Genomic DNA, 144,179 nt, shown 5'->3' on the forward strand with positions numbered 1-144,179 from the left:
ATAAATTAAATGGATGGGTGGATGGATGGATGAATGAATAATTAAATGAATGAATGAATGAATGAATGAATGAATGAATGAATGGGTCGGTGGATGAATGAAATATATGGATGGATGGATAATTGAATGAATGAATGAATTAAATGGATGGGTGGATGGATGGATTACACTAGATAAAAGAATGTTCTCTTTTTTCCAGGTGAACATTAAATTGTGTCTTTATTTGCAGGTCTTCTCAGCACTGTACAGAAAACGTGACAGAAGTGTTTCAATCTCACACAATGGTGTATTTTCGCCGTACTGTAATATGACGTCAGACCTCCTTACTACCAGAAAATTGTACAGTCACATTCTCTATAGGGAAAACAGTTGATACAAATAATAAACTGCGTTTGGCTCCTTAAAAGGAGCTTGAGGTAGGATTTATGAAAAAAATTCGTATACGTTTTAAGTTTTCTAGCAATAATGTCAGATGAAGCGTTCCAAACCAAAAAGAATGAGCCCTCTAGTGTATCTCTCCGTTGCCTTGAACAGGCTGTGTGCTGCAAAATGTGCTGCAATTCGGTCCAGAATTTCCCGCGCTGTCCTGCAGATGTGACGTCACATGACGCTGCATGCACGTTCTCCCCGTTCTCCCGTGCCGGCTTCACTGTTGGCTGCAGTACCCCCGACGGCCGTCGTGGCGAAGGGTGGCACTTTAGGCTACGTTCACACTGCAGTTCCCAAGTGACCCAAATCCGATTTGTTGCTCATATGTGACTCAGATCAGATTTGTTTATGACAGTGTGAACAGCACAAGTCACATGGAATCTGATCTTTTCAAATCAGATTCAGGTCGCTTCCATATGTGGTTCTAAATCGGATACAGGTCTGATGTTTTGCAATGCGACCTCAGTGTGAACAGCCAGGTCGGAATTAATGCCACTTTGACGTCACACGCAGAGCCCCGAGCCGCGGGGAGAGACACGGGAGACGCCGGCGGTCGCCTCCGGGCTCACCTCTTTTTCACCTATGACCTCAGATCAGACGAGACAACCCGCTGAATTTAAGCATATTACTAAATAAAGAAGCTAAGGATTCAAATCAGCGAGGCGGTCTTGCTTGTCGACACAGGCAAAGAGGAGCCTGACACTCCGGGAGCGGAGCTACCTTTAGCCCAACATACGGCGTGCTGCCTGTGACGTCTTTGCTATTGTTCCTCTGCGCATGCGGGTCAGTTCAGGGCCGCGATGCGTTCACACTCGAGTCTGATATAGGACACATTTTAAAAGATAATGTGAACAGCCACACAAAAAAATCGGATATGGGAAAAAATCGGAATTGAGCATTAAGGACTGCAGTGTGAACGTAGTCATAGAGTCTCATTTCTTAAAAGGAGCCTCATGCTCCTTTAAATAATTCACCTTAATCTAAAATCATTTAAAATAATTCACCTTAATCAAAAACCATTTAAATGTCAGCATTAAATCACAATAACACCTCACTGACTATATTTCCTTTTTTTAATAACAAATCTTATCTTATCTATCTTCTATATGTAAATACCTTCAATTCGACACACATAACCAATTGGAAATAACACAAAATTAATAAATGGACATTAAACCCAATTAATTTGTCCTGCTTCCTGGATTGGCAGTGGATGTCGTCACCCCCCCCCCCAAAAAAAAAAAAAAACACACTGGGTTTGTATGTGTCTATTTATGTATGTGTACGCATATGTGTGCGTATATATATGTATATATATTAAATATAGTAATAATGCACTTATATATGCCTTTGGTTTCTACCGTCATGGTATCAATCATTAATAGACCCTTTTTGTGTTTGTAAACAATGATGACGTAAAACGTATGCGCGCGCATTTGGGCAACGGAAGTACGGCGGAGATAAAGAGCGTGTCAAGCTCTGCAAGGGGATTATCAACTAAAGATCACGAATCTTACCTTAACAAGTTGACTTTGACAAATGGTGCCCGACTTCCAGATCCGTGTTCTATTAATGAGTTGGTTGAAGACGTTAGCAGGTGGCCAAATGGGTTGTGGTCCCGGGGCGGTCCCTCCCCCCTCCCTCCCCCCTCACCGCGGAGCTGCGGAGCCTCCAACCCGGACTGAGAGGGTCATGAGCGGCCAGCGGATCCCCGAGCTCCCGGAGCTCCCGGAGCTCCCGGAGCTCCCGGAGCTCCCGGAGCGGCTCCTGGAGGATCGGGACCGGCTCCTGGAGCTCCCGGAGGATCGGGACCAGCTCCTGGAGGTTCTGGTGGATCGGGACCGGCTCCTGGAGCTCCCGGAGGATCGGGACCGGCTCCTGGAGCTCCCGGAGGATCGGGACCGGCTCCTGGAGCTCCCGGAGGATCGGGACCGGCTCCTGGAGCTCCCGGAGGATCGGGACCAGCTCCCGGAGCTCCCGGAGGATCGGGACCAGCTCCCGGAGCTCCCGGAGGATCCGGTGCGGCTCCGGCCGGGTGTGCGGGTCCCCGGGAACCCCCCCGGGTCCGGGAACCCCACTGGCTTCTCCGACCGCTTCCTCCTCAAGTTCCTGCGGGCCAGAGACGTCGATGTCCCGCTGTCCCTGAAGGTACAAGCCGCCGCAGGAGCACCGGTTGCTCTGAAATGGTCGTGATTCCTGTCTGAATCCTATAAAACTTTAGTCCGCCGGTGGAATAACGATTCTTACAACCGTATACGCAACAACCAGACATGTTGATGCTGGGAACAGTTTGTTAAATGCCTGCTAACCAGTTGTTTCAGTCACAACTGCAGGATAACAACGCCACTTCCGTTGCCAAAATGCGCGCGCAACATTATGTGACGTAGGCTGAAAAAGGGTCTATATGTGTGCAGACAAGGGAAAAAAAAAAAACGTAACTTATTTACCTGAGTAACTTATCAACTCACAGCTGTCTTAAAATAACTGTCTCACAAACCAAGTTAATAACACATTAATTATATATACGAAATATATAAACGGACCTATTATCCGGAGTATCACTCGTTACACTCGTTACATTACTTGAGACCGGTCATGTGATTACAGTCTATTTAAGCTTCTATTCAGTGAAAACCGGCATTCACGGTGATAGCATTCCGTTAGCCGCTAGCATGCTAACGTTAGCTCCGGTCGCAGCTCATTTGAAGCTCAGCAAACACATTTTCTACCCCACTCTTCGTCATAATACCCTCCCACAACCCACAGCATCATATAAAAACACCCCACAGTCATTTAGTCCGGCGACTATTACATACCTGTACATAAATGTGACAAAGTGTTTCAGTCTCACACAATGGTGCATTTTCGCGGTACTGTAATATGACGTCAGACCGCCCCCGCCCTCTAGTGGCCTTTGTCTAAACTGCACTGGGTAGAGATATGATTTGATGCTGCAGCACATAAACTGTAAAATCGTGTTCTGAGGCTTAAAACTAAAGGTGACCGAGCTTTTGCGGTGGCTGGCCCTAAGCTGTGGAATAGTTTGCCACTGAATATTAGATCTGCTCAGACCCTAGATGCTTTAAGTCTTCTTTGAAAACGTATTTATTTTCTTTGGCTTTTGGTGTACGGTAAATAGTGGTCTACATCTGTGAGAGGTGATTGTGCGCTTTGTGTGTCTGTTCTTTGCCGCCTATTTTCTATTGTTTATTACTATTTTATTGATCATTTTAGCATGTAAGTGATTTTATTGTTTCTACTTTGTACTGTATTTTCTTTTGGTATTGTTTCATTTTATTGTATACAGTACAGCACTTTGGTCGAACTCGGTCGTTCTTAAATGTGCTATATAAATAAAATTGACATTGACATTGACATAGTGATTTCGGAGCGGGGGTGATGTGGTCGTATTTGTGGACTCTTAACAGGATCCTGGCAGCGCTGTTTTGTATGTGTTGAAGTCTCTGGATGTTCCTGTCGGAGACTCTGATGAGGAGAGCATTACAATAATCCAGTCTGGACGAGACAAAGGCGAGGAGAAGCTTCTCTGCATCTGTCAGGGTGAGTGTTGGACGGAGTTTGGCGATGTTCCTGAGGTGATAAAAAGCAGAGGTGTTTGATGTGGGTGTCAAAAGTGAGGGTCCATTATAGGCCTAACACCTAGGTTGGTGACAGATGGGGAGAGAGGGATGTTTTGACCGGAGAAGGTGATACAGGTGATGGTTAGAGGTGGGTGCAATTCATTGATGTGACGATGCATTGCGATGCGTCACGTGACGATTTGGAATCGATTAATTAAAAAAAAAAAAAAAAAAAAAAAAAAATCAAAATCATTTTTTTTTTTTTAAGTTATCCTATCCAGATTCCAGACTGAATAAACTGCTGAATCATTTCATTTTCAAGAATGCACATTTCTTATTGTTCACTTGAAATATGGCAGATATGTTTACACTAAGTACATATCTAGTTTACTTGAATTAATGAACTCATTAAATCCAGGGCTTGACCGTTTTCAGTGTTTTCCACCAATAGAGGGCGCTCTCATGCAAGTGCAGCTTTTCCTGGTCAAAGTTGAGGAAGTCAAAGAGCAAATGTTTACATAGTCATACAATAAATTATTTTGTGTCTTTGAAAAATAAATGTCAAATGTTCAAAAAACCTTGTTATTTACTTAATGAGTGTTGTTAGAGGAACTGAGTTAATTGATTGGCTATTTATTTACAAATGTAGCCATAGATGAAGACAACATCAATCTTGTATGGAAAAAAGCATTAAAAATCGCAATAATCGGGGGCACGGTGGCACAGCAGGTAGTGCAGCCGTCTCACAGCAAGAAGGTCCTGGGTTCGATTCCCGCCGGGGGACGCTGTGGGCGCTCAAGTGCGTGTTAGTTCCCCCATGACTTCAGCTCCACACCCTGGGTGGAGAAAGGATCTTTCTGTGTGGAGTTTGCATGTTCTCCGCGTGCTACCTTGGGTAGCTAATGTTCTCTACCCTCACAAAAACATGCAACAGTCCTGTGCTCTACTGCCCCCTCTGGCCAACCGGGGAACAGATGGGGTGGGGAGGATCCGGCCGGAATAACGTGATCCTTCCACGCGCTACGTCCGGCCGGAGAAACCCCACCCTGTCTGGTGAAAAGATGCGGCTGCTCACTCCTCAGGTTAAGGAGGAGACCTGAGCTCAGTGCAGGAACTCCCGGGGTTGGTAGAGGATGGCAATGCACAGGACTGTTACTTAGGTAGGAACACTGGGTGATAAAATGGGGAAAAAACCGGGATAAAAATATTAAAAAAAAATAAAAATAAAATCACAATAATCGAAGAATTGTGGCACCAATAATCGAATCGAAGAATCGAAGCTCCAATAATCGAAATCGAATCGAATCGTGAGGTACCCTTGTTTGCACACCCCTAGTGATGGTGGAAGAGCGGAGCTGATGTGGTGTTCCAACTAGGATGGCTTCTGTTTTTAAACTGTTTAGCTGAACATTCAGAAAAGATTTGAAAAAAGAGAAAGCAAGTAGCCTATGACTTAAAAGGAACAGAGATTTTTTAAAAACCAAGATTCAGGACTAAATTGATGGAACGTTGTGTTTCTGTGAAAGGAATCAGTTTATGGAAGAATCTGAATGAAGAAAACAAAGAATCCAAATCAAACATTACATTCAAAAGAACAATTAAAGCCTGTATGTTAAGGAAATATAATGAAATATGTTAGTACCCATTCATACCCATAGGCAGCGGTAATTTTATTTTATTTTAATTTTTTTATTCACTTAGTTGTTGTTTTTTATTATTAGTATTTTTAATTTATGTTATTTGTGAAGTTATTTCTTGGAAAAAGGGGCAGATCAGATAAGATTCTTCTTCTTTCTGCTCCCTTTTCATTCACAATTTAAAAACATTTGTATTTGTATTGTATTGAATTATTTTTTTTTTTTTTGGAATGAAATAAAGAATAAAATGAAATGAAATGAAAAATAATTACTTTTCCTTTCATTTAAAATACATTGGGTACGTTTATGCATTTTTTATCTGGTTGTTTTGTTTTTCATAATTTTTTAGTTTGTATAGAACTATAATGTATTTTCCTGTTTTGTTATGGGGGTTGTACAGAGGTGTCAGAAACTCATCCAGCATTATTGGTTAGATCTGCTACATGAATGAATCCGACCATCACACTGATATTTATACCACGGACGACGCAACACTTTAGAAAGAGGAGGCAGCGTGAGGGGAATGGTACGGTGGCCGAGACCCGCCATTGCTGAAAATAAAGTAACGCTGCAAACAGAAACAAACGCCGCTGCAAATAAAAGAAACGCTTAGCAAATAAAATAAATGCTGCAAAAAAAAAAGAAAAGCCGCTTCAAATAAAAGAAACGCTGCAAACAAAAAGAAACGCTGCTGCAAATAAAATAAACGCTGCAAATATAAAGAAACCCAGCTGCAAATAAAATAAAAAATGACGCAAATAAAAAAGCCACAACGGAAGTGAATTACCGGGGACTATTTTTGCCGATGCACCGGTGTTGCACATTAAAAATTACTCGTAGCGACGTTGAACACTAACCTTTTCACTTATTTTCTCGTTCGTTGTTCTTCTTATTCCTCGCTCTTCTTATTTCTTCCTTTTCACTTACGTCTTCGTCTTCTTCTTCTCCTCTCACGTAAAAAACACCGGTGCATCAGCAAAAATAGTCCCCGGTAATTCACTTCCGTTGTGGCTTTTTTATTTGCGTCGTTTTTTTTAAATTTGCAGCGGCGTTTCTTTATATTTGCAGCGTTTCTTTTATTTGCAGCAGCGTTTCTTTTTGTTTGCAGCGTTTCTTTTATTTGAAGCGGCGTTTCTTTATATTTGCAGCGTTTCTTTTATTTGCAGCGGCGTTTGTTTTTATTTTCAGCGTTTCTTTTATGTGCAAAGCGTTTATTTTATTTGCAGCAGTGTTACTTTTTATTTGCAGCGTTTTTTATTTGCAGCGGCGTTTCTTTATATTTGCAGCGTTTCTTTTATTTGCAGCGGTGTTTCTTCATATTTGCAGCGTTTCTTTTATTTGCAGCGGCGTTTGTTTTTATTTTCAGCGTTTATTTTATGTGCAAAGCGTTTCTTTTATTTGCAGCAGCGTTTCTTTATATTTGCAGCGTTTCTTTTATTTGCAGCGGTGTTTCTTCATATTTGCAGCTTTTCTTTTATTTGCAGCAGCGTTTCTTTTTATTTGCAGCGTTTCTTTTATTTGCAGCGGCGTTTCTTCATATTTGCAGCGTTTCTTTTATTTGCAGCAGCGTTTCTTTTTATTTGCAGCGTTTCTTTTATTTGCAGCAGCGTTTCTTTATATTTTCAGCGTTTCTTTTATTTGCAGCAGCGTTTGTTTTTATTTTCAGCGTTTATTTTATGTGCAAAGCGTTTATTTTATTTGCAGCGGCGTTTCTTTTTATTTGCAGTGTTTCTTTAATTTTCCGCAATGGCGGGTCTCGGCCACCGTAAAATGGTGATGGGAACCTCGTTTAGAACTGAAAGACACAAGAAACATCTGAAACATTTTATTAAAAGCATGAGAGGACATATTTGTGTCCCCAAAAGGAACATAAATACAAAATAAATTTATATGTACAAATTATGGCAAAGACAATTAGAAGCGTACCAGGTACTTTCTAAAAATGTTAATTCACAAAAAGACAGAAAAGAAATATATTAACTGCAGCTCCCAATGTGTTAATTATCAAAGAGAGATGAACCAATATTACAATATGATCCATCCTGGTTCACAAATCAAAATATCTAAGATTTATATAAGCTTTGAGGTACAAATATGAGGTATGCACTACTCTTGAATAAAAATTAAGGACAAAATGATTTCAGTACCGTTATTATTTCAATTAGCATCTTTTCTGTACAGTAAAACTTTTCCAAGCTTTCGGCCATTTAAGCTTTTAATTGTTGTTTGTACCTCTTTTATGAATTTGTAACAAAAAAACAACAAACTGATAACTATACTTCGCTCTATCGTACCTGATTTTATCAGAGCACTTCAAACTATGAAATGATTCGCAAGAAAAATACCCACATTTATGAAACAAATTAGCAAAAAACCAAAAGAAATGTGCTGAGCTGTAGCCGAAATACAAATTTGAGTACCAATATTCAAAAATGGGCTTTGCCTTAGAACCCTGCCGGACTGAAATCCTGTATTTCACAGAGGTAATAAAAAAGGTTTCACCACAGAGAGGCAGTATATTAGCAACACAAACTAGAGCCGACGTATTAGATTCTCCAAAATGTCACACGACTGTCTTATCCGTCCGCTCCTCGGCTCTCGAGTGGAAGTGAAAACAGAGAGAAGTGGTTTGCCGTCACATGTTCAGAACATTACAGGCAGCTGATAGCATCACTTAATAAAAATAAAAACAAAGTAAAGCTTTGATTATCACATAAATCTGGTCTTTATGTATAAAACAAGCAGGCGATGTGTCTCTTTTGCTCGGCGATCTTGGTTTCTGCATACTGAGTGAAGAAGGGATACTGAACATTTATCTGGAACAGTCGTGTTAGTCTAGGCAGAATTTCTGAAAATGTGCTTATTTAAAGTGCTGAATATTTACAATATACAACATTTCTAGGGGTATTAAGGGGTGCTGAATCCAAATCTGCTGTATATGAAGCTCAAAAATGTCCCAAAATGCCTCAAAATTGAGAAATCCAACATGGCCGCCAGGCTGAAATCTATTTTTCAGTATATCTTTTTGACTAAACAAGGTACAAACATGAATTAAATGTACTTTTGTAAGTTTTCCTACATGACAACCTCTTTATCACTAATGACCACCTTTTTCTCTATACTTTGCTGATTATTGACACTTGATCTAAATCAGGACAGGATGTTAAATTCCCATGTGTGAAAACCTGTGAACATTTAATTCAAGTTTGTAACTTTTTGTACATTTGTTTGTACATTTGACCTCAAAACAAAATACAAAGTAAGTAAAAGTAGCCTGATAACAATAATAATAACTGAGTAATTATTCATAGTTAAAAACAACTTTTTTTTGCAATATCTAAGCAGTTTCTTCACATTACATCTCAATTCTGAATATGGCATCGAATTGCCCATGTAGGAAAACTTACAAAAGTACATTTAATTCATTTTTGTACCTTGTTTAGTCAAAAAAATATACTGAAAAATAGATTTCAGCCAGGCGACCATGTTGGATTTCTCAATTTTGAGGCATTTTGGGACATTTTTGAGCTTCATATACAGCAGATTTGGATCCAGCACCCCTTAATACCCCTAGAAATGTTGTATATTATAAATATTCACAAAATGCCTTCAGGGTTCTGATTTTGTGAAAATTGACCCTGTCTATGTGTAAGTTAGTTGTTTCTAATAAACCAACTCAAACATGAGTTCTGACTAATAAAACAGTTTAAAGTGACCAAAAAGGAGGTTGTTTTAACACTGGAGGGCCGACCTTAATACTGTTACTGCTCAAAAAACACTCCTGTAAGTGGAAAAAACCACAAAAACGGAATGATAAATGCAGCATTGGTTGAAATAAATGAGTCTGAAATGAATATAATCACTCCCTTTGTTCTAAAGATGTCCGTGCACACTTATTTAAACACTGTTTCTCCAAATAAATCTGGGACTTCCACACTAAAAGGTCTCCACAAGGTCTTTTCATATCGAGCTGTATGCCTGTCATGTGTTTCTAATCACACATCTGAAAGTGGGGAATACAATCTTGGGTCAAAAAAAAAAATCAAATTAAGGCATTAGATTGAGTTTACACTATACCAGGGGTCGGCAACCCAAAATGTTGAAGGAGACGTATTGGACCAAAAACACAAAAAACAAATATGCCTGGAGCCGCAAAAAATGAAAAGTCTTGTATAAGCCTTAGAATGAAGACAACACATGCTGCATGTTTCTATATTAGTTAGAACTGGGGGAAATTTTTTTTCATTATGCACTCCGAGAAAAAAGTCAAAATTTTGAGAAAAAAGTCGAAATGTAAAGATGAATGTTGAAGTACAATCTTGAGAAAAAAGTCGAAATGTCGAGAAAAAAGTCGAAATGTCGAGAAAAAAGTCGAAATGTCGAGGAAATAGTCAAAATTTTGTGAAAAAAGTCAAATGTTGAGAAAAAAGTCGAAATGTCGAGATTAAAAAAAGGAAAAGAAAAAAAGAGAAAAAAAGGCAAAAAAAGGGGAAAAAAGAAAACAAAGCAGAAAAAAGAAAGAGGAAAAAGGAAAAAAAAGAGAGAAAAAAAGAAAAAAGTCAAAATTTTGAGAAAAAAGTCAAAATGTAAAGATTAATGTTGAAGTACAATCTTGAGAAAAAAGTTGAAATGTTGAGAAAAAAAATCAAAATTTCGAGAAAAAAGTCGAAATGTCGAGAAAAGTCGAAATGTCGAAGAAATAGTCAAAATTTTGTGAAAAAAGTCAAATGTTGAGAAAAAAGTCGAAATGTCGGGATTAAAAAAAGGAAAAAAGAAAAAAAGAGAAAAAAAAGGCAAAAAAAGAAAAAAGGGGAAAAAAGAAAACAAAGCAGAAAAAAGAAAAAGAGAAAAAAGGAAAAAAAAGAGAAAAAAAAAGAAAAAAAGGTCAAACATTTTTGAAAAAGCTCCAGGAGCCGCTAGGGCGGCGCTTAAGAGCCGCATGCGGCTCTAGAGCCGCGGGTTGCCGACCCTTGCACTATACGGTACTTAATGCTCTTTATTTTCTTCTTCCTTGCCACGTCTGCGCTTCAGTCTTGCTTGTCTTCTCTTTTTATATTTACAAACATTTAGTACATCTATAAAACGAAGCAACATTTAACAGGGCACCACCTATTGCACATAGAATTTTGTCTTATAATTGAAAATCGTGTTAGTTCACCCATTAGTGCTGTCTTTTAACGCTCATCTTGCTTTTTCTGTTGATTCTTATTCTCCTTTTTTCCCCCTCCCATTTCTTTGACGTGAGTTGCACAGTACTATTCTCCAGGTCTTAGCTGGGGAAGCCCCCGGGCGGCTCCTCGTCGGGGGAGCCGGGGCCGTCCTGGTCGTCGTCGGGCAGCTGGACGCGCTGCTCGTCCATGCGCTTGGCCTGCACCCTCTGGATCAGGCTGAAGAAGTCCTCGTCCGGCACCGTCGGGGCGTGAGGCCCGGCTTCTGGCGGGGAGCAGCGCTGGTCATCGATCCTCGAGGACTGGAGTCAGGAAAATGACAAAATAATATGTAATTCAATTCAATTTCAATTCAGGAAACTCCCTATAATCTTAGACGTGTCTGCAATTTCAGTGTACAAAAAGCTAAAAAAGTTATGAAAAGGAGATGTGTCTCCATTACTGGAGTTAAATTCTGGAATGATGCCAACATACATTTAAAAACATGTCATTCTCTTTTTGTTGTTAAGAAAATGGTTTGTAAAGCTATTTTTGAAGCTTATAAGTGCAATTGACTATCTTTAAATGTTTCTTTGCTTTTCTGTTGTTTCTTTGCATTTTGTTGTTTCTTTGCTTTTTTTTTGGCTTCCACAGAATTTTATTTTATATTTTTATTTATTTATTGGTTTATTTGACAGGGACAATGCACATCAATAAAAACATTGCTGTTAATGTGCCAGAGTTAGCCAAGAGGCTATTTTTCATCTGTAGTCCCTTCTATTCTCTTTTTGGTTTTCTGGAGGTCGGTAGCCCAAAAAAGAAAGTTGGTTCTATAGGACAGGCTTATATAAGCATTTTGCTTCAGCCTAGGCCTTTTCAGTCATTGTTCAACACATTTTTTGGTTTTGTATGAAATGTTAATGCTGTGCACAATGTTTTTTGGTGTTTTGTGTTGTCATTAGTGATGCACCGATTGTTCGGTAACCGAAATTGTTCGGCCGAAAATGGCAAAAAAACACTTTCGGTGTTCGGTGGAATAAGTGGGGAAAAAAACGAACAATTAATAACGGCGTTGTAATATAAGGAAATAGACTGGCCGCTCCGTAACTGTTGCGCAACACATAAATCGTTGGCCAACCAAAAACTAACCACATAAGAATTTTACCAACATTCACCAGGAGGTGGAACCAAAACAACATAAATCAATCTATTACAGGTGCGTTTAGATGAGGAAATCAAACAGGGAAGAGCGTGGAGTGAAGTGGTGCAAACATGTCAGCAGTCTGGAAGTATTTTAGAGTGGCAAAGAATAATACAAGAATGGCTGTTTGCAATGAATGTTCTGCTCAAATATCTAGAGGGGGCACATCTGCAAAGTCTTTCAGCTACAAGTTTGATTTATCATTTGAAATGATAAAAAACCCTGAGCGCTTTAATGCATTTTTATTGTTTTAAGGCCTATGTTACAATGTTCAGTCAGTTAAGCCTAACGTAAGCTCAAAGATGGACAAAAAATGTATTTTGCTAATTTATTTATTTTAAGTTATTGTTCTTTGCTGGTATAATGTTTGCTGGAATATTTAAGAAATGCTGGGAAATTAAAAAATCTTCAGTTTTTTATGTTCAACAAATGTTTTCTACCTTGTAATTTTGTAAACGATTTTTTTCTTTGAAGAAGCATGCTTAAATCAAATTTATTTGATTTATGCAATGGTGAAAAAATTGGCAAAATAAATGAAAAACTGCGAAGAACCATGTTCGGTATTGTTCGGTATTCGGCCAAGTGTTTATTATTATTATTTTCGGTTTCGGTTTCGGCCACACATTTTAATTTCGGTGCATCACTAAAAATATGTAATTCAATTCAATTTCAATTCAGGAAACTCCCTATAATCTTAGACGTGTCTGCAATTTCACTGTACAAAAAGCTAAAAAAGGTATGAAAAGGAGATGTGTCTCCATTAGTGGAGTTAAATTCTGGAATTATACCAACATAAATTTAAAAACATGTCATTCTCTTTTTGTTTTTAAGAAAATGGTTTGTAAAGCTATTTTTGAAGCTTATAAGTGCAATTGACTATCTGTTAATGTTTCTTTGCTTTTCTGTTGTTTCTTTGCTTTTCTATTCTCTTTTTGGTTTTCTGGAAGTCGGTAGCCAAAAAAAGAAAGTTGGTAAAGGATAGGCTTTTATAAGCATTTTGCTTCAGCCTATGCCTTTTCAGTTATTGTTCAACACATTTTTGGTTTTGTATGAAATGTTAATGCTGTGCACAATGTTTTTTTTGGTGTTTTGTGTTGTCATGACTGAATAAACTTCGTTCATTCATTCATGTAGAGGTGAAGAAAGAAATATTTTAAACCAGGGGTCTTCAACCGAAAAAAAAAAGATTTAAAAAGAAATAAAGGCAATTTTAACCAAAATAATTTTTGAGTTAAAAAAAATAAAAATAAATTAAAGCTGCACGCAGCGATGAACGGGCCCTCGCGCGTGCAAATTTTCACCAATGAAGGTCAAGTACTCAAAACCATGTCCGATGAAACCACCCACGACTCTTTATGTCAAACCATTCAAAAGTTATGGTAGAAAGTAGGAACTATCAAATATGGACCAATCAGATGAAGGGGGGGAGCGCTTTTTCGCATCTATCGTCGCCACGGTAACGCTTTTGACTGAGAAAAGTAATGTGCGTCGTCGCAGGATCGAGACACACATTTTGATGTATAACACACCTGGGTGCACGTTACGGTTCGGGCTGCATTAACGGCAGAAGAAATGGCATAAATTGCATCAAAATTAGACGATTAATTCAAAATGGCTGACTTCCTGTTCGGTTTCGGCCATGGCGCCAAGAGACTTTTCTTTAAGTTGTGACATGATACAGGTGTGTACCGATTTTCGTGCATGTACGTCAAACCGTATTGTGGGGCTTGAGGCACAAAGTTTTCTAGGGGGCGCTGTTGAGCCATTAGGCCACGCCCATTAATGCAAACCATTAAATATCACATTTTTGGCCAGGCCTGACTTGCCTGCAAAATTTGGTGACTTTTGGGCCACGTTTAGGGGGAAAAAAGGCCCTCATTTCGTCAGAAGAAAAACAAGAAAAACGAGAAAAACAAAAAGAAAAATTCTTGTGTATGATTGAGAAAACTCCATTAAAAGGCAATGATAATCTACTTTTGACAATAACTATTTAGTCTACAACTCTACATAAGTGATTCCCATGACGTGAGTCATGTGACTAATGTCAACTTTAAAGTGGAAAAACTAGCTAGCTAGCTGTTTGAGAGAAAATTTGTTGCGAAATTGACTTGGCTATTTCATATTTAACGCTAGTTAGACCTGAAGAATAAATTAGTGTCAATAACGAAGCCTAAAGCTGGAGATTGTAACGTTCCAGCTCGGCCTAACGTTACTCCTTCCACGTCTGACGAGGCCAAAGTTTCATCAACCGTAAACACATGTAATAATAACCCAGTCAGGAATTGGTTAATAAGGTGATAGAAGCAGAATAAAACACATTCAAATTTATTAGAAACCAGGCTTAAAACTTGACATATTTAAAAAAAAAAAAAAAGGGAAAAAAATAAGAATTCCAAGCGGGTCCTGCTCTGTTTTTCTCTCATCCAAGGGGGTAAAAAAGGTTGAAGACCTCTGATTTAAACAGAAAACGATAAAATCACGTAAATTTAATAGTGATGCACCGAAATGAAAATTCGTGGCCGAAACCGAAACCGAAAATAATAATAAACACTTGGCCGAATACCGAACAATACCGAACATGGTTCTTCGCAGTTTTTCATTTATTTTGCCAATTTTTTCACCATTGCATAAATCAAATAAATTTGATTTAGGCATGCTTTTAAAAGAAAAAAATCTTTTACAAAATTACAAGGTAGAAAATATTTATTGAACAATAAAAAACTGAACATTTTTTAATTTCCCAGCATTTCTTAAATATTCCAGCAGACATTATACCAGCAAAGAACAATAACTTAAAATAAATAAATTAGCAAAATACATTTTTTGGCCATCTTTGAGCTTACGTTAGGCTTAACTGACTGAACATTGTAACATAGGCCTTAAAACAATAAAAATGCATTAAAGCCTCAGGGTTTTTTATCATTTCAAATGATAAATCAAACTAGTGCTGAAAGACTTTGCAGATGTTTCCCCTCTAGATATTTGAGCAGAACATTCATTGCAAACAGCCATTCTTGTATTATTCTTTGCCACTCTAAAATACTTCCACACTGCTGACATGTTTGCACCACTTCACTCCACGCTCTTCCACGTTTGATTTCGTCATCTAAACGCACCTGTAATAGATTGATTTATGTTGTTTTGGTTCCACCTGCTGGTGAATGTTGGTAAAATTCTTACGTGGTTAGTTTTTGGTTGGCCAACGATTTATGTGGTGCGCAATCGTTATGGGAGCGGACAGTCTATTTATATTACAACGCCGTTATTAATTGTTCGTTTTTTTTCCCACTTATTCCACCGAACACCGAAAGTGTTTTTTTGCCATTTTCGGCCGAACAATTTCGGTTACCGAACAATCGGTGCATCACTAAAATTTAACGACCCTCACCTGGCACTTCATGAGCATGTTGAAGAAGTCGTCGCTGGGCTCTGGATTATCTCCCTCGCCGACCAAATGTCCCAGGTTGTTGTGCGTGATCCTCAGGCCCGGGAGGCTCCCGACGTTGACACGCTGGTCGTCGAGGCGACGACTCTGAGAGCTGGCGATCAAATCAAACAGCTCCTCCGTCTGGGGAGAAGTGGTAAGTGCAGGATCTAAGAGAAGTAGAGAAAAAAAAAATTATCATTTATTTATTTGAGCAGGATTCCTACGGAAGAGTATTAGGGCCAGGTAGGAGAAAAATAAAAATAATATTTTACAGGAGGAAGATTTTTTTTTTATCATGCACTTCGAGAAAAAGTTGAAATGTTGAGGAAAAAAGTCAAAATTGGCTTTACGATATTGATTTGAAAGACATATCACACATATGCAGTTGCATAACTTCAGAAACGTACCCTTAATGTTACACTCCAAGGATGTAAGTTACCGTATTGGCCCGAATATAAGACGACCCTCATTATAAGACGACCCTCTCTTTTTCAAGACTCAAGTTTGAAAAAATACTTTTTTGTGTGCAGACAAGGTTAAAAAAAATAAAAAAAGAAGACTTTTTGAACATCAAATTCAATTTTCATACAGAAAATAATTACAGTACATCTGAAACAAATGATTATAACAACATATTCAAGAGAAAAAGCATGTTATTTTGCCTCATTCAAATCATCATCTTGAAGTTTGCATCATAACTTCTCAGCTGCCGGTTCACCTGCCGATCTTTCACCCACTTTTCTCGTTTCTCCATTTTCTGTTATCTCTCCTCTTATTTTCTTCTCTTTTCTTTCTTAGCGCTATTTTTTATTTTTCTTCTTTGTGACAGGAGTTCACTTGGGGAGCTTGGGCTTGGGGAGTTTAGTTCAGCATTCGCTTTAAAGATATCTGGCGCCATCTAGCGTTGTGAATGGGTATAATGTCTAGACCCCGAATGTAAGACGACCCCCACTTTTTCAGTCTTATTTCAATGCAAAAAACACCGTCTTATATTCGGGCCAATACGGTAGTTAGTTAGTTACGGCTGCTGCTGCATAGCTGTCAATCGCTCTCCTAACTGGATTTGATGGGCCAGAGGAGACATTTCCACTTTATTCACCAAATTGTATTTCAACTTTATTCTTGAAATTTCGACTTTATTCACGAAATTTCGACTTTATTATTGAAATTGTATTTCAACATTAATCTCGACATTTTGACTTTTTTTTCCCGAAATTGTATTTCAACATTAATCTCGACATTTCAACTTTTTTCTCAACATTTCTACTTTTTTCTCGAAGTGCACAATAAAAAAAACAATCTCCTGCATGGCCCTAATACTCTTCCGTAGGATTCCAGATGTTCATAAATGGGAATTAAATGCTAAACAACCAACCGATCATGTCGTTCAGGCTTGCAGCGGCTTCTCCGTTGTCCCCGTTCTGTGGCTCATCTAGATGGCAGCGCTGGTCATCCATGCGGCTGCTCTGGAACTTGCTCAGGAGGTCAAAGAAGCAGTCTTCATCGGAGGGGTCACGGCCCAGCTTCTGCAGCACAAACCACAACACTTTCCATCAAAACTATGTCTCTCATTCCTTAACATGCTGTCATACGTAGGGCTGGGGATCGATTCAAATGTCAAGAATCGATTCGATTCCGATTCTTAAGATTCAGAATCGATTATCAAGATTTGATTCGATCCAATTCCGATATTGATTTGGGTTAGTGTTGTTAAAACAGTTTTTTCAGCTGTTGCATGAATTATATGACTGTAGTTATGCAAAATATTACTACTAGTATTGTATGGAGATTAAACAGCAAGTATTGCAGCTAATGATGCTGTAAGGACCAATCAGCTCCCAGAATGCTGATGGAACTGCTTTCAGAAACATCATGTGGGTCAGAATTATCAAACAGATCCAGGGAGGAAACAGAGACGGAGGAAATCGGTTTTATTTTTTCCCACATTCGTTTTTTTTTTTGTTCCATTTTCGGTCTATTTTGGTTTTTAATTTTTGAGCATTTGTTTTTTAGCATTTTTTGCAAATGTAACCCCAAGACAGTAAATAAAGTAATGAAATATAGACAATTTATGCAATTATAACCTAACACTTTAATGTTTTCATACCTTTAAACATATTTAAAGGCAAAAACATGGCACCAGTTATTCTCATGTCCAACAAAACATTGATTTTTTGGGGATGAACAAAAAAATAACCGAAAGTTGTAATGTAATGATGAAAAAAAAAAAACATAAATAAATAAATAAAAGAAAAAACAAAAATAAATAAATAAAAAAAAAATATCGATCTTTAGACATATGAATCGATTTTTAGGAATTAATATGAGAATCAATTCAGAATTGGGAAATTGATTTTTTCAACACAGGCCTAATCATACGTTTGCTTCATTTCTCTTAAATCCTGATCCTCAATTGGAGGATTATTATTATTCATTCTGTTTCCAGGTTAGTCTGGCTCCTTTTTTGGAAAGCCCAGTGCTCCAAGATCCAAGAAACCTGATTTACAGGTGGAATAATTAAGCTATATCCCAAAAGGAGCTCCATAATGAGGGTTTTTTTCTTTTTTTAAAACGTCTTGTGGAATAAGATGATCTGATAAATTCACATGACGACCTTCGTGGTGAAAAAAGACTGGCCTAGATACTGAAGGGGATGCTGTGATTAAATCTGCAGCAAGTGGCCCACATTGATGGAAATGTCAATAAACATATTGGAAATGTTAACCACAGTTTGTCCAATAGTCCTTAGTTTCAGATGTAGCTAAAACAGTTTGATCAGCCGGTCACTGATTGACTGAATGCCATTAACGCTCATTGATCCGCCTGCTAATCTGTGTCAAGTCTTCATTTTTCCACTTCTTACTGTCATTTAACAGCCAGAGATGAGTGCTCAAAGTAAATTGGATCATTTAAAAGTGATAGATCAACAAACAAAAACACGAAAAACACGTGAGATTTATAATGTTTGACGATCGCGACTCAAGTTTTCTGAAACTTACAACTAATCTTAGCAGCGATCAAATGATCGAAATCGTTCCCAAATCGCTCCCAAATTCCAAGACAGAAATCAATTACTTAAAAGAAAACAAACTTCTAGAGCAGGGATCAGCAACCCGCGGCTCTAGAGCCGCATGCGGCTCTTTAGCGCCGCCCTAGTGGCTCCTGGAGCTTTTTAAAAATGTTTGACCATTTTTCCTTCTTTTTTTCCTTTTTTTCCTCTTTTTTTCTCCTTTTTCCCCTATTTTTCTTCCTTTTTTCCTTTTTATTTTGTTTTTTAATCTCGACAGTTCGACTTTTTTCTCGAGATTTTGACTTTTTTCTCGACATTTCAACTTTTTTCTCGAGATTGTACTTCAAAATTAATCTCGACATTTGGACTGGACTTTTTTCTCAAAATTTCAACATTTTTCTTGACATTTCAACTTTTTTCTCAGCATTTTTTTTTCTCTTTTTCCTTTTTTCTCTTTTTCTTTCTTTTTCTTCTTTTTCTCCTTTTTTCCTCTTTTTTTCTTCCTTTTTCCTTTCCTTTTTAATCTCGACATTTCTACTTTTTTCTCGACATTTTGACTTTTTTCTCGAAATTTTGACTTTTTTCTCGACATTTCGACTTTTTTCTCGAGATTGTACTTCAACATTAATCTCGGCATTTGGACTTTTTTCTCAAAATTTCGACTTTTTTCTCGAAGCGCATAATGAAAAAAAATCTTCCCCCAGTTCTAACTAATATAAAAACATGCAGCATGTGTTGCCTTCATTCTAAGGCTTATACAAGACTTTTAATTTTTTGCGGCTCCAGACATATTTGTTTTTTGTGTTTTTGGTCCAATATGGCTCTTTTAACATTTTGGGTTGCCGACCCCTGTGCTAGAGTATATAAAAAAAATAAAAAATTACAAAATGACACGTGTGTTTCAAGTAGCAGGTTTAAAAACATTTATATTAAACCTTAACAGTGAACGCAGCAACATGAACTGCAGCAAAGTGACCTGTTTCCACTTAACACATGAAAACTAGCAACTTAAACTGCTCAAACTGGGATAATCTTGTGTTTTACCTCACACACCACACTACAGTAAGGTATTAATATCAGCTACTGCGTTTTTATTTATTTTTTATTGTAGTAAAGTTTCTGTTAGCATTTGGCTGCTGTGACTCGGTCCTGCTCAGACAACATTACTGTGATCTCACCGACATCAGAAAACAGAGAAACACAAAGCAAGTAAACCCAGAAGCAGAGCTGGGGATCCATTCAAATGTCAAGAATCAATTCGATTCCGATTCTTAAGATTCAGAATCGATTATCACGCTTTGATTCAATCCAATTCGATCCGATATTGATTTGGGTTACTGTTAATAAAACTGTTTTTTCAGCTGTTGCATGAATTATATGACTGTAGTTCTGCAACATATTAATACTAGTATTATATTGAGATTCAACAGCAAGTATTGCAGCTAATGATGCTGTAAGGACCAATCAGCTCCCAGAATGCTGATAGAACTGAAACAGAAACATCATGTGGGTCAGAATTACCAAACAGATCCAGGGAGGAAACAGAGACGGATGAAATCAGTTTTATTTTTTCCCCATTTATGAGAATTTGGTTTTTAACATTTATGCAAATGTACCCCAAGACAGTATATAAAGCAAAGAAATATAGACAATTTATGCAATTATAACTGAAAACTTTAATGTTTTCATACCTTTAAACATATTTAAAGGCAAAAACATGGCACCAGTTATTCTCGTGTCCAACAAAATATTCCTTTTTTGGGCATAAACAAAAAAGTACCAAAGGTTTTAATGTAATGATGAAAAAAAAAAAAAAAAAAAAAAAAAAAAAAATATATATATATATATATTATTTTTTTTTTAAATCGATATTTTAGACATATGAATCGATTTTTAGGAATTCATATGAGAATCGATGTAAAATCGGAGAATCGATCTTTTCAACACAGGCCTACCCAGAAGGGGTGTGAGAAGCTCTTTTTCAAAGCTTTGCCTTGGCAGATGTGTATAAGAATTAAGATAAAATAAGATAAGATAGTCCTTTATTGATCCCCAGAGGGGAAATTCTGGTGCTACAGCAGCTCAAAGTCGAACAACATGAACTCAGACTAAATAAACGATAAAGATAAATTATGAAATAAGTATGTATTTCATACTTATTATTTATAAGTATGAAAAAAATAAAAAATACAGTAAAAAAGAAACTGCAACTGAACAAGTGTACTGTAAACTGAATAAATGTACTATAAACATAGTTAGTACAGTATAATAAATAGTCTGTTAAGACCTTAAAACAATTAGGTTATACATGTTATCAAAGTAATGCATTTATAAGAATTGATGCTTTTTTTTTGCACCCTTAATTTCCTGCTTTAACACTTTATTCTATCCAGTTTTTATTACGAACTTCAATACAGATAAACTAGAATAGCTATGGTGTAGTATCCGGTTCTGCCACCAGGTGGCGCCTCTCGTTTATGAAGAAGTGAGTTAGCCGAGTGTGGCATAAATAGTAAAATCCCTGTTTTCCAGACAGAAAAGCTCTGCTAGCTCTGACTTTGTTGGTAAACGGCACAGCAGATCATTTCTCTGTAGTTGTATTGATTAGGTAGCCAGACAGACTAGTTAACAGGCTAATAAACATAGAAAACTAAGGGCCAAATCCACAAAGAATAGATTGCGGCAACAAATAGCACTGTGAATTGCGCTGCATTTGCGCCCGCAATTTGCCCCGCTTTAAGGTCCTATTCACAAAAGATTTTGCTCTAATGATATGCCGGCGCAGACACGCCCATAAAGTTTTGCAGCTGAGTGCAATTTTCCCTTGTCTGAGTGAGCGGAGCTGTTTCCAGTGTTCTCCGTATTTCAGCACACAGATTGGTCCATAATGAAAACTGCAGAGAGCACAACAGCCTCAACTTTCACGTATTTGTACTTCTCTAGTATTTCGCATGTATGACATAAGCTAATGAATTGTCAAATGTTAAGAGGCTGTGCGCATTTATATGTTTATATGGTGGAATTGTTTGTAATAAAGCAGCCCCTTACTGTATGGATGAATCCTGAGCTCCGTTCTGTTATTTTTAAATCCGAGATAAGTCCACAACCCCACTTGATCTGACTGTCTACAGTCATGGATGACTGTAGATTTCACCCTTAATATCATTCAGTATCACACAGGCTTGAATGATATTGAAGAGAGAGAGAAACAGAGACAGATGGGGAGTGAGGAGTTTGCGGGCAGTTAATACACGCTTCGAAAAGACGGTATTTGCTCCACTATTTTTGCGTGTGGCAAATAGCGCTGGCCTTTGTGAATTAGACGTTTTTTGCAATGAGGCTTATTTGCATAGAAAGGGGGCAATTTTGCACCGAATGTATGAATATTACCTAATTTACATACATGCAAATGGCACAGGTGCACCATGACACTATTTGCTTGGCAGCGCAGTTTGTGGTGCAATTCGCCCTTTGCGGGTGCTTTGTGAATTAGACGCTCTCTTTTTGTCTCATTTGCACCGGTTTAGCGGCCGCAAAAGCCGCGCAATCCTTTTGTGGATTTGGCCCTAAGGGTTTTAGAAACCAGCACAGGCCGAAAGCCGCTTGATGGCGCAGATAGTAGTTACGAGTGCTGAAGGGGATAAATTATATGCTTCCTCAAAACAAAATAAAGGAGAATAATAGTGGTGGCAGAAACTATTGATAGATTTCCTGGCGAGACAGTAATGATGAATAACTGTTCATGCCGCTGGTTCTTGCACCTGCTTCCAGGAGGTGAAACAACATTAACCATGTTTGAAATGTGTTTGTTTTTCACCTGACCGTTCCCACACATCAGTCTATTAGTCTATTAGACAGGGTCAATTTTCACAAAATCAGAACCCCGAAGGCATTTTGCGAATATTTATAACTGACAACATTCCTAGGGGTATTAAGGGGTGCTGGATCCAAATCTGCTGTATATGAAGCTCAAAAATGTCCCAAAATTCCTCAGAATTGAGAAATCCAACATGGTCGCCACTGCCAGGCTGAAATCTATTTTTCAGTATCTCTTTTTGACTAAACAAGGTACAAACATGAATTAAAGCTGCAATCAGCGATGAACGGGCCCTCGCGCGTGCAATTTTCACCCATAAAGATCAAGGACTCTTTATGTCAAACCATTCAAAAAATATTGCAGAAAACTATCAGATATCGACCAATCAGAAGAAGGGGCGGGGCTAATTTGCACCAATTATGTTCAAGGACTCAAAACCGAGTCCGATGACACCACACACGACTCTTTATGTCAAACCATTCAAAAGTTATGGCAGAAAGTAGGAACTATCAAATATGGACCAATCAGATGAAGGGAGGGGAGGCGCGTTTTTTGGCGTGTATCGTCGCCACGGTAACGCTTTTGAAAGAGAAAAGAAATCCGCGTCGTCGCAGGACAGAGACGCACATTTTGAGGTATAACACACCTGGGTGCACGTTACGGTTCGGGCCGTATTAACTGCCGAAGAAATAGCATAAATTGCACCAGAATTACACAATTAATTCAAAATGGCCGACTTCCTGTTTGGTTTCGGCCATGGCGCCAAGAGACTTTTCTTTTAGTTGCGACATGATACAGGTGTGTACAGATTTTCGTCCATGTACGTCAAACCGTATTGTGGGGCTTGAGGCACAAAGTATTCTAGGGGGCGCTGTTGAGCCGTTAGGCCACGCTCATAAATGCAAACCATTAAATATAAAATTTTTCGCCAGGCCTGGCTTGCGTGCAAAATTTGGTGACTTTTGGGGCACGTTTAGGGGGGCAAAAAGGCCCTCATTTCATCAGAAGAAAAAGAAAGAATAAAGAAAAATTCCTACAGATACAATAGGGCCTTCGCACTGCAAGTGCTCGGGCCCTAATTAAATGTACTTTTGTAAGTTTTCCTACATGGGCAATTCGATGCCATATTCAGAATTGAGATGTAATGTGAAGAAACTGCTTAGATATTGCAAAAAAAGTTGTTTTTTACTATGAATAATTACTCAGTTATTATTATTAGGCTACTTTTACTTACTTTGTATTTTGTTTTGAGGTCAAATGTACAAACAAATGTACAAAAAGTTACGAACTTGAATTAAATGTTCACAGGTTTTCACACATGGGAATTTAACATCCTGTCCTGATTTAGATCAAGTGTCAATAATCAGCACAAGTATAGAGAAAAAGGTGGTCATTAGTGATAAAGAGGTTGTCATGTAGGAAAACTTACAAAGGTACATTTAATTCATGTTTGTACCTTGTTTGGTCAAAAAGATTTACTGAAAGATAGATTTCAGCCAGGTGGCCATGTTGGAAACATGATACGTCTACTTTAGCCACCAGCATTATGCTGCTAAAGGCTAATTTATGAGAATTGTTTTGTTTTCTTTTTTTTATCCGGTTTCTCCGGTCTCTCTGTTCTACTTTAGCCACCAGCGTTACTCTGCTAAAGGCTAATTCATGAGAATTGTTTTGTTTTCTTGTTTTTCTACTTTAGCATTTCTCAATTTTGAGGCATTTTGGGACATTTCTGAGCTTCATATACAGCAGATTTGGATTCAGCACCCCTTAATACCCCTAGAAATGTTGTATATTGTAAATATTCACAAAATGCCTTCAGCACTTTAAATAAGCACATTTTCAGAAATTCTGCCTCGACTTTATATCTGCTGGTGTCTATCAATGTAAAGTGTTGTTAAAAAACATTTAACAATATCTGGGATCTTTGATGCACAATTGCAACGTGTTTCCAGGAACAACTGAGTGACATCCATTACATTGATTAAAACTCCTAAAAATGGGTTAATGGAGGACCGGGAGGAATTAAGCTGGAGAGACAACTATAGTTCACTCCCATATTTCAACAAGTCCTAAAAACAAACATAAATACGCCCGTCTGGATGAGATACGGCGGCTTCAACGTCACGCTGTATAAAGTTTAAGTGAGTTTGCTTTACAGCGAGACATAAAAGGAGGTCGGCGGTACATTTAGATCACTGGCAGTGTGGATTTTTCTTTGCATTGGGAAAAAAAAAAAAAAAAAAAAAAAAAAAAGAGTAAGTTTCAATTAAAAAAAAAATTGAAAACTATCCTGTAAATCACAAAAACTGCAATTATAATCACATTTTTTTCTATCAAATATGTCCAGAAGAGGTTATTTCATTTAATTTAATTTCAATTTTATTTATTCCGTATCATGGAAATGGTAGTTCACATACATTCCATTCCATGATCGAAAAGGGGGGCAAGAAATAAAGCTCAATAAAAAAAAAAAAAAAAAAAAAAAAAAGAAGAAGAAAGCCTTATATTACAAGCCCCTTTCTCAAAAAAAAAAAAAAAAAATACATATGAAGATGGTCTGTCCGTCTGTTCAACAGTGGCTGCTTATATAATACCAAAAAAAATAATGGAAAAAACAAAACAAAACAAAAAAAAAGAAAACATACACAATAACTCACCAACAACACCAAAAAAAAAAGATATTTTACCCGTTAAATTCATATTGTCTTTATACAATTTCTTGAACTGGTGAATATTTGTACAATCCTTTAAATCAATTGTTAAGGAGTTCCATAATTTTACACCACATACCGAAATACACATTTGTTTTAAAGTAGTTCCTATGGTCCTTATTTTCGGAACTAAACACAAAAAAGCGTTGTATATTTTGAGCTGTTAAAGGAAACCCCTTACCGGCAGCAATACTTTGTCCTTTATCTCTCATTCCTCCATTGAATTCCTCTCCGTCCACAAGTCAGGCTCACACCTCCTTCTTCCCTACTTTCTCTCTCTATTTCCCTGCCTGACACGACCACCTCCCTCTAATTTCCTCGTCTGTTGTCTCCCTCAGTGCCAGCCCTCTTTCAAACTGCACACCAACCTCTTCCTCTCCGTCTCTCCCTCTCTCTTTTTTCTGCAGCTCTCTCCCAGCAGACCGTTTTTTAGTCCCGTTCACCCACTGTGGGAAAACAACTCATTATGGGACTGTGGGCGTTTTTTGACCCGGTGGGGAGGGAGGGTACAGCGCTGTGATCAAGGTCACATTATCAGCTCAGAGAGGAGAGAGAGGGCCTGGGTGGACAAAAGGGACGGGGCTGGTGGGGGAATGGGTGGTGGTGGTGGGGGATAAAAATGTATCACGATAATTTCTGGCATTTATCCCGATAACGATAAAAATGACGATAAAAAAAAATACCAATTCAACTCCATCTTTTCAACTATAAATCTATCTCGCTCTCAGATCTGCCATGTTTGTTACACAAAAACCTCATCAACAGGAATTTATCTTCCTTCCTTCCTTCCTTCCTTCCTTCCTTCCTTCCTTCCTTCCTTCCTTCCTTCCTTCCTTCCTTCCTTCCTTCCTTCCTTCTGCTCTCTCCTTCCTTCTTCCCTTCCTCTTTTCTCCCTTCCTTCCTTCCTTCCTTCCTTCCGCTCTCTCCTTCCTTCTTCCCTTCCTCTTTTCTCCCTTCCTTCCTCATTTCCTTGTTTTCTCCCTTCCTTCCTTCCTTCCTTCCTCCTTCCTTCCTTCCTTCCTTCCTCCTTTCCTTGTTTTCTCCCTTCCTTCCTTCCTTCCTTCCTTCGGCTCTCTGCTTCCTTCTTCACCTTCCTCTTTTCTCCCTTCCTTCTCCCATTTCTTTCCTTCCTTCCTTCCTTCCTTCCTTCCTTCCTTCTTCCCTTCCTCTTTTCTCCCTTCCTTCCTCATTTCCTTGTTTTCTCCCATTTCCTTCCTTCCTTCCTTCCTTCCTTCCTTCCTTCCTTCCTTCTGCTCTCTCCTTCCTTCTTCCCTTCCTCTTTTCTCCCTTCCTTCTCCCATTTCCTTCCTTCCTTCCTTCCTTCCTTCCTTCCTTCCTTCCTTCCTTCCGCTCTCTCCTTCCTTCTTCCCTTCCTCGTTTTCTCCCTTCCTTCCTCCTTTCCTTGTTTTCTCCCTTCCTTCCTTCCTTCCTTCCTTCCTTCCTTCCTTCCTTCCTTCCTTCCTTCCTTCCTTCCTTCCTTCCTTCCTTCCTTGTTTTCTCCCTTCCTTCCTTCCTTCCTTCCTTCCTTACTTCCTTCCTTCCTTCCTTCCTTCCTTGTTTTCTCCCTTCCTTCCTTCCTTCCTTCCTTCCTTCCTCCCTCCTTTCCTTGTTTTCTCCCTTCCTTCCTTCCTTCCTTCCTTGTTTTCTCCCTTCCTTCCTTCCTTCCTTGTTTTCTCCCTTCCTTCCTTCCTTCCTTCCTTCCTTGTTTTCTCCCTTCCTTCCTTCCTTCCTTCCTTCCTTCCTTCCTTCCTTCCTTGTTTTCTCCCTTCCTTCCTTCCTTCCTTCCTTCCTTCCTTCCTTCTTCACCTTCCTCTTTTCTCCCTTCCTTCTCCCATTTCCTTCCTTCCTTCCTTCCTTCCTTCCTTCCTTCCTTCCTTCCTTCCTTCCTTCCTCCCTCCTTTCCTTGTTTTCTCCCTTCCTTGTTTTCTCCCTTCCTTCCTTCCTTCCTTGTTTTCTCCCTTCCTTCCTTCCTTCCTTCCTTGTTTTCTCCCTTCCTTCCTTCCTTCCTTCCTTCCTTCCTTCCTTCCTTGTTTTCTCCCTTCCTTCCTTCCTTCCTTCCTTCCTTCCTTCCTTCCTTCCTTCCTTCCTTCCTTCTTCACCTTCCTCTTTTCTCCCTTCCTTCTCCCATTTCCTTCCTTCCTTCCTTCCTTCCTTCCTTCCTTCTTCACCTTCCTCTTTTCTCCCTTCCTTCTCCCATTTCCTTCCTTCCTTCCTTCCTTCCTTCCTTCCTTCCTTCCTTCCTTCCTTCCTTCCTTCCTTCCTTCCTTCCTTCCTTCCTTCCTTCCGCTCTCTCCTTCCTTCTTCCCTTCCTCTTTTCTCCCTTCCTTCCTCCTTTCCTTGTTTTCTCCCTTCCTTCCTTCCTTCCTTCCTTCCTTCTTTCCTTCCTTGTTTTCTCCCTTCCTTCCTTCCTTCTTTCCTTCCTTGTTTTCTCCCTTCCTTCCTTCCTTCCTTCCTTCCTTCCTTGTTTTCTCCCTTCCTTCCTTCCCTTCCTTCCTTCCTTCCTTGTTTTCTCCCTTCCTTCCTTCCTTCCTTCCTTCCTTGTTTTCTCCCTTCCTTCCTTCCTTCCTTCCTTCTTCACCTTCCTCTTTTCTCCCATTTCCTTCCTTCCTTCCTTCCTTCCTTCCTTCCTTCCTTCCTTCCTTCCTTCCTTCCTTCCTTCCTTCCTTCCTTCCTTGTTTTCTCCCTTCCTTCCTTCCTTCCTTGTTTTCTCCCTTCCTTCCTTCCTTCCTTGTTTTCTCCCTTCCTTCCTTCCTTCCTTCCTTCCTTGTTTTCTCCCTTCCTTCCTTCCTTCCTTCCTTCCTTGTTTTCTCCCTTCCTTCCTTCCTTCCTTCCTTCCTTCCTTCCTTCCTTCCTTCCTTCCTTCCTTCCTTCCTTCCTTCCTTCCTTCCTTCCTTCTTCACCTTCCTCTTTTCTCCCTTCCTTCTCCCATTTCCTTCCTTCCTTCCTTCCTTCCTTCAGGGGAATTTATCGTTTTTACCGTGAGATACAAATTCTTACCGTGGGGAATTTTTTGGACGGTTTATCGTGAACGGTAAAATATCACCCATTCCTAGTGGGGGGGTGAAAAATGGGTGCAGGGATGTAGTTAAGAGTCCACTGCTTTGCCAGCAGAGATCAACCACCTTCAACTGACTGGATTCGCCCATTTCTGCACTTTAGAAAAGACTAATCTGGCGTGACTTGTAGCTGTTTCTATCCCCGCGTCCTTGGACTCACGGTCTCTCAGTGGACCTCTTCACTTCCCTCGCTGTAATGTCCAATTAATCAAGTAGGTCAAAGAGACAGAACAAGAGAGAAAGAAACATGTGACCACCAGGAGACAATGAAAAGAGAGAGAGGGAGAGAGCGGCGGTGAGAAACGCAGAAGGTTGTGGGTTATTCTGGCTCCCGATCAGCTGCTCCGAGGAATCCAATGATTCACATTATCAAAGATATTATTTATTTATTTATTCATTTCGATCATGTGCTCAGTATGGTACACTCATTCATAACATGTCGTGTAATCATTTGGATCGAAAAGGAATAGGCTGAAGCTCTGAGCTTATAAATGCCTTTAACCTTCACATTATTAGGGCCCGAACACTTACAGTGCGAAGAAATTTGATATTTAATGGTTTGCATTAATGGGCGTGGCCTAATGGCTCAACAGCGCCCCCTAGAAAACTTTGTGCCTCAAGCCCCACAATACGGTTGGACATACATGCACGAAAATCGCTACACACCTGTATCATGGCACAACTTAAATTAAAGTCTCTTGGCGCCATGGCCGAAACCCAACAGGAAGTCGGCCATTTTGAATTAATCCTTTCATTTTGGCGAAATTTATGCCATTCCTTCGGCAGTTAATTCAGCCCGAACCATAACGTGCCCCCAAGTGTGTTATACATCAAAATGTGCGTCTCCATCCTGCCACTACGTGCATTACTTTTCTCTTTCAAAAGCGTTACCGTGGCGACGCTAGACGCCAAAAAGCCCGCCCACCCTTCATCTGATTGGTCCATATTTGATAGGTCCCAAAAAGTCACCAAATTTTGCATGCAAGCCAGGCCTGGTGATAAATGTGATATTTCATGGTTTGCATTAATGGGCGTGGCTTAACGGCTCAACAGCGCCCCCTAGAAAACTTTTCTCTGCCATAACTTTTGAATGGTTTGACATAAAGACTTGTGGGTGGTGTCATGGGACTCGGTATTGAGTCCTTGACTTTCATTGGCCTGAATTAGCCCCGCCCCTTCTTCTGATTGGTTGTCCCTATTTTCTGCCATAACTTTTGAATGGTTTAACATAAAAAGTCGTGGGTGGTGTCATTTCTGATATGCTTATGGGGTCGGTGGCCGTGAGTGCGAGGGCCCGTTCATTGCTGCTTGCCGCTTTAATTATTATTTACACTTTCTATAACAAATGCTTTCTAGCATTTCCACCCAAAAAAGAAGCAAACACAAAACACAAAAAAAATATATATATATGTTACAACAAAGAACCAGTAAGAAAAGAAAAAAGGAAAAATAAATAATAAATAGTCCCGATTAAAACAAGGACAAAAAGATCAGTAATTATTACCTGCATAATTCCATAATTCTCTCTCTTGCATCTTATCCTTCAATCTTGTTGGTATTTACCAATCATGATCTGTTTTAAACTATTTTTAAACTGTATGATGTTTTTACTTTAAGATTATCTGGCAAGCTGTTCCACAACTTAACCCCTGTAACTGAAATACACATACTTTTAAGTGTTGTTTTAACTGTTGGTTGTTTGAGATTATGTTCCCCCCTTAACTCATATTGCCCATCTCTTAATTTAAACTTAATAGTTTAATTTCCAGAACAAAACATTTGTGTGATGATAAAATCCTACATTATTTACGATTCTTATTGCTTTTTTTTGCATTAGATAAATGGGATGAAGATTGGTTTTAAAAGTATTTCCCCAAATCTCCACACAGTACGTCAGATACGGTAAGATTAATGAATTATAAAGTATGTATAATGTTTTTAGGTTTAATATGTGTCTAGTAGGGGTGTCACGGTACACACAAGTCACGGTTCGGTACGTACCTCGGTATAGGGGTCACGGTTCGGTACGGGTTCGGTACGGGTTCGGTACAACGGGAAAAAAAATACAAAAAGTCCCAAATGTATAAGACGAGTTTTTTCTTCCTTTATTTTGATCATAGCATTTGAAAGTTAAAGTTTGTTCAATTGGCTACAAAACTAAAAAGCATCTCTTATTAAAGTGTAAAATAAATAGAATAAAACATTTAACTTGTGCATTATTGTTTTTAATTTTACCACGGACTGGTTTATGTGAGGTTTATGTCACTTTTAATAAATACTTGAACCCGGGCTCCTCTACTGCTGCATATGGGCAGAGCCGTCTGGGGGCGGAGCATTCTCCATGGGCCTTATGATAGTCATTTTAACGTTCAACAACATCATCCTACCCATCAAACTACATTTATTCTCACTTTTATTGAGCCAAGCCTATAGGCCTATGCTGCAGAAAGCAGAGTAAAGTCACACACACACACACACACACACACACACACACACACACACACACACACACACACACACACACACACACACACACACACACACACACACACACACACACACACACACACACACACACACACACACACACACACACACACACACACAGGCCTGACAGCTGTCAATCACATGGCTCTGAAAACTCAGGTAGTCACGGACTGACTCAGTTCATTCTTTGATACAATTTAAATACAAAAAAAACATAACTGGTCTAAATTACACAATCTATTTAGATAGATATAGACACAGCGGTCTATAACATCATTTCTGAGCTCTATAACAGAGAATAGACTCGGCGGTCTCGTTCACAACAACACAAGCTCATTAAAATAGGCAGCTGGTCAAGAAACTGATAAATAAATTATTTAAGAAGGTTACACTCACTCACCAACGGTAGTTGACTCTTCCATAACCCAAAATAATCCAGGTAACGTGGAAAACGGGGTAACATTCAAAACTTTGTACAAATTTAGTCCTCTTTTAAACTTTAGCGCTAATCTCCTTCACTGTGACTGTTAAGGCTGATTTATGGTACCGCGTTACACCAACGCAGCGCCTACGGCGAAGGTTGCGCGTCGCCGCATAACCTCGCCGTAGACTGCGCCGTACCCTTCGGCGTATGCTCTGCGTCGATTTAACGCAGAACCATAAATCAGGCTATACAGCCAATCCGCGTTGGCACACGGCCCTGATGCGTTCAGGACAGTTGTAAATTAAGAATTACAACATTTTATCGTTATTATGGCCTACAATTTATGATGATATATGAATTGCACATATATTTATTGATATGCACAGACTAGCACACATTTAGGTCTGTAATGGAACGTGACTTTTGATATTTATAAGGGAAAAAAAAACGATGATTGATTTTTTTTTTTTTTTTTTTAACTCAGTCAGACGTATTCGCCGTATGACTGCGTGAACCGAACCGTGACCCCCGTACCGTGACGGGACGGGACGAATACAAATACCGTTACACCCCTAGTGTCTAGTTTTTCCTAGAATGCAGATACTTTTAGCTAACTTTGATCTAATATATTTCATGTGGGCCTTCCAGTAAATTACTGGTAAATACCGCAGCATCAATCTGTTCTGTCCTGAATGTTAGAAAATTGTTTACACAAATTGTTGCACTTCAGTTCCGTCTGAGGATCAGTTTTTTTATCTGACATTTTGTTTAACTAATGCAGTTTGCTTTTTAATTTGATATCAACTTGTGGTAAAATGTTTATATAAAAACTCGAAATGGACTTGCAGATTTTGTGTTGTAGTGCAAGTTCTTACGAAGTCGAGATGAAGTAAATGTGCAATTATATCTTCAAGAAAAGTTTTGCCTTTTTTATTTACACACCAGCAGAGGTGTCAAAAGTACGGAAGAGCATTAGGGCAAGGCAAGAGAAAGGAAATTTGAGAGTGGAAGATTTTTTTTTATTGTGCACTTCGAGAAAAAAGACGAAATGTCAAGAAAAAAGTCGAAATTTCGCCTTTTTTCTCAACATTTTGACTTTTTTTTTAAATTTCGACTTTTTTCTCAACATTTTGACTTTTTTCTCGAAATTTTGACTTTTTTCCTCAACATTTAGACTTTTTTCTCGACATTTCGCATTTTTTCTCGAAATTATACTTCAACATTAATCTTGACATTTTGACTTTTTTCTTGAAGTGCATAATGAAAAAAAAATCTTCCTCCTCTAAAATTATTTTTCTCCTGCCTGGCCCTAATACTCTTCCGTACAAAAGTATTCACATTCATTACTCAGGTAGAAGTATAGATACTAGAGTTTAAAAATACTCCTGTAGAAGTTGAAGTATCAACTCAAGTTTTTTACTCAAGTAAAAGTATAAAAGTACTGGTTTCAAAACTACTTAAAGTATAAAAGTAAAAGTAATGTAAGGGGGAAAAGCCATTAAGGACAAAAGCCATTGAAAATGAATGGATCTTAGTATAATGTAAATATATTAAAGAAGCATATATGTGTACTATTGAGCATTAACATGTGTTTCAGAGAGCAGCAGATATGATGACTAGTTGCCTATAAGTATTGTAATGGTGCAAAAAGTCAAACTTCAGAGGCATGTTATCATTTATCCTAACCTTTATTGGAATGTACATCCAAGTTTAGTTGCAGGAATCTGAGGGAACGGATGTAAGAACAAAACTGGACAAGAACATCTGAAACAACCACAACCAAATTCACTTTATCAATTCACTTTATATTGCGTGAAAATGTAAGGAGTAAAAGTAAAAAGTCGTCTGAAAAATAATTACTCCAGTGAAGTATAGATAACCAAAATTTCTACTTAAGTAAGGTAACAAAGTATTTGTACTTTGTTACTTGACACCTCTGCACACCAGCTACCTCACATACTTCTGTACTACTCATATAAACCGTTACGCCGCTGATCCTAGATGTTTAGCGTCTTTTCCTGCTCCACTCTCATCTCCAAGTATAACCACAAAGACAAGATGGTGAAAAGCAAAAACTAAACTCTGACCTTCAAAATCAAGTTTCTGCCAAACTTGAAAGAAGTTTTTTTTTAGAACGACTGCATTCATTAAAAAGAGACGAACAAACAGGCAAACAAAACATCCCAATGTTTAGCACAATGCCTCCCTTTTATGAGTCAGATCCAACCATTAAAACTATGCCAAACATTCACTTTCTTTTTTTTTTTAAACCACCTCATTGTCACGGTCTTGGGATTCTGATCATGAGTTTGAGTCTTTGTGCCGTTTATAACTTTGCTGTCTCTCTTGGTGTCTGTTTATCCTGCTGAAGCAGTGCTTTTGGTCATAATTAAAGAATCCTGTTTGGTTTGTTTCTGCCTCCGAGGCCTCCCGGGTCTCTGAACGTAGCAAAGGTGCTCACGTCATTTGAGAGGTATGAAATCTAATTCAGAGCTTAAGAACTCCACTGAGAGGTAAAACAAACATGAAAAAAAACGTCTTCTTGCTCAGGATTTTAATAAGCAATAATATAATAACAATAGCTTCAATGTTAATACCTGCTCTTAACTTTCAAAGGCTGGTTTTTACGACGGAGTATTAGGGCCAAACTAAGACCAAAAAATTACGAGAATAAAGTCGTAATATTTTGAGAATAAAGTCGTAATATGACGAGAATAAAGTTGTAACATATTATAAATATAACTTCACAAGATGCTCAATATTCCTCATTTTAACACAGGGAGAAGATGCTCTTCCTGTTACAGTTCTCATAAATTACCATTTTATTTTCATAATATTACGACTTTATTCTCATAAATTACCACTTCATTCTCGTAATGTTACGACTTTATTCTCGTAATATTACGACTTTATTCTCGTAATATTACGACTTTATTCTCGTAATATTACGACTTTATTCTCGTAATATTACGACTTTATTCTATTACGACTTTATTCTCGTAATGTTACGACTTTATTCTCGTAATGTTACGACTTTATTCTCGTAATGTTACGACTTTATTCTCGTAATATTACGACTTTATTCTCGTAATATTACGACTTTATTCTATAACGACTTTATTCTTGCAACATTACGACTTTATTCTCATAATTTTACCACTTTATTCTCGTATTTCGACTTTATTCTCGTAATGTTACGACTTTATTCTCGTAATATTATGACTTTATTCTATTACGACTTTATTCTCGCAACATTACGACTTTATTCTCGTAAATTTACAACTTTATTCTCATTATATTATGACTTTATGCTCGTAATTTCCAATTTTTTTTTGTCTTTTTTTATGTGAAAACAAAAAAGTAAAACTTTGAAAACATCAAAGCGTTAGCTACTCACGGGCACCGGAGGCGGGACTTGGACGGTGATGTCGTCGGTGTCCAGAGGAGAGTCCAACCAGGGCCGTTCGTCCGATGACTGACTGTCAGAGCAGCCTTTCCTTTTGCCAGACTGCGACATGTGGCTCTTGGATCTCCTCGGTATCGCTTCCAGGTTTTCGTTGTCTCCGTTCTGCAGTCATGAGAACAGATTGTTGGACAGAGGCTAAAGTGAAAATGTTTAGGCTCAGTGATACAAGCGCGTTTCCTTCAGACATTTCAGTTCAATTATATGTGTATGTATGTATGTATGTATGTGTGTGTGTGTGTGTGTGTGTGTGTGTGTGTGTGTGTGTGTGTGTGTGTGTGTGTGTGTGTGTGTGTGTGTGTATGTATGTATGTGTATCTATAAGAAGGGTGATAAGGTGGACTGTAGTAACTACAGAGGCATCTCTTTCGTCCTGCTAGGCCAGGGATCCGACTCAGCGTCGGAGCATCCCCCTATGCGGTCGAAAAACAAAGAAAATCTGCTGTAATTTATACATTGCGTCGTGGAATATCCGTACATTGCTGGACCTGGCCGAAACATCTGAGAGGCCCCACCATAGGACAGCACTTGTGGCCCTGGAGCTTGCGAAGTACAACATCGACATCGCAGCACTCAGTGAGACCAGACTACAGGATGAGGACTCCCTGTCAGAGGTTGGTGCAGGTTACACCTTCTTCTGGAAAGGGGTCCCTGAAGGCGCTCGCCGCATCCATGGAGTTGGTTTCGGTGTTAAGTCCCAACTGCTGCACCGCATCCCAGAATCTCCCATCGACATCAATGAGAGGCTGATGACCTGGCGTATTCCCCTCAACAAGGGACGCTTTGCTACTCTCATCAGCGCTTATGCACCAACACTTGATGCTGAACATAACATAAAAGAGGACTTCTACCGGGCACTTGACACCATCTTACAGAAAACCCTAATAACAGACTCTTGGGAGATTTCAATGCTAGAGTGGGCAGAGATCACCTGGTATGGAAGCAAGTCATTGGTCAACATGGAGTGGGGAAAATGAACAACAATGGGCTTCGGCTCCTCTCCCTCTGTGCAGAACACCATCTGGTAATTACTAACTCCATCTTCCAGATGAAGAACAGGCTCAAAACAACCTGGCAACACCCCCGTTCAAAACATTGGCACCTCCTGGATTATGTATTTGTCCGGCAAAAGGACAGACGGGATGTTCTTATAACTAGAGTCATGCGCGGACCAGAATGCTGGACCGATCATCTCATGGTCAGGTCCAAACTCTTCATGCACATTCAGCCCCGTCGCCCTAGGACAGCTCCAAACAAGAAACTCAACTGCTCAGCACTAAACAACCCCGACACCAAAGACAACCTCCGTCGGTTACTTGCAAGAAACCTTGATCAGATCCCTGAGGAACCCACCAACTGGCCAGCCCTGCGTCATGCCATCCATAGTGCAGCTTCAACAGCGCTTGGACAGTCAAGGAAACGTCACCAGGACTGGTTTGATTGTAACTCGACTGAAATACAATCACTCCTTCAAGCCAAACACCATGCACATAAAGCCCTCCTGTCCTGCCCTGGATCTGCTTCCCTTAAAGCCACCTTTGTTGCAGCAAGAGCTGCGACTCAACGTGGCCTCCGGGCCATGGAAGATAGCTGGTGGGTGCAGAAGGCCAAAGAGATCCAAAACCTTGCAGACTGCAATAACACCCAGGGATTTTATGATGCCATTAAAGCCCTCTACGGCCCTAGGAAGCGGGCAATTGCCCCTGTCCGTTCTGCTGACGGAGCTACCCTTTTCAAGGACCGTCATGAGATCCTTGGCCGCTGGGCAAATCACTTCGAGACTCTCCTCAATCACGCAAACCCTGTCGACCTTCACATCCTGGATGGACTGCCAGACCTGCCACCAGTTGAGCACCTTGACTCCCCACCACAGTTCTGTGAGACCCGTCAAGCCATCAGAGACCTGAAGAACAACAAAAGTGCAGGACCTGATGGCATCCCGGCAGAGGTTTTTAAGAACGGCGGGGTACCTCCTCACACGGCGCCTACACCTCTTGATCACACATATATGGGAACATGAGACCCCCCCACAAGACTGGAAGGATGCCAACATTGTGGTCATCTACAAGAACAAAGGTGACAGAGCAGTCTGTGGGAACAGTCGTGGATTCTCCCTCCTCTCTATTGCAGGGAAAGTGCTGGCAAAGATCATGTTCAAGCGCCTGGAACACATCTCGGAAGCTGCTCTCCCAGAGACGCAGTGTGGTTTTCGGAAGTCTAGGTCGACCACCGACATGGTCTTTGTCTTAAGGCAGCTACTGGAGAAGAGCAGGGACCAGTGCAAAGACCTCTATATAGCCTTTATTGACCTCAGCAAAGCGTTCAACACCATAAACCGTGAGATGCTCTGGAAACAACTGGACAAACTTGGGGTACCACCCAAGTTTCTGTCCATACTGCAGCAACTGCATACTGGGATGCAAGCCAGAGTAATCACCGGAGACCTTCAGTCAGAGCCCTTCGAGGTAAATTGTATGTATGTATGTATGTATGGGTGTGAATATGTATGTGTATATGTGTGTATGTAGATATATATAGATATAGAGCAGATGGAGTTAATATAGAGATATATGGTGTACAATGTGTGTGAATTTAGGTGAGGTGAACTGTAGAATAATTTTTTTTATAATTTGATATAGGTCTTTTGTTCATTGTTTTGGTTTAAATGTTGAGACAGGAGGAAGCCTTAAAAAAAAAAAATCCGTCAAGTTGTTAATGAGAAACAGGGGTGGGATTAAATACGTTTTCTTCTTCCCACTCCCTTTCGAGTGTTGACGCGTTAATTTGTATTTTGAACCTGCACCTGATAAACCTGATAAAGGTATTTGTTTAATTTTATGTTGCACGCAGGTCACTTATGTTATGTTTTATTGCTCGAAATAAAATATGAATTGAATTGTATGTATAGGTAAGTGTGTGGGTAGAGTGTGTGAGTATAATTATAGTATAGTTAGTTATTATAAATACTTGTTAATAAATGATTAGTGAATGGGGGTAGGATTAAATAAGTTTACACTTTTTCCTACTCCTTTTTGCACATGTAAATTAAGATATCAAGTGTTAAAGTATGAAATTCTTTGTTTTGTTGTTTTTTTTTGCTTTGTTTTGTTTTCTTATTATATTATATATTATTATTATTATTATATTATATTATATTAATATATATATTATTATTATATATATTATATTATATTATCATATTATTATTATTATATTATTATATCTTCTCTTTTAATTGTTGTTTTTTTACACGTACAAAATAAAAATCTAATCAATCAAATCAAATCAGTCAATCAGTTTGCATGAATCACCTTTTCTAAAGAGTACTTCCACAGTTCCACGCTGTCCATGCTGTTTCTCTTGGTGATTTTTGGTCTTGCTCCTGCAGAAAAAACACAGATACATACAAATAAACATCAACTCCACAGTTGTAAGATGTGTGAATCTCCCAGTCTGAAATTACATGAACCCATGTATGCTTGGCATCCGTTTAACCAACTTTATTGATGTTTTTTTTTTCTTTTTCTAGCAGCCTATAATGTCAGCAGCAGTCTTGTGATGTCGAATGTGAATATGAGGCAGACGACCAAGCAAATAAACTGAATAAGCATCTGTTTGCCAGTTCTGCTCCAAAGAGAGAAATGTGGGACGTGGGTGTGAGTGAGAGCCCTGAGGAGGGTTTATGAACACAAATATCAGGCCACGACCGGGCACACTTTGCAGACACCACTGCCCCTGCATCCTTCACTATAAAAGGCTTCAAAAGTCTCAAAATTATCAAATAAAATAAGAAAACTAAATATTAATTCGTCATGGTTGTAGACACAGACACCTTCTCCGATTGAAAGAAAGAAAGAAAGAAACTAGCCTGAAAGAAAGAAAGAAAGAAAGAAACTAGCCTGAAAGAAATAAAGAAACTAGCCAGAAAGAAAGAAAGAAAGAAAGAAACTAGCAAGAAAGAAACTAGCCTGAAAGAAACTAGCCTGAAAGAAACTAGCAAGAAAGAAAGAAAGAAACTAGCAAGAAAGAAAGAAAGAAACTAGCAAGAAAGAAACTAGCCTGAAAGAAACTAGCAAGAAAGAAACTAGCAAGAAAGAAAGAAAGAAACTAGCCGGAAAGAAAGAAAGAAACTAGCAAGAAAGAAACTAGCCTGAAAGAAACTAGCAAGAAAGAAAGAAGCAAGAAAGAAAGAAAGAAGCAAGAAAGAAAGAAAGAAACTAGCCAGAAAGAAAGAAAGAAACTAGCAAGAAAGAAACTAGCCTGAAAGAAACTAGCCTGAAAGAAAGAAAGAAACTAGCCAGAAAGAAAGAAAGAAACTAGCAAGAAAGAAAGAAAGAAACTAGCAAGAAAGAAAGAAAGAAACTAGCCAGAAAGAAAGGAAGAAACTAGCAAGAAAGAAACTAGCCTGAAAGAAACTAGCCAGAAAGAAAGAAAGAAAGAAACTAGCCAGAAAGAAACTAGCAAGAAAGAAAGAAAGAAACTAGCAAGAAATAAAGAAGCAAGAAAGAAAGAAAGAAAGAAAGAAAGAAACTAGCAAGAAAGAAACTAGCCTGAAAGAAACTAGCCTGAAAGAAAGAAAGAAACTAGCCAGAAAGAAAGAAAGAAACTAGCAAGAAAGAAAGAAAGAAACTAGCAAGAAAGAAAGAAAGAAACTAGCCAGAAAGAAAGGAAGAAACTAGCAAGAAAGAAACTAGCCTGAAAGAAACTAGCCAGAAAGAAAGAAAGAAAGAAACTAGCCAGAAAGAAACTAGCAAGAAAGAAAGAAAGAAACTAGCAAGAAATAAAGAAGCAAGAAAGAAAGAAAGAAAGAAAGAAAGAAACTAGCAAGAAAGAAACTAGCAATAAAGAAATAAAGAAAGAAAGAAACTAGCCAGAAAGAAACTAGCCAGAAAGAAAGAAAAGAAACAAGCAAGAAAGCAAGAAAGCAAGAAAGAAAGAAAGAAAGAAAGAAAGAAAGAAAGAAAGAAAGAAAGAAAGAAAGAAAGAAAGAAAGAAAGAAAGAAAGAAAGAAAGATTCCCATTGATGAAATTTAGTAGTATTTAGTATCTTTTAGATCAGTGTTTTGGGGGCTCCAAAGACTGAATGTGGTGATAGATTTATAGTTACAAAGATGGAGTTAAATTTTGTTATCGTCATTTTTATGGTTATCGGGATAAATGCCAGAAATTATGGTCATGGTTGTAGAGACAGAGAAATGTGGGACGTGGGTGTGAGTGAGAGCCCTGGGGAGGGTTTATGAACACAAATATCATGCCACCACTAGGCCCACTTTGGAGACACCACTGCCCCTGCATCCTTCGCTATAAAAGGCTTCAAAAGTCTCAAAATCATCAAATAAAATAAGAAAACTAAATATTAATTCGTCATGGTTGTAGACACAGACACTGTCTCCGATTGTCTTGGCATTACGTTTCATTCTTGCCCATTTGTGTACACAGACCTGCTCGAGCCCAAACATCAAATGTTTTTCTAACCAGTAAATTAAACAACGTGCGCGTTTAAATTAACTCGTCAATGTCTGTTTACCAGTGAGATCAGCGGCGTTTCAATTTTAGATGCGTTTCCAGTTTGATTCAGTGAATGTGAAACCTTTATGATGATGATTGTTTGCTCTTATCCCAATGAGACGGGAAAAGTACGGCTTCCAGACACGTAACCGCGGAGAAGAACAGGGTGACAACTGTACGTAACAAACTTCTGGATGCAAACATGCATCCATGCAGACTAACAGAGGTGAGCTTTTATAGCTGCTCCACCAGGAACCTGCTAGGATAATGTTGTAGAGATGTTATGTTATAGTCAGTACTCGAGTTGTACAAAAAAATCAGGGGGGATGGTGGATTTTATCATATGGGGACAGATAATTTGTGCTGATTACAAATAATATAATATATTACAAATAATAGCAGTGACCAAAACACCTGCAGAAATACTGCAGGAATGACATAGCAGCAGTTAAATGCAGCCTTCTGTAAGCTTTAAATATCCACTGGGCTTACATCAAATACATCAAAACACTTAAAAAACTGAAAATTCTGTTATGTACAAAAGGGGGGCCTGGCAAAAATAGTTTGGGAACCCCTGCACTACAGCATCTGGTAGTTTTCACAAAAGGGGTACGTTAGGCTTATTGGGAATAAGCGGCATCCCATTCATGAAACTATGTTCTCTGACATGTAAAATCAAAACTCTAAAAACAACTCAAGTAATACACATGAATTGTAAAGCTGTCAAATTGTAATAAAATATTATTGTTTGTGTAAACCCTACTGTAATCTGAAGTTATTTACTCTGACTTTTAGCTGAGCATGTTACTACACAATTAAAAAATAATCTTTTTACCAAACATATTGATGTGCATGGATTTGAATACATAAACTTTAATGTCACCACAGAAGTTTAAATAGAGTATACACATGTAGCATTTCAAAAACCTTTTTAAATAATGCTCCTGACAGTATGTGCTTTATGTTAATAAGATGTATTTTGGTAAACTAAACTGGCAGCTAGACAGGACGGTTTGTTATGCAAACAAGCCTCATGTGGAGATGGTTGAACTGGACTTGGAGGTCAGAGACCTAAATATAGACATTCATCTTACATGAAGAGAAGGTCATTTGGGGGAGGGAAGTCAATATTGTGGAAGTTCCTGGTATTAATTTACTCCATCAACGCCACATCTTTTAAAATGATGGCTGAAAACGAAGTATATTACAGTTTCATTCCATTTTCAAGCTTTGAGGGTAGGACGTGTAAACTAAAGGGGGAAAATCCCCACCATCCCCACCGGTGAATCACACCATGTATATACAAACAAACATTTGTTACCTTGCATCTCAAACTCGGAGCTGGAGGGGGAAAGATCCCCTTCACTGACTCCCAACGCCTCCATCAGCTGCTCTACATTCATTCTGGCCGTCAATTCCCCATTTCTGTCTCCAATCTGAAATAAAAGAGACAAAACAAATACAAGGCCTAAACTCCAACATCAATGACATCAGTTTTACTTTACATTTATCTCATTTCAACCTCTTAGATTGTGTTGAAGATCTTACTTCTCTGGAGATGTCCAGGTGCTTCCGTGCGTAGTGCAGAGCTTGTTTGTGATTCCCCAAAGACACGTATGCGTTTCCCAAACTCCAGCAGGCGCGGCCCTCGCCAACCCTGGTGATTGATTGATATATTTTATTTCAAAACTGTAATAATCACGAAATAATAATTGTACCTTCATAGACAAAGTAGACGAGAATTAATGAATATAAATACCAAATGTGTTCAGTTTCATGCTCGAAAAGCAGTTGCAAGAAGTAATAAACTAATTAAATCCTACCCCTAGTCAATATACATACAATTTACATACATATGAATAAACTTACACAATAGACACATATTTATTTATATCTAAATCTATCTATACATACATATATCTACATACATGCCTTTACTCAGGCACACATCTGCACTTTTATTTGTTTTTTCCCTCGTTCCTTGTTCCATTTTTCCATTTTTCATTCCCCATTTCCTTGATTTATAAATATAAGCATTTTGTTTATATGTCAATATCAAACATACAGTATATAAGACAAATACAAGAAATAGAGAAGATAAAAAACAGAAAACAAAAGCTATTTGTAGTAACAGAACTATTACTCCAAAGCATATTTTAGTGCAGATGTTTTTAATGTGAGACTTCCAGCAAATCTTGTCGTTTATTATTACCCCAAGGAATTTAATTTCATGTACTCTTTCTGTCAAACCCTTTGTAACTGTGTATGATGATTTATTATTACCAAATATCATGTATTTTGTTTTGCTCAGATTGAATGAAAGTTTTTGTCAACCAGTGCTTAATTTTGATGAATTCTGAAGTAATAGTGTCCAAAAGTTGCAGTAAATTCTCACCTGATCCAGTGATATTTGTGTCTTCTGCAAATAAGATAACTTTGAGTATTTGTCATGTCTTAAATATGTCATTGATGTACATGATGGATAATTTAGGGAACAAACACCGACCCCTTCAGATATTATATATTATAAGTCAGAAATGCTACAAACTGTCCTGTGCACTTTTTTTTTCTCCAAAAGCCCAGATGTTTATCTGTTTTAGGAGTAAAACTGTGGAACTCATTAGATAATGACCTTAAACTAGCAAATTCAATAAAAGCATGCAAGATATTATTCAAAGCAAAGGTAATGGACACATATATAGAAACACAATAAGCAAATAAAGAAGAATGTACACATGCATGGGATGAAATGACAACCTAAATTGGTTTTGTCGGTTTCTTTAGCATCTTTTCACTTTCTGTTTTCTGAGCTATCATTATTATTATTATCATATTATTGCTATTATTATCATCATCATCATCATTATTATTATTATTATTATTATTATTATTATTATTATTATTATTATTATTATTATTATTACTATTATTATTATTATTTTGTGTAGACTTATGATACTTCATTTGTTCTTTTTGTATATTCTATTCTGTTAAAAGGTGGGCAAGATAAGCTTTATGCTTCAAGCCCAGACCTTTTCGGTCAAAATAATCAGAATGTTGACCAGGGAAAAACCTGTGTTAACTTATTTGTGGATTTTTGTTTGTGATTGACCGAAATAAATCTGAACTAACTAACTAAGATTACCTGTCGGTGAGCTCTTGTGCGATGTACAGATGTTTCAGGTGGTAGTCTATGGCCCTCTCGTACTGCTGCAGGAGGGTGTAGGTGTTTCCCAGGCTGTAACAGGCCTGAGCCTCCATCACCTTATCCCTCAGCTGCCGGGACAGCTGCAGAGTTTTTCTACAAAAAAACAAGTGGATATGCAAAAGAGGAGAGAGATGTAAAATGAGGCACATGAATATACAAACAGTTAACCATAATTTCTGGCACGATTCAAAAACACTGATAATCTGATTGTAAACAAGAGGTGATGCTTCATGCCATCACCTCTTGGTCTGCTATTTTTTTTATGTAAATGATTACTCAGCTGACTAGTAATTATCTACCTATTCTTACTTTTTCCTTTTTTTTTCTACCCTCTCACCCCTCCCCAGTTATGTTGTACTTCATGTCCCTTTTTTTTTTTTTCCTTTCTCTTCTCCTTCCGGCCCCATCTCCACAATCTGTTTACTCTACAACTGGCATAGAACCTTAAATTCCACAACCGAACAATATGATCTGGTTTTGCATTGCTGCAGTCATTCCATCTTCACTCTCCCCTCCCATCCTCCTTCTCTTTCCCCCATTATAGCACTTTAACTTTAAACCCTCAGCACTTTAATCGTAACCAGCACTTTAACTTACTCTGGCACTTTACCGCCTAAACTTTTAACTGCTAAATGTGAAACTATGTGTGTAATGTATTCACTATTGTAATATATGTAAATGTCTGTAAGATCGTGTTAGTATGAAGATTGATGTGTCAGGTTGTTCTCCTGTTCCTTCTATCTTAAATAGAAGCAAAATAACAAGAACAGAAACTTTTTGCACGTTTTATTTGTATTTGTTTTAACTTGTTGTTTAACTTGTCTCTCTTTTATATTTTTAGCCGGGGGACTGCCAATGGAAACTATGTAGCTAAAATTGGGTGCATTTGCATTTTTGATTCTAAATGTATATGAATGTATACTGTCCCTTCCCAAATAAACTGAATTGAATTGAAAATGTAGGTAAAGTGAGTGTCCGGTCCGTCCAGCAGGGGTCCCTCTTCTCCCTCTTCTCCCTCTTCTCCCTCTTTGCTCACCTGTAATACTCCGTCGCAGTGTTGAACTGTCCCAGGAATATCAAGGCGTTGCCAAGGTTACTGTAAGCTCGCCGTTCAGCTGCTTTGTCCCCGAATTCTTTGGCAATGGATAGTCTCTGCAAATGAACATGAATGAATGAACTGAAAGTTAAGAGCGCTAAACAATCTCTGGTATTTTAAAATCCCACATTCTTGATCCTAAAGTCTGGATACTGGGAGATATCACTTCACTAAATTATCATAAAAAGTATTTCATTCTGCTGCAGGCACCGCGGCAAAAAATTGTATTCTTAAAAACTGGAAATCAGAAAACCCCCCAGCACCCAAACAGTGGATCAATGAACTTGGATCATATAGTAAAAATATTGTATTCCATTAGAAAAAAAACTAGAGACTTTGACCTTATTTGGGGACCTTTTTTGGATTTTTTGCCTTTGTTGGACTAATGATCTGAATCATCTACTATATTAATGAATGTTTTTACACAGAACTTGATTATTTAATTTATTATTCATTTTTGTTCTAGTATTAATAGACATATGTTAAATGATTTTGAATTATGTAATTTATTGACCATATGACGGAGGGAAGGGGAGAGGGGTGTGCTGTTTTTATTTTTATTTTCTTATGTATTTATTTTTCTTTTTTTCCTTTTTTTTTTATTTTTTTTTTTTTCTTATTTTTTTTGTTTTTTTTCTCTTATTATTTATTTATTTTGGTTTAATTAATGTTATGAAAAGTAAAAAAAGGGGGGGAAATATTGCTAATTATATTGTTATTGTAAATCTTATTTGTCATTTTTTAATGCCCTCAATAAAGATATCTATACAAAAAAGAGCGCTAAACGCTAATTTATTTTTTATTTATTTTTTATTTTTTTTAATCATTATTATTTTATTTATTTATTTTTTCCTTTTTTAATTTATTTTTTTTTCTTATTTTTTTTGTTTTTTTCTCTTATTATTTATTTAGGTTTAATTAATGTTATGAAAAGTAAAAAAAGGGGGGGAAATATTGATAATTATATTGTTATTGTAAATCTTATTTGTCTTTTTTTAATGCCCTCAATAAAGATATCTATACAAAAAAAGAGCGCTAAACGCTCTTTTATTTATTTTATTCATCTATTTTTTATTTTTTTTATTTATTTATTTTTTCCTTTTTTTATTTATTTTTTCTTTTTCTTATTTTTTTGTTTTTTTTTCTCTTATTATTTATTTATTTTGGTTTAATTAATGTTATGAAAAGTTAAAAAAGGGGGGAAAATATTGATGATTATATTGTTATTGTAAATCTTATTTTTTTCTTTTTTTTAATGCCCTCAATAAAGATATCTATACAAAAAAAGAGCGCTAAACGCTCTTATTTATTTTATTTATTTTTTATTTATTTATTTCTCTTATTTATTTTTTATTTATTTATTTATTTTTTCATTTTTTTTCATTTATTTTTTCTTTTTCTTATTTTTTTGTTTTTTTTTCTCTTATTATTTATTTATTTTGGTTTAATTAATGTTATGAAAAGTAAAAAAAAGGGGGGAAAATATTGATAATTATATTGTTATTGTAAATCTTATTTTTTTCTTTTTTTTAATGCCCTCAATAAAGATCTATACAAAAAAAGAGCGCTAAACGCTGTACATCCCTTTGCTGGTGCATACGAGCAGGCAGTTGCACTAGTTGAGGTTGCATGCTCTGCTGGGATCCTGTTTTTCCAGAGCAGAGGTGCTACAGAGGCAGCAGTGCATGAAATCACCCCCTCTGATTCCCTTCATGGGTAGTTCGTTCCCCTCAGTGCTACACTGACTGATTTGTTCTGGGAAAGGGAAGAGAGGCTTGTTTCTTGCACGAGGAAAGGATTGGTTTACAATGGAGAGTGACAGGAAGACGCAGGGAGGGACGGCCTCGGGCCGCACTTTTCATTCATTCACCCAGAAACCAATTTCCTCCGTTTTCTCTTCCCTGAGTGGAAAAATCTGTGCACATTATGTGCTGGTTCAGCAGGAGGATCCAGATTAAATTTACTCAAAATAACTCATGAAACTACTACAGCTGCCTGACGTTAAGGAGCACGGTGATTGAACAATAATGTAATCTTGTCCCTATCCTTTCTTCTGTTAATTATTACGTATGGCGTCTCTGTGGTGTTTGACTTTACTGTGATGACCCCGATGGTGTTTGTTTACCGTTGTGATTTTCTCACCTGACGGTGAAACTTGATCGCTTCTACAAAGTTCCCCAGCAGGTAGTGGGTGTTCCCCAGGTTCCCGTAGGCCCGGCCCTGAGCCGCCCGGTCACCCAGCTCTTTCACCAAACACAAGTTCATCCTGCAGAAGAAATACAAGTAAATACAAGCAATCAGTAGCAGAAATATATATATATATATATATATATATATATATATATATATATATATATATATATATATATATATATATATAGGGCTGGGCGATATGGACCAAAAGTCATATCTCCATATTTTCTAGCTAAATGGCGATACTCGATATATATCGATATTTTTTCTGTGCCATAATTGGGGTTTCCCCCAAAGCATTATAGCATAGCATCTCTGTTAGCATCTCTGTTAGCTTAATTTTTTTCTGAGGCAAACCCTTAACAAAACAGTCAGTTTTAATACAAAGCCTCGTGCCAAATGTCACACAGGTTCCTTTATTAACAGAGGTCTGCACAATATCAAAATGTAATGCAAATAACAAAACATTTGTGCAAATCTCAAATAAAACATTCAAGTCAATTTGTCACAAAATAAGCTATATCAAAATCATAAAAAAAAAAAAATATATATATATATTTTTTTTTTCTTTTTTAATCGATATAAACGATATTGTCTCGTATCGCGTTTGAAAATATATCGATATATATTAAAATCTCGTTATATCGCCCAGCCCTAATATATATATACATACATATATATATATATACATACATATACATATATACATATATATATATATACATACATATACATATATATATATATATATATATATATATATATATATATATATATATATACACATATACATACATACATACATACATACATACATATATATATATATATGTATGCACACACACACATATGTACAGTATATACACAGGGGTGCACACAATACTCCAGGGCCAGTCTACTGCACGTTTTAGATGTTTTTCTGCCTCAACACAACCCTGATAGACAAGGCTGTGTCACCAACAGAGTTATGTAAACCTTGATGACATGTTGATGACGACCAGTGATTAGAATCAGGTGTGTTGAAGACAGGGAAACATGTAAAACATGCAGTAGACTAGCCCTCGAGAACCGGTTTGTGTGCACCCCTGTGTATACACACATATACCTTTGCATATATAAATATGTATTTTAAGACAGCTATAGCATTCATATCATTAATACAATATTCATATAATCATAATACATTGTTTAATGCCCAGTGTGTCTTTAGTAGATGGAGCATACTAACATCTTATTATACTGATCTTACACACTCTGAATATCAATATATACATCTACACTTTTGCCTTTTTTGACTTTTTCCCTCCATGACCTTAATTGTTCTTTAATTTAAAAAGGCTTTAACAACAGAAATCTAAATGTAACTGCATTCAAAGACCAGTACTCTAAAATGTTTAAATATATGTTTGATAGACAAAATTATTCATGGTCTGTCGTCTCCTTCACTTAGCAAGTTTGTGAACATTAGAGCAGATTCACATTGATTGACAAGTTAACGCCCACCTGAGAGAACCACAGTCAATTGACTCTTTCAAGAGTAGACTTAAGACCCAGCTTTTCAGTAAATCATATGCCATTTATGATTTATGATTTGCCATTGATTTTTATGACTTTTTTACGTTTTAGTGATGATACTGCTGCTTTTTTTTATTTTCTTGCCTTGAATGTTGTAGCACTTTGAGATTCATTGAATGTAAAGTGCATTATAAATTAAATTCATCATCTAAACAACTGGCTCGTCGGTAGTCAGACGCACCACCACTCGCATGAATAATATCATCTGTAGATGAAGATCCAGTCCTGTCAAAGTGTCGTCTTGTGTCGTCTCACTATACTTATCACCAGTCTCTAATGCATCTTTTAATCACCGTATAATTTGTATATATTATTTATATATGCAGTACTTATATTTAATATATTTAATTTTCCTTACTGGGACTGCAGATGAAAACTAGGCTTTTGGTTTATTCTGGTACATTTACACAAATATTATTTATGTACAGTGTCTCTGCAAATAAACTAATTAATAAATGTAATCTTGCATCTGAGTGTTAGAATTTGTTTGCATGATGTCAAATAGAACTGCATCTTATTCAGCATTTTGCAAAAATGGACTCAATAAGGCGGACTAAAATAATAGATGCACCGTTGCAGATGTGAGGTGGATATATATAAATATGAGGAGTGAGAGCCAAGTTATTCAGTGGCAAATTAAACTTTTAACATCAATTTAAATATAGACAGCAAAACAGTACCCTTTTACACATATACTTGTATATAAAAGGCATTTTCTTCTTTATTTGATGTAAATTTAAACATTTAAAGCAGCACAACGTAACTTTCAGCTTTTCTGAGTTTGGCGGCATCTTTTGGACAAAAGCGGTAGTGTTTTACCAGAAGGAACACTACGTTTCCCATGAGCACCAGCGCGTACTGCCGGAAAACTCCTGTCCCGTCGCTGCATTTGTTTTGAGAGAAGACGGGACGCTTTTCTGTTTCACCAAGTGAACAGACGGAACGCAAAAAAAAGATGTTAAACTGCTGGAAAGGAACTGGAATTTACCGGGATACCTTAAACAAGGAAGCCAGGGAGCGGTATATGGAGAAAATAATGATTATTAACGGTCTGGATCCATATGAAATCCCTACTGAAGAGCCATGTGTTTCAATACATTTGTATAATAGTACAACATACAGTACATGTTTTGTATCCCTCTTAGTTCTCTTTTCTTTTTGACCGCTATATTATGGTGAAGAGGCTCCGAGACGTGATTATTTTTGTTTTCCTCGTGAGATTATTTTTTTCCTCTGCAGCTACAAATAAGAGTTAATATTTTTTCCTCAACAAACTAGTTTTATCTGAAGATTGGGGTTAATTGCACCGCAGAGAGCTGGCCAGCAACTGCGTTTAGCTGGAGAAGTGGGGAATAAAACCCGTGTTTTGATCCGACGCCCGTCTGTGTGAGTGTTTGTGGTTTAAGGCTGATTTATGGTTCTGCGTTAAATCGACGCAGAGCCTACGGCGTAGGATACGCGGCGACACGCACCGTACGTTGCGGGTCGCCACGTACCCTACGCCGTAGGTCTGCGTCGATTTAACGCAGAACCATAATTCAGGCTTTACTGTGTGTTTGGTCGTTACAGCCGCGATCCAAAGCGAGCCGACGAGTCTTTCACTCTTTTACTCTGTTATATCAGATAATTGGCCTGCGTGGTTCTGCCTCCGAGCAGGAAACCGTTGAAAAGTTAAACCATTAGGATCTTTTCCCTGGTCTGTTATGTGGAGCTGCTGCAGCCATAACGCAGCACGGGTTACCAGCTCCATGGTTACCAGCTTCTGCGGAGCTCTGAGCTCCAAGCCCCGCCCATTTTCGTCTCGACTGCGAATCGGGAAGGAGGGGGAAGTGACGTATGCCGTAAAGCAGTCAAAGCCGTAAAATTAGTAGTTTTTTAGTGTGGCAGGGTTCCTACCATGCTCCTCAAAGTTACATAGTGCCAGTGAAGGCGATACAGACCCCTCAGACCATGACAGAGGTTCATTAAACCTGTTGGAAGTTGATTTACCATCACAATGACTCTGGAAATATTATATTAAGGTGGAAATGTTACATAGTGTCGCTTTAAACTCTTGCAAATTAACACAAATGGGTCACAAAGCCCAAATGGGTCTGGATTTCTTGCCGTCGGAGACGGAACTAAATTAATCAATGTCAAAGACTGACTGCATAAAAATGTAAACAGGTTTTTTTTTTTCCTAATTATTTGATACTCTCGCTTTCCCTTTTAACTTTAAGGTCAAGATAATAGAAAATGTGCATCTCAGTTGTTTCAAGAAGGAAGTACAGCTTCTTGAAGATTTATAAAGGTGTCGCATAGTATGACATGATGAAAATGAAATACTAGGTCAATACTAGTTTTAAGAGTAGCCTTAATGGATCCAGAGAAATAAGATGATTAACTAGCCATGAAGACCATCTGAATAAGGAGCAGGGATTCGGGCAGCTGGAGTCTCGGGTGAGTTAACATGAGGCCAAAGTTGGAAAACTACTTATCTCTGACAGAAATCTATATTTAGATCAGGGGTGTCAAACTCATTTTGCTTGGCGGGCCGGATTTGACCAATTTTTTTCTTGCGGGCCGCACGCTCAAAATAACAAAGACGGTGCGGAAAATGTTTTCTCTAATTCTTATTTTTTTTTTACTATTGTTATCTAATCTAATATCAGTTTAGTTAATTTTAAAGGAAATATGCACTTTGTTTACACTCTAATTATGTAAAATATATTTCTTCAGGATCTTTTCTTGAAGTTTCTCGTTTTTTTTCAAATTATGTAAAATACTTTTAATATCATTTTACAAAGATAAACAGAAACAAGTATGTTTTTTCTATATTTCGCTTTTTTTATAGGAAATTTTATTAAAAGCAAAATCTTTCTTATTACATCCGAGAGTGTTTCTTTGTGATTTAGAGATTTTTCCAGTACAATTAAGTGTATTTATTTTTAAAAATTGGCGCGGATATTTACGCCAGTGTGCCGAAAAAGTCAGCACTTCTTTTTTAACTGTTTTACTTTGTCACTATCCTCGTATTCAAAACTGAAATTCTCCAAATAAATATCTTCTATCATCTTTTTTAGCAGTGATATTTTTCCTGCGAAAATATATAATAGTAGTCAGTTAATGAAAATAAACGACCGTCTACAAAGAAACAAAATCGGTAAATGCATTCTAGAAAACTAAAAAAATGTCAAAAACTGCTCTATTTGTGGAATAACGATGGATTTGTAGAAGAAATATATTATCGGATATGCTGCGATTCATGGCAATTATTTATGCCTTCCTTTTTAGTAAATTAACATTTCGGTTTTTTGCGTTGGAAACTTCTCGCGGGCCGCATGAAAATCTCTCTCGGGCCGCACATTTGACACCCCTGATTTAGAGTGACAGGAAATAATAATGAAGGTGTTGCCGTAGTTCAGTCCAGGCATCAACTGATTCAAAGGTTGTGGTAGGACTTTAAGAGCACTGTATATAAACAATAACTGCACTGAATTTAAGATTAAAGACAAAATACCTCCACAACTGTCAGGAGCATAACTTCAGACAGAAAATAATGACTTTAAATAATCTCTGCTAATAGTTAGTTAGATAGATAGTTTTACCCTCTTTAACCCTCTGTCCAACCCTGTTTAAAATCTATAGAAACAACATTGCTTCTGCTGCAGACACATTTGAGTGCTTTTAAGTCTTAGCTACGTACCATTTCTGACCTTCTGTTCAAAGTTTTGGTTCTTTTTTGTATTTATGTATTGATCTTTCTCTTTAATGCAATGAAACACTTGGGTCAACTTAAGTTGTTGAAATGAGCTCTATAAATAAAGGTTGGTCATTTTCAAAAAGCACAATGTTCAAGAAGTGTCAATAAAAATACGGTAATTTTTCCACATATAATCAATATCCAGCAGTGTGACTCCAATGTAGGCTGGGCGATATGGACCAAAAGTCATATCTCAATATTTTCTAGCTGAATGGCGATACTCGATATATATCGATATTTTTTCTGTGCCATAATTGGGGTTTCCCGCAAAGCATTATAGCATAGCATCTCTGTTAGCATCTCTGTTAGCTTCATTTTTTTCTGAGGCAAACCCTTAAAAAAACAGTCAGTTTTAATACAAAGCCTCGTGCCAAATGTCACACAGGTTCCTTTATTAACAGAGGTCTGCACAATATCAACATGTATAAAACAAATGAAATAAAAATAAACTGCCTGCATATATAGAATAAAAATGCTTCTTGAATAAAATAAAACAAATATCCCTTTCCTGCATAACAATTAAATTAAAATACACTGTGCAATTATTACAATGTAGACAGTAACAGGCAGACTTTTCCACTGAGGTTGACAGTTGTGCAAATAACAAAACATTTGTGCAAATCTCAAATAAAACATTCAAGTCAATTTGTCACAAAATAAGCTATATCTAAATCATAAAAAAAAAAAAAAATTTATAATTGATATAAACGATATTGTCTCGTACCATATCGCGTTTGAAAATATGTCGATATATATTAAAATCTCGATATATCACCCAGCCCTAAATGTGTTGTATGCGTGGTGATACCTACTCGTAAAAGCCGGTAGCTCTTTGTAGCGTTTCTCGGACATCGGCGGGCAGGTCCCCCGGTTCCTGCGTGCAGCCCCACAACTGCTGCTTCCCCTTCGCGTGGAACACGTTCCCCACGTTATACAGCGCTCTGGCCTCTCCAACCTGGGACACGGCAGGAAACACCACAGACCGTGTGGTCACTTTTATATTGGAGGGACAAAACGCAAACTGAAGCTAAGATTGGCTGAACACAAACATGCTATAAGAACTGGAAACCCACTATATCCTATGGCAGTACATTATAAAGAAACTAAGCATGGTAGCTGTGACTCTAAATAAATAACTCAAATAGGTATTTCAATATCCATTTAAAGTGCAAAAAAAGAAAGAAATTGCAACAGCTCAAGCAGTAAACTAATTATTTTAGCTTGTCTGATTTATTCTGTCACCAGACACAGCTGGACATGAAGCACCGGTATTGTTCAGGTATTTCATGACAAACCGTGTCCGATAACAGAGAAACCAAACAAGCTCTAGTAAATATAGATAATATGAACTTCATTGAACTAATATAACATTTAGAAATTTAAGCTGAAATGTCCAGCATTTTCTCTAAAGAAAAGTTAATTTAGTTCAGGAGTTTTCAAAACTACTGGGATTAAAGTTCACCAGGCAAAAATGTAATGATGAAAAAAGGAGAAAAAAAAAATATTAAAAAAAATAAATAAATAAAAAAATAAATTGATCTTTAGACATACAAATCAATTTTTAGGAACTAATATGACAGGGGTCGGCAACCCGCAGCTCTAGAGCCGCATGCAGCTCTTTAGCGCCGCCCTAGTGGCTCCTGGAGCATTTTCAAAAATGTATGACCTTTTTTTCTTCTTTTTTTCCTTTTTCTTCTTTTTTTCCTTTTCTTTGTCTTTTTTTTTCCTTTTTTCTTTTTTCCTTCTTTTTTTTTCTTTTTTTCCCTCTTTTTTCCTTTCCTTTTTAATCAACATTTCGACTTTTTTCTCGACATTTCAACTTTTTTCCTCGAAGTGCATAATGAAAAAAAAAATCTTCCCCCAGTTATAGCTAATATAGAAACATGCAGCATGTGTTGTCTTCATTCTAAGGCTGATACAAGACTTTTCATTTTTTGCGGCTCCAGCTGTTTTTTGTGTTTTTGGTCCAATATGGCTCTTTCAACATTTTGGGTTGCCGACCCCTGTAATATGAGAGTCGATTTAGAATCAGAAAATCGATTTTTTCAACACAGGCCTATACTTTACCTTGTCCCCCTGCTCTTGAGAAATGTCCAGATGTCTTTGGCAGCAAACAGCAGCCTCGTCGAAGCGCCCCAACACTTTCAAGGTGTTACCAAGGTTACCGCTAGCTTTTCCTTCACCGATTCTGTCTCCTATAGTTCTGGGGAAAGAAGGAGATTCAGTTTTTAGGGAAAGGAAAACTATCTCGTCTAAATGAAGTTATTAGTTAATAGAGGTGGGTGCAATTCATCGATGTGTCGATGCATCACGATGCGTCACGTGACGATTTGGAATCGATTCATTAAAAAAATATATATATATATATACATATTTTATTTAAGTTATCCTATCCAGATTCCAAACTGAATACGCTGCTGAATCATTTCATTTTCAAGAATGCACATTTCTTATTGTTCACTTGAAATATGGCAGATATGTTTACACTAAGTACATATCTTGTTTACTTGAATTAATGAACTCATTAAATCCAGGGCTTGACCGTTTTCAGTGTTTTCCGCCAATAGAGGGCGCTCTCATGCAAGTGCAGCTTTCCCTGGTCAAAGTTAAGTAAGTCAAAGAGCAAATGTTTACATAGTCATAAAATACATTATTTTGTGTCTTTGAAAAATACATGTCAAATGTTAAAAAAACCTTGTTATTTACTTAATGAGTGTTGTTAGAGGAACTGAGTTAATTGATTGGCTATTTATTTACAAATGTAGCCACAGATGAAGACAAAATCAATCTTGTATGGAAAAAGCATGAAAAATCACAATAATCGAAGAATCGTGGCACCAATAATCGAATCGAAAATCGTTATAATCGAAGAATCGAAGCTCCAATAATCGAAATCGAATCGTGAGGTACCCTTGTTTGCACACTCCTACTAGTTAACCAGGAGCAGTTAAGTTGCAGCGACAGGATTCCACTGGGAGATATTTATGGTACATGTGTCATTTCCTTTGCTTATTTCTGGGCGCCAGGTCCCAGTGGTCCTGTTGAGAATACACCATGAGAAGATAAATGTCCCTGGGGTTTTTAATCAGTCCCCTGTTGAAGTAGCAGCTGCTCCTGCAAGAAACTGGCTCACAAACTCACTCACTCACTTGTGTCCAAAGTACAGTTTTCCAGACCGAATGGGCTCCTACACCGGCAGGTTTTTTTCATGATGGTTATTTAGAAAGAGGTCAGCTGGGCTCCAAGAATATTTTGGAAGGCATTTCTTTTATAAAGGAACATCAAAATTAAATTTGAGGGGTTTTTCAATTTAGAGATTTTAGGTTTTTTTGCATTTCCCTCTAAACTTCGGTTTGAACGTTCAAGTATTTCAAAAACTGATCAAAAGTGTTTAACAGATCAAAAAATATATAAAGTGTAAGTAACAAAGAACTTGAAAAAAGACTTGAAAAAAGAATAGCAAAAATAATAGGCCGTCAGGTCTAGGCTTGTGTTGAAAAAAATCGATTCTCCGATTCTCATATTAATTCCTAAAAATCGATTCATATGTCTAATGATCGATTTAAAAAAAAATAAAAAAAAATAAAAATTCATCATTACATTACAACTTTTGGAAAAATCCAGTGCAGTCGGGGGCAGCGCCATGTGAGGACACGTTTTGGCTGGGCTCCCTGTCGGATCTGTGTAATATGTAACTAAATACACCAATCTGTCCGCAAAGTGACCCAAAGTGCTTGGGAACAGTAATAGGGTTAATTAGAACAGTTTCATAAGTTTTTACTGTCGTTATAAGAGAGGACAATGAGCAAGAAGAACAAGGCTAGCCCTGATGTTGCTAAGGAGCATGCTAACGCTACACCGGTTGCCGGACAAGAGGCTATCCTCCAGGCTATTGCAGACCTGAGGAAGGAACTTCTCGACAAAGCCGAAGCCCAGTCGGTGGAGATTAAGACCCAGGTTGACCACCTCAGGGCAGAAATTAAGCAGGCTAATGATAATGCTAACGCCAGGATCGAGGCTCTGCACACACAGTTTGTGGAAATGGGGGCTGCGGTCAGCGATCAGTCAGATAGGGTCACGGCGCTGGAACGTGATCTTAAGGCGGTCTTGGAGGAACTGGCTACCCATAAAGCCCGACTGGAGGACAGGGAGGCTCGGTCCCGTCGCTTTAACCTACGTGTCTCAGGAATCCGGGAAAGGAGGGAGGATGGAAAGCTTCCAACCGACTTTGTCTCTCAGTGCCTGAAAGATGCCTATGGCCTCTCCAAGCTACCCACCCTGGACATTGCGCACCGTACTTTACGCACGAAGCCGAGTGAAGATAATGGTGACCCACCGAGAGCGTTCGTCATCAGATACCACTACTACCAGGAGAGGGAGGAAATTCTGAAGAAAGCTAGACAGGCTAAGCGAGTGACTACCGCGGACGGCGATGTTCTCCACGTCCATCAAGATTTTACGCATGCCGTGGCTCAACAGCGTTCCAGATTCAACAAGGTGCGAGGCTTGCTCAGGGAATGCAACGGAGTCCGGTATGGGTTATGGTACCCCGCCGTATTAAAAATAACAACACCGGATGGCAAATGTGCGAGTTTCAAGGATCCTGCAAAGGCTGAAGACTACATAAAGAAAAATCTACATCCAAAGGAATAGCGGCGGCGGGACATGAGTAGATATGGATACCTGGCTGCTTAGATACAAAGTCCTTTCTTCACGAGGTGCCCAGCGGATAATGATTGGATTGGACTCAGCGATCGGTTTGTGAGGATTTCAGTTTTATGGTTACTTTTCACTTCTTCTGGAACTAAAGGTGTGTATCGGTATGTTTACTCTTCCTCTTTTAATTGACTGAACGCCACTGCATCGACAGTAGGAGTTTTGGGATTCACACCATTTTATTATTTGTGTTCTTATACTAGTGGCATATCTGCCAATTTTTTCGGACTGATCTGCTGGGTCCTGTATTTTTGTTTACTGTTATTCTGGTCTGGGTTTAAGAATGCTGTCTATATATTCCACGGGTATTACGTAGTGCATTGACGGCCAGGGGGGAGAGGGGGGGGGGGGGGGGGGGGGGGGGGGCGTTTTATTTATGTATATTTGTTTTCGGTAATTTAAGGAATAATCTAAGCGTTCTCTCATTTCCTGCCTCTTGAATTGTCGTATTTCTATTTTTACTATATGTTTCTTGCCTCATTCAGTGGCTTTACTTTTCTTAATATATGGTGTAGCGCTCTTTGGAGATTGGCTAATATATTAGTGAGACGCGGAGAGTGTCGCGTCTGTACTGTTCGGGCATGGATAGCAGTTATTGCTCTCGTTATTTTCTTCTACATGCTGTTTTATTTTGAAGGCAGTTTCCCTATTCCTTCTACGTCCGGGGTTAAAACCGACGAGTCAATCTTCAAGAGGGTGTTTATGTCAGAGACTATGTCATAGGGCTTTGGTGCCCTCTACTGGTTTACTGGTTTCATTTTCCATCATGCGTGTGTGCAAGTGGTTGGGCCGCGTGTGTGTGTATGTGCGTGTGCGTGACTACGTGTGCGTGCGTGCGTGCAGTTTATATAACTCGCAATTACTGTGTTGGGATGTGTGTGGGCCAGTGTATATATGTTTGCTTAAATATATTGTCATTATTATTTCATTTCATTATTGTTATTATTTACTACTTATTTTGATCATTTCTGTAATGTTATACTAAGGCAGAGGGACATTTTATGTCCTAATTTTAGCAGGTGCATGTCTATCATTCACAATTGCTGTAGTCCTGTGGTGTGTGTGTGTGTGTGTGTGTGTGTGTGTGTGTGTGTGTGTGTGTGTGTATAATTACATTTTTATTTTCTCTTCTGTATTTTATTTATAATATCATATAATTTTTGATGCAGAATGTCATCGAGACCAAGCCAAATGGGGGGGACATGTTTATATCTACGGGCAGCCTGTGGGCAACACTCTATGCTGAGTCATGTTTTCTATGTATTGTGAGTGGGGTCGGTTGCGTTCATCTTGAGTGGACGCGGCCGGCCTCACAAGTCTAACCTGTTGTCACAGTATGTGGTGGGCATGGGGATACTGACCTGTCTAGAAGACAATGGCTTACCTCTCGTCTCGAATGGGTTATCAAGGGTGCCCTCTGGTCAGAGATCCTGACACAGGCTTGGAGTGCCACTCTAACAGACTATCTGTTTCATCTTTTAATGTTCATGTGGCCAAGCGAGTGGGCTTGGGCATGAATATGTGTACATTACAGGACTCACATTCGCTGGTGTGTGTGTGTGTGTGTGTATGTGTGTGTGTATGTGTGTGTGTGTGCATGTGTGTGCCTGAGTATACCCAGATATAATTGTATTCCACTATACGCACTCATGCTGATGGTTATTTTATGTTCTAACTCCAAGAGTATATTTACCTGTTCTCTAGATTAGAAAAAGATTGATTATGGTCAGGCTGGTTGATATATATATATATTTTCTGTTCTAGTTTTGCGCAGCTCCGATAGGGCTCAGCCCCACAGGGTAAGCTTTGAGTTTGTTTTCGTCAGAAGGAAACAGAGGAGCGGGGTTTTTTGCAGTCCCTCATTGGGGGAGGGGCCGGCAGAGGGGTTTTTGGATGTTTTGTGTTATATGTCTGTTCTCATGTCTTCTTTTATGTTTTATATTTGTATCCATAAGGTTGCGTTGTTATTGCAGAGAGTTATGGCCAACTAACTGGTTTTCTGCCTGTGCGGCTCTTGACCAAGGTATATTGGTATCCTTATTAGCTTTATTGCCCGAACATGGCAGTTCCTAATCTTAATACATCTGGAGGGGCCGCTACAAAATTTACAACTTGGAATACTAAAGGTGTTAACCACCCAGTGAAACGCAGCAAAGTGTTTGCTCGCTTATCTCAATTGAAAACTGATGTAGCCTTCCTGACTGAAACACATTTGCTTAATAAGAACCATAATATGCTGAAGAGGGGGGGCTTTTCCCAAGTATTCCACTCCAAGTTTGACGCCAAGTTCCGGGGTACGGCGATCCTTATTCACAGAGATGTGCAGTTTATAGAATCAAAGGTAATATCGGGCAGTGATGGCCGCTACATTATTGTACAGGGACACCTGTTTAATGTACCAGTAATACTGGCATGTGTGTATGCCCCCAATTGGGACAACGCCAAATTCTTCAGCGACCTGTTTTCCTTGCTTCCAGACATGTATAGCCATAATTTGATACTGGGGGGAGATTTGAATACGGTGTTGAGCCCCTTATTGGATAGATCCAGTGCGACCCCTGGTGCAATGAGCAAATCGGCGGAGACGATTAATGCTTTCCTTCAGACATATGGAGTGATTGATGTGTGGAGGTATAAACATCCAGGGTCTAGACAATATAGCTTCTTCTCCGCAGCTCATCAGTCCTACGGCAGGATCGATTATCTTCTGTTGGATAAGAGGCTTCTCCCTTTTCTAAAGTCAAGTGAATGTGAGAGCATTGTTATTTCAGACCATGGTCCAGTCACTATGTCGCTGGGCTTTCCAAATAACATACGCCCGCAACGAGTATGGCGACTAAATTCACGTCTATTATCAAATGAAGAGTTTGTTGACTTTATCAACTCTCAAATTGACTTTTTTACAGAAACAAACAAACATCCAGACATAAGCCACTCTATTTTTTGGGAATCGATGAAAGCATATCTACGGGGTCAGATAATCGCCTTTAATTCTGGTTTGAACAAGAGACGGGCAGCACGTCTTCACGAACTGACATCCCTGTTAAAGGACCTTGATAATAGGCATTCAACCTCACCATCCACAGACTTATATAAGGAGAGAGTTACACTACAAACGGAGTTTGATATTTTATCTTCTGGGGCAGTGGAGGAGCTTCACCTTAGATCCCGCCAGGAGTTTTACGAACATGGCGAACGAGCCAGTAAATTGCTGTGTCACCAGTTGAGACAGTCTACAGAGGCTGGACTTATTGCCGAGATTGACACTTCAGAGGGAATAACTACAGACCAAAAATCTATAAACAATCAATTCAAAAAGTTCTATGAGGACCTCTACAGCTCTGAGGGGTGTGAGGACGCAGAAATGTCTCAGTTTTTTGATAATTTAGAGTTACAGACCCTAAGCGACCAGGATAAGTCTGACCTTGATCGGCCTTTGACGGTGGCTGAAATTGATCGCGCCATCAAAAAAATGAAGGGAAGTAAGGCTCCCGGGCCAGACGGCTTCCCAGCTGAGTTTTATAAAACATTTGCTTCCAAACTTATTCCTATTCTGAAATGTGTATATGTAGAGGCACTGGAACGAGAGTCACTCCCGCCCACAATGACCCAGGCCACAATTTCAGTGCTCCTTAAAAAAGGAAAAGATCCTCTGAGGTGTGAATCGTACCGCCCTGTCAGTTTACTCTGCTGCGACTATAAGATTTTAACCAGGGCTCTGGCTAGCAGGCTTGAGTCAGTTATCCATACTGTGGTACATCCGGACCAAACGGGTTTTATTTTAGAGCGCCAGCTCTTTGGTAATGTGCGTAGGTTGTTCAATATTATCTACTCTCCTGATGCCCCGCCCACAGCGGAGGTTTTATTGTCGCTCGATGCCCACAAGGCTTTTGATAGAATTGAATACAAATTTCTTTTCACGGCCCTGGAGAGGTTCGGGTTTGGCCCCATTTTTCTATCATGGATCAGAGTCTTGTACGCTTCACCACAGGCCTCGGTTTGCACTAATAAGTTGATTTCCAACTACTTTCAGATAGGTAGAGGCACCAGACAAGGTTGTGGACTGAGCCCCCTGTTGTTCGACCTCGCCATTGAGCCATTGGCAGTTGCCCTGAGGGCTGATGAGGATCTCGCTGGTATTACTAGGGGTGGCCAAGTACATAAATTATCACTCTATGCAGATGACCTGATCTTGTATCTGTCTGACCCTTTTGTTTCCATCCCAAAGGCGTTATCTCCAAATTTGGCAGATTCTCAGGCTACAAAATTAACCTCCCAAAGAGCTTATTATTTCCTGCCAATGAGCTGGCTCAGAAGTTGTCACTCGGGTCATTTCCACTAAAGGTAGTCTCTGACTCTTTCACATACCTTGGGGTGAATGTGACTCGGAAATATGGAGCCCTGTTTAAATCGAACTTTAAGCCAGCCCTGCAAAAGGCTAAACAGGACCTGGCGCGTTGGTCGACGTTACCCCTGTCGTTGGCCGGCAGGGTTAACTCAGTCAAGATGACAATTATGCCTAGGTTCCTGTTTTTATTTCAAACTGTGCCCGTTTTCATACCAAAATCCTTTTTCAAGGAGCTAGACAAATACATCTCAACCTTTATTTGGAATAAGACCACACCGCGTATTAGAAGGTCATTCTTAGAGAGACGGAAGGAGGATGGGGGTTTAGCACTACCAAATTTTCTACAATACTACTGGGCGGCAAACATTCATAAACTGACATATTGGATGGCTGCATCATATGGGGGTGGGAGGATGGTATGGGTTGACATGGAACAACACTCCGCTCATCCTGTGTCGTTGTCTTCTCTGATCTGTGCTCCACTTCCACTCAGTAAAAAACGCCGCACGAATAACCCTTTAGTGAGTGGCTCACTCCGTATTTGGGCGCAGTTTAGGACGCACTTCAGATATAGGGAAGCTCTATCTTGTCTCCCGTTAATATCTAATGCCCTTTTCCCACCTTCACTTATGGACACGGCGTTCCAATTATGGGCTAGGAAGGGGTTAAAGCGGGTGAGGGATATGTTTAAAGATGGGTCATTTATGTCCTTTGATCAACTGATAGAGGAATATGACATTCCTCGCTCACATTTTTTCAGGTACTTACAAGCACGGGATTTTGTTAAGAAATATGTTGCTACATTTCCCCTACTCCATGCTGATGGTTGGCTTGATGAGTGGTTGGAGCTAGACCCGCATCAAAAAGGGCTGGTGAGCATGCTTTATAGTGAGATTCAGGAGATGGCACCCCCATCTCTGGATCGTATCAGGGAGTCGTGGAGTGAGGATATGGGGATTGAGATTCCGGACGATTCTTGGCAATTGGCAATTAAACGAATTCATTCATCCTCTGTTTGTATCAGGCACGGGCTGCTTCAATTCAAAGTGCTCCATAGACTACATTTCTCCAAAAGTAGATTGGCCGAAATTTACCCAGATGTGGATCCAAATTGTTACAGATGCCACCAGGCTCCAGCCACTCTCAACCATATGTTCTGGTCATGTCCATCATTATCACAATTCTGGTGTTCCGTTTTTGAGACCTTCTCCTACATCTGTAGCAGGGAGATCAGCCCTTGCCCCTTTGTTGCTGTGTTTGGAGTGGTCCCTGGTGAAATAACAGTATCTGTCCCCCAATCTGATGCTATAGCTTTCTCCTCCCTGTTGGCCCGACGCCTAATTCTGTTCAACTGGAAATCAGCGGTTCCCCCGTCACATCGAAGATGGGTCGGTGACGTAATGGCTCACCTAAAATTGGAGAGGATCAAATATTCCACCAGGGGCTCAATCCAGAAGTTTTATAAAGTTTGGCAGCCGTTTCTGGATTATTTCAGTTACAAATTCCAGGCTGAAGGGGCTCAAGTGTGAGTTACCATTCTCGTAAATTCAACCAATTCGGTATGACAAATGTAGATCTGCTTAAGCGCAACGCAACATGAAAATATTATTTTTATTTTTATTTTTATTGTCTGTCTGTCGTCTAGTACCTTTTATTTTATTTTTATTTTTAATGGATTTCGAGGGTTTTACTGTATTGTCCATTTGTAGTCTTGTTTGTATGTATGTTTTTGCTTTATTGAAAAAACTAATAAAAACAATTTAATAATAATAATAATACATTACAACTTTTGGTACTTTTTTTTATGCCCAAAAAAGGCACGAGAATAACTGGTGCCATGTTTTCGCCTTTAAATATGTTTAAAGGTATGAAAACATTAAAGTTTTTCAGTTATAATTGCATAAATTGTCTATATTTCTTTGCTTTATTATACTGTCTTGGGGTTACATTTGCATAAATGTTAAAAACCAAATTCTCATAAATGGGGAAAAAATAAAAGCGATTTTTCTTTTGTCCTCTGTTTCCTCCCTGGATCTGTTTGGTAATTCTGACCCACGATGTTTCTGAAAGCAGTTCTATCAGCATTCTGGGAGCTGATTGGTCCTTACAGCATCATTAGCTGCAATACTTGCTGTTTAATCTCAATATAATACTAGTAGTAATATGTTGCATAACTAGACAGTCATATAATTCATGCAACAGCTGAAAAAACTGTTTTATTAACAGTAACCCAAATCAATATTGGATCGAATCGAATCAAATGGTGATAATCGATTCTGAATCTTAAGAATCGGAATCGAATCGATTCTTGACATTTGAATCGATCCCCAGCCCTAGTCAGGTCAACCACGTAAATGTCTTTAGAAAGAGGATCTCGCTCCCACCTCTGGCGTGTACATTCTTTTCACTTAAAAAAAAGAGCTATTTATGTTAAGCATAGGATAAAAAGTTGAACTCGGATTTCTAGGAAGTATTTTCACAATCGTTATTTTAATAGCGGGTGTTATGACTGTGGTCATATTTTTGTAGTCTGTCTTGTGTGGGTGTGTGTGTGCCCTTTGATTTTCTTGTATTAATCTACTATGCAGATAGGTGTGTTCCACAGCCGTGCGGTCATTGGTGGGAAGGTTCCATGCCCTGGATGGTGATTGGCTGAAACGACAACCACCTGATATAAAAGGAGCCAAGATGGCCGCCACCATGTGGGCTGCAAGCAGGTTGCAGACTCATCCTCCTCCTCTCCCAACCGGCCACACCTTGTGCTTAGAACTTTGTATAGGTTTTGGAAGATATTGACTTTTGAGTAAAGTAAGGGTGGGCTGCCAATTCTGTTAACTTCGTTTTCTCCTGTTTATTTTAGTTAGGGAGGTAAGCCTTGTGTCATTTGTTTTCTTTTGTTTGACAGGTCAGTTACCTACTCCTAAGACAGGATCCTTTTGTTTGTTGTTTTGGCCTTTGTCCACCCTGAAGCCTAGTAGCTCAGTCTCAGTTTACTTTTCAAGTTGATCTACTTTTGTTAATAAATCACTTCCTTTTTAAAGTGAAACCAAATCTTGTTTGTGGCTACTTGGGACTTGGGGAAGATGGGGCCTTTTCATGTTGTGTCCTAGGCACCCCTAGACTGGGGGCATAACATGAATTGGGGGCTCGTCCGTTCTCTTGTCTCGCTTTGTTTGGTGAGTACCTCTGGTTGGTAGTTCTCTTTTGGTGTGTGGGGGGAAATTATGGAGTTTTCACTGGATGATTTTGTGGCTAGTCCGTCTTTGGCTAAAATTGAGAAGTGCAAAAAGGCGGACCTGTTGAGTTTGGCAAATGTTTATAATGTGCGGGTGTCTTACAGTGCCAATAAAGCGGAGCTCAGACGTTTGCTGTGTGAACAGTTGGTGGAGCAGGGCGTCCTACCTGACCCAGCTGTTGATGAGGGGGATGCTGCTTTTGCTGCGGGTGACGTGGCTGGTGACGTACCGGGCGCTGAGGTGAAAGTGGCGGGGGCCGCTGGCACGCTCACTGCTGGTGCGGAGCTTGGGCCGGTCATAGATCCTCTGGTGAGTAAGATGACTACCGAGGATCTCCGCATAGCACTCCAAATAAAGGAGGTAGAGACCCGAAACAAACAGCTGGAGGTGCAAGCCATGCACCTGCGCATCAGGGCTCTCGAGCTGGAAAAAGGAGCCTCTGAAGCCTCCACCCCAGTGTCTACTGTTGGCCGCAGCGCTGTTTCTGCTCCGGGTTTTGACATCAGTAAGCACATCGCTTTAGTCCCGCCGTTTCGTGAGTCCGAGGTGGACTCGTATTTTAGCGCTTTCGAGCGGATAGCTGCTGCCCTTAGTTGGCCCAAAGAGTTCTGGTCCCTTCTCCTCCAGTGTAAACTAGTGGGGAAAGCTCAGGAAGTCTGTGCCAGTCTTTCCATTGAGGATAGTTTGGATTATAAAATCTTGAAAAAGACTGTTTTGCAGGCCTACGAGCTGGTTCCCGAAGCCTATCGGCAAAAATTTAGAAACAGTGAGAAAACTCCCAACCAGACGTATGTTGAGTTTGTGCGTGACAAGAGTGTTTTGTTTGATAAATGGTGCCAAGCGTGTAATGTCAGAAACATGGCGGAAATGAGAGAGCTCATTCTACTCGAGGAATTTAAAAAGTGTTTGCCGGAGCGAATTGTGATCTATTTGAATGAACAAAAAGAGGCATCGGTAGCAAAAGCAGCCGTGCTCGCTGATGAGTTCATTTTGACTCACAAAAGTGTTTTTTCGATGCCAGCACCTCGTGTCTCACACACGATGTCTGAGCGAAGAAACCGATCGCCAAAGCTGATGCGTAAAAGCACCTCACCAGCTGCGGGTGAGAGCCGCGAGTGTTTTTATTGCCATGAGCCAGGCCACTTGATTGCTGTCTGTCCGGCCCTCAGGAAAAAAGGACATCACAGAAATGTTAAACCTCCTGCAGGTGTGGGTTTTATAAACAACGCGTCCCCACCTGAAAAACACACTAAGTCTTCATCTGAAGCAGAGTTAAATGCGGAGGTTGACCCTCGTTTCAAACCGTTTGTTTCTCGTGGATTTGTGTCAGTAACCGGTGAGGAGGCAGATAAAGTACCGGTAACTATCCTCAGAGATACAGCCGCCTATCACTCATTCATGCTGGCTAGTGTTCTGCCCCTCTCAAACGAAACTTCGTGTTCTTCTGATTTGTTAGTGTGGGGAATTAAAATGAGTGAACTGAACGCCCCACTTCACATGATCCATTTGCATTCACCGCTTGTGTCGGGACGTGTGAAAGTTGCCGTGCTCCCACGGTTTCCGATTAGTGGCATTTCGTTTATTTTGGGTAACGATCTGGCCGGAGGAAATGTGTTTCCTCTGCCAGAGGTCGTCAATGATCCCATTTCGGTTGCACCTGCTTGCTGCCCCACCTCTGTTTCTTCTGCTTTGTCTGTGCCAAATGTGTTTCCTGTATGCGCAGTTACTCGCGCACAGGCTCGTAAATTGGGTGATGTGATGGATTTGTCTAGCTCCTTTATGGCTACATTAGATGAGGGTGAGCCCTCCTTTTCAGTGTCCCCCACTACTGAATGTGAAAAGGTACCAAAATGTGTCACTGAGCTGGTTGTGTGTGCCGGACTTGTGTGTGCCGGACTTGTGTGTGCCGGACTTGTGTGTGCCGGACTTGTGTGTGCCGGACTTGTGTGTGCCGGACTTGTGTGTGCCGGACTTTTGTGTGCCGGACTTGTTTGGTCCCCCGCTTGCCAGGCTGCCTTCGAGTCTGCCAAGGCGTTACTGTGTAGTGCCCCAGTCCTCGCTGCGCCCTGCTTTACACGACCCTTTAAACTGGAGGTTGACGCCAGCGCGTGCGGCGCCGGTGCGGTTCTCTTGCAAGAGGATGATCAGGCTATTGATCACTCTGTTTGCTACTTCTCAAGAAAGTTCAATAAGCACCAGCTTAATTATAGCACGATTGAGAAGGAAGCTCTTGCTCTTCAGTATTTTGAGGTTTATATCGGGTCTAGTTCACAGCCTGTACAAGTGTACACTGATCACAACCCGTTAGTATTCCTCGCGCACATGCGTAATTCTAACCAGCGGCTTATGCGCTGGTCTCTTCTCCTCCAGGATTTCAATCTGGAGATTCCCCACAAAAAGGGCACAGAAAATGTAATAGCGGACGCTTTGTCAAGGTGTTCCTCAGATCCACAGGAATTAAACATTTAGGGGTATGTTTAATTCTTGGGTGTGGGGGTGTTATGACTGTGGTCATATTTTTGTAGTCCGTCTTGTGTGGGTGTGTGTGTGCCCTTTGATTTTCTTGTATTAATCTACTATGCAGATAGGTGTGTTCCACAGCCGTGCGGTCATTGGTGGGAAGGTTCCATGCCCTGGATGGTGATTGGCTGAAACGACAACCACCTGATATAAAAGGAGCCAAGATGGCCGCCACCATGTGGGCTGCAAGCAGGTTGCAGACTCATCCTCCTCCTCTCCCAACCGGCCACACCTTGTGCTCAGAACTTTGTATAGGTTTTGGAAGATATTGACTTTTGAGTAAAGTAAGGGTGGGCTGCCAATTCTGTTAACTTCGTTTTCTCCTGTTTATTTTAGTTAGGGAGGTAAGCCTTGTGTCATTTGTTTTCTTTTGTTTGACAGGTCAGTTACCTACTCCTAAGACAGGATCCTTTTGTTTGTTGTTTTGGCCTTTGTCCACCCTGAAGCCTAGTAGCTCAGTCTCAGTTTACTTTTCAAGTTGATCTACTTTTGTTAATAAATCACTTCCTTTTTAAAGTGAAACCAAATCTTGTTTGTGGCTACTTGGGACTTGGGGAAGATGGGGCCTTTTCATGTTGTGTCCTAGGCACCCCTAGACTGGGGGCATAACAGCGGGACTATTTCCAGCGGCGCCTGTGTAAAGCAGCGATGCGGCTGCGTCACGTGATCGCGCTGGACCAATAACAGCGGCCCCAAACCTGACGTAATCCCATGTGGATGCCACTTCGTCTTACCAAATATGTAGAAAAATACAATATAACGAGCCGAAAAGTGCACAAAATTGACTAAAAACAGTGTTATATGAGGCCACAATGAAGATGAATTATAAACTAAAGTGAAATAATAAAAAGTGCCCATAATGTGATTTTGTTTTTATCATTGTTATGTGTATCTATCTTTCTCTATGCAACACTATCCCATTAATGTCACGACCAGGATAAGTAATATACCTAACCTCAAGTTAATATAAAACCATTATGTATAACATGTAAAGTATATTTATTTGGGGCTATTTCAGCATAAGCTGTAAGCCAGGAAAATAACGATTGTGAAAATACTTCCTAGAAATCAGAGTTCAACTTTTTATCCTATGCTTAACGTAAATAGTTGTTTTTATTAAAGTGAAAAGAATGTACACGCCAGAGGTGGGAGCGAGATGAAATGAAAAGGTGGGTGACCTGACGGCCTATAAATGCACCTTCAAGAAGTAAAATATGCGAAAATGTCACAGGTAAGCAGGAAAATTATTAACTTAGATTAAGATTCAGGTCAAAAAGGAAGAAGTTGAGCTTGTACTTTTTTTTTTTTTCTTTTAACTAAGGACAAAAAACAAACAGGGCTGTATTTATCAGTTATTTGGCTACGGACCTATTAGGGCTGGGCGATATATTGAGATTTTAATATATATCGATATATTTTCAAACGCAATATGGTATAATGGTTTAATGATTTTGATATAGCTTATTTTGTGACAAATTGACTTGAATGTTTTATTTGAGATTTGCACAAATGTTTTGTTATTTGCACAACTGTCAACCTCAGTGGAAAAGTCTGCCTGTTACTGTCTACATTGTATTAATTGCACAGTGTATTTTAATGTAATTGTTATGCAGGAAAGGGATATTTGTTTTATTTTATTCAAGAAGTATTTTTATTCTATATATGCAGGCAGTTTATTTTTATTTCATTTGTTTTATACATTTTGATATTGTGCAGACCTCTGTTAATAAAGGAACCTGTGTGACATTTGGCACGAGGCTTTGTATTAAAACTGACTGTTTTTTTAAGGGTTTGCCTCAGAAAAAATGAATCTAACAGAGATGCTAACAGAGATGCTATGCTATAATGCTTTGGGGGAAACCCCAATTATGTCACAGAAAAAATATCGATATATATCGAGTATCGCCATTCAGCTAGAAAATATCGAGATATGACTTTTGGTCCATATCGCCCAGCCCTAGGTCCTATTCATTCGTGCTTGTATGAATACTTTAAACCACAAAATGTGTCAAAACTTTACAAAGAGCAGCTAAAACTGCACGGTTACAGATTGGCAATCACCTGGCCAAGGTGAGGTCGTGCTTGTGGTATTCCAGGGCTTTGCCGTATTCCTTGAGGTAGAAGTAGGCGTTGCCCAGCTGGCTGTAGATGGCACTGAGGGTTTTCAGGTCTTCTGTGCCGACCTGCACGGCCGCCTCAAAAAATGCCGTCCCTCCTTTGAAGTCGCCGGCCTTGCAGAGCCGTTCTCCCTCCAAGGCCAACTCCAGGCAAGAGGCCTCCATCCTGGAAGTAAGAGCACAAATAAATCAGCAAAAATATGTTTGTGCGGCATAGGAATGGGCGATATTTTACCATTCATGATATACCGTCAAAAAAAATTCCCCACAGTAAGAATTTGTCATCTCGCGGTAAAAACGATAAATTCGGCCCACTCGGTGGGGCAGTGGGTTAAGCAGCAGCCCATATACTGAGGCTACAGTCCTCCTGCAGCGGTCGCAGGTTCGAATCCCGGCCTGCGCACCTTCGCTGCATGTCATCCCCATTCTCTCTCTCTCTACCCTTTTCATATCTGCAGCTTGAATAAAGGGCCACTAGAGCCCAAAAAAATCTTTAAAAAAAAACAAAACAAAAAAAACAGATAAATTCCCGTTGATGACGTAGAAGAAAGAAAGAAAGTGAGCAAGAAAAGAAAGAAAGAAAGAAAGAAAGTGAGCAAGAAAAGAAAGAAAGAAAGAAAGAAATAAAGAAAGAAAGAAAGAAAGAAAATGAGCAAGAAAGAAAGAAAATGAGCAAGAAAAAGAAAGAAAGAAAGAAAGAAAGAAAGGAAAGAGCAAGAAAGAAAAAAAGGAAATGAGCAAGAAAGAAAGAAAATGAGCAAGAAAAAGAAAAGAAAGAAAGAAAGAAAGGAAAGAGCAAGAAAGAAAAAAAGGAAATGAGCAAGAAAGAAAAAGGAAATGAGCAAGAAAAGAAAGAAAGAAAGAAAGAAAATGAGCAAGAAAAGAAAGAAAGAAAGAAAGAAAGAAAATGAGCAAGAAAGAAAGAAAGAAATGAGCAATAAAAGAAAGAAAGAGCAAGAAAGAAAAAAGGAAATGAGCAAGAAAGAAAGAAAGAAAGAAAATGAGCAAGAAAATAAAGAAAGAAATATAGAAAGAAAGAAAGAAAATGAGCAAGAAAGAAAGAAAATGAGCAAGAAAAAGAAAGAAAGAAAGAAAGAAAGAAAGAAAGGAAAGAGCAAGAAAGAAAAAGGAAATGAGCAAGAAAAGAAAGAAAGAAAGAAAGAAAGAAAGAAAGAAAGAAAGAAAATGAGCAAGAAAGAAAGAGCAAGAAAGAAAGAAAGAAATGAGCAAGAAAAGAAAGAAAGAAAGAAAGAAAGAAAGAAAGAAAGGAAATGAGCAAGAAAAGAAAGAAAGAGCAAGAAAGAAAAAAGGAAATGAGCAAGAAAATGAGGAAAGAAAGAAAGAAAGAAAGAAAGAAAGAAAGAAAGAAAGAAAGAAAGAAAGAAAGAAAGAAAGAAAGAAAGAAAGAAAGAAAGAAAGAAAGAAAGAAAGAAAGAAAGAAAGAAAGAAAGAAAGAAAGATTTTTTTAGAACATTTTTTAGTCGATACCGCTCATCCCTAGTGCGGCAAGATATTTTCTACAGTGAAAGGATGCAAATTCATTGAAGGTGCAACATGATCTCATAGTGAAGAACAATTTGGCAGCATAACCATGACAACAAGGTCTGAACTGTTGCCTTAGCAACCGGATCTAAGCTCTAAGACGAGCACCTTGAGAAGGTGTTGCACTTCTCACTCCTTCTTGCTTTTAAACGGCTGACTGATATGATCACGGGTGGTCTGGCACTTGCAGTGACTGTTAGCGACATCAAAACAGTCGAGCCTCCCACACTCGGCAGCAGAAAATCAAAGCCACCTCTCTCTCCGTGTACGAGCCGATACTACTCTGATAGTCCATAAAGACGAGCTCAGGTGTAACGAGCCACACATTCACAGCGAGAATCAAAGATCAAGTCAACCATCACCTCTACGGTACAATTTCATGGAAGTTATTTCAGTCACTCAAATGATTGTCAGAGCTGCATGTTGCTGTGCACAAAAGGCAAAGAGAAACTTGGAAGAAAAGAGAGAAACTTAGAAGTAGAACAAAGATTTGTGGAACCCTTTTGGAGTAGATCTTTGAAGAAAAAAATGCATGTTTTTCTGCTTCCAAAGATGAATTTATTGCATCTACGACTGCATTCATTGACATTGTGGTCAGATTTTCTCCATCTGATAGGCTTTGAAAGCAAATTCAGACGTTTACGCCACTACTGTGTAACTACTATTCATGCATACATGTTAAAGACTGACAATTACAAGTCTGATATATTAAAATCGTAACATTAAGACTAATTAATCTGTCCATGGTTCAGGAGGGCTTTGGCAGGTCAGAATAACCTATCCTGCAACGCAGAATTTGGGCTAAATTACTTAAACTACAAAGAAACAATCGGGGAGAAAGAGCTAAGGGTTATTTGATGTATTTTGTAAAGGGGAAAGTTTAATAAAAGAAAAAAGATGCTTGGCTAAACCCCAACTGAGAGAATCTAATGTATGCTGATTTGGATGTCTTCTACCACATTTGCTAAAGGAGACTGTGCAGCTAAAACTCACCGTGGACCGGGTTTGTAAAGACCAAACGCTGCACCTCAGACATAAAAGGATCACCAACCACTTACTTTTTCACCTTGTAGTTTTACTGCAGAAAGCTATGATTCATGGATTCACCACTATAATAGTTTTATAAAATCTAAATGGACTGTGAGCTCAGATAGAGAAAGACACGCCCGCCATGCAATGGTTTAAGTGCCCAATATCTGTAACATTGCTGACTACACTGCTTATTATCTCTAGTTTCCATTAGTGATTTAAATAGTTTAATTAAATCATATTTTCCTTGTTAGTGCTGCCTATTTAAGTAGATAATATTACTAATTGTCTTACACTTCTCCAACCTTGGTTAATAGGACATTTCTCCGTGATGAGACAAGCTGACGACAAAAATTGACTTCTGATTTACCATAATTTGGACAATCATACCTCTTTTGCTGCTCTTATCTAAGTAACATTAGATACAATATGTATCTTGTGATAAAACTGATTCTGTGTTATTAAGGGTTACATGCGGGGTCCCGCAAGGGTCTGTGCTGGGGCCAAGATTATTTATTTTGTATCTGAACGAACTTTGTAAAGTGTCAAAAAGTATGAACTGTATCCTTTTTGCAGATGATACAAAAAATTTTTTGTTCTGGGGACCAGTTAACTGACATAACTACTGTTGAAAATGAGATGAAACTTGTAAAGAAATGGTTTGATGTAAATAAGTTATCTTTAAATATAAGTAAAACAAAGTTTATGATGTTTGGGAACCGTAAAAACGATAAGGAAGTTAAATTGAGAATAGAAGATACAGAAATAGAAAAGGGTGTTTGAAACAAAATCTTTAGGTGTCATCATGGACCATAAATTAAATTGGAAGATGCATATTAATCATGTCAAATCTAAATTAGCTAAATCGATAGCCATATTATATAAGGTAAAAGATATGTTGAACCAGCGTGCTTTATATATTTTGTATTGTACTATGTTTATTCCCTACATTACACACCGTTTAGAAATATGGGGGAGTGCATATTTTACCCATACTAAACCGATGTTTATTCTTCAAAAAAGAGCGGTAAGGATTATTTATTAAATTAAAAGGGAAAGTTCGGTTTTTTACAACCTGGACCTTATTTCTGGCATTTTTTATGGTCGTATACTCACCCAGAGGTGTTTGGTGTCATTTGGAGTCCTTCGGAAGATATTAGGGTTTTTTTGCGAGCCGCTTCTCCATATAACGGTAGTGAACGGGGCACAGCGGGACACAGACGCTGCAGCGTCTAAATAACACATGATTGCCGCGAAACTCGTTCATTTCTTTTATGAATCACTAGATCTGCTTCCAGGACCTGTTGTCTACATCTGGGGCTGTGTGTGTAACAAATAAATCCGTTTGTAAACAAGACCTCTGAACTCATGACGTCATCTCTGTGCGCGCATCGCAGACACAGCTCCGTGTACAGCTGGAGTTCACTACTGTTAGTTTACTGTTAGTTATTTGAAACATGTCTGAATATTTGTCAAATTCTGAGGTTGTGGACGACGACTTTGAATATGATGGACGTCCTTACTGTTTTGAGCCGGAGTATACGGCTGAAGAGCTCACTGAACGGAGGACAGAGTGCGCGCACAGAGATGACGTCATGAGTTCAGAGGTCTTGTTTACAAACTGATTTATTTATTACACAGACAACCCCGCAATGTTACAACAGGTCCTGGAAGCAGATCTAGTGATTCATAAAAGAAATGAACGAGTTTCGTGGCAATCATGTGTTATTTAGACGCTGCATCGCCTGTGTCCCGCTGTGCCCCGTTCACTACCATTATATGGAGAAGCGGCTCGCAAAAAACTCCTAATATCTTCCGATGGACTCCAAATGACACCAAACTTTTCTGGGTGAGTATACAACCATAAAAAATGCCAGAAATAAGGTTCAGGTTGTAAAAAACCGAACTTTCCCTTTAAGGGCATTTAAATTCATGGATTTAGTGGAATACAAAATAGCATTGATAATGTACAAAATGTTCAACAGATTGTTACCTAGTAAAATTGTAAGCATGTTTAAAATAAGAGTAAGTAGATATGAGCTTTGAGGGAAAGATATGATTGAAAAACCAAAGTCTAGGACTAAAATTAAAGATAAATGTATTACTGTAAGGGGTGTAAATATATGGAATGCACTTGATGAAAAATTGAAGATGTGCCAGTCGATTCATGCATTCAAACGTTTGTTTAAGTTTAATGTGTTTGAAAAATATGAGGGATCCAGTAGATGAAACTATTACGGAATTATGTTTGGGATTGTGTAAACAATATGATTTTTTTGTATGATGTTTTGTATGTTGCGATCTGAATAAGTTGATCATGTGAGAAGGGTAGGCGTAAATAAGCAATAGCTTCAGCCTATTCCTTTTCGGTTAGGTCACTTTATGTGAACTAATGCTTTCTGTTGGTGTCTAAATTCTGAATGACCCGGCCGAAATAAATATATTTTCATTTAATTTCATACCTCCAAGTGGTAAAACGAGCAGTACCTGTGTTTCTGCCTGGTTCGAGTTTTATCCACGTACAATTGCAGCTCCAACTGCAAAGGCCGCAGCATGGACTGAGGCCGCGGCCCACAATGCACCAGTCTACACATGGCGCTCTCTGCTCCCGTCAGAGGACAAGGCTCAGAAGTCATGAGGGAAATGTTTTAACAAGGGAAAAATAAACAAAAAAAAACTGCAAAGTGTTAGTACGCCATTCAACACATCCCACAGACTTATGCCTAGCGTGGATTCATAGTCGCGCCAACTGTCCAAACAAAGTTGTCTGTTAAACAGCTCCGGCAGAATCCACAGCGTCAGCAGCGTTGCAGCAAAACGGGACACATTCCAGTTCCAAGTTATGACCACAATCCAGGAACCGCCAAGAAAAACATATCCACTAAAAGTCCTCCAGAGCGCTCCAAAAACCCAATGGCGACTTCTCTACATCCCAAAAAAAGCTGTTCCAGGTCCCAACTTAATCTCTCTGCAAAAACGTTAAATATTCAATATTTGCACGTGCATAAATTTGTCTAGAAGATGAGCTGTCCACTGGTGTCCTCACTCTCTTCCCCCGAATGGTGTTTTCTCCCTTGATCCTCTTCGACCTGGCCACATCTGCAACAATGACACCTATTGTTCCACCTCACTCAGAAAGAGAGGGAAGGTTCTGAAAGAGCAGAGAGCGATGGGTCCGAAACATCCTGACAAATGCCAACGAGCTGGACCGCTGCCCCGATGAGAGACGGAGAAAGGATGAGAGGATGAGCTAATCGCATGACCTGCACCTCCTTACTAGAAACCCACGCAGCTCGAAGAGAGCCCAGACTAATCCGCCTTTCTGCTGATACCAGCATAAACATAATCAGGTCACCCGCTAAGACAGATGATCAACGCCACAAATGAAAAGAAGTAACAATACATTCTTCTATCTTACTAAAAAAAAAAAAATTTATAATATTCTTATCAATAACCTACCACTATATCACAGACCTCCAATGAAACAAAAATGGGAAGCAGACCTGGAATGCTCATATGAGGACAAGGATTGGTATACTCTTTTAGAAAAAACACACACTATGTTAATATCCACCAAACACAGACAAATTCAATTCAATATTTTACATCAAATTTACTACACTCCCTATAGATTAAATAAATTTAATAGTGCGGTCTCTGCCATGTGCCAAAGATGTAAAATAAATACTGGAAATCTACCCCATATGTATGGAGGATTTTTTGTGCCAAAATTAAATAAATAAATACATCATTAATTAATTAAAATGGGAATGAAATATATAATTAATTAATTAAAATTAGAATCAAATATGTCATTAATTAATTAAAATACAATTCATTTTAAGTAAAAATATAAATTTATTATTTCAGCATTTAATTAATTAATGACACATTTAATTAATGATTTCGTGTTGCTGAATCATGAAATGTAAATGTAAAACTGTCAGTTTCACTCGTTATTTTTTCCTTTTTTTAATTTTTTTTTCTTTTTTTTATTTTTTTTTCTCTTATGTATTTATTTTGGTTTAATTAATGTTATGAAAAGTTAAAAAAAAAAAAAAGGGGGGAAATATTGATAATTATATATTGTAAATCTTATTTTTTTCTTTTTTTAATGCCCTCAAAGATATCTATACAAAAAAATAAATAAATAAAAAATAGAATAAATTGCATGTTATATTTTCCAGTTTTCAAGGAAAAATATTTAAATCTCATGTTTTCATCCTTGCTCACCCTGAACAGAAAGCTTGACATGTTGTGTGACATGCAAGCTTTGGATAGATGTAAGACAACTTTGATATCAGATTATGAAAACTTTTACTCTTATTCAAAAAAGAAACACTCCCATCACATCCACAGCAGTGTCTTTGTTACCATGACAACTGCAAGATCTATATCTCCAATTTGACAGAACTTGTTTCAGTCTTGTTTCAACTTGTTTCAATGTGTCCAGGAGGTATAGATACACTTTCTTTATGAGTTAGGAAGGAAAAAAATAAGAGTGGCGAAATCAAAATTGTTTTCTTAGTTGACTTTGTATGGCTTAGTAGAGGCTTTCTATTAGTCTGAGCAATTCTGCAACTCTGTAATGTGTAATTATGGACATGCTGGTAGTGGCAGGCCCATATTTGCCAATAGCCATTTTGCAATTCAGCCTTTGAAAGGAGGGAAAAAGGAAAAGGAAACACCCCCTGCCAGGCAGAGGGGGTATGTCAAGAACCTTCCTGAAAAAAACTGCGAAAAAAAAGGATCGGAAAAAATACGAAAAAAACATTTTTACAATGCAAAAAGGCAAAATGGCCCGAAGGGCTATGTTGCTAGCAAGGTAAAGTCTCAAAAAATGTGCTACTCATGTACAGCCTGACCCTGCTCTGATATGGAAGAAAACCCCCACCGCCCCCAAAAAACATGCCCGAAAAAACGAGGAAGAACCAGAAAAATGCAGGCGCTAAAATTAGTATATATAAGGTTTCCCTTTTCTTATTATCATTATTAGGGGCCGAGCACTGACAGTGCGAAGGCCCTATTGTATCTGTAGGAAATGTTTTTATTTTTCTCATTTTTCTTCCAACGAAATGAGGGCCTTCTTGCCCCCTAAACGTGCCCCAAAAGTCACCAAATTTTGCATGCAAGCCAGGCCTGACGAAAAATTTGATATTTAATGGTTTGCATTAATGGGCGTAGCCTAACGGCTCAACAGCGCCCCCTAGAAAACTTTGTGCCTCAAGCCCCACAATACGGTTTGACGTACATGCACGGAAATCGGTACACACCTGTATCATGTCACAACTTAAAGAAAAGTCTCTTGGCGCCATGGCTGAAACCAAACAGGAAGTCGGCCATTTCGAATTAATTGTCTAATTTTGGCGCAATTTATGCTATTTCTTCGGCCGCTTCTTCGCCTGAACAGTAACGTGCACCCAGGTGTGTTATACATCAAAATGTGCGTCTCCATCCTACGACGACGGGCATTACTTTTCTCAGTCAAAAGTGTTACTGTGGTGACGCCAGAAAGCGCGCCCCCCCCTTCATCTGATTGGTCCATATTTGATAGTTCCTTTCGGCCAAAACCTTTGACTGGTTTGACATAAAGAGTCATGGGTGGTGTCATCGGACATGGTTTTGAGTCCTTGACCTTAATTGGTGCAAATCGCACGCGCAAGGTCCCGTTCATCGCTGCTTGCAGCTTTAATTCTGTTTTGTTATTGTTCATTAGTTAACCAGCACTCGTTTAGTCCTTAGTTGCCTTATCATGTTAGTTTTTTGAGATTTTGACATGTTGCTTTATAATAGGAGGGATACAACAAACATGAGATGTATACTTTCTAATACGTATTCGAATATATAAAATACTGTTACGTTATCCCATAATTAGATATCAAAGTATAACTAGTATCAATGATTAATCTGAAAAGACATCATACACTGACTTTGCAATTCTAAGAGATTATAGCAAGTTACAAACAAATGAGGAATGTCATGTTTCGAACATTTCTCTGAGTCAGGTTTCCGTACAGGTAGCCTAAAACTATATCTACACGAAGATGAAGCACTTATGATTTCAAAACGTTCTTTGTAAAGACGGAGACGTGTCAGTAAATGTGTGCGTCCATGAGAAGGTAAAACGTGATAAAATACATGCCAGGCTTGTTAGAGACGTTGTGACTAGGGCTGGGGATCGATTCAAATGTCAAGAATCGATTCGATTCCGATTCTTAAGATTCAGAATCAATTATCAAGATTTGATTCGATTCCGATATTGATTTGGGTTAGTGTTATTAAAACTGTTTTTTGAGCTGTTGCATGAATGATATGACTGTAGTTATGCAAAATATTACTACTAGTATTATATTGAGATTAAACAGCAAGTATTGCAGCTAATGATGCTGTAAGGACCAATCAGCTCCCAGAATGCTGATAGAACTGAAACAGAAACATCGTGGGTCAGAATTACCAAACAGATCCAGGAGGAAACAGAGACGGATGAAATCGGTTTTATTTTTTTCCCACATTCCGTTTTTATTTGTTCCATTTTCGTTTTTTTTTGGTTTTTAATTTTTGAGCATTAGGTTTTTAGCATTTTTTGCAAATGTAACCCCAAGAGAGTATATAAAGTAATGAAATATAGACAATTTATGCAATTATAACCTAACACTTTAATGTTTTCATACCTTTAAACATATTTAAAGGCAAAAACATGGCACCAGTTATTCTCATGTCCAACAAAACATTCCTTTTTGGGGATAAACAAAAAAATAACCAAAAATTGTAATGTAATGATAAAAAAATAAATACATAAATAAATAAAAGAAAAAAAAGAAGAAAAAAAAACAATCTTTAGACATATGAATCGATTTTTAGGAATTAATATGAGAATGGATTTAGAATTGGGAAATCGATTTTTTCAACACAGGCCTAGTTGTGAGGCTAGGTCCGAATAGAGCAGCAAAACACTGGGCATGCGCACTTGAAATAAAAGTGCTAAAATTTATAGAAAAAAAAATCTTCACCATCCAGTTCTAAATTAAGTTTTTAGATGTGGTTTGAAAAAAGAAAAATTAAAATTCAAGGTGCATGCATCTCCAAAACAGCAACACATGAGCCTCAGTATATAAACCCAACCACATCATCCTCGTCATTCCACTTTAAGTCTGGATTAAACCGGTTAAGCAACGGTTTTACATATACAAGTCCTGCAGCTACCAGATCAATGATCGCTCCCATTGGGAGTTGTTTTTTTTTTTTGTTAAGACCAAGAAAGTCACGTATTATACATCCTTTAGCTTCCATTTTTACTACAATATTGTTGTTTTGCATCTTACAAGTTATAGGTTTTTCCCAAAAGGTAAAGCAGATGTATAATGACTTAGGGCTGGGCGATATATCGAGATTTTAATATATATCGATATATTTTCAAACGCGATATGGTACGAGACAATATTGTTTATATCGATTATAAAAAAAATAAATAAAAAAAACTTAATGATTTTGATATATACCCAGGGGGCAAGGGGGAGTGTGCTGCATTTGCCCTGCTATAAAAGGTAATGCACCAGAAATAATACCTATGACCCAGTAGGAACACAACCTATATGGACTACCTGGCCAATTTTTTGCTGGAAATTCAATATTCGATAACTTTTAATATTGGCCACTTATCAAAACATAGCTTGGTGATAACTTTTGAACCAAATAGGCTAGAAATGCAAACTTGGTGTCTATTTAATGGTTTCAGAGCATGAGAAAACCATTGGAATACTTATTTTTATGATTGGGTGTATCTGGACCTTTAATTTGCATATTTCCAACACGGACGTCCCTGAAAAGGAGCTTTTCTATGGATTTTTCTAGTGACAGCTAACTGTTATGGCAAATAATCTGCTTTTTAAGCAATGTCAACACATTTGGTCAGTTTGAGAATTCATTTCTATGTTGTCAATATGGCTGCAGTCATAAATAACGTATGGAATTACATTTTAGCTCAGATTCTTTCTAGAGTTGTGGGGATGATTGCAGAAAAACAATATGAGAAAACGTGTACAATGTATCTTAAAGATTACATTTTAATAAACTAAATATAAGACATATATACGTAGACGCCGCATCGAGTGTTCTTGCCTGCTGCTGCGATACGTCAACGTCGCCGCCATATTGGATGTTCAAGACTGCGCTGTAAACTAATACAAGTAAATGGACTTATTTTCATAAAGCACCTTTCTACAAAGAAATGTATGTTTTACGTCTCATTTATTCATTCACACACGCACATAATATATTATTATATTATAATATATAATATAATGAAAAAAATTTCAAATAACAAAATAACATTTGAACCATTTTTCAGACAATAAAATAACAGAAAAAAATTGAAAAATGGTTTTGTGACTTGAAATATTTTAAATGTTTATGTAAAATATGTTTTGTTGATGAGAAAACATGTTTCTCTATTTTTCTTATTTTTGTGAGGGGGGATATATATTGTTTTATGTAGTATACGGTATGTAGTATGCAATATGTAGTATGCAGTATGTAATATACAGTATGTAGTGTACGGTATGTAGTATGCAGTATGCAATATGTAGTATACGGTATGTAGTATACGGTATGTAGTATGCAATATGTAATATGCAGTATGTAGTATGCAGTATGTAGTATGTAGTATGTAGTATGTAGTATGCAGTATGCAGTATGCAATATGTAGTATACGGTATGTAGTATGCAGTATGTAGTATGCGGTATGTAGTATGCAGTATGTAGTATGTAGTATGCAGTATGTAGTGTGCAATATGCAGTATGTAGTATGCAGTATGCAGTATGCAATATGTAGTATGCAGTATGTAGTATGTAGTATGCAGTATGTAGTATGTAGTATGCAGTATGCAATATGTAGTATACGGTATGTAGTATGCAGTATGTAGTGTGCAATATGCAGTATGTAGTATGCAGTATGTAGTATGCAGTATGTAGTATGTAGTATGCAGTGTGTAGTATGCAGTATGTAGTGTGCAATATGCAGTATGTAGTATGCAGTATGTAGTATGCAATATGTAGTATGCGGTATGTAGTATGCAGTATGTAGTATGCAGTATGCAGTATGTAGTATGCAGTATGTAGTATGTAGTATGCAGTATGCAATATGTAGTATACGGTATGTAGTATGCAGTATGTAGTATGTAGTATGTAGTGTGCAATATGCAGTATGTAGTATGCAGTATGTAGTATGCAGTATGTAGTATGCAGTATGTAGTATGTAGTATGCAGTGTGTAGTATGCAGTATGTAGTGTGCAATATGCAGTATGTAGTATGCAGTATGTAGTATACGGTATGTAGTATGCAGTATGTAGTATGCAGTATGCAGTATGTAGTATGCAGTACACACTCAGTACGTTTACATGCACTAACAGGAAGTAGAATTGTTGCTTTAATAGAAGTTTTAAAGCCCATGTTTATTAGAACCTGCAGAAAACCAGGTTTCTAGACGCTCTGAAGAAGAATCACGACTTTCATGGTCCAGTTGGACCAGGGCTGGTGTCGGACCCGGCTCCCGACCCTAAAGGTCCCTAAAGCTGTGTAATGCTTGCTGACCTGATATTCTTTGGCAGGTTTTGGTCGAGCATATCTGTGCTCTTGCTCAGGTGTCTTAAGACTTGGTCCACTGTACCGGTCAAAGCAGAAGTGAATAATCTCTCTGCCGGCAGGCACATCATTCAGTAGCAGACTATGTATCGCCCAGCGATTGTTCCAAACGTTTCAGCTTTCAGGAAAGACCAATGGCGTATGGCATACATGGCATCAACAACTACTGCTGTTTTTCAGTGTTCTTTAGGCAGGTCAGGGACGCATGCAACATTGGTCTCTTCTTTCAGGACCTTCACAAGGCGTGCCTTGGTACCTGTTCGCATCCTGCCATCTTCCTGGAAGAGGCAAGGGGGGAAGTCACTGCACTCGTGGTTGCCTATAAAGTCAACGATGTTGAGTTCTCCACCACTGGCTATGATATGGGTCATGCGCAGGAGGGCAGTTATTTCATTGCTCTTGCCAGATGCTGAAGATTTTCCCTTACACTTTTTGGATTTGGTGTTTTGCGTGTGGAAAGTGTTGAGCTTCATTATACTTGTCTTTTTCTGATCACTGGACAGTGACTCACACAATGCCTTCAGACCCAGTTCTTTGACACGGATCAAGTCATCCTTGACTGTACAATCAGCACACTGTCCCGTAGATATGTTGATTATGGATGTGTTGTCACTGTAAACGGGTTAGTCTCCACTGCTGCCATGACCTTGACTACCATCTCTGCATCGCGGGTTACACAGCCTTAAACCACACTCATGGTGTGGGCTGGATGAGTGGAGGTGGAGCATTGACTTCAGCTCTGCAGAGCCAGCTGCAGTGAGTGGTTTTGTATAGACCCATTTTGCCAGTAATACCATACATTATTTATTATGACTGCAGCCATATTGACAACATAGAAATGAATTCTCAAACTGACCAAATGTGTTGACATTGCTTAAAAAGCAGATTATTTGCCATAACAGTTAGCTGTCACTATAAAAATCCATAGAAAAGCTCCTTTTCAGGGGTGTCCGTGTTGGAAATATGCAAATTAAAGGTCCAGATACACCCAATCATAAAAATAAGTATTCCAATGGTTTTCTCATGCTCTGAAACCATGAAACAAACACCAAGTTTGCATTTCTAGCCCATTTGGTTCAAAAGTTATCACCAAGCTATGTTTTGATAAGTGGCCAATATTAAGGCGGCCATATTGAATTTCCAGCAAAAAATTGGCCAGGTAGTCCATATAGGTTGTGTTCCTACTGGGTCATAGGTATTATTTCTGGTGGATTACCTTTTATAGCAGGGCAAATGCAGCACACTAAGAAAACAGGGGACTTGCCCCCCCGGGTAATAGCTTATTTTGTGACAAATTGATTCGAATGTTTTATTTGAGATTTGCACAAATGTTTTGTTATTTGCACAACTGTTAACCTCAGTGGAAAAGTCTGCCTGTTACTGTCTACATTGTATTAATTGCACAGTGTATTTTAATTTAATTGTTATGCAGGAAAGGGATATTTGTTTTATTTTATTCAAGAAGCATTTTTATTCTATATATGCAGGCAGTTTATTTTTATTTCATTTGTTTTATACATTTTGATATTGTGCAGACCTCTGTTAATAAAGGAACCTGTGTGACATTTGGCACGAGGCTTTGTATTAAAACTGACTGTTTTTTTAAGGGTTTGCCTCAGAAAAAAATGAAGCTAACAGAGATGCTAACAGAGATGCTAACAGAGATGCTATGCTATAATGCTTTGGGGGAAACCCCAATTATGGCACCGAAAAAATATGGATATATATATCGAGTATCGCCATTCAGCTAGAAAATATCGAGATATGACTTTTGGTCCATATCGCCCAGCCCTATAATGACTATGTGTCACAAGATGAGTTATTTAACTCACAAACATTGTAGGTGGTGGAAAACAAATCAGAGTCGAGCATTGGGTTGCAATTTTTTTTTTTTAATCAATAAGACTAAAAACAAACCCGTGATGGAGAAAACACTTTAGCCGCACCATTTTCATGTCTCTCTGTGACAAAATTCTGTTGTTTATCATTTAATAGAGTTTTATCAACCCCAGAGCTGCAAGCCTGAAACATTAATTTGTGCGGACAGATGCAGAGCAATTTACGTGCACTAAACAGGTAATTACTGAGGCCGAAATGGCTCTTCACGAGGGGAAGGGCAGCTGAGCCTCTGACATGCTTCGCAGCAGCAGGAATTAAATTGAAATAAGATTAGTAGCTGGAATTAAGTCTTAAAAAAATAGAGACAGGAGAGCTCAGAGAGCTTGTGTATTGTCTCAGGAGGGAGCGCGGGTGTTGTGTCATTTTAATACTCTGTTTTTAAGATAATTGTTTTTTTTATTGTCCCTCTGCACTTAATAGTTTGTTACTGTGACATTATATGGGCCCAAAGCAAAGCCAAACTAAAACTGGATTTATGAAACAGTCTTTCAGCCAGAAACAAGACACCAAGATCTATTTGCTCTTTATGAATTAACGTAGTTGTTGTCGCAGCGACCAGCTCATAGATCAGGGGTGTCAAACTCATTTTGCTTGGCGGGGCCGGATTTGACCAATTTTTTTCTCGCACGCTCAAAATAACAAAAACAGTGCGATTTTTTTTCTAATTCTTTTTTTTTTTTACTATTGTTATCTAATCCAATATCAGTTTAGTTAATTTTAAAGGAAATATGCACTTTGTTTACACTCTAATTATGTAAAATATATTTCTTCAGGATCTTTTCTTGAAATTTCTCGTTTTTTTCAAATTATGTAAGATATTTTTAATATAATTTTACAAAAATAAACAGAAACAAGTATGTTTTTTCTATATTTCGCTTTTTTATAGGAAATGTAATTAAAAGTAGAATCTTTCCTATTACATCTGAGAGTGTTTCTTTGTGATTTAGAGATTTTTCCAGTACAATTAAGTGTATTTATTTTTAAAAATTGGCGTGGATATTTACGCCAGTGTGCCAAAAAAGTCAGCACTTCTTTTTTAACTGTTTTACTTTGTCACTATCCTCGTATTCAAAACTGAAATTCTCCGAATAAATATGTTCTATCATCTTTTTTAGCAGTGATATTTTTTCTGCGTAAATATATAATAGTAGTCAATTAATAAAAATAAACGACCGTCTACAAAGAAATAAAATCGGTAAATGCATTCTAGAAAACTAAAAAAATGGCAAAAACTGCTCTTTTTGTGGAATAACGATGGATTTGTAGAAGAAATATAAAAAAGGAAATTAACATTTTGGTTTTTTGCGTTGGAAACTTTTCACGGGCCGCATGAAAATCTCTCTCGGGCCGCACATTCGACACCCCTGTCATAGATGGTCATAGTGCTCCAAACAGCACAAGCAGTCACTGTGGCATCCAGGTGAAACTGGTTACTGTTGTTGATGAGGGCTTTTGGGTAAACCTAAAATAGAAAACAACTACTTCGGCACTGCAGAAGAAAAAAAATCCTGCAACTCCATAATTGTTAAATGGAAAAGGTTTTTCAAACTCAAATTAAAACTCCAAAATTAGATCTGAATAATTCAGCAAAGGTATTTCCACTAAGTCGGATATATGCTCCAAGGTTGGCCGCGCAAACAGGAAATTAGTGCACACACTAATGGCCGTAGCCAAAATGAGAAAAGGCACAAGGTCACTGGGATATTTTTTCAAACTGAGCCACTAGAGCAGGGGTCGGCAACCCAAAATGTTGAGAGAGCCATATTGGACCAAAAACACAAAAAACAAATATGTCTGGAGCCGCAAAAAATGAAAAGTCTTGTATAAACCTTAGAATGAAGGCAACACATGCTGCATGTTTCTATATTAGTTAGAACTGGGTTCTCGGCTGTAAATGTAGCATGCTAATGTCTTTCCACGTGACTCTTTTTGTTACATGAATCTATGGTATCAGGGCCAGGCAGGAGAAAAATACAAATAATATTTTAGAGGAGCAAGATGTTTTTTCATTATGCACTTCGAGAAAAAAGTCGAAATGTCAAGACAAAAGTCAAAATGTTGAGATTACTGTTGAAGTACAATTTCGAGAAAAAAGTCAAAATGTTGAGTAAAAAGTCAAAATTGCAAGATTACTGTTGAAGTACAATTTCGAGAAATATGTCGAAATATTGAGAAAAAAAGTCGAAATGTCAAGAAAAAAGTCAAAATGTCGAGAAAAATGTTGAAATGTTGAGAAAAACGTGTAAATGTAATATTTATTCTACCCATTTTACAGCATTGGAAAACATTAAGAATGTTTCATGTCTCATGTTTGTCCTCCTACAGAAACCATATTAAAACAAAAAATATATTTCCCTCCCCATCTATTTCCATTTTCAAACATTTTTAAAGAGCCGCATGCGGCTCTAGAGCCGCGGGTTGCCGACCCCGCACTAGACACAGCACACTTTTCCATGTGCTTGGACTTATCTTAAAGTCTCAGTCATGCCGGCGCAGGAGACGATGATGGCACCTGTAGACATCGCGTGAGCTTCTGAAGAGATTGTGCGAGTGTGTTTGCAACTGCAGCCATAACTACAAGGTCACGTCACCCGGGCACGGGAGACAAGCAGCTGTTAAATAATAATAACATCTGGGAGGAGATCAGTCGTGCAAAGATGGCGAAAGACAAATGGAGGTGTATCTGGGAGAAATTTGTACATGCAAACAACAAAGCGATGTCTTATGTTATTTAATATATTTTTTCCTTGCTGTGCACTAGGAATGGGCGATATTTTACCGTTTACGCCGTAGGCTCTGCGTCGATTTGACTCGCCGTTTCTGATATAATAGTTTTCAGAAACCACAAAGTAATCCAGCTGTTATCTGGGTAATTTACACACTTTCAGATAAAGTTGCCGAAGATCACGCCAGAATAAAAAGGGATTTATGGTTCCACGTTACACCAACGCAGAGCTTACGGCGTATGGTACGTAACCGACGCCGAGGGCTCTGCGTCGATGTACGCGGTGACTAGTCTAAATGTGGTTCTGCACATCTAAGAAATCTTTTCCATCTTTAGCAGGATTGTTTCCCATCATTGTCCCAAACAGTGATATTGGTGTGAAAAACTTTGTTGTTGCAGTTGATGCCTCTTATACTCTGGACCCCACACAAAATCATCTCTTAAAAGCTTGTTTTGGAGCTTAATGTTCTGTTTGGTGGAGTTTCTGAGACATCCCCTCCTCCCACAAGACAAATTTGACCAATTTGGAAAAAATAAACCCATAAAAAACCCACCAAGGAATACAACACCTAATTCAAAGGAAATCAATTTAGTTGCAATGTTTTTCTTCACCATTCTTCATAATGGCAGCCCACTGCTACTAGTTCAACTAGAAAATGGGTTAAATCATTTCTTCTACAAATCCATCGTTATTCCACAAATAGAGCAGTTTGACATTTTTTTTGTTTTCTAGAATGCATTTGCCGATTTTATTTCTTTGTAGACGGTCGTTTATTTTTATTAACTGACTACTATTATATATTTACGCAGGAAAAATATCACTGCTAAAAAAGATAGAAGATATTTATTCGGAGAATTTCAGTTTTGAATACGAGGATAGTGACAAAGTAAAACAGTTAAAAAAGAAGTGCTGACTTTTTCAACACACTGGCGTAAATATCCGCGCCAATTTTTAAAAATAAATACACTTAATTGTACTGGAAAAATCTCTAAATCACAAAGAAACACTCTTGGATGTAATAAGAAAGATCTTGCTTTTAATTAAATTTCCTATAAAAAAGCGAAATATAGAAAAAACATACTTGTTTCTGTTTATTTTTGTAAAATTATATTAAAAGTATCTTACATAATTTGAAAAAAATGAGAAATTTCAAGAAAAGATCCTGAAGAAATATATTTTACATAATTATAGTGTAAACAAAGTGCATATTTCCTTTAAAATTAACTAAACTGATATTGGATTAGATAACAATAGTAAAAAAAAAAGAATTAGAAAAAAAAACTTTCGCTGTTTTTGTTATTTTGAGCGTGCGGCCCCCGAGAAAAAAATTGGTCAAATCCGGCCCGTCAAGTGAAATGAGTTTGACACCCCTGGGTTAAATGCAGAGAAAGAATTTCCCCATTGTGGGATTAATAAAGGAATTATTATTATTATTATTATTATTATTATTATTATTAAAAACTGTTCAAAACTGTTGACAAGCATGAAGCAAATGGACCACAGAAGACAAAATGGGCATAAAGGACCATCTGATGTCCACTTTAAATGTGCCTATGTACATTTAGAGGCAAATATCAGTGATGACAAAAGAATATATACATTTTTGAATGTATAATTAAAGAAGTCAAAGCCAGACGACACTGCCATGAAGACCAAGCAGCTCGGTCTCCATGAAACATTTTCACAAAGCGACTTACATTCTTGCCGTCTTTGTGGTCGGAGCAGAAATGGATTGACGCAAAAATGTCAGCGGTCCCTCCTCTGATTACCCTCTAATTGTTCTGCTTGGGAGACACTAGTACCATAAAAGCCCCATCTGTGGTCCAATCCAGACAGCCTCCCGGATCTGTTACCATGGTAGCAACAAGTGTGAGGGAGAACAATGGGGGGACTGAAGGAACGTTTGAAGGTCAGATCAACAGTCTTCAGGAGACAATATGTGAAAACACTGAACATTGGTGAAATAATGGCTGAGGGTAAATATGTGAAGACCGTGTCCTGGTACTGAAGACAGGTAAAGTAAAACGTTGAAAAGTTTCATACGAGTTCAGAAAACAACAAAGGAGAAACCAGTTTTCATAAATGATCTCAATGGATGCTAGTGAAACTGAAAAAACTGTGCAATTTGGGTCTTTTGCTCTAAAATTAGTGTGGAGTAGAGATGGGCGGTGTGGACTAAAACATTTATCACGATCATTTCTGGCATTTATCCCGATAAAAAAAATACCAATACAAAAATGTCATCAACAGGAATCTTTCTTTCAGGCTCATTTCCTTCCTTCCATAAATCAGCTTTACACAAAAACTCCTTCCTTCCTTCCTTCCTTCCTTCCTTCCTTCCTTCCTTCCTTCCTTCCTTCCTTCCTTCCTTCCTTCCTTCCTTCCTTCCTTCCTTCCTTCCTTCCTTCCTTCCTTCCTTCCTTCCTTCCTTCCTTCCTTCCTTCCTTCCTTCCTTCCTTCCTTCCTTCCTTCCTTCCTTCCTTCCTTCCTTCCTTCCTTCCTTCCTTCCTTCCTTCCTTCCTTCCTTCCTTCCTTCCTTCCTTCCTTCCTTCCTTCCTTCCTTCCTTCCTTCCTTCCTTCCTTCCTTCCTTCCTTCCTTCCTTCCTTCCTTCCTTCCTTCCTTCCTTCCTTCCTTCCTTCCTTCCTTCCTTCCTTCCTTCCTTCCTTCCTTCCTTCCTTCCTTCCTTCCTTCCTTCCTTCCTTCCTTCCTTCCTTCCTTCCTTCCTTCCTTCCTTCCTTCCTTCCTTCCTTCCTTCCTTCCTTCCTTCCTTCCTTCCTTCCTTCCTTCCTTCCTTCCTTCCTTCCTTCCTTCCTTCCTTCCTTCCTTCCTTCCTTCCTTCCTTCCTTCCTTCCTTCCTTCCTTCCTTCCTTCCTTCCTTCCTTCCTTCCTTCCTTCCTTCCTTCCTTCCTTCCTTCCTTCCTTCCTTCCTTCCTTCCTTCCTTCCTTCCTTCCTTCCTTCCTTCCTTCCTTCCTTCCTTCCTTCCTTCCTTCCTTCCTTCCTTCCTTCCTTCCTTCCTTCCTTCCTTCCTTCCTTCCTTCCTTCCTTCCTTCCTTCCTTCCTTCCTTCCTTCCTTCCTTCCTTCCTTCCTTCCTTCCTTCCTTCCTTCCTTCCTTCCTTCCTTCCTTCCTTCCTTCCTTCCTTCCTTCCTTCCTTCCTTCCTTCCTTCCTTCCTTCCTTCCTTCCTTCCTTCCTTCCTTCCTTCCTTCCTTCCTTCCTTCCTTCCTTCCTTCCTTCCTTCCTTCCTTCCTTCCTTCCTTCCTTCCTTCCTTCCTTCCTTCCTTCCTTCCTTCCTTCCTTCCTTCCTTCCTTCCTTCCTTCCTTCCTCCCCATAAATCAGTTTTACACAAAAACGTCATCAATGGGAATTTATCATTTTTACCGCGAGATGACAAATTCTTACCGTGGGGAATTTTTTTGACGGTTTATCATGAACTTATTTGAAATTCTGAAACACAAGTACTGAATTTTGACGTCATACAAAAACACAATGCCCTGAGTTATTTCCTGATAAACAGGGAACCCTGGTCCTCCATAAAAACTAGATACTAGTACTACAAATGCATAATAACTCACATTAAGAGCAGCTTATGTATGAAAGTGACCTAAATAAACGCTGTTAATATAAGATGTACGTATCACAGAGGTGAGCCTTTTGTCTTCTTGATGCGTCCCTTCTTCATACAGAAGGGTCTCTCCCATTTATTCCTGGCCTCACTGAAAATCTGTGCTCAGGGTAGCAATATAGCCATAATTACAGACTACCGTGGCCTGTTGTCAAGGAAACCAAAGAGAAACTCTCCAGGAATGTTTTTCCATTTGCAGTGCACGTCTCTTTCAGTTAGAGCAGAAGTCTGTCCTTTCTTCTCTTTCATTTTAATCTCTGTACAAGACATTCATACCAAAGAAAACTGATCTCTTATAAAGAGATTCAGCGGTTTTGATCCCCTTTTAGTCACATTTTTTTGCAGCATTCCTACAAGTACCTTTGTTATGATAATGAATGTGATGCTACAAAATACCATAAAATGTCCGAACAATAATTATCCAAGAGTTTGAGGGTTTGTAAAACTAACTTTGATGATATTTGGTCGTTAGAATGTTCTAGTTTAAACCAAAAAACGTCAGAATGTGTATTAATTTCCCAGATTTGTGACATGCTTGAGAGGTCAGCGTGACGTGGGTTCAAGGTCAGGCCCAGGTCAAGGCATTATTTGTCGACTGACGGTGAAAGGACTCAAGGACATTATCCTTTTTAACTGACAGTTTTATTGTTGAACCAAGAAAAGAAAAAGAAGTCAAACTACTGTTTCTACTTCGTCCTCCTCTGCAGATCCGGGCGCCACTTCCGTTTTGACAACAAACAAAGCGATCCCATAGGAACTGTCAGTTAACAAAGGCCTTCAAACAAAGTCCCTTTATGTGCATCGTGTTTCTGTTTTTTCTTTTGTTAAATGACAACACAAACACACAAACTCACACCCCTCATTCTAGAAAAGTCATGTATGGACGATCTGTTTGTCAAATAAAACGAAAGTTACGAATGTAACTACGGTTTTATGAATCCCGAATGACTGCCAGAGGCGGTGCTTCAAGCACTGAATATTCCCCTTCGCGCATGCGCAGTTCGAGTATGTATACTATACCAACAACATCACCCGTGACCCCTGGATGACCCGCAGAAGTCGATATCTTCCGGCGTCGTCAGAGGATCAGTTCCTACAGAATCTTCTTGCAAAAAACACGAGGATTCTGAGGGTGCTTTCACACCTGTCCCGTTTCAAGCAGTTGTTCCGGAACAGGGAACGTTTCCCCCTAAAGATCGGAACGTTTGGTATATGTGAACACAGCAATCGCGCTCTGAAACGGCACAAAACAAGCAAGCCGAGATCACCTCGCTTGTGATATTATTAAAGGAGCATGAGGCAAGAATAAGAAATGAGACCCATTAGCACCACGACGACCGTCAGGGGTACTGCTCTGCCACACAGCACCCCATCCCGATGGGAAGGCATCGGTGGTGACAATCTCCCTGCAAATTGGAATGCAGCCCATAGGGACATGAAAATAAGCGTCCTTGAGATCCATGGACATAAACCACAGAACGTCTGCCATGGTGAACATGTGGAGTGGTATGACCTTCATAAACCTGTTGAGTCCTCTACGGTCTAAGATTGTACGACATTCGCCAGTCTTTTTTGTCACGAGGAAGCCTGTTGAATAGAACCCCCTGGAGTGTGACAGAGGGTCTACGGCCTCGATGGCGCCCTTGGCCAGGAGGGTGGACAACTCCTGGTCCAAAGCTCGGGCTTTCACCGGGTCGCTGATGATGGTCATGTTACCCCAGATGGATGGTGGGGGCCGGCGTCGGAACTGAAGCTTGTACCTATGGGTTAAGGGGGCAGCCCAGGCATCGCAATCAAAGGATTCGTCAAAAAACAGCAGAGGTCGGTTAAGACAACTAATAATATACACGCTGGCAGCAGGGAAGCGCTAACGCGACCCTCCAGCTGGGAAAAAAGCCAGGAAATAAGGAAATCGGGTGCACAAACGCAACCGTATCAATAAACAATAACCAATGCAAAGAACTCAGTCGTCCCGGCTAGAGGGGAGTGACAGCACCGGCTCACCGGCAAACACAAGGACGCGCCGCGTCCACGTGCTGACAAACTCCGAAGAAAGTTTCGCCGTCGCAGTTCCTGGAGGGCGAATTGTTCACTGCTCCGTTCACAAGGGTCACGGAACTACCAGCGAGGAGCTACAAGTCAGATTTGGTTGAAATGCGGTTTCAACGCTTCCAAAGCAAACCTGCGCGCGAGAAGATGAAAAGGAACTGATCCTCTGACGACGCTGGAAGATAACGACGAAATAGAACCAGTGGTTTAAAGTAACGAAGTACAAGTACTTCGTTATTGTACTTAAGTAAGATTTTTGAGAATTTGTACTTTATTGATACTTTCATTTTTCTGTACTTTTACTTCGTTACATTTTCAACTTTTAATCCGCTATATTTAAAATTGGACACGTCGTTACTCGCTACAAATTAAAGTCTTACATCAAATGAAAATGTAGGCTATTGCCGTGAGAACAGCACAGCAGGGGCTGATTTATGGTTCCGCGTTACACCGGCGCAGAGCTACGGCGTAGGGTACGCGGCGACGCACACCCTACGCCATAGCCTACGGCGTAGGGTGTGCGTTGATTTAACGCGGAACCATAAGGCGAACGGGAAGGAAGGCGGGCGAGTTAATTGCCCGTGATTGCCCGGCGGCCGCTCCGTGACGAGACACCTGGGGCGGACGGGGCGACTCGGCCTCCATACCGAGAAGGAGACACATCTCCCGGGAGAGTTGCGCTGCAGAGGCGGGCCGGAAAGGCCGGAGGAACCGCTGTCGCGTCGAGGACCGATGAGGACTGAGCGGCAGCCGATGTGTGTCCATGGGCACCATTCTTTCATTCCACCCCTTCTAAGGTGGTTTTGGCATTTAAAAGTTCAATCAGTTCAAGAGTCTCCTTCATCCTCCTTCAGCTGGGGTTGATACTACAGGCTGGGGGTGAACCTGTCAGCGGGGCCAATGGGGTACAGCAGCAGTGATGAGCAAAGGGAGAAATTAAAATGGGGTAATGGAAACAAACGCTAAAGGGATCAGAATAATATCACCATTATCTAGAGTTGTAAGCAAATTATTGGATTAAAGCCACTTTCGACAGCATGAAAATGTTGGGACTTCTTTTCTTTGCAATCCTTTTGAAAATAATTTTGTACTTTGAATTTTGTACTTTGTTATTTTCTACTTTTGTACTTAAGTACATTTTACACCATGTACTTTTGGTACTTTATTATATTTAATTTGAGGTACTTTTATACTTTTGCTTAAGTAATTTTCAAGCAGAAAATTTGTACTTTTACTTAAGTACAATATTTTTGTACTTTTTCCACCTCTGAATAGAACCAGAGCAGTCGAGGTCTGACCGACACAGAGAACTCTCACCAGATGTTGTCACAGCTTCAGGCAGCGGCCCGATAACCTTGCAGGCCTCGTGAATGTCACTTCTCACCTCAACACTTCCCAGCAGCCTTTGCAAGGCATTATTATTCTATGAACTTTCAATTCACTTTCACTTTCAGTTCACTTTTAATTTAAAAACACGAGCAGCAAAAGTATGATTCACAACTGCAGCTTGGAAGTGTTACTTTGGGAAAAAGAAATATAAAACTAGTTTGTAAGTTCTCCTTTTGGTTTAGCTTAGTGCTCCACTCACCCCTAAGTGAACTTTATCAAAGCTCTGTCTATTACTGATTTATAAATGTGATCATTTTGATGTCATAAAAGCTTAGACTTCACACATTTTACAAAATCCGTCAGTATAACTACAAGAATAAATTCATAGCAAAGCGACTCCTTTCTGCCTTTTTTTCCTTTTCAGGGTCTTCACAGTCTTTTTCTGCATATTGATCTTGCCTAGCTTTTACGTTAAGTGCCCTTCCTGAAACAACCCTCCCCAGATATCACCGTTTCAGACCGGCCTGATGCCGAGTGGCCGGGCTTCTCCAAGGGCAACGAGGGGTCCGGGGTCCAGGCCCAGGTCAATTCAGGTGGCAGTCGACTACGTCTACTACTCCACTCTCCTTTAGGAGAATACATTCATTATTTGAGATAAAAAGGACCAATTAATCAATTGGCTTCTAATAGGCCTGTGTTGAAAAAAATCGATTCTCCGATTTTAAATCGATTCTCATATTAATTCCTAAAAATCGATTCATATGTCTAAAGATCGATTTAAAAAAAAAATATATATATATATATTTTTTTTTTCATCACTACATTACAACTTTTGGTTATTTTTTTGTTTATGCCCAAAAAAGGAATATTTTGTTGGACACGAGAATAACTGGTGTCATGTTTTTGCCTTTAAATATGTTTAAAGGTATGAAAACATTAAAGTTTTCAGTTATAATTGCATACATTGTCTATATTCTTTGCTTTATATACTGTCTTGGGGTTACATTTGCATAAATGTTAAAAACCAAATTCTCATAAATGGGGAAAAAATAAAAGCGATTTCACACGTCCTCTGTTTCCTCCCTGGATCTGTTTGGTAATTCTGACCCACATGATGTTTCTGAAAGCAGTTCTATCAGCATTCTGGGAGCTGATTGGTCCTTACAGCATCATTAGCTGCAATACTTGCTGTTGAATCTCAATATAATACTAGTAGTAATATTTTGTATAACTACAGTCATATAATTCATGCAACAGCTGAAAAAACAAATCAATATCGGATCGAATCGAATCGTGATAATCGATTCTGAATCTTAAGAATCGGAATCGAATCGATTCTTGATATTTGAATCGATCCCCAGCCCTAGCCAAGAGCCCAGTCTGGATATCTGTGAGTCAAAGTCAAGTCAAAGTCAAAGTCAAAGTCAAATTTTATTTGTATAGCACATAAACAAACGGCTGAGCCGCAACCAAAGTGCTTCACAGAAAGTGCTTAAAAAGCGAAGACATAAAAAAGGGACAAGAAAAAGGGCTAAGAGACAAAATCTGAATAAGACAATATAAAAAGACACTAATTAAAAGCGAGGGAAAAAAGGTGGGTGTTTAACTGAGATTTAAAAATATGTAAAGACTGGGCCATTAATCGATAGCTGATACAACCAAATGCAAGTGGACTGTCCATCAGAGGTGTCAAGTAACGAAGTACAAATACTTCGTTACCTTACTTAAGTAGAAATTTTGGTTATCTATACTTCACTGGAGTAATTATTTTTCAGACGATTTTTACTTTTACTCCTCACATTTTCACGCAATTATCTGTACTTTTTACTCCTTACATTTTAAAAACAGCCTTGTTACTCTATTTCATTTGGGCCTTTAATAAAAACTATCCAGTTAAATTGCTCCATCCGGATAGAGTGAATTTGGTTGTGGTTGTTTCAGATGTTCTTGTCCAGTTTTGTTCTTACATCCGTTCCCTCAGATTCCTGCAACTAAACTTGGATGTACATTCCAATAAAGGTTAGGATAAATGATAACATGCCTCTGAAGTTTGACTTTTTGCACCATTACAATACTTATAGACAACTAGTCATCATATCTGCTGCTCTCTGAAACACATGTTAATGCTCAATAGTACACATATATGCTTCTTTAATATATTTACATTATACTAAGATGCATTCATTTTCAATGGCTTTTGTCCTTAATGGCTTTTTCCCCCCTTACATTACTTTTACTTTTACACTTTAAGTAGTTTTGAAACCAGTACTTTTATACTTTTACTTGAGTAAAAAACTTGAGTTGATACTTCAACTTCTACAGGAGTATTTTTAAACTCTAGTATCTATACTTCTACCTGAGTAATGAATGTGAATACTGAAGACACCTCTGCTGTCCATGAATGATAAATTAACTTATTTCTTTAGTTTTTTTAAATAAGCCTGACATACACTCAATGAAATATGGTTTTAAGATCTCCATTTTGATTGTTTGCCTATAGGAAATGACAGTTGTGTGCTGTCAGCAACATCCAGGGTGTGTGATGGTATGTGGGTGCACCAGTGCCATGTAGGACTAATCCACGCTCATGATGGCAGCACTAATGCAGACAGATACAAGGGGGGGTTAGAGCAGTGTCTCTCAACCTGGGGTCCGGGCCCCCCCTGGGGGGGCGCCAGAGATCTCTGGGGGGGGCGCGAAACTTTGTCTGCTTTGAAATTATGCAGTTTTTGTGATCAAATTTGTATTTCTTTTTTCCATTTTCTGAAAAAACAAGATGGGGCATGTATATGATATTTTAACAAAAAAAAACAAAAAAAAACACCAATACATAACAACAACAAATGAATAGATAAATGTAATAACAAAAAGCAAATACAAAAAAAAAAAAAAAAAAAAAAAAAAAGTAATGCCCATATTATTAAGTATAACAATGCAAAATTAACACATAAATTAAGGGCAAAAAATAAATAACTATATAAATAAATAAAAATAAAATCATAACCCCAGACATTACCCACCCACCCCCTGGATCCTATTGAACAAACCCCATTAAGCAGTTTTAATTTTTGCTTATTGAGGTAAAAGGGGGATTTTAGTTATACATTTTAAGCATAACTGCATAACATGAATGTTTCACATCAATAAAGCGATACCTAAAGAACCTTAATCACATTCAAATTATGTATGACATTAATTTATATGCAACATCTCCCAAAATAACCTATGATTCCTGAGAATATGAACCCATACATGTTATAGTCAAAGTTCCTCTGGAAATGATGCAGTTGTAAAAATTATATTAGAGAATGAGTCATTCATAAGACATTGTTAGGAATAATTTATGAATGTCTTGAATATTTTTAGTGTTTTTTTTACACTGGTGACAAACACAGGAAATGATTTCATTCCTTATTATTATATAATTACTCAACATTTAATTTACTCCGACAGGTTGTTAAAGGAAAAATGTTAAAAAATGTTGGTCTCATATTAAGAGACATTTTTTAGAAATATTTTCATGTCCTTTTATGTCCTTTTGTGCGTATTTTATACATTGGTGACATTGGAGAAAAACAAAAGTCATATGTATACAGAGTAAACCAAAGACAAATGTATCAAAAAAACATAACTAATGTTCATTTTTCCAATTAAAGACTATTTTGGTGCTGGTACGTACGGGTCGGGGGGCCTGGCTGGTCTTAGACACAAGTAGGGGGAAAAAAGGAAAAAAGGTTGAGGACCACTGAGTTAGAGAATAGAGCTGGGGATTGATTCAAATGTCAAGAATCGATTTGATTCCGATTCTTAAGATTCAGAATCGATTATCACACTTTGATTCAATCCGATCTGATTCGATATTGATTTGGGTTAGTGTTGCCTGGATTATATGACTGTAAAATAACTAGTGAAATAATAATTTCACAATAATTATTGTGAAATAACTAAGAAATAAATAACTCAAATAGGCATTTCAATATCCATTTAAAGTGCAAAAAAAGAAAGAAATTGCAACAGCTCAAGCAGTAAACAGATTATTTTAGCTTGTCTGATTTATTCTGTCACCAGAAACACAGCTGGACATGAAGCACCGGCATTTTTCAGGTATTTCATGACAAACCGTGTCCGATAACAGAGAAACCAAACAAGCTATAGTAAATATAGATAATATGAACTTCATAGAACTAATATAACATTTAGAAATTTAAGCTGAAATGTCCAGCATTTTCTCTAAAGAAAAGTTCATTTAGTTCAGGAGTTTTCAAAACTACTGGGACTAAAGTTCACCAGGCAAAAATGTAATGATGAAGAAAAAAAAATGTAATAAAAAAATAAATAAAAAATTGATCATCCGTTCCCTCAGATTCCTGCAACTAAACTTGGATGTACATTCCAATAAAGGTTAGGATAAATGATAACATGCCTCTGAAGTTTGACTTTTTGCACCATTACAATACTTATAGGCAACTAGTCATCATATCTGCTGCTCTCTGAAACACATGTTAATGCTCAATAGTACACATATATGCTTCTTTAATATATTTGCATTATACTAAGATGCATTCATTTTCAATGGCTTTTGTCCTTAATGGCCTTTTTTCCCCCTTACATTACTTTTACTTTTATACTTTAAGTAGTTTTGAAACCAGTACGTTTATACTTTTACTTGAGTAAAAAACTTGAGTTGATACTTCAACTTCAACTACTAAGCTCTAGTAAATATAGATAATATGAACTTCATTGAACTAATATAATATTTAGAAATTTAAGCTGAAATGTCCAGCATTTTCTCTAAAGAAAAGTTCATTTAGTTCAGGAGTTTTCAAAACTACTGGGAATAAAGTTCACCAGGCAAAAATGTAATGATGAAAAAAAAAAATAAAAAAAAATTAATAAAAAATAAATAAATACATTGATCTTTAGACATACAAATCGATTTTTAGGAATTAATATGAGAATCGATTTAGAATCAGAAAATCGATTTTTTTCAACACAGGCCTATTAGAGAATAACATCTCATCAGAAAGACACGGTTACAGCTGAGGTTAATCTTTGTGATATTCTCCCCCATGTGGCCCCTAAACCTGCAGACTAAGAACTGCCAGGCTCCTCTCAGTCTGTGCATCCCGGCCACAGGAAGCTGGACCGGGGTGTGGGTCTGGCTGGACCCGGTCCTGCCCAGCTGAGCTGGCAGCAGCTGATTCCTCTGCTGCTGCTGCTGCTGCTGCAGACGCTCCCGGAACAGACGCCTCTTCTGGGGGGGTTAATCTGGGGGGGGGTCCCGGTCTACCGTGCAGGTCCTACCTCGAGTGCAGCCGCTTGCTGGCCCGGTCCTGGTCCTGGTCCCGGTCCTGGTCCTGGTCCTGGTCCTGGTCCTGGTCCACGCCGTTAGCAGCAGACTGAGCCATCGCCTCCCCGCTCGGAGGAAGTGAGGTAAATTACAAATAAGCCATAAAAACACGAGGCCCCTCCCCCAAGCTGACGTCACGAGCTACGTCAGGGGCGTCCAAAGTCGACTTCTGTCAATGAATGCATTAAACTTCTCCCCTCACAAAAGCATAATTTGGAACAATGAATACATAACTAGGAAAAATAAATCATTATATTTACAAAACTGGATTGACAGGAATATAATTTTCCTCGCAGAGCTACAAAATGTGTGTTATTATTACTGTGTTACTACTATTTTTCTATTGATGCCTCTTGTTTTTGCACTATCATACATTTGTTTTATGAATGTGAACATACTTTAAGTTTCTGGAAAAAATTTGAAGAATTTTTTGACATACAAACAAATAATGTAATTAAATTAGAAGCTAAAGATATCTTACTATATTACAAAAACCAAAATTACAAAATTCAACAACTGGTCAACTTAATGATTCTTGTTGCTAAGTTTCACATTCATAAGGCAAAATTCTCCAAATCCTGTCCATCCTTAGTTCCCTTTAAAGTTGATTTCAAAATGTATTTTAGAATAGAATAGAAGACTTTATTGATCTCCCAGAGGAGAAATTCAGTCGTGTAGCAGCCAAAACACACACACGCTTTATACAAAAAAATTAAAACAGAAATAACCAATAAATAGTTAAATAATAAAAAAGAGCAATATAAAAAGTAGAAAAAGACTATGTAGCCTACAAGAGAGAAATAAAAAATAGTAAACACCAAAAAAATGGATAATATTTTAAAAAATTTACAAATATTTTCAAAAATACGTGAGGTATTTAGTGGTTATTGCACTTATAAAGAGACAGGTTTATTGCACACGGGTGGCTACAGTTGCTTATCATACAGTCTGATGGCTGTGGGGATGAAGGACCTGCGGTAGCTACAATTGGTTAATAACAAAAAATGTAATACCACTGTCAACCTCATGAAATAAATGTTTACAGATATCTGAATGTAGGCTATTGCCTTCCTTTTATTATATAGTGTAATTGTTAAGGTCACGAACGACTTGCACTTAATTGAGCTTTTTTTTCTGAAGAGAACAATTTTATATTTTTTTTTAACTATAATGATGCCTATGTATGTTTGTGTTTTATATTATTGAATGATGCCTGCCATTTATTTTGATGTAATTGTACATTTCTGGAATTGAAATAAAGTTTGATAAAAAGAAAAGTCAATGAATGCATTAAATAAAGAATATCAATCTGGGCTTCTTAGGAATTCATTTGAACTGACTTTACTGCCATTGGATGCTGCTGTTACTAGTGTTGGTCAGATATGTTTCTCCTCTAAAAAGAGCAGTAACAACCGTGATATACGTGCATTATTTCAAAGAGAAGTAGTCTCTGTTCCAAATAGTCTCTTACTGGAATAACTTCACTTAAGATCTGAACTGGAAGAAAATATGGTGTTTGCCCTCTAAATATCTGATTATAAATAAGGTTAAAGAAGTGACTCTGAAAATGATTCATCGTTTTTATCCTTGCAAGGTATTTCTACAAAGACACAAAAAGAACATTGATGTGGACTGCTCATTTTGTAAACTGTCTGCAGAAGACTTATGTCATTTATTTTGGTCTTGTCCCATCTCTTGTATTTTTTGGCAAGATATCTGTTCACTAATTTCACGACATTTTGACTCAGATTTCTCCCTTTCATGTGAAAATGTATTGTTTGGATTCTTTTCTTACACCTCTAGCAAAGCAAATCAATTTTACATCATCAATTTAATTTTGTTACTTGCAAAATTTCATATTCATAAATCTAAATTCTCTAATCACATACCATCTTTCCCAGCCTTTAAAAATGAATTCAAACAATACATTGCAACAATCCAATACTCTAAAAATAGAAAATCCATCCAAACCACTAAGTTATGTACTATGTATAACATTTTTTTGAACTGATCTATAACTTCTGTATGTGATTAATCCCCTGGCATCAAATGTCTCTATATATGTTTTGTTTGTTTTATAATGTATTGTTGACAATTTGAAATAAAGTATTGCAAAAAAATAAATAAATAAAAAAAAAATAAAGAATATCAATCGGTAATAAACGCGATAATTTGTGCTGATTACAAATAATATAATATATTACAAATAATAGCAGTGACCAAAACAGCTGCAGAAATACTGCAGGAATGACATAGCAGCAGTTAAATGCAGCCTTCTGTAAGCTTTAAATATCCACTGGGCTTACATCAAATACATCAAAACACAACAATAAAAAACACTTTTCTGAACTTATCAATATGATTCTGTCCTTCACAGGATAAGTACAATGGATCACTGCAAAAACTCACAATCTTAACAAGAATATTTGTCCTATTTCTGGTTAAAATGTCTCATTTTAGTAAATAAATCTCATTACACTTAAAACAAGACTCATCACTGGAAAAAACAACAATTTCTCACCTGTTTCAAGTAGATTTTCACTTGAAATAAGTAGAAAAAGATTTTTTTGGTTGTAATAAGACGATCTTGTCCCACCACTGGCAGATTTTTTTTACTTATTTCAAGTGAAAATTTACATGAAACAGGTGAAAATTGTCAAATAAGTTATTTTTCTGGTGTTATTTTTCTGGTGATGACTCTAAATGTTGAAATAGCAGTAAAACCAAAAAGCTATCAAAAATCTGCATCTGCATCTGCATGTGTGTCCGGGTGCGTTCAAGCAGGGAAACATGTCAAACCTGCAGGAACCGGCCCTCAAGGACCCACTTTGGACCCCCTGAGTTAAGTCGTTTCCTCGTCTTTTGTTGTCAGCTGGTGATCAACGGGTTAAAAACACATCCATTGCTCACGGCAGAGTGAGTCTGAGCCGGGTTGGAGACGGACAGAGGTGAGATAGCAGCTAAATGTGTGCAAGACTGACTTCTACCCATCTCCATATTCTATTAAATTGATGCATTCATGTTTCTCTTTATCTCTTTATTTCCAAGCACTGATGCTGCAAACCTTCAAATCAGACTATTGGGTTGGTAAACAGACCAACTGCAGGAGTGAGGTGAGCAGGCTGGACAAGAATCTCCAAGAGAATGTGGAAAAGAGGAAAGATGTGATTCTGGACTTGTTTTCTTCTCTTCTGCAGAAGACTGCTGGACATCACCTGGAAACCCCAGATAAAACTACACTGGACAGATCTCCCAGAGCAAGATCATCAGAAAGAAGAGATGATTGTGGACTTCAGTGCTCACGCAGCACCCTCCACCCTCCAACACCAACGGTGCTGCAGTGGAGAGGGGGAGCAGCACCAGGGGGAAGTGGAACTGAAAAGAAAAGGAAGAGTCACTGAGTTATTTCATGTTGCATACAGTACTGGAGTTGAGGGGAGATGAGGGGGAGGGCATCCCCCCCTGAAATAAAAACGGTCCAAATCATCCCCCCTGTAAAACTGCCATCCCCCTCCTTTCCATCCCTTATGTCATTTCATCAATGAATGTGGTTTTACTGCTATTTCAACATTTAGAGTCATCACCAGAAAAATAACTTATTTGATAATTTTCACCTGTTTCAAGTACATTTTCACTTGAAATAAGTAGGAAAAATCTGCCAGTGGGACAAGATTTATCTTCTGATTAAAAGCAAAAAAATCTTGTTCCACTGGCAGATTTTTCTACTTATTTCAAGTGAAAATCTACTTGAAACAGGTGAAAATTGTTGTTTTTTCCAGTGATGAGTCTTGTTTTAAGTGTAATGAGATATTTTTTACTAAAATGAGACATTTTAACTAGAAATAAGACAAATATTCTTGTTAAGATTTTGAGTTTTTGCAGTGATCCATTTACTTATCCTGTGAAGGACAGAGTCATATTGATAAGTTCAGAAACTGTTTTTAATTGTTGTGTTTTGATGTATTTGATGTAAGCCCAGTGGATATTTAAAGCTTACAGAAGGCTGCATTTAACTGCTGCTATGTCATTCCTGCAGGTGTTTTGGTCAGTGCTATTATTTGTAATATATTATATTATTTGTAATCAGCACAAATTATCTGTCCCCATATGATAAAATCCACCATCCCCCCTGATTTGTTTTTACAACTCGAGTACTGGGTGCATATAAATACGTTTGGAGGACAGAGATCTCGATGTTGTTACAATCCTGTCCTAGACACCTTTCCCCCATCTTAATGTAATTTTACTCTTTTCTTTCACTTTCTGTTGCTTCTCTCTCTGCAGCAACTTCACAAACGAGAGACTGCTGCGCAAGCGCCACCTAGTGGCTGTTTCCATCAAGCGTTTGCCAACTGCTTAAAATTGTGGAAAAGATAACAAATGCACAACTTAACTCTACCTGAGCTGTTTGTGTGACAGACAAACTGAAACAGGAGTGCTGACATTCTTTACATCCCAACTTATTAATGTAAAGGATAACTTTCAATCAGGATTTTAGTATCAAAGGGCACATTAAAATAACATTTATCATGTTATCTATGCTGAAGAGTTATACATATATCCACCATTTTTGAGGTGGGTTACATCCTCGCCAGAGGTGGCTAGTAACGAGTTACATTTACTCTGTTACATTTACTTGAGTAAGTTTTGGGAAATGTTGTACTTTTAGGAGTAGTTTTGAATCACTATACTTTTTACTTTTACTTGAGTAGATTTGTGAAGAAGAAACTGTTCCTCTTACTCCGCTACATTAGGCTACGTTGAGCTGTTACTTTTCTTTTATTCCTTTTATCCACGTACGCGTCAATATCATGACATCACTGAGTGATTCTTTGGGAAAAATGTTAGTTTTTGCATGTTTTGTCACATTTACACAGACTCAAACACACACAGAGTTTCTATGAGTTCATGTTGTTCTAGTTCTGCTGGTTAAAAAAGAAAAGTACAAAGGCTTGAAATTTTGTGCTACTTGTGCTTCATTTATTTTTTTATTCTGTTATTTTATTTATTTTATTATTTATTAAAGTACTTGAATTTACTTTATGATTATTTTAATATAAGCTATTTTTTTATTAATTTTAATTTATTTTATCATTTTATTGATTTAATTTGCCTGAAGATGATTATTTTGTACTTTTGTCTGTTTGAATGGTTGTGTTAAAAAAAATAAATCAGACGTTACTCAACAGTTACTCAGTACTTGAGTAGTTTTTTCACCAAGTACTTTTTTTACTTTACTTTACAATAAAATCGTGATAATTACATTTTTTGGAATAAGCATCATCATTTGTAATTTAATTTATGTTGTCTCTTCTTCCCTGATTATTCTGGTGACGCATGAATGTCCATAAAACTGAAAGAGAGCACATTTATTAACAATTTCCACCTCCAAACTGTGTGTGACTTCACAAGTCTCCTCCTCTGGTTTCACATCAGTTTGTCCACCAGATGACGATGTTTCACTGGTGCAAGAGCTCATGAAACTGAATTAAATGTTCACCTCGGTCCAGTTCCCATCTTGATCTGGAGCAAGCGTGGTGTAATGGTGGACATTCTGTCGTAGGAATGAAATTTAGAATGTGTGTAAGTACAAAAAAAATCCAGATTTATCAAACGTGCGGATGCTGGTCGTACGCACATCAGTGATGATAAATCCCACCTGTTCTAAACTGCCGTGCTCGTGCACGGTTACCGTCATTTGCATCAGAAACGCCTCCAATTGACCATATATGGAGCAACAACAGCTCCCGCTTGGAGGTTTACAAACTGTATTTGAGTATTTCAGTATTGAACAAAATTCTGTGTAGTTTACAACAAAAGGCAAATGAAACAAAATAATCAATTATCTACAGACATTCAACATTTGGGGGGGGGTTGAGAGCAAAAAAAAAAAAAAAAAAAAGATAAATTTACTGACAAGCTATGGGAAGTGTATTAATAAAAATTAAGAAACAAAAGACATTGTTTCATATAAGCTTTTGGCAATATCGTTTTTTTCACGGATCAGTTTTAGAGACGCTAAGTAGTTTACTTTCATTTTTCAGATGTACAATGGAGGGGTTTTCTGTTATTCCATTTGAATTTCTGTATGTGATATTTCACTCACTCATCTTCTCCCGCTTTATCCGTTACCGGGTCGCGGGGGCAGCAGCCTCAGCAGGGATGCCCAGACTTCCCTCACCCCAGACACCTCCTCCAGCTCTTCCGGGGGGAGTCCGAGGCGTTCCCAGGCCAGCCGAGAGACATAGTGCCAAATCCACAAAAGGATTGCGCGGTTTTTGCGGCCGCTAAACCGGTGCAAATGAGACAAAAAGAGAGCGTCTAATTCACAAAGCACCCGCAAAGGGGGAATTGCTCCACAAACTACGCTGCCAAGCAAATAGTGGCAGTCTGCGCCGGTACCATTTGCATGCATGCAAATTAGGTAATTCGGCGCAAAATTGCCCCCTTTCTATGCAAATAAGCTTCATTGCAAAAAGCGCCTAATTCACAAAGGCCAGGGCTATTTGCCACACGCAAAAATAGTGGAGCAAATACCGTCTTTCAGAAGCGTGTATTAAACTGCGCGCAAACTCCTCAGTCCCCGTCTCTCTGTTTCTCTCTCTCAATGTCATTCAAGCCTGTGTGATACTGAATGATATTAAGGGTGAAATCTACAGTCAGACATGACTGTAGACAGTCAGATCAAGTGGGGTTGTGGACTTATCTCGGATTTAAAAATAAAAATAACAGGACGGAGCTCAGGATTCATCCATACAGTAAGGGGCTGCTTTATTACAAACAATTCCACCATATAAACATAATCTAGAATGTGTGTGTTTAACAGCTTAATAATGTCATCACATATCACAACATATATCAGACTTAAAATAATAAAATAATACATTAAAATAGCGCTGATCGTGTCCCTCTGTGTGAAGCTCAGTCAGTCAGGACTCTGGTGCTGCTGCTGCTGCTGCCGTGGTGACATGCGGGGAACCTCCTCACACCCACCGCTTTAGGACAGAACAAATGAGGGGCTGCGTTTAGGGAGCCCCACGGAGCCCCTAAAGGGACTCAGATTTTTTTTTCATATATATGAGTTTTACTCGCGCGTGAAACCTTCACGTGCAGGTGTATGGTGCCTAAATTAGGGTCCCGCGTTAAAACGACGCAGGCCTACGGCGTAGGGTACGCGGCGACGCGCACCTACGCCGTAGGCTCTGCGTTAAAGGAACGCAGAACCATAAACCCGCCCTGAGCAGCTCTGAGGGGAGACGGGAGAGAGGAGGAGAGGGAGCGGGGGGTGAAGCGGGGCTGCGGGGCCGTTTTCGTATCGCTTTCATACAGTGTACACATACAGCTTTCATACGTGTAGCAAAACAAAGAACATGAATTACCATTAGATCCTGATCTGATCCCGATCCAGTGTTAATGAGGTTACTGGTGCTGTGCCTTGTGCGTAAATGCGCACAGCCTCTTATTTCATTAGCTTATGTCATACAGACACTGAGGTCTTTTCTATCTATCTATCTATCTATCTATCTATCTATCTATCTATCTATCTATCTATCTATCTATCTATCTATCTATCTATCTATCTATCTATCTATCTATCTATCTATCTATCTATCTATCTATCTATCTATCTATATATCTATCTATCTATCTATCTATCTATCTATCTATCTGCATGCGAAATACTAGAAGTACAAATACGTGAAAGTTGAGGCTATTGTGCTCTCTGCAGTTTTCATTAGGGACCAATCTGTGTGCTGAAATATGGAGAACACTGGAAACAGCTCCGCTCACTCAGACAAGTGCAAATTGCACTCAGCCGCAAAACTTTATGGGCGTGTTTGCGCCGGTATATCATTAGAGCAAAATCTTTTGTGAATAGGACCTTAAAGCGGGGCAAATTGCGGGGGCTAATGCAGCGCAATTCACAGCGCTATTTGCGGGCGCAATCTGTTCTTTGTGGATTTACCCCATAGTCTCTCCAGCGTGTCCTGGGTCTTCCCCGGGGTCTCCTCCCGGTGGGACATGCCTGGAACACCTCCCTAGGGAGGCGTCCAGGAGGCATCCGGTACAGATGCCCAAGCCACCTCAGCTGACTCCTCTCAATGTGAAGGAGCAGTGGCTCGACTCCGAGCTCCTCCCGGGTGACCGAACTCCTCACCCTATCTCTAAGGGAGCGTCCAGCCACCCTGCGGAGGAAACTCATCTCGGCCGCTTGTATCCGCGATCTTGTCCTTTCGGTCACTACCCAAAGTTCATGACCATAGGTGAGGGTAGGGGCGTAGATTGACCGGTAAATCGAGAGCTTCGCCTTTCGACTCAGCTCCCTCTTTACCACGACGGTCCAGTACATCGACCGCATTACTGCGGACGCTGCACCGATCCGTCTGTCAATCTCACGCTCCATTGTTCCCTCACTCGTGAACAAGATCCCGAGATACTTGAACTCCTCCACCTGAGGCAGGACTTCTCCACCCACCCGGAGAAGGCATGCCACCCTTTTCCGGTCGAGAACCATGGCCTCGGTCTTGGAGGTGCTGATTCTCATCCCTGCCGCGTCGCACTCGGCCGCAAACCGCCCCAGCACATGCTGGAGGTCCCGGTCTGATGAAGCCAACAGGACAACATCATCTGCAAAAAGCAGAGATGAAATCCTGAGGTTCCCAAACCGGATCCCCTCCGGCCCCTGGCTGCGCCTAGAAATCCTGTCCATAAAAATTATGAACAGGACCGGTGACAAAGGGCAGCCCTGCCGGAGTCCAACATGCACCGGGAACAAGTCTGACTTACTGCCGGCAATGCGAACCAGACTCCTGCTTCGATCATACAGAGACCGGACAGCCCTTAATAGAGGGCCCCGGACTCCATACTCACTCAGCACCCCCCACAGAATGGCACGAGGGACACGGTCAAATGCCTTCTCCAGATCCACAAAGCACATGTAGACTGGTTGGGCAAATTCCCATGAACCCTCGAGCACCCTGCGGAGGGTATAGAGCTGGTCCAGTGTTCCACGACCGGGACGAAAACCGCATTGTTCCTCCTGAATCCGAGGTTCGACTATCGGCCGTAATCTCCTCTCCAGTACCCTGGCGTAGACTTTCCCCGGGAGGCTGAGAAGTGTGATCCCCCTGTAGTTGGAACACACTCTCCGGTCCCCCTTTTTAAACAGAGGGACCACCACCCCGGTTTGCCACTCCAGCGTTACTGTCCCCTTCCTCCATGCGATGTCGCAGAGGCGTGTCAACCAAGACAGCCCTACGACATCCAGAGACTTGAGGTACTCAGGGCGAATCTCATCCACCCCCGGTGCCCGGCCACCGAGGAGCTTATGAACCACCCCAGTGACCTCGGCTTGGGTGATGGATGAGCACGCCTCCGAGCCCCAACCCTCTGCTTCCTCAGTGGAAGGCATGTCAGTCGGGTTAAGGAGATCCTCAAAGTATTCCTTCCACCGTCCGACAATGTCCCCAGTCGAGGTCAACAGCTCCCCACCCGCACCATAAACGGTGCCGGCAGAGTACTGCTTCCCCCTTCTGAGGCGCCGAACGGTCCTCCAGAATTTCCTCGAGGCCGACCGAAAGTCCTCCTCCATGGCCTCCCCGAACTCCTCCCAGACCCGAGTTTTTGCCTCCAAGACTGCCCGAGCCACGGCCCGCTTGGCCTGCCGGTACCTATCTACTGCGTCAGGAGTCCCACCGGCCAACATAGCCCGGTAGGACTCCTTCTTCAGTCTGACGGCATCCTGTACTTCCGGTGTCCACCACCGGGTTCTAGGATTGCCGCCACGACAGGCGGCGGAGACCTTGCGTCCGCAGCTTTGAGCCGCCGCGTTGACAATGGAGGCAGAGAACATGGTCCACTCGGACTCGATGTCCCCCGCCTCCCCCGGGATCCGAGAGAAGCTCTCCCGGAGGTGGGAGTTGAAGATGTCCCTGACAGAGGGCTCAGCCAGACGTTCCCAACAGACCCTCACAATCCGTTTGGGTCTGCCCGGTCTGTCCAACCTCCTCCTCCGCCAGCGCATCCAACTCACCACCAGGTGGTGATCAGTTGACAGCTCAGCCCCTCTCTTCACCCGAGTGTCCAAGACATGCGGCCGAAGGTCAGATGAAACGACAACAAAGTCGATCATTGACCTCCGGCCTAGGGTGTCCTGGTGCCACGTGCACTGATGGACACCCTTATGCCTGAACATGGTGTTCGTGATGAACAAACTGTGACTTGCACAGAAGTCCAACAACAAAACACCACTCGGGTTCAGATCGGGGAGGCCGTTCCTCCCAATCACGCCTCTCCAGGTATCACTGTCATTGCCCACGTGAGCGTTGAAGTCCCCCAGTAGAACAATGGAGTCCCCAGTTGGAGCACTATCAAGTACTCCTCCCAGGGACTCCAAGAAGGCCGGGTACTCCCCACTGCTGTTCGGCCCGTAGGCACAAACAACAGTGAGAGACCTATCCCCGACCCGAAGGCGCAGGGAAGCGACGCTCTCGTTCACCGGGGTGAACTCCAACACATGGCGGCTGAGCTGGGGGGCTATAACCAAGCCCACACCAGCCCGCCGCCTCTCACCCTGGGCAACTCCAGAGTAGTGGAGGGTCCAGCCCCCTTTAAGGAGCTGGGTTCCAGAGCCCAAGCTATGTGTGGAGGTGAGCCCGACTATCTCTAGCCGGTATCTCTCAACCTCACGCACAAGCTCCGGCTCCTTCCCCCCCAGCGAGGTGACATTCCATGTCCCCACTGTGAGGGTTGATGTCCAGGGATTGGGTCGTCGAGGCACCCCGCCACGACTGCTACCCAGCCCACAATGCACCGGCCTGCCATGGTCCTTCCTGCGGGTGGTGGGCCTACTGGAAGGCGGACCCGCGTCGCCATTTCGGGCTGAGCCCGGCCGGGTCCCACGGGCAAAGACCCGGCCACCAGGCGCTCGCCTACGAGCCCCGACCCCAGGCCTGGCTCCAGGGCGGGGCCCCGGTGACGCCGATCCGGGCGACGTAACGGTCCTTGATTTAGTTTTATCCATGGTAGGCTTTGTGAACCGCTCTTAGTCTGGCCCGTCTCCCAGGACCTGTTTGCCATGGGAGTCCCTACCAGGGGCGAAAGTGCCCCCGACAACATAGCTCCTAGGATCACTCGGGCACACAAACCCCTCCACCACAGTAAGGTGGCGGTTCAAGGAGGGGTGGCGGTTCAAGGAGGGGAGAGGGGAATGTGATATTTACCTAGTAAAATAATTATGTTGACCATGTTTGATATATTTCTTGGAAGATTATCCATATAAATTAAGATTTGGTTGGAGTCAAAAGCTCCTGCTTGGAGGTGCAAACACCAACAGAGCTGTTCTGCAGAATAAATCAGTCGTGCGTTCAGGCCACTGGGCAACGACGGGCAACAGAGACATAGTTGCATCGCAGATTATTTGTGCATTGATTGAATGAAATCCTTTCATGTTCACGTAACTGAATTCATTGTGTGATGGTGCTTTTATGGCGATGTGGGTGCAATCTATAGCTCCAATTATGTTTGGGAATCCGGCGATGGCATGAAATCCTCGTTTCCACTTGGTGATGTATGGAAACTGGGTGTAAATCATGGCCAGAGAAATTATTGCATCCAACACTGCCGGCATGATTTTGCTTAGCTGCGAAATGCCGCATATGTCAAAATGTTCCGGTGGCAAAAAATCCCAGGGTGGACAGGAGCTGGATGTGACTGGGATGGCTTGCGTTTTGTCTGTCGCTCCATTATAGGTTGTAAATCACGACATAGATCCATCAGAATGTGTTTGGGGAAACGCTACCTGCTGAGCAGCCGCTCCGTGCTCTCACTGAACAGATCGCTAGGACACCAACAGGTCTCAGTACACTAGGGTAAATCCACAAAGAACAGATTGCGCCCGCAAATAGCGCTGTGAATTGCGCTGCATTAGCGCCCGCAATTTGCCCCGCTTTAAGGTCCTATTCACAAAAGATTTTGCTCTAATGATATACCGGCGCAAACACGCCCATAAAGTTTTGCGGCTGAGTGCAATTTGCACTTGTCTGAGTAAGTGGAGCTGTTTCCAGTGTTCTCCATATTTCAGCACACAGATTGGTCCCTAATGAAAACTGCAGAGAGCACAATAGCCTCAACTTTCACGTATTTGTACTTCTAGTATTTCGCATGCAGATAGATAGATAGATAGATAGATAGATAGATAGATAGATAGATAGATAGATAGATAGATAGATAGATAGATAGATAGATAGATAGATAGATAGATAGATAGATAGATAGATAGATAGACAGACAGACAGACAGACAGACAGACAGACAGACAGACAGACAGACAGACAGACAGACAGACAGACAGACAGACAGACAGACAGACAGACAGACAGACAGACAGACAGACAGACAGACAGACAGATAGATAGATAGATAGATAGATAGATAGAAAAGACCTCAGTGTCTGTATGACATAAGCTAATGAAATGTCAAATGTTAAGAGGCTGTGCGCATTTACGCACAAGGCACAGCACCAGTACTGGATCGGGATCAGATCAGGATCTAATGGTAATTCATGTTCTTTGTTTTGCTACACGTATGAAAGCTGTATGTGTACACTGTATGAAAGCGATACGAAAACGGCCCCGCAGCCCCGCTTCACCCCCCGCTCCCTCTCCTCCTCTCTCCCGTCTCCCCTCAGAGCTGCTCAGGGCGGGTTTATGGTTCTGCGTTCCTTTAACGCAGAGCCTACGGCGTAGGTGCGCGTCGCCGCGTACCCTACGCCGTAGGCCTGCGTCGTTTTAACGCGGGACCCTAATTTAGGCACCATACACCTGCACGTGAAGGTTTCACGCGCGAGTAAAACTCATATATATGAAAAAAAATCTGAGTCCCTTTAGGGGCTCCGTGGGGCTCCCTAAACGCAGCTCCTCATTTGTTCTGTCCTAAAGTGTGAAGGGCTGAGTATGGTTCTGCGTCACACACACGCAGAGCACACGGCGCACCCGTGACACCGTCAAGGGCTGAGTATGGTTCTGCGTCACACACACGCAGAGCACACGGCGCACCCGTGACACCGTCACGAACTGTTCAGACTTCTCCGTCTCTCCATTTGGTCGCGGTGCAGTACCCCCCGCGGCCACTAGTTAGCGATCTTTTTCTGAATGGTTTATCCGACTTTTTCCGGTCACAGTAAATCAAAGAAATAAGGACAACTATTGTGCAAAAAACAAAAACAAAAAAAATCACACATAAACGAAGAAAAAAGCCCTGGAAGTTCACTACTGCTTCAAACCGGAAACCGGAAATGCTTCGCTTTCAAACGAACCAATCACAGCCCTCTCGGTCTGCGTGTGGACGGCGTCTCCTCGACGCGTAGTTACAATTTTCGGGAGGTGCACGTCACTGACGGCGCATGTGACGGCGTGTCCTCTGCGTGTACAAAAACCACACGCCGTAGACACGGCGTCGTTTTGACGCAGAAGCATAATTCAGCCTTAAGGAGGTTCCCCGCATGTCACCACGGCAGCAGCAGCAGCAGCAGCACCAGAGTCCTGACTGACTGAGCTTCACACAGAGGGACACGATCAGCGCTATTTTAATTTATTATTTTATTATTTTAAGTCTGATATATGTTGTGATATGTGATGACATTATTAAGCTGTTAAACACACACATTCTAGATTATGTTTATATGGTGGAATTGTTTGTAATAAAGCAGCCCCTTATGTATGGATGAATCCTGAGCTCCATCCTGTTATTTTTATTTTTAAATCCGAGATAAGTCCACAACCCCACTTGATCTGACTGTGTACAGTCATGTCTGACTGTAGATTTCACCCTTAATATCATTCAGTATCACACAGGCTTGAATGACATTGAGAGAGAGAAACAGAGAGACGGGGAGTGAGGAGTTTGCGCGCAGTTTAATACACGCTTCTGAAAGACGGTATTTGCTCCACTATTTTTGCGTGTGGCAAATAGCCCTGGCCTTTGTGAATTAGGTGCTTTTTGCAATGAGGCTTATTTGCATAGAAAGGGGGCAATTTTGCGCCGAATTACCTAATTTGCATGCATGCAAATGGTACCGGCGCAGACTGCCACTATTTGCTTGGCAGCGCAGTTTGTGGAGCAATTCCCCCTTTGCGGGTGCTTTGTGAATTAGACGCTCTCTTTTCGTCTCATTTGCACCGGTTTAGCGGCCGCAAAAGCCGCGCAATCCTTTTGTGGATTTGGCCCTTGCAGTTTAATTGTGTGTCTGAACCTTTGACTTGTGCTGCTTATCTCCAGCTGAAGCTATGCACTCTCAAATGTTTGTGTTAGAATCATTCTTGTGCAAAAGAGTTTTTGGTCAGAACTTACAAAGGAAATGTGAAGAAAATGAGAAAAAAGTATATTTTCATGGGTCTGTTTCCTCCATTCCTGCAGATTCCTCCAGAATGAGACACTGGGAGAGAAAGAAAGATGAAACATGTATGTTAACAGAAAATCATCTGGTAGTGGAAGTGCCTTGGTTAAATTTAATTAGACTGGATTAGATTAGATTAGATTAGATAGTCCTTTATTCATCCCTCAGTGGGGAAATTCACTTTGTGCAGCAGCGGTGCACACAACACACACATGCAGCGAAAGGGTAAAAAAGTAAAACATATATATATATACAAAATATATACAGTGTATAAAGTGGAATGAAAAATAAAAAGTAGTGCAGTTTTTTAAATACATTTATGGAATAACTACAAATGCAAATAAGAACAACATGATCGATTTCACTAGTTATTATACACTGCAAAAACTCAAAATCTTAACAAGAATATTTGTCTTATTTCTAGTGAAAAAGGCAAATTTTTAGTCTCATTTTTTTTTTTTTTTAAATCTCATTACATTTAAGACAAGACTCAAAACAACCATTTTCACCTGTTTCAAGTAGATTTTCACTTACAATAAGTAGAAAAATCTGCCAGTGGAACAAAATTGTTTTGCTTGTAATGAGAAGATAAATCTTGTCCCACTGGCAGATTTTTCTACTTATTTCAAGTGAAGATTTACTTGAAACAGGTGAAAATTGTCAAATAACAAGTTATTTTTCTGGTAATGAGTCTTGTTTTAAGTGTAATGAGATTTTTTGACTAAAAATGAGACATTTTAACTAGAAATAAGACAAATATTCCTGGTAAGATTTTGAGTTTTTGCAGTGAGCGAGACTGCATTTGAAAAAGTTCCAATTTTCTTGACCACGGGAAAGAAAGAAAAATTGCAAAAAAAAAAAATTGCACTTGAAATATGACATCAATTAAGCACTAACCATCAGTAGCTCCTGGCTGAAAAAGGAGGGAATGTGTCCTGCTGGTCTAATGGTGCAAAACTTTGCGTTGTAGTTGTGGGTCAGACTGAAACAGCTGCTTCTGGACATCTGTGCTTGTATGCCCCATGTTTCTCTCCGGTGTGTGTATTTAGTATTCCATCTGCTGTAGTGTTCATTTCTATTGAATATGTGTTTTTCTCATTTCGTCCACAAGGCGGCAGCGTTACTTCACATTTGAACATGGAAATGCAAAACAAGTGTGGAGTTCCAGCAGTCTGCGTTAGATATATGGAAGTCTCTCCGTGATTTAATATTATCCAGCTCCATCAACATAGATTTCTGGTCTTCTCAAAACATTCAAGTTGGTGTAATTCTTAAGAATAAAAAAAATGTATTCTTAGTAAATAATTTGATCATTCAGGACAGTGCAATAACTTGTGCAATATTACACAACACTTTTTCTATCCATATAATTATTTTTATGGCACTGCACTTTTTATTTTTGTTTTTACCTTTTATTTCTATTTTTATTTTTATTTTTAATTTTCATCTTTATATGTTTATATGGGTGTTTTGGTTTTCGGGGGGGTTAAAAATGAAATCTCCTTATTTCAACAGTGTCTAAAAAAACCAATACTCCCCTTTGCTGTCGAATTGTATACTCTGATAACAACTTTATTCTTATTATTAACAACTTTCAATTTATCCTGAACCCCTTGTACTTGTCAATATGATTTCCCTCCCTTATTTATTAATTAAATACTAATTTTTCATTCATTTGTTTATTTATTTTTCCCTCATTCTTTTTTATTTATTTATTCATATATTTAAGTATGCATTGTCTTCCTTTCCCTTTATGCAATCTCAATTAATAGGAGGTGACAGAAACTACATCTGGAACAATAGAGACATATTACAAATCATTGTTCTTCGAAAACTGGTTCGTCCATGGGATTTATCTGGTTAGGCAGCTCCTCAATCCAAACGGCACTTTAATGTCATACTCAGAACTCCTAGACAAGTATAGTATTCCTATACCACCAAAGGAATACGCTTTAGTTTTTGATGCTAGACCTTCTGGTGTAATAATGCTTCTTAGGAATTCGTTTGAACTGGCTTTACTGCCATTGGATGCTGCTGTTACTAGTGTTGGTCAGATATGTTTCTCCTCTAAAAAGAGCAATAACAACCGTGATATACAGTACGTGCATTATTTCAAAGAGAAGTAGTCTCTGTTCCAAATGTAGTCTCTACTGGAATAACTTCACTTCAGATCTGAACTGGAAGAAAATATGGTGTTTGCCCTCTAAATATCTGATCATAAATAAGGTTAAAGAAGTGACTCTGAAAATGATTCATCGTTTTTATCCTTGCAAGGTATTTCTACAAAGATACAAAAAGAACATTGATGTGGTCTGCTCATTTTTTAAACTGTCTGCAGAAGATTTATGTCATTTATTTTGGTCTCATCTCATGTATTTTTTGGCAAGATATCTGTTCACTAATTTCACAACATATTGACTCTGATTTTTCCCTCTCATATGAAAATGTATTGTTTGGATTCTTTTCTTACACCTCTAGCAAAGCAAATCAATTTAACATCATCAATTTAATTTTGTTACTTGCAAAATTTCATATTCATAAATCTAAATTCTCTAATCACATACCATCTTTCCTGGCCTTTAAAAATGAATTCAAACAATACATTGCAACAATCCAATACTCTAAAAATAAAAAAGCCATCCAAACCACTAAGTTATGTACTGTGTATAACATTTTTTTGAACTGATCTATAATTTCTGTCTGTGATTAATCCCCTGGCATCAACTGTTTCTATGTATGTTTTGTTTGTTTTATAATGTTCTGTTGACAATTTGAAATAAAGAAGTGTGGAAAAAAAATAATAGGAGGTGTAATTGTTCTCTCAATCTGATGTACTTATGTTTCCATCTGAGTTTGTCATTGACTCAGTGTTAAATAAAGTTTTCTAAACAACACCGTCTCCGTTTGTGGACAATGAAAAGAGAGTGTGGTGCTGAGTCCAGTATATATATGTATATGTATATATGTCTATGAGTCCAGGGAGCAGCTCGGTTCCTGCTGCAGTTCTGGTCCGGGACGGCGGGAGCTGCTGCAGCTGCAGGAACAGAGGAAGGAGTGATGCTGCTGCATCACCGACGCTGAAGCAGCAGCAGCTGAAGCGGTGGGGGCGGGGCTTATTCATGTGACCCTGATGACGGCTGAAGCGGTGGGGGCGGGGCTTCTTCTTCATTCAGACCGAGTCTGCTCCGCCTGGAAACTCCAAGCTTTATTACAATTGGAGCAACAACAACACAGAGAGATATTATTAGCTGCTACACTCGTCTCCCTCGTGCGGATCAGAATCAGAATCATCTTTATTGGCCAGATTCGAACATTGTCCACTAAGGAATTTGACTCCGGTAATTTCGCTCTTTGGTGATAAAATAAACAGTTCTGAATAAAAATAAACATAACCTATTTACAATTTTACAGGGCAATTATACAAAAAAAAAATACAAAAAGATTATACATATTATACAAAGAAATACACAGTGAGGGATAATTCCGGGTTTAAACAAAACACATTTGTGGTGTAGCGGACCCTTGGTTCCAATAAAAAGGCGGAGAGATTCGTACGGGTGCTCAAATTTTATTACGTAACGGGCACCGTGAAAACTGACGGGAAAACACAGAAAAAAGGAAAAAGGGAGGATTAATGTAAATGAACAAACATTACACAATCAAACGTTACATACTAAAATTCCATGATTCCATCCGTAAACATAGAAATATAAAAAGATACATTTATTAGAGCGCAGTCAGTGACCACTATTACAATTCTAAGCATCATTTAATGAAACAGAACATCCCAAAGATTTAAAATACAAATTAAATACCTCGTTCCACTACCAATAGTCTAGGCAGAATTTTTGAAAATGTGCTTATTTAAAGTGCTGAAGGTATTTTGTGAATATTTACAATATACAACATTTCTAGGGGTATTAAGGGGTGCTGAATCCAAATCTGCTGTATATGAAGCTCAAAAATGTCCCAAAATGCCTCAAAATTGAGAAATCCAACATGGCCGCCAGGCTGAAATCTATTTTTCAGTATATCCTTTTGACTAAACAAGGTAGAAACATGAATTAAATGTACTTTTGTAAGTTTTCCTACATGACAACCTCTTTATCACTAATGACCACCTTTTTCTCTAGACTTGTGCTGATTATTGACACTTGATCTAAATCAGGACAGGATGTTAAATTCCCATGTGTGAAAACCTGTGAACATTTAATTCAAGTTCGTAACTTTTTGTACATTTGTTTGTACATTTGACCTCAAAACAAAATACAAAGTAAGTAAAAGTAGCCTAATAACAATAATAATAACTGAGTAATTATTCATAGTTAAAAACAACTTTTTTTGCAAAACTAAGCAGTTTCTTCACATTACATCTCAATTCTGAATATGGCATCGAATTGCCCATGTAGGAAAACTTACAAAAGTACATTTAATTCATGTTTGTACCTTGTTTAGTCAAAAAGATATACCGGTACTGAAAAATAGATTTCAGCCTGGCAGTGCAACATGCATCCATGTTGGATTTCTCCATTTTGAGGAATTTTGGGACATTTTTGAGCTTCATATACAGCAGATTTGGATCCAGCACCCCTTAATACCCCTAGAAATGTTGTCAGTTATAAATATTCGCAAAATGCCTTCGGGGTTCTGATTTTGTGAAAATTGACCCTGTCTACAAGGGTGCTTGTTTGGAAAGTGTCAGTGATTGATGCCTTCAGGGAACCATCCCGACAATTAAACTTGAAAATAAACAACAACCCAAATTAATGTCAAAGGAAAAAAACCCATAAAATAAGAGCCATTTTAATTAAGACTAGTCATCAAATTGAAACTTACTTGAATAAAGGTCATGAAACAAACAAAAGAAACGGAGCACAACGCCAAGCCGACCCACGGGAGAAACAGCTGAGGTGCAACAGGAGTGGAGATTACGCAGCAGAATCATCAACTCCCCTTTCTGCCTTTGCATCTCCGCTAAACTAAAATATGTATTTCACTGACCCAAAAGAATAATAATAAAAGGGTATGTGCCTTATTTCAAAACAATATTGTTGCTACCCCTAATATTACTGTTTATTGGAATCGTTTCACAGATCATATTGATTGGAAAAAAAACTTGGCTGCTTCCTAACAAATTTTTAATCACAAATAAGGTTAAGGAGGTCTCTTACAAAATCATACATAAATATTATCCTGCTAGCCATTACATGCAGAAATTTAAAAAGGACATTAATACGAACTGTTCCTTCTGTAATTTACATCCAGAAACAGTTACCGTAATTTATTCTGGCTTTGCTCTCATTCGAAAAATCTATGGGCAGATATTAGCAAATTTATTATTGACTCTTTTGCTATAGATTTACATTGGGAAAGTGTTGTTTTTGATTTTCCATTGTTTCCCTAAGAAAGTAGGAAAATGTTACTTTTTGATAAATCTGTTTTTATTTCTTGCCAAATTTCATATTCATAAGAGTACATTTTCAAAGAAAACCCCTTGCTTTTTTGTTTTCCAGAAAGAAATGGAACTTTACTTAAAATTAATCCTAAAATCAACAAATGAAAAGGCTATTAAAACCATAGACTTGTGTTATATGTTTAGTCTTCTTGAATAACAAACATCACCCCTGGCACATGTTCTGTATTTTATTTGTATACTGTTCCTGTATACTATTTTGTGATAATTCTTTTAAATAAAGTAAAAAAAACACTGGGAAAACTGACCACCAGGTGGCAGTTAAAACAATTTACTGTCATTTACATGTGGATTGAAGCAAGTCAGGGGAGTCTCAAAATCCACACACAAATGCACCTGCGTCCACAGACCACCAACCGTTTGTAAATCAGGTTATATTTGTGTGTGTATCAGAAATACGTCTCTATCTTGTCCTATGCACGTGTGAATTGTCCCGTGCATTTGCAAAAAAACATCTTGTGCAGGTTGCAAGGTTACATTTGTTTTTCCTTCCTTCTTGATCAAATATGGTTTAAATTGTCATGCAGAATTTATGAAGGTTTGTAAAGCCATTCCCCTGCCACTTATTCATTTGATTAAAAGTGCTCTAATGTATGGAGATATTGAGACAGCACTTCCCGTTTTAGTTATTGAGGATTATGGGTTATTGGATAAGAAATGTAACAACAAGTTTATAAGTGCTGTCTTTAAGTCGAGATCATTTAACGACTATCACAGACGTTTATATTCTGACACTTCACAGTCTTTAAGTTTGTCTACATTAGAAAAAGCCACTCAAATTATATCAAATGGCCGATTCCCCCCAAAGTCAAGGAAACTCCTTTTAAATTGATTAATAAAATGTATCCAACCGCTGAATTCTTGAGACATAGATTTAAATTTGAAGTTGACCCCTGTGTTTTTTGCAATGAATCGGAAGAATCACTTGATCACATGTTTTTATCGTGTCCTGTCTCAAAAATTTTTTGGCAAGAAATTAGAAATAGGCTATCTTTAAAAATTAATGACATTCCAAATTTAGAAATCGTTAACATTATTTTTTATATAGATACTATTGACAAATCAGTGTCCTTCTTAGTTAATGTAATTCTCTTACTGGCTAAATAAATACCACATACATTGTTGTAAGTGGAGAAAAATGAAGCCCTCTTTCCATTTTTTTATAAATGATTTCAAAAGTTTTTTTGTTTCTTTAAAAAATATTAAGTCAAATAACTCTGCAAAAAAATTAGTAACCGATATATCAAAGTATCTTTTATTTTAAGTCTCTTTCTGAAATGTCGATGCTATTTGCTTTGAAATGCCTTACTGTTCCTTTGTATTGACTTTACTTGTCTCTTATTTTTGATTATATGTCTCTTGTTCATAAAACCTCCAGGATGTTCTTTTTTCTTATATATCCTCTACTAGCAGTTTTGTATAAAGTGTGTTTTTCTTGTTTAAAAAATTCTGTTCAATAAAAAAAGAAAGAAAAAAAAAGGTTACATTTGTGACTTCTTTGTTTCAGCCAATCATAAGAGTGCACCCCTAGTAGGAGACGATTTACTCATGAGCCAATCACATTAAGCCTTTCAAACCACTGCGTGTGTATTTCAGTCAGGCCAACGTGGTTTGCAGTGGAGCGACGAGTAAAACATCTCATTTAATACGTCTGGCTACTTAATCCCTTCGTTTTCTATGAGAAGTGTTTAGTTATTAATCTAAATCGTAACTACCAATACAATCCACATATTATTGTAGTGGCAGCTGTCCATGCAGGGGCACGGCGCAGGGAATCATGCCACATTCCTTTGGAGGTTTCCTTCACTAACTGTGGATTTATGTGTTTCATATGTGTGAATTTTCCGTGTTTCACTCTTTTATTGTTTGGTCTCCCAGTACGAGGAAGACGAGTGTAGCAGCTAATAATATTTATCTGTGTTGTTGTTGCTTCAATTTAAATAAAGCTTTGAGTTGAGGGCGGAGCATCAGCTGACTCGGTCTGAATGAAGCAGTGAAGCTTCAGACTCATCAGAGGTGTCACATGAAGAAGCTCTCTCCACCATTACATCGTGTTTGCTCCAGATCAAGATGGGAACTGCACCGAGGTGAACATTTTAATTCAGTTTCATGCAGTACTGGAGTTGAGGGGGGATGAGGGGGGATGGCATCCCCCCCTGAAATAAAAACGGTCAAAATCATCCCCCCCCTGTAAAACTGCCATCCCCCCTTTCCATCCCTTATGTCATTTCATCAATGAATGTGGTTTTACTGCTATTTCAACATTTAGAGTTATCACCAGAAAAATAACACCAGAAAAATAACTTATTTGACCATTTTCACCTGTTTCAAGTAAATTTTTCACTTGAAATAAGTAGAAAAATCTGCCAGTGGAACAAGATTTATCTTCTCATTACAAGCAAAAAAATCTTGTTCCACTGGCAGATTTTTCTACTTATTTCAAGTGAAAATCTACTTGAAACAGGTGAAAATGGTTGTTTTTGAGTCTTGTCTTAAATGTAATGAGATTTTTTTTTTTTAACTAAAATTAGACATTTTACCTAGAAATAAGACAAATATTCTTGTTAAGATTTTGAGTTTTTGCAGTGATCCATGTTACTTATCCTGTGAAGGACAGAGTCATATTGATAAGTTCAGAAAAGTGTTTTTTATTGTTGTGTTTTGATGTATTTGATGTAAGCCCAGTGGATATTTAAAGCTTACAGAAGGCTGCATTTAACTGCTGCTATGTCATTCCTGCAGTATTTCTGCAGCTGTTTTGGTCACTGCTATTATTTGTAATATATTATATTATTTGTAATCAGCACAAATTATCTGTCCCCATATGATCAAATCCACCATCCCCCCTGATTTTTTTTTACAACTCGAGTACTGGTTTCATGAGCTCTTGCACCGGTGAAACGTCGTCATCTGGTGGACAAACTGATGTAAAACCAGAGGAGGAGAGTTGTGAAGTCACACGCAGTGAAGCAACACTTTGGAAATTGTTGATATCGTCAATATGTTTTATAAAGATATCAACAGTTCTCTGATAATCAATTAAAATACATCTAAAAGATTTCAAATTAGCAGAGGCGTCCGACAAGGCTGCCCTATATCTCCCTTTTTATTTATTTTAGTCACTGAGTTATTATCAATCAATATTGTAAATGATAAAAATTTGGAAGGTATCTCAATTTTTGGCAGAGAATTAAAAATCTCCCAACTGGCAGATGACACTACACTTTTTTTAAAAGATAAAAACAAAATCTCTAATGCCATCTTATTAATTAACCAATATTCTAAAGCCTCGGGTCTAAGACTTAATAATAGTCCAAATGGGAAATTTTGTCTTTACATAATTTCAATGATTCTACAATTGAAAATAACCCAGTAAAGACTTCTGTTAAATATTTAGGAATATTCATAACTAAAGATCTTACAGCAAGGCAACATTTACATTTTTCGTACGGACTAAAAAAAAAACAAATCTATTTTTAACATTTGGCTCCAAAGGGACTTGTCTGTCCTAGAGTTTTTCTTTCTAAAGCAGAAGGTTTGTCTCGTTTTGTATATCCAACCTTGTCCCTGTTTGTAAGTGAAACAACAACAACACAAGTCAATACATTTTTTTAGTATTCCATCGTGCTGTAGTGTTCATTTCTATTAAACTAATAATGTGTTTTTCTCATTTCGTCCACTAGGCGGCAGCGTTACTTCACATTTGAACATGGAAATGCAAAACAAGTGTGGAGTTACAACAGTCTGCGTTAGATATATGGAAGTTCTCCATGATTTAATATTATGCAGCTCTTATTATTATTATTATTATTATTATTATTATTATTATTATTATTATTATTATTATTATTATTATTATTATTATTATTATATAACAACTTTCAATTTATCCTGAACCCCTTGTACTTGTTAATATGATTTTCCTCCCTTATTTATTAATTAAATACTCATTTTTCAACCATTTGTTTATTTATTTTTCCCTCATTCTTTTTTATTTATTTAATTATATATTTAAGTATTTATCGTCTTCCTTTCCCTTTATGCAATCTCAATTAATAGCAGGTGTAAGTGTTCTCTCAATCTGATGTACTTATGTTTCCATCTGAGTTTGTCATTGACTCAGTGTTAAATAAAGTTTTCAAAACAACACAGTCTACGTTTGTGGACAATGAACAGAGAGTGAGGTGCTGAGTCCAGTATATATATGTATATATATGTCTATGAGTCCAGGGAGCAGCTCGGTTCCTGCTGCAGTTCTGGTCCGGGACGGCGGGAGCTGCTCCAGCTGCAGGAACAGAGGAAGGAGTGATGCTGCTGCATCACCGACGCTGAAGCAGCAGCAGCTGAAGCGGTGGGGGCGGGGCTTATTCATGGGACCCTGATGACGTCTGAAGCGGTGGGGGCCGCATCGAGTTTTCTTGCCATAGATATAGGGTTAGATGATTCAAGGCGGAGTCTCCAGCGTCATTCACCGGCGGCCATCTTGCCACAGGGGAGCTCGCTCACTCATAACATTGTGTTTAATGGAGCATGTTCTGCTTAAACAACCTTAACTTGCTCAATTCTCAACAGATTTTCAAACAGTTTGGTTTGTTCTGAACGTCAGAGATGTAGTTATGACACTGCATACTTGTGAATAATTATAAAAATTGAAAAACGTACTTTTGTATGAAAATAACAAGAAACAGATAGCTATGATATGGTATTTATATTAAATGAATATTTCTATAGTATTCTTGATAATATTTATATTTACATTATAACATATATACATATATTATTACCTTATAACATGTATATATATATATATATATATATATATTATAATGTCATAATATAAATACATCATAATGTCATAATATATAAACATGTTATAATGTAATAATAATATATATATACATGTTATAAGGTAATAATATATGTCAGCTCTGTTGAGGTGAGTGCTGAAAGGTGGCGCTGGCAGGCAGATTTTTTTCCGCATATAGTAGGTTAGTGCTTGCTCCATAGCCGGAAACAAGTTTAATTTCTAAAAATCTGAAGCAAACAAATGAACAAAAACTTAGGCTTCGATTAAGGTGACCAAAACCACTAATGAGCGTTGGCCCATAATCAGAGCCGGATTAAATAAATGGACTACACTAGGCAGACAGTGATTTTTGGGCCCCCCTCCATCGATGTTATTTATGAATTGAAATCTTAAACTTACCAAAGTTACTAATAAAAGTTAATTCACATTTTACATAGCATAGTCATAGGCAAGTTGGTTCTTTGTATTCCAAAATAAGTCATGTGTTGTATATTAAACAGTCTAGCAGACTATTTTTGGATTTTTATTATTTATAGGTTATTACACCGTCATTGTTACGGTATTAGTACCAGTAAATCACCAATAGGTGTCAGCATTGCTATGTAAACAGAGTAAAATAAGATAAATGTTTTAAGCTATTGCATTTTGCAGAAAATCTTAATTAAATGTGTTGATTAAATTGAATAGTTAAATACGAAGTCAAATATACAAAGACCAATAAAATTTGCAGTAAGACAAAGTGTGCTGTAGTGGTAAAGATGTTTATTTTCATGGACAAGCATCCCCTCTCAGCTCCTGGTCTGGAATGGTGTTCTTTACTAGACCGCATTCTAAAAGCAGATTTAATCACAGAAACATCGTAGAAAAATAAGCAATCATTAAATAATTTGATCCATACCTTATGTCTGAACCAAGAACACTTTTTTTTTCACGCTTCTTTTCTAATTTGCTCAGACAGCCAAGGAAAACGAGCCTGAATTGGGTGAATAAAAATTCTAGTCCCTTCACCTGGAGCCCATATCCACACCTGTGATTAAGTACAGGAACAAGAAGACAAACATGAACCCTTCACATTTATCAAGACCATTTAGAAACTGTCCAACAATAAACCAGACCTTGCAGCCTGATAGCTTAATTGTCCCGCTTAGTCCTCCCCTCGGATTTAACTGAGTGGCGTAAATGTGACGTAACGTAACGTTAAAGTAAACAACGTCATTTTTAATTAGTTAATAAATATTGATATATTAACACTGAAATAAATTGTAGATAGGACATATATTTTTATTTACTTAATATTTTTATTTTATATTTATTTTTTTCCCTCTGTCCGGGCCCCCCTGCCAATCAGGCCTTAGGCACATGCCTAGTTTGCCTTGCGTTAATCCGGCTCTGCCCATAATAACATGAAAAATTACATTTGTAATGCATTGATGTGTAATGACAATTTCTGGACTGTTTTAAGGCCATCATCAATATGAACAAGTGCTCAATGCATCCCCATTTCTCCTGATATAGGTGGTTGAGATTGAGAGTGAGGCAGGGGCAGTGGAGACAGCTCTGTTGCTGAGGTGAGTGCTGAAAGGTGACAGGCAGTTAAGGAAGATTTTGCATTGCTCATTGGGAGTTTAATGTTTTCAAAATCTTATAATGTCCAGTGCCTCAGTCTACAGTATGTTTACCAACTTTTGCAAAGGCATAATCTAGCATGCCTTAAAGGAGCCGTCTGTAAGAAATGGTCAAAACTGGTACTGCAGTCACTTTCAAAATATTGTTGAGCGGCGTGTACCCTCCCCCTCCTCCCCCCGACCAGAGGTTGCCAGGTAGGCTGCAGAATGCAGCAGGAACGTAGGCTGCCATGGCTGCCATAATTAGAGCCGGCTGTTGATTGTGTGAAAAACACAATTCGGGTGAAGAGATGTGATGAAAAATTTCATCAGATATACACCCAAGCCTGTGACATGATCCAGGAGTTGGACATTGAGATTATTCAGACTCCTCATATCCGGAGACCCCCAAAGCGCTTCACAGGAAATGCACCAGCATTTAGGCCCACTTCCCCTGAGGAGTTCTACAGAATAGAATTCTTTAAAATGCTGGATGTAGTGGAGATCCAGTTGACAAGGCGCTTTGACCAAAGCAGCTTTGAAACACTCAGCCTACTGTAAAAAGTGTTAATAACTGGAAAGGTGGAGGATGTGGATGTGGTCAGTTCATACCATGAACTAAACCGCCATTCGTTGGAGGTACAGCTGGCCATGTTCAAACTTCAGTATCCCTGCAGCACAGTCAGTGAAGTGGTGGATACATTGAGAGCTATGCTGCCAGAGGTTCGAGGTCTGTTCACTCAAGTAGAAGTGTTGGTCAGGCTTCTTGTTGTGCCATGCTCCTCAGCAGAGGCTGAGAGAAGTTTTAGGGCCAATCCCAATTCTCCTTCACTCGCCCTTCTTTTCTTCCCTAACCCCTAAAAAAGAAGGGGGAGATTTTAGGGCACTTGAGATCTAGGGCACTTGGCCCAGGTGCCTGTCCCATTTCTCCTACTCCCCCTCGTTTTCATCCCTAACCTGATCAGGAAGCAGAGAGCCAAAAGCTGTTTTAATTTCAGCTGTAGCGCTGTTAATATGGCACTTTATAAAGTTTTAATATTTTTCAGGCATAAAGGTAACCTTAAGATCCGCAACCTGGGCTCAGTTTATCCAAATAACGCCTGTTAAGAAATTTGACCCGATGTTTTCGGAGATGAGAAGAGCCGCCGCCCCCGGGGAGCAACCTCAGCTCACAGCCCGAGAAGAGACGTGTCCCGGGTCAAGCTGCTCCATCGTCCCGGGAGAGAAACTCTCTCTGGGACGCAGCTCTGTTGAGAATTACGCCGGCTGAAATAAATCATTTAGGAAGATGTTGGTTTAATAGATGAAATCTAACAGTTGTAGCTACGCCTGTTAAGAAATTTGCTCTGAAATTTAGAGATTTCTGTCTGCCGGCTCCGGAGTTTGGGTCCGCGTTAAATCGACGCAGAGCCTACGGCGTAGGGTACGGCGTACGGCGCGCGTTGCCGCGTACATCGACGCAGTAGGCTCTGCGTTGTTGTAACGCGGAACCATAAATCCCTTTATTCTGCCGTGATGATCGGCAACTTTATCTGAAAGTGTTTAAATTACCCAGATAACAGCTGGATTACTTTGTGGTTTCTGAAGACTATTATATCAGAAACATCCAAAACAAATCTGACGAGTCACAGGATTATTTCTCTCTATTTCTCTGAGACGAGTCTGCCTGTTTACCTTCGGTCGGCGAGTCAAATCGACGCAGAGCCTACGGCAAAAAAGAATTCTGGGAAATTTTCATACCCCCTCGCTCGCCAAGTCAGCATGTGAAATCCCTCGATTTGAAGGGGCTATTCTCAGCCCCTAGCCCTCGTTATGCCCCCTCCCCCTAGGTGAAAAGAGGAATTGGGACACCACTACCTTCACGGGAACGCGCAAAAGTTAGGGTTAGTGAAGAAAACGAGGGCGAGGGCGAGTATTGGGACGCAGCCTTAGTGCCTTAAGAAGGCTCAAGAACTGGCTGCGCTCTTCAATGACTAAAAAAGCGCTTGAACAATGTGGCTGTTTGCCACATCCACCAAGAGCATCTTGACAAACTCGACTTAGAGGAGATTTGCCAGTCATTTGTGTCTGCAAATGACAAAAGAGGTCACATTTTTGGAGCCTTTGTATGATGGTTATGTTCTATTTGTAGAAATCCTGCTGTAAGCATGTACAGATAAAAGAGGAGATGGGTGAAGATATGGAACATTTAACAGGTTGTATTGAGTATTGAGTTATAGTTGTATTGAGTTATAGTTGTATGTTCTGCAGGTCACTGAATATTTTGTATTTTCTCATTACTTTTTTTTCAAGAGAGTTTTTGTTGCATGACATTATTAATCCTCATTTAATAAAGTGCCTAAAAAGTGCCAAAAAAGGTGTCAGTGTCAGTCCTCTATGAATTAAACCAAAACATAATAGTAGTCAGTAATTGCAGACCATGCCAGCTCCAAGGAAAAACAAAGAGAGAGGGAAATTATTTTGGGTGTAAAATGCACCAGAATGCGGGAAATTGAATCTACTATTTTCAAGATTTTCTGGGGGAGGACCCCCCGCACAAAAAGTGTCCCCCCCACATTACAAAAGCTGCTGACGCCCATGACCGTCCTTATTGAAGACTCTGAACGCCTCCCTGATCTCCTCCTCACTGTCCGTGTCCTTCATCTTCCTTGCCATCATTGTAAGGAACTCGGGGAAGTCAATGGTACCGTTGCCATCAGCGTCCACCTCGTTTATCATGTCCTGGAGTTCAGCCTCAGTTGGGTTTTGACCTAGTGACCTCATGACGGTGCCCAGTTCTTTGGTGGTGATGGTACCATCTCCATCTTTATCAAACAGGTAGAAGGCCTCCTTGAATTCAGCAATCTGCTCTTCTGTTAGTTGGTCAGCCATGTCTGTGTGAGTTTGACGGTTGGTTTTACTAGCGCTACCGGAGGGAGGAAATGGACGGACGCCACTGAGCGAGGATGGCCTATCTAACCCCCAAAACCCAACGCCAGCGAGGGATTCCTACAGATACAATAGGGCCTTCGCACTGTCAGTGCTCGGGCCCTAATAATCATAATAAAACAGGGGCAGCATGGAGGTTTCAGAGATCAGCATCCCCACAGAAGCTCGTCCACCCGTGGCTCCGTCCATCCGTGGCTCTGTTTCTGGTTGGACTCAGGTTTTCTCCTCATGTTGCGTGGGTTTCCTCCGGGACGCTCCGGTTTCCCCCCACATCCCCAAAACACCAACCATATAAGTTATTGGAAAATCAAAACTTATAAACCAATCAGTCATCCAATCAATACTTTCTTGTTTAAAAACAAACTTCTCTCCTTACTAAGTGGAGCGGGCGTATCAACAACCTGGCGACACTTGTTTCCTGTGGAGAAATAACAATAAACCTCCTAAAGACATCGGAGGTTTTGGTATTCTTCATTCACAGAGATTATTAACTAAATAACACTTTTATTCCCCTCAAAAATTTGTAAAAGGTTTTGATTGACTCTTTGCTCTTTGACGACATCCACTGCCAATCCAGGAAGCAGGAACACACGGAAACACACGTCAATCACTGGAAATCTGCAACAAAAAACCACAAACAAAACACGAAACCGGCACGGAGCCGACCAAAACACGAACAGCAATCGACCCAAATCTTGAGATCTGATCGCAGTCTGAGCTAAGCTACCGCTACCTAACCCCAAAAACTAGAGAGCCAGCATGCAGGTGAACAAGCCAGTGTGTATGTCTATGTGTGTGTGTGTGTGTGTATGTATATGATCATGCGTGTGTGTGTGTGTGTGTGTGTGTGTGTGTGTGTGTGTGTGTGTGTGTGTGTGTGTGTGTGTGTGTATATGTGTGTGTGGCTGTGTATGTTTGTGTATATGCATAATTCAAATACTATTAAATAATGCTTTGATTATTACATACTAGGGCTGTCAAATGATTATTTTTTTAAATCGCATGTTGTCCATAGTTAACTCGCGATTATTCGCATATTAATCGCACATTTATTCACACATTTTTTGCGTTTCTAAATTACCTTCAAGTATTTTTTAAATGTTTTTAATACTGTTAACAACATGAGAAAGGGCAAATATGCTGCTTTATGCCAATGTTTTTTCAACTTTCCACAAAAAAAGCTTTTGACCTGAATGTAACATTCCTTCATGAATACAAACACAATGTAGTCCCCAACTTTACACTTGTAAAGACTAACTTAAGATTCCTTCTTTTTTTAAGCAGCTCAATTTAAAACAATGAACCATATGCATCACAAACCTTGTACAAGAAGTGCATTGGTCAGTTAAATTTTCCATGTAATTGGGGACTTCCGGTGACGTCATGATGGAGATAACAACCTGAACACGAGGCTCCCGTCTAAAAGTTTCAAATTGATCTTATAACTCGACTCTTTCTACATAAATTGGCTGTGGAAGATGAGCTCCACAAGCAAGCAAGGTAAAATCTCAAGTAGACGGGAAACTACTAGAGCAGAGGTGGAGAAAAGGAGATCAGTAACTCCGCCGGCTAGCCGCGCTAAAGTCAGCAGCGGCTCCTGCGAGGGAATGGAGCTCTCTGACATACTAGGTGAACTGAAGAAAATAAGACGTGAAAACCAAGATGGACACAGCCAAACCAAAACCTCTCTAGATAGGCTGGAGCTGTCGGTAGAGGATTTAAAAGACCAAATTAAGAACCACGAGGGGCGGCTGAATGAAGCGGAGAAGAGAATCGGGGAGGCGGAGGATGTGGGGATGAGACATGGGAGAGCGCTCCGGTACCTGCTGCACCGTGACATGGACCTCACAGCCAGATGTGAGGACCTCCAAAACCGGCTCAGACGCAACAATTTGAGGATCTACCAGGTGCCGGAGGACAGCGAGGGTCGGGATATGATCGGGTTTGTGAAGGACTTAATTTGCAGAGCGCTCCGGGAGCCGCCGGCGGCTGAGCTGAAGATTGAACGGGCGCACAGAGCACCTGTCCCCAAACCCTCCGATCCTAAGGCCCCTCCCAGGTCTATAATTGTGAGATTTCTCGATTTTACAACTAAAGAAACTGTGTTGCGCCTGGCATGGGGCCAGAAACGGTCGATGTTTCAAAATAATCCCATCTACTTTGATCATGATTACTCCCCGGATCTACAAAGGAAAAGAGCCCGGGTCCGCTATGTTATTAAACAGCTGAAGATGAAGGGAATCCGGGCAAAATGCCCATATCCTGCACAACTGAGGATAAGTTTGGATACTGGGGAGAAGTCGTTCTCAACGCTGATTGATGCGGCCCCGACGCTGAAGGAGCTGGGAATCGAGGTGCGGGTGGACGAGCGAGAGAGGCTGGAGAAGGAGCTGCGGGAGGGGACGTGGTCGCAGACGAGAGGTGCGCGCAGAGGGGAAGCCTCGCTCTCACTCCGGGACTACAGCGCACTCTGTAAGGAGACATCCAACTGAGGATCGTGAATGGTAATACAGACTGGACAATAAACAGCATAAGGATACTATTGGAGTTACATAACATGATGCTCTGTATACTCCGAGCACTGACTGTTGTAAAAAAAAAAAAAAAAAGAGAAAAAAAGAAAGAAAAAAAGGTTTGACATAGTTGTAAGTGATATATAATTAATGAGAGTTGTTTATAATCAACGTTTTTGAGATCATAGACGGGTTGAAAGTTCGTGTTTAGTTTATCCCATGAGTGAAACACACTCACCCAGTGGCCTGTTCTTTGTAACAATGGCCACACTGGCACTTTGCCTTTACTTCCCAGAGATACTTCGTCACGTATCTCTGCCCTGTTACAACTGGGAGCTGGCCCTGTTGGGACCATTTGGCAATTTGGAAGTTCTCATTTTTGTTTTGCATATTTTGATTTATTTTGGTTCTACCTTGACAGATGTTCTGGGCATACTAATGGTAATGAAGAGGCAAATACATAATATCTTGCTGGTTTTGAGTACTCTTGCAGATAAAGATATGGATAGAAAACAAATACTACTGGTAAAAACATGGTAATTTTAAAATGTGTAAATTATAATATAAATGGGATTAATAATCCCATTAAGAGGAAAAAGCTCTATAACCAATTAAAGAGTCTGAGATGCTCTATAGCACTAGTCCAAGAAACACATTTGACTGAGAAGGAGCATTTAAAGCTAAAGCGTGAGTGGGTGGATCAGGTGTACAGCGCTGCTTGTAAGAATGGAAAGAAAAGGGGGGTCTCTATTCTCATCAGAGGTGGCAAATCCGGCTTCAGAAAGTAAAAGTCCTACCATGTATTTGTTCTGTCCATTCACTCAACCAGCTGATTCTAATCAGCACAGCTCTTCAGCCAGGTAGATGAGCTAATTAGTGAACTCACCTGGTTTTAGTGAATGGACAGAACAAATATATGGCAGGACTTTTACTTTCTGAAGCCGGATTTGCCACCTCTGATTCTCATTAGTAAAACAGTATACTACCATAATGAAGAAGTGTTTCAGGATGATGAAGGCAGGTATGTGATGATTGTTGGTACAGTAGGAGATGTGAAAGTGACTATATTGAATGTGTATGCTCCCAATGAAGACTCTCCAATTTTTTTTAAGAACATTGCTTCACTTCTGGCTGAAAAGAGTAGAGGAATGATTCTGATAGGGGGAGATTTTAATTGTATTATGGACAGGAGGCTGGACAGATTGCCCATGGATAATGGACCGAGGACGAAGAAAAGTGTAACACTGCAGGGAATGATTGAAGAACTGGGGCTATCGGATGTTTGGAGATTCCATCATCCAAGAGAAAAAGATTATACATTCATGTCTCAGGTTCATGGAAGCTATTCTAGACTAGACATGTTTTTCATTTCAAAAAAAGATTTATATAGAGTCAAGGATAGTAAAATTGAACCGAGCACGATTTCAGATCATGGTCCAGTTACATTAGAATTATGTCTGGGACCAGATGATTGCTTTAAATATTGGAGACTGAACGTGTCACTGCTGACAGACACAGTGCTTCGACAGGAAATACAAAAGGACTTGATGGACTATTTCTCGCTGAATGACAATGGTAGTGTTTCTCCCTCTATATTGTGGGAGGGAGCAAAAGTGGTAATGAGAGGGAAGATAATAGCCATATCTTCAAGGTTAAAGAAACAGAGGTTAAGGGAACAACATGACCTTGAGCTAAAAATAGGCAAATTACAAGAAGAACATAAACAGAATAGGGACAAAAAGACACTTAAATTACTCGAAGAAGCCAAACAAGACTTGGACATGATACTTACCTATAAAGCAGAGGGGGCGTTCAGATTTGCAAACAGAAAATACTACGAAATGGGCAATAGAGCAAGTAGGCTCCTGGCTTTTCAGCTGCGAAAGGCTCAATCAAATCGAGTGGTCCCCAAAATTAGACATCCCACAACCAAACAAATAGTATCACAACCAAATGAGATTGCAGATGCCTTTGCTTCATATTATACAACCCTTTATGAGTCCCAAAACCTAGAAAATAAGACCGAAAAGATACAAGAATTTATAAAACCACTCAACTTGACAAAACTATCAGTAGAGGAGGCAGCCAAACTAGCTAGGCCCATAACAGAGATAGAAATAAAAGACACTATAGCTAGACGGAAGAATAACAAGTCCCCAGGAGTAGATGGCTTTTCTGGGGAGTACTACAAGACGTTCGTACATGAACTCACTCCACTATTATGTAAAATGTTTAATTATGCACGGGAAACAGGAGACTCACCTAAAACATGGTCAGAGGCAGTAATAACAGTGATTAAGAAAGAGGGAAAGGATGCTACCCTCTGTGCAGGATACCGACCTATAAGTCTTTTATGTGTGGATCTGAAAATATTGACCAGCATACTAGCCAGTAGAATACAGAAATATATTAAAAAGCTTGTGAAGCCAGATCAAACTGGATTTATAGGTGGCCGCCAGGGCTCTAACAATATTAGAGCAGCATTAAATCTACAGTCAATAGCTATATCTAAAAGACAAACATCTATGTTCCTTAGCCTGGATGCTGAAAAAGCGTTTGACAGAGTAGGCTGGGTGTATTTGATGCAGACGCTGCTGAGCATGGGCTTCGGAGACGAGTTTGTGAAATGGATCAAACTATTTTATCAGGATCCAAGATCCAGAGTGAGAGCTAATGGATATTGCTCAAAATTTTTTAAGCTCAAACGTGGGACAAGACAGGGAGACGCTCTGTCACCAGTTTTGTTTGCTCTGAGTATTGAACCTCTGGCAGAAGCCATAAGGCAGAATCCAAAAATACAGGGCTTATTAGACGAAAGAGGGAATGAATACAAAATAGAATTATTTGCGGATGACATTTTGTTACTCTTGCAAGATCCCCTATCTTCGGTTCCTCCGCTCATGGAATGTCTGCATACATATGGTTCAATCTCCGGCTACAAAGTCAATGAGAGTAAGTCTGAGGCGATGATGATTTCTGGGTCCTGGCCCCCCCAACTAAATAATACAGTGACATTTCGACATTCCCAGCAAGGGTTTCGGTACCTGGGTATTACACTTACTCCCATTCCCTCAGAATTATTTAAATTGAATTATGATAAATTATTAAAACAAGTAAAAGAAGATTTAGCAAGGTGGGATGTTCTCCCACTCTCCCTATTTGGCAGAATAGAAACAGTGAAAATTAATATATTGCCAAGGCTCCTATATTTGTTTCAGTCTTTACCCATTTGGGTACCCATGTCTACTTTCACCCTATTGGACAAGCTCATCTCCAGGTTCATCTGGCAAAATAAAAGACCCAGAGTAAGATTAAAAGTGCTGTGCTCATCAAAGGACAAGGGGGGTTTGTCACTACCTAATTTTAAACACTATTATTGGGCAAGCCAATTTACTGCCATAACCCAGTGGATATACAATAACCAAGACATCAGGTGGATTCAAATAGAGCAGAACTCAGTGCAGGGGATTGACCTGAGAGCCTTACCCTTTTTGAGTAAAAATTTGCAGAACAAGCTCAAGATAGACAATATATGGATTAGACATATTCTGCGGGTATGGGATGCTGTCAGGAAGAGACTAGGTGGGGCAGTTTCTCTGTCAAGAGCTATGCCATTGGCAGGAAACATATACTTTTTACCTTCAGTGTGGGATAGTGGATTCAAACGCTGGGGCTGTAATGGCCTGAAAACAATTAACCAACTATTTGAAGGAAATGAATTCAAACCCTTTTCTCAGTTGCAGACTCAGTTTGCGCTACCACCAAAAGATTTTTTTCGATATTTGCAACTGAGACATTACATCCAGTCTCACACAGAGTGGGACAAGATTAGAAGAGACCCCACAAATGTGGAAAATTATTTTATTATGGTAATTGAGAAATGCCTACCAACCAAGAATCATCTCCCACATATTTATGGTAATATATCACATGATATGTCTGATAATACACTTGATGTAAAGGAGAAATGGGAGCTTGAGATGAATGTGATAATAGAGGATGGGGTCTGGGAGGACATGTTTTTGAATTGCCATTCAGGTATTAACAGTAACCTGTGGAAAGAATTCGAATGGAAAACAAAAGTCAGATTTTTTAGGACCCCACTAGTACTTTCGACATTTTATAAAGATTCAGTGTCTCCACTATGCTGGAGGAACTGTGGGTTGGTCGGTGATCATTCACATGTCTTCTGGGACTGTCCAGTACTGGAAAGGTTTTGGCGAGATGTGAAGGAGGAGATTGATAATATACTGAACATTGTAATTCCTATGGATCCTCTGCTATTTGTACTGGGAGTATTCCCGGACAATGTAACAAGCAGGGACAAGAGATATATATTACGTATACTCTTGATGGTTGCAAGAAAGACTGTAACTGTGAATTGGAAGAAGACACTCCCACCAACAAGAACTCAGTGGAAGATGAGACTGAAACAAATCTATGTTATGGAGCACATGACAGCTAAGCTGCAGATGAGAATGGACTTGTTCCTGCAAAGATGGACACCAGTGAAGGAGTATTTAAATGTATAATCAGTTAAGTGCTATCTTTAAAAAATGTGACTGAAAAGCCCTCTGTCAAGGATTGTTCGAAAATGTTTTGATTTGTGATTGTCTTTTGAATAAAGTTAAAAAAAAAAAAAAAATTCCATGTAATTATGTCTAAACTCGGAGGAAAATAAAAGGTTCAAAAAATATCCCCTTCTCCTAAGTGGGATCAAAACAGGGTGATACAAAAAATAAATCACAAAAAAATAAAGTGTACATGTAACAGCAGCGAGTGTAACTAAACCTATAAAGTGCAGTTGGGCTATAATTAGTTAACTTCAGATTCTTCCCATGTATTCAGGTGAGGAACTAGCCTTCTTCCCTCTCATCTATCCAGCGTTGTCTGCTTTTGACGGGGGACGGGGGGGCGGCTGCGCTGCGCTCTCTGCATCGCTCGTGTGTTTGGCTGCAAATGGTATTTTGAGACTCGACGTACTTCGATGGTAATTCATTTCAAATCGACATGCAAATAACTTCAGTCTTGTCCAGCGAACCATCTGGGCATTTTTTTGAAAGTGAACTAGCCGTTCAAAAGTCCCTTTTCATTCTCCATCTTTCAGTTCACCATACTTTTCCTCAAACTACGGGTGCCGTCAAGCGCCAGAAGTTATATAATGCACTTTTTTTTTTATCCTGCACGTTAATCGTGCGTTAAAAAAATTGTCGGCGTTAAAAGGACGTTAAGTGCAATACCCCCCAAGAGCGCTAGTTGATACTTTGTTTAGCTTCCTGTTGTGCATGAACGCGTTCATTGAACACGTTCATTTCTGTGAGAACGTTGAACTGAACGTATTTGCAAATAAAGAACTAGAACGTGAAATTGTTAATTCTGCAAATCAAGAACTGGAATTTTAACTGTTCAGATTATGTGAGTTTCAGCTTCCGTATTTAGGTCCAATTATTACGGAATAATCCTTCTCATTTCACCAGCGGGTGGCGCGCACATTTAAAATACTCGACGAGACGACGACTTCACACTACATTACCCACAATGCAGTGCACACTAGCATAACAACAGCGGCCCGAGCTCGGTGCAGTCTTTACATGAACAGTGAAGAGAGAGACGTTGCAGACGCAGCGTCAGATGACGCCTCTGCTTATTATTTGCGGGAATTTTACACATTGTCTCCCAAAGAGTCCGAAGGTAAAAATCTAACCTTTCTAAGCAAATTATGTCCACCTGCGCTGAGAAAACAAGTCCGAACGTCTGCCTACTAAATTCAAAACGTCATGTGGAGTCAAAGCATCTGTCCAGTGTGAGAAAATATCTGCAAGTCCTTGAAAATCAAAAGAAGTAATCAGGAAAGGCCAAGAAGACCCAACAGCCCCAAACAACCCCAGTCCCAAATACTGCTGCACCTTCAGGGGGTTGATTTACCTGCAACAGGTAGACACATTAATAATGGACTACAATGTTGGAGATTTACAGCCTCTGAGTAAAGCTGAAAAGCCACTAGGACAATACATGATCGTATACAGCAGTGGTCTCCAACCCTGGTCCTCGGGACCCCTGTCCTGCATGTTTTAGATGTTTCCTTGCATCATCACACCTGATTCTAATTAATGGTCATCATCAGCTTGTCATCCAGGTCTGCACAAGTCTGTTAATGACAGTCCTTTGTATCAAGGTGCTGGAGCAAGGAAAAATCTAAAAGATGCAGGACAGGGCACCTGAGGACCAGGGTTGAAGACCACTACAACAGTTTTTAGGACAGTCTTGCGTTTCATTCATACTCCTCACCTAGAAATATTGAAATTAAATCAATTTGAACTTAGTTCAAAGTGAAAATGGTGAACTATGAACGTGAACTGTTCATTTTTAAACTATGTGAACTGAACTTTGAACTAGTTCATGAAAAGTATGAACTTGCACAACACTGCTCTCCGGTCACAGTGGATCAAAGAGATAAGGACAACTATTGTGCAAAAAACCAAAACAACCCAAAAAAAAAAAATCACACACACACAAAGAAAAGAGCGTTGAAAGTTCACTACTGCTTCACGAACCGAAATCGGAAATGCGTTGCTACCAAGCAAACCAATCACAGCCTTCTCGGTCTGCTTTGGCTCTGCGTCGCCTCGACGCATAGTTACATTTTTTGGGAGGTGCACGTCAGGCTACGGCGTAGGCTACGGAGAGCCTCCTGCGTAGCCGCGTACGCAACGGCGTAGGCTCTGCGTTGATTTAACGCGGAACCATAATTCAGCCTTAGGTCTATGACAGCATTCACTCACTTTTACAGTTGACCAGCTGGTCTCAGAAGCAGAGGGTGTCATTAGTAAAGCACTTTGTTCTTACATCCCTCAGATAAAATTAAATCAAGAACCATCATTCATCTATATTGATGAAATCACATGAACAAGGCACTACAGTGGGACACTGTTCTAACATTGACTTCCTGTTTGTTTACAATGGTGTTACTGAGCAAGAAACTGAAATCAACAAAAAAGAAATAACTTTATTCAGAACAGAATAACAGAACAATGAGATTACGATAAAAACATAAACACGTTTACTAATTTACAACCAGAAGCAGAACTATTTAAAAAAAAAATAACATAAAACTGAACTTATTTTCAATTAACTTATTTCCAGATAAACACATTTTATTCAATGTGAACACGTTGGTGTTTTCTTAAATTACTCGATACGGCAAAAGCTGCCCCACACTGCTCACATCTGTACGGCTTCTCTCCAGTGTGAATGCGTTGGTGCCTAGTTAAAGCACTTGATGAGGTAAAAGCTGCCCCACACTGCTCACATCTGTACGGCTTCTCTCCAGTGTGAACACGGTAGTGCGTAGTTAAATTACCTGAGCTGGTAAAAGCTGCCCCACACTGATCACATCTGTACGGCTTCTCTCCAGTATGAATGCGTTGGTGCGTAGTTAAAGCACTTGATGAGGTAAAAGCTGCCCCACACTGCTCACATCTGTACGGCTTCTCTCCAGTGTGAACACGGTAGTGCGTAGATAAATTACCTGATCTGGTAAAAGCTGCCCCACACTGATCACATCTGTATGGCTTCTCTCCAGTGTGAACACGGTAGTGTGTGGTTAAATCCCCTGAGCTGGTAAAAGCTGCCCCACACTGATCACATCTGTACGGCTTCTCTCCAGTATGAATGCGTTGGTGCGTAGTTAAAGCACTTGATGTGGTAAAAGCTCCCCCACACTGATCACATCTGTACGGCTTCTCTCCAGTGTGAACACGGTAGTGCCCAGTTAAAGCACCTGATGTGGTAAAAGCTGCCCCACACTGATCACATCTGTACGGCTTCTCTCCAGTGTGAATACGTTGGTGATCTCTTAAATTATCTAATCTGGCAAAAGCTGCTCCACACTGATCACATAGGTGCGGCTTCTCTCCAGTGTGAATCTTCTTATGTCCCTTCAAGGATGATGAAGTGGTGAGGACTTCCTCACACTGATCACAGGGGTAACCTGTGGGCCTCTGTTTGCCTTTACGTTTCTGTAAAGAAAGAAAGAGACTTAGATCCTATTGTCGGTTGACCTGTCAAAAGTTTTTTCAGTTGTATTTAATAGCTTTCTATCATGGTGTTTGCAGTGAAACAACTGTTTACCGAAGCCACTTGAGATGACTGATCTCAAACTGTCATTAGAAATTTTGTCTTTAAAACAGTTTTGACTTCAGAACGGGATGTGAAAACTCAGTTTTATTACCTGACAAATCTGATGTCAAAAACAAGTCCTCATCAAGATAGATGTCATAAAAACAAACATTTTGGGCTATAAACAAGCCCCAAAACAAGCTGCAACATGAGACAAAAACAACATTCCAGCAACCTGAATTTATTTGTTGCTACTTTCAATGAACATACATGACAAGCAGCATGAAGGCTTGTGGTCTTATATGTCAAATATGATTTCATTCACTCTTTCAGCTCAATTAGCTTATTTAAAAACACAAATTAAATTCATTGGGCATTAAAATTATGAAATTCATTTATAAAATTGAAAGTATAAAGTCCTTATAAGATCCAAATAGCTCACAGATGAACATTTGGCGACTGAACATAAACGGTGCAATAAAAAAAATTAATTGGGAGTTATGCGAATGTGTGAGGAATAAATAAGGGGGGCGCTGCTCGTGTGGGGGGCGCTGCTCGTGTAGCGACCAGCAGGAGGGTGAATGTGAGCGTGCTGTCGTCGTGAGTTTTTTTAAGTCTTTTTCGTCTGTATTGTTCGTGTAAATACCCCGATCTTGTGGCGTGATGCTGTGTCACTAAGTTGGCCGTCTGCATCGGACCACTGACTGAGAGTGAGAGCTGGAAATGGAGCTGTTCCTGGCATTTGTTTGGTGGACCACAGTTGCCATCTCACTGGGTTTCAATGACTTCTGTCAAAATCTACACCCGCACCCTCCCACCAGACTAAAATACACTAAGGACTCGCTGCTCCAATACAACTCCCCCGTTTCTCTACCGGACTCTCTAGTCCAACATCTGGAGAGTAATTCAATTTACAGACACAATGGAAACTATAAGCAAACTAATACACGGAAGCGGGGCAAGAGGGGCGGACTCCGCATACGGTTGCGGCGACAGAAACTGAACCGCCTCCCGCTCCCAACCATGATCCTGGGCAATGTGCAATCCCTCCGTAACAAAACGGATGAGCTTCAGGCCAACGTGTCACATCTCCACCAGTACAGGAACGCTTGTGTGTTGGCGCTGACTGAAACCTGGCTGTCAAACAACGTCCCTGACTCGGACCTACACATTGACGGCTTCGGGATTCCCTTACGCACGGACAGAGACAGTGACGTCACGGGGAAGTCCCATGGAGGCGGAGTCTGTCTCTATGTCAACCGGAGATGGTGCAACAATATAACCATCAGAGAAAGAACTTGCACCCCCGACATTGAACTGCTTTCTGTGTCAGTACGTCCATTTTACCTCCCCAGAGAATTTCCCCAAATTTTTATTAGTGTGGTCTACATACACCCCAAAGCTAACACCAAAAATGCAGCACATGTGATCAGACAATCCACGGAGAGAATGCAGTCTCTGTGCCCAGATGCTCCTGTTTTTATTCTTGGGGATTTTAATCAGTGTAAATTGAGATCTACCCTGACCCATTTTTATCAGTATGTCACCTGTCCTACTCGTTTTAATAAGACACTTGATCTCTGCTACGGGTCAATCAAAGACGCTTTTAGATCATCCACCCTGCCCCCCCTTGGATCCGCAGACCACAACATCATACTGCTGGAGCCTGTCTACAAGACAGTGTTGAAAAGGGAGGCTGCCAAATTTAAAACTGTGAAAGTGTGGTCCCCAGATGCTATCCAGTGTTTGCAGGGGTGCCTGGACTGTACTGACTGGTCTGTGTTTACTGAGCAGGATGGACCCCAGTGCTCTTCAAGTAGTATGGGCATACACAAATTAACCTCTACTGTATGTGATTATATAACTTTCTGTGAAGAGACCTGCATCCCGACAAGGCAGGCTAAAATCTATCCAAACAATAAGCCTTGGATAAATAAGTCCTTAAAGGAAATAATAAGGAGAAAACATGATCTGTTTAAAAAGGGAAATGCTGAGGAGAACAGGGAAGCAAAAAGGCTAGTTAGAGCAGAAATTAAAAAAGCTAAACTCAATTACAAAGACAAAATTGAAAAGAGATTCAACAGTAAGGATTTAAAAAGTGTCTGGAATGGCATGTCAACCATGACAGGCACTAAAAAGTTGAAGAACAGTATGGTCAAAGTGGAGGGTTTTAACCAGAGGTGGCAAATCCGGCTTCAGAAAGTAAAAGTCCTACCATGTATTTGTTCTGTCCATTCACTCAACCAGCTGATTCTAATCAGCACAGCTCTTCAGCCAGGTAGATGAGCTAATTAGTGAACTCACCTGGTTTTAGTGAATGGACAGAACAAATATATGGCAGGACTTTTACTTTCTGAAGCCGGATTTGCCACCTCTGGTTTTAACTCAGACAAGGAGTTAGCTGATAATTTTAATCATTTTTATCTTAGGTTTGACATGGATGTCTCTGGAGGAAGTGTTGATCAGGCAAGGTCTGGAACCCCCCCACCCCCCCCCAACTTCCATATTGCCTGTTTTTAATCTTGATTTCACTGTTGAAGATGTTAGGATGTTATTTAGAAAAACCAAAATTAACAAAAGCCCAGGCCCTGATAATATCTCAGGTCACCTCCTTCGACACTGTTCAGATCAGCTGTCTTTTATCTTTCACCACATATTCAAGTGCTCCTTAGAGCAGCAGACTGTCCCTGAACTGTGGAAAAGGTCGATAGTCGTACCTGTGGCCAAAATTAAATCCCCAAAATCCGTCAACGACTACAGACCCATAGCCTTAACTTCTTTGGTTATGAAAGTCTTTGAAAAAATAATCAAAAAAGAGCTGGTGGAGGCTGTGGAGGACTTCCTAGACCCCCTACAATTCGCCTATAGGAGGAAAAAAGGGGTGGATGATGCAGTTCTTACCCTTTTAAATTTTGTTTTTAAACACCTTGAAGGCCCTGCCACCCATGCACATCTATTGTTCTTAGACTTCACCTCTGCTTTTAACACAATCCAGCCCCACATTTTAGCCTCCAAATTGCTATCAAATTTTAATCTGTGCCCCAGTATTGTTGGCTGGATTTTAGATTTTTTAACAAACAGACAACAGTGTGTCAGAGTGAATGGTGCTCTGTCCGACGTCCTCCTCTCCTCCACTGGTTCTCCACAAGGCTGTGTCCTCTCACCTATTTTATACATCCTGTACACCAATGACTGCAGAAGCTCCCACCTGAACAGACATGTCCTTAAATTTGCTGATGACACAGTCATAGTGAGTCTGCTGCAGGGGGAGGGCACAGTTCCTGGACCAGTGGTGGACGATTTTATCCACTGGTGTGATGATTCCTTTTTAAATTTAAATGTGACAAAGACCAAGGACATGTGCATTGATTTTAGGAGGAACCCAAACCCTCAACCTTTAACTGTAATTGTAGGCGCCATATGTTAAATATTTATGTTTATGTTGGCATCAGCTGTTAGTTTGACACCTGTCACTCATGTCACAGGGGGGTGTGGTCAAGGCGTAGTAATCTGAATGAATGGGCATATATTCACCTGTTCACCGCGGCGGCTGCATGAGAGGGGGTGAGTAGGGAGAGTGTATTTTTTGTTGACCGCATGAATACCGCTTGATTACCGTTTGAATATACGGACGGAAAGAGTGAACATCTTGCCTTGCCTTGCCTTGCTTTTTGCTGTTTGTTCAGCGTTTGGAGGAGAATAAATGCGGACACGGTTTTACAAAACGGAAATGGCTTGTCGTTTATGCAGCGCGTCAGCAGTACCATGCTCCCTCACTTAGCCTCTCAGTGATTTCCTTTTTTTTGTTTTGGAGTCACTACAACTTGTCAACAAAAAATATATACCCAAACGATCTGTGGAGAAAAAAAAAACGGAAAAAAACCCGAAAACTTTACTGGGTGTATTGTTGATTCACTGCGCAAATCACGGAGTTGCTGAGCTTCAAAAAGACAGTATGAGTGGAATAAATGAAAGAATCGGAAATAATGACTCTGAAGCAATGAATGCTAAACGAAATGTCAAACTTACTGCAAAGGCCTTGGCAAATAAAATTGAAAGTCTGCAAAAGGAACGTAAAACACACGTAAATAAAATAAAAGACTTAATACCTGCAATGAAAGAGTTTATGAAACAAAATAAAAATGCACAAGAGTTGAGATTCCAGTTGCAAACTCTCACTCAGCTCCTTGACACTGCTGTGAACCTACATCAAACAATAATTCCACTGTTACCTGAGGATGAAAAGGATAAACAGAATGATTGGTTCTCAAGTATTGAAAATTACAGCAGTAAATTCAAGAATGATGTGATTCAGTGGTTGGATGAAAAGGAACATGTTCCCGATCCTGTTGAAGATGACTTGGTTGCAGCAACAGAGGATGTGTGTCACTTTCAAATGGATGATGCCTCACAGGCAGCAACACTGGATACAGGCTGGATGGATGATGTGAAACCAAATGATAGCATTTCAAATGTGCAAAGCAGACGATCTGCACAAAGTGCTGCAAGTGGAAAAAGTTCTGGAAGTGGCAAAAGGTCCTCTATATCAGGCACCTCCTCAGCTCGCATAAAGGCAGAAGCGGATCTAGCTGCATTAATGGCACGGCAAAAACTTCTACAGGATAAGCATGCACTGGAGGAGGAAGAACAGCAAATACAGAAACGCAAAGAAAAGCTCAAGTTGGAAGAAGAAATTGCTGCACACTTGGCTAAAGTGACTGTTTTAAGGGCTGCAAGCTCATCTGGTTCTAAAACCACTGTAACAGACCGGTCCAATGCAATGAATTCTTACCTAAACAAAGAACAAGAAAAAACAAAGCTCAATATGGACGCCGCTCCTTTCATTCCTCAGAGCCTGAAAACACAGCACCCAAAATTCATGGTCAGCGAACAGGTGACAAGGCCTAAATCAGATAGGCTGACCCATGCTGCTCACTTTCAGCCTCCTGCTTTAAAGCACCACCTGCCTAAACCCAAGCCATCCAGTGCTCAGAACAATCAGATGCAACGTGGAACAATTCTCAACCCTGAAGGTTCAGTGAGCAATGAAGAGCAAAACAATGTTCTTGATATAATGAGAAGGCAGAATGAAATAACAACATTACTGATAAAACAGCAGCAATGTTCATCATTGCCCAAAAGAGATATTCAGGTCTTTGATGGTGATCCATTGCAGTTTCATACATTTATGAGAGCCTTCGAAAATTGTGTTGAAAGCAAGTCTGACAGTTATAGTGATCACCTGTACTTCCTTGAGCAATTCACCAGAGGTCGCCCGAGAGATCTTGTAAGAAGCTGCCAACATATGGACCCACATATGGGCTATGCTCAGGCTAAAATGCTACTTCAGGAACATTTTGGAGATGAACAAAGGGTTGCAGCTGCTTATATGGATAAGGCATTGTCATGGGTCCCAATTAAATCAGAGGACGTTAAGGCGCTCCAAGACTACAGCTTATTTCTCAGAGGATGTTCAAATGCAATGAACGAAGTGCAGTACATGTTTGAAATGGATATGCCTGCTAATATGTTGACCGTAATAAAGAAGCTGCCTTACAAGCTAAGGGATCGATGGAGGACGACTGCTTGTGAAATACAAGAGAGGCGTAACCAAAGGGCTACATTCAATGATATTGTTCATTTCATTGAAAGGCAAGCAAGGATTCTAACAGATCCAGTATTTGGGGACATTCAAGATGCATCACCAGCATTAAATAGAGGCATGAATCGAACCAGCTTAAACCCTAGGCCGAGACCAAAAGGAAGTAGTTTTGCCACAACCGTGAATACTGTAGAGGACAATAACACTGGAACAGAAGGAAGGAGACCAGACATGATCTCATCAGTCAAGAAAGTCTGTCTGTTTTGTGAGGGTGGACACACCTTGGAGTTTTGTCCTCTGTTGGAGAAAAGGCCTCACACTGAAAAGATCACCTTTTTAAGGGAAAAGGGAGTGTGCTTTGGCTGTTTGTGTATAGGACACATCAGCAAGGACTGTCGAAAGCGTCTCTCATGCAACGTGTGCAGTTTGAAACACCCCACAATGCTTCACATCTACTCAAAAGAAAGGGATTCAGTGACAGAGGAAGAACCAGGCGCTGCATTGGGCTGTGCTCTGGTATCCAGTGGGCTTACTGGGGCTGGTGGTCATGATTGTAAGCTTCCTATAGTGCCAGTGCAGATTAAATCCAAAAAAGGTAACCATACAGTGATGACTTATGCCTTCTTGGATCAGGGTAGCACGGCTGTTTTCTGTACAGTGAACCTCATGAACAAGCTCAACCTCTCAGGGAAAAGGACACGAATTCTTTTAAGGACAATGGGTCAAGAGAAGGTTGTTAACAGCTACGTGATCACAGGACTGGAGGTGTCTGGCTTAGACGGGGAGACATACTGTGATTTGCCCAACACCTATACCCAGGAGTGTATGCCAGTGCATAAGGGAAACATTCCATGTCAAAGAGATCTTCAGAGGTGGCCTCACTTGGGAGATGTTCACTTAC

The 144,179-nt window shown here is 39.4% G+C and overlaps 2 protein-coding genes across 2 annotated transcripts; both read right to left on the reverse strand.

Moving 5' to 3' along the window:
• Positions 1-10,545: 10,545 nt before the first annotated feature.
• On the reverse strand, positions 10,546-74,419 carry gpsm1b (G protein signaling modulator 1b). Its single transcript, XM_061733632.1, has 14 exons — positions 73,703-74,419; positions 68,594-68,816; positions 53,780-53,915; positions 52,525-52,667; positions 46,345-46,468; positions 44,143-44,258; positions 43,044-43,199; positions 41,447-41,555; positions 41,220-41,334; positions 37,702-37,772; positions 34,325-34,495; positions 16,798-16,948; positions 15,384-15,589; positions 10,546-11,117 (listed from the first exon to the last, which is right to left on the reverse strand). Exons 1-14 carry the CDS (start codon positions 73,854-73,856, stop codon positions 10,917-10,919), a joined length of 2,076 nt encoding a protein of 691 aa, XP_061589616.1. The 5' UTR covers positions 73,857-74,419; the 3' UTR covers positions 10,546-10,916.
• A 52,254-nt stretch (positions 74,420-126,673) lies between these two features.
• LOC133454854 (calmodulin-alpha-like) lies at positions 126,674-127,061 on the reverse strand. Its single transcript, XM_061733576.1, has one exon. It carries the CDS (start codon positions 126,986-126,988, stop codon positions 126,674-126,676), a length of 315 nt encoding a protein of 104 aa, XP_061589560.1. The 5' UTR covers positions 126,989-127,061.
• Positions 127,062-144,179: the final 17,118 nt, after the last annotated feature.

Source organism: Cololabis saira, chromosome 11 (assembly GCF_033807715.1).
Source record: "Cololabis saira isolate AMF1-May2022 chromosome 11, fColSai1.1, whole genome shotgun sequence".
NCBI lineage: Eukaryota > Metazoa > Chordata > Actinopteri > Beloniformes > Belonidae > Cololabis > Cololabis saira.

What these genes read in the sequence shown, in the direction of transcription:
- LOC133454854 (XM_061733576.1), bottom strand. Translation starts at nt 126,988, where the DNA reads ATGGCTGACCAACTAACAGAAGAGCAGATTGCTGAATTCAAGGAGGCC.
- gpsm1b (XM_061733632.1), bottom strand. Translation starts at nt 73,856, where the DNA reads ATGACTTCTGAGCCTTGTCCTCTGACGGGAGCAGAGAGCGCCATGTGT. An exon ending in AGAGCTACCGGCTTTTACGA is followed by an intron (nt 46,469 to 52,524) that starts GTAGGTATCACC and finishes TTTCTTCTGCAG; the next exon opens with GATGAACTTGTGTTTGGTGA. An exon ending in AAGCCTGAACGACATGATCG is followed by an intron (nt 15,590 to 16,797) that starts GTTGGTTGTTTA and finishes TACTTCTCTTAG; the next exon opens with ATCCTGCACTTACCACTTCT.